The 120026-nt window shown below is 40.1% G+C and overlaps 1 protein-coding gene across 1 annotated transcript; it reads right to left on the bottom strand.

The window, feature by feature from the left end:
- Positions 1-4756: 4756 nt before the first annotated feature.
- STAT4 (signal transducer and activator of transcription 4) lies at positions 4757-100873 on the bottom strand. Its single transcript, XM_032860207.1, has 25 exons — positions 100789-100873; positions 99769-99881; positions 98203-98331; positions 96686-96830; positions 48446-48544; positions 46297-46389; positions 45324-45402; positions 42042-42127; positions 40003-40154; positions 37913-38071; positions 37115-37207; positions 34046-34105; positions 33726-33743; positions 33546-33639; positions 31716-31760; positions 15774-15857; positions 14640-14738; positions 12090-12225; positions 10222-10271; positions 9674-9768; positions 9245-9381; positions 8709-8900; positions 7245-7311; positions 6756-6864; positions 4757-5043 (listed from the first exon to the last, which is right to left on the bottom strand). The coding sequence occupies exons 2-25, from the start codon at positions 99777-99779 to the stop codon at positions 5017-5019; spliced, it is 2259 nt and encodes a 752-aa protein (XP_032716098.1). The 5' UTR covers positions 99780-99881; positions 100789-100873; the 3' UTR covers positions 4757-5016.
- Between the last annotated feature and the right edge of the window lie 19153 nt (positions 100874-120026).

Below are 120026 nucleotides of genomic sequence, written 5' to 3'. Positions count from 1 at the left end.
GGGCATTACACCAAGCATGGAGTCCTTGTGAATGCTGGCCCTGGGCAACTGCTCAGGTTGCACACTAACGAAGTAGTGTGAAATTGGAGAGTAGTCCCATAGAAACCTTGTTACATATTTACTTAAAACAAACAAATCTTAGGTAATGAAGGAACAAAAATAATAACACCACTTTTTTTCTATAGCACTTGCAATAAAATTCAGAGCCTTCAGCTTTCCCTATAGAGCCCTACATGATCTGGTCTTGCCCCTGTCTCCTACCCGTGTTGTCCCAGTCACTCCATGCCTCACCACGTTCCCCTCCCTGTGGCCTCAAGCACTCAAGATTTTATCAGCCGGGGTCTCATGTGTGTACTGTTCTTTTAGGATGCTGTGTTCCTGGCTGTGTCTATGGACCTGCTCCTTCTCATTCTTTAGGTCTCAGATCACGTATCTCCCCAGGGAGACCTTCACTGACCACTCTTTTCAACTACTCTATATAGTCTTCATAGTATTTATTAAATTTGTCATTTATTATTTGTCTGTTTTCATCTCTCCTCATAACAGGAGGGACTTTGTGCTATGACAGCCTGCTTCATCTCAGGTTTCATGAAAGGATTAAGCCTAGTGCCCTGAAGCATCTGGGTGGTCTCTCTTCTATACCTAGAATGGCACTAGGTACCATCCTTGGGACAACTGAGAAAATAGTCAAGCAAATCACTGAGTGTGTCTTATGGTTCAGATGGGAAACCTGAGTTAAGAAAAGTAATCAGTCCCTGATACACAATCGTGGTATTTTTTTACGAGTGCATCACACCATTGACCAATACTGGGATCAGGAATCACAGGTGAATTCAACCATCCAGACCTCAACACTGGCTCTAGACCTGTCGAGCTAGAATTGAGGGGCAGAGAATAACAAGCATGTGTATTCCAAAAAACTCCCTAAGGATGTGAATGAGAGCACCACTCCTCCACACCCTTCCTGACCGCACTCCCATCCCCACCCTCCCCGCCCTGTCCAGACAGCCTCCAGGCTTCTTCCCATTGGCCGTGCTCTGTGAGACATCTGAGGGAATGACTTTGGAGTCTAGTGTAAGAGAGAGTTGTGTAAGGCTTTCACCCAGGGGAGGAGTATAAAGGCGGTGAGCTTAACAAAGGCGGAGTTATGGGAAATTTCAAGAGCAGTTGGTTCATCTGTGCACAAGCATATGTATGGGATATTAGGCACATAGAAGATATCTAAATAAAAGAGAAGTTAGAATGAGCTAATAATCAGACAGTCTAATCCAGAGCATTTCTACAGAGTTTGGAAATTATGAGTGAGATGTGCTCAAATATTAAATCATTGACAAATACTTTCTAAGGGGCCGAGTGTGCTAGATTTTAGGGCTAGAACTTGTGAACAAAGCCTTCTTGGTCCCTGCATGTACAGAGCTTGCTTAGAGTCTAATGAAGACGACAGCTGACAGGCCTGCACAACGGTGGTAGGAATGGTGCCGGGGCACCTAGAGCATCTGGAGGAGGTGTGAAGGTACCTGAGTCATACAGGTGTCCACATGGAGCAGGGATGGGGGGTGGAGGGTTGGGCAGAAGGCTTTCTAGAACCTGAAGGGTGTGTGAATGTTATCCTGGTGGCAGGCTGGGTGGGATGGGTTGGAGAATTGAGAGGATGCGGTGGAGGGATGGGGGAGGGAGCCTGGGCCATCAAAGAAACTGAAAGTAGGTCAGTCTTGTGTGCGGATGTTTTGCAGGGTAAGAAGCTGTTGTTGGGGGAGGTGATGAGAGAGGCACCAAAGACTAAGAAGAGACGAAAAAATGTCTGACTTCGGAAAGATCTGCTGAGAATTATGGTCGCCATCCAGAGCTGGGATTCTTAAGCTTTGTGCCATGGACGCCTTTGGCAGTCTGAGGAAACCTATGAACTCCTTCTAAGAGTAATGTTTTTAGCTGAATAAAATAAAATACGTGAGATCAAATAGAAAACCAACTACATGGAAATGCGGATATCAAAATATTAAAACCCATTTTGTGGCATAGTGATAGAAGGGCCTCTTTGTTAATGGCATTAAATAAGATCTAGCAGCGGGTCTGATGAATGCAATTTCAAACTTGTGCTTAGCATAAGCAGTAGTTTGAGGTCATTGTAACAACTGTAATGTGACAAAAATGTGTGCATGTCGCCTTTATTCCTAATTGGAAGAAATTCTAAGTTTCAATTAGAAGTCTATGAAAATAGACTGATGTTTGCCCTCCAAACTCAGGAACCTCCAGACTTCTATCCATACATGGGTGGTAGGAGCTGCTAATCCACGGCACCAGAAGCCGTACGGAGATTATAAATGGGGTGAGAGGACGTGATTGGTGTTAACTAGAGCCTCTGTCCACATGGGAAGCCCCATAGAATTATTTGGTGTATTTGCTCTAGAGATGATGCAGAGCCTGTCCATGGTGTTTTTACAGCGTCCTCTTTGAGGACTCTGGTGGGCATGTTGTGTCTTACAGTGCCGGTTGCACAACTGTATGGGTTTGTCAGAGAAGGGTGAATTTATTATGTGTTTATTGTACTTCCTTCAGCCAGACTTTTAAAACTGTAAGCAGTCAGGGGGGCCTGGGTGGCTCAGATGGTTAAGTGGCCAACTTTTGGTTTCAGTTCAGGTCATGATCTCCCGGGTCCTGGGATGGAGCCTTGCGTCCAGCTCCACACTTGGTGAGGAGTCTGCGCGACGATCCTTTCCCTCTGCTGTTCCCCCATTCACACACACACACACACACACACACTCTCTCTCTCTCTCTCTCTCTCTTTAATAAATAGATCTTTAAAAAAATGCAAGCAGTCAAATCAGTCAGTGCTCGTGGTCAGTTTGAAAAAAGAAGAAAATTATGTCAGAAATTGAAGGGTGTGCGCAGAGGCAGTTTGCTAAGTCTGACCGCGGTTATCTGCTGCAGTATAACCGTAATTGGTTTGACCTCTAATTCTGTTCCTTCTTCTTCAGGGAGCTCTTGGGCCTCCTGAACATGCCAGCTAACAGAAAAATCCCTTGGGTATGCCAGAAGCATACTCATTCCTTATAGGTTTTCGGGAGTCCTTCCTTGCTACCTAAAGACTTTGAGGAAGTTAACTGGAAACTGCCTCCTTTCAACGTTTATTCCAGATAAAGGTACTGATATTCAGTACAGTTGGTCAAAGTGAGCCTATGTGAAAAAGAATTTGAAAGGGGATTAGCAAAATGGACGTTTGTGATTGGTCTGGGATGGGTGAGGGGAGGAGTGAAAATGTGATTAATATTTGAGAAATAAATCTACATTTTATTTCATTAAATGCTACTTATTTGCTGCCAGTTGTAAGGAAAAAAATATTCTGGGGGAAGATTTGGTGGAGATTTGGTGATTAAATTCCCTTCCCACTCACTGCACTTTATCTCATGTGGCACATCTTATCCTCAACTAAACAGGAGTCTCCAGGAATCCCCTGACAAAGTCCCATTACTCTCACAAAGATGATTTCTAGAATGCAAGACTCACACTCTTGGGGAACTAAGTCTATACTGCGATCAAGAACTTGGTTTTGATTTTTTGAATCTAAGTGCAAACAGCCACTTACTGAACTCTTACTCTTACATGGCCTCTGCCTCTGTTAGAGGGAGCGCATTGCAGATGTCCTCGCATTGTCTGCCCTCAAATAACAACGGTGGTTGAGATCACACACGAAACCTTGGCATTCTGCTACCGGGGCTCTATACTGAGAAGTTTTTAAACATTCTGTTGAATAAGAGTATATCATACTTTTAATACATTCCAGGGAATGAAAAGCTTCTGCAACCTCTTTGGCTTCTAAATCCCATTATTTGAGTTATCCTGGTAGGAGATTATCTCTTTAAAGATAAAACTGTAATAATCACTTTATAATTCAAAGTACCAATCAAGATATAATAACTTTAATTATATGGTTATTTTATGGTTTATGGTTATTTCCTCCACTTTTGCTGCCAGTTGATATATTTGAATTGCAGAAAATTGGGCATGTGGAGGAGGGTATTGGGAGAATGTACCTCAAGTTAGCCTGGTAACAGACACCTTGATCTTAAGAGTACTATCAGAAGGGCACCTGGGTGACTCAGTTGGTTAAGTGCCTGCCTTTGGCTCAGGTCACAATCTCAGGGTCCTAGAATTGAGCCCCACGTCACGCCCTGCTTGGTGGGGAGTCTGCTTCTCCCTCTCTCTCCCCCTCTTGCTCTCTTTCTCAAATAAATAAAATCTTAAAAAAAAAGAGAGAGAGAGAGAGAGAGAGAGACTATTATCAGGAGCTTGCAAAGGAATAAGGGAACTGGCCTTGGGACAGGTGCAAAGTTTGTCTCTGGGGGAACAACAGAGGATCCAGTTGGGCGCATGTGAGTGGGCGTAGAAGATGCCATTGGTAAGATGGCATCTCTCTGAGAAGGCAGGTTGTGTTAAGACCTTCTGTTCTTAGAAATCTTTCCCATTAAACATTAGCTTCTGTTTGGTTTGCTTCAGGGACAAAAGAGGGGTGGAGGGAGTTAGGGATTTCCAGAGGGAAGAATGTCTGAAATCCAGGGTGATGGTTTTCACCTGCTAGAACTCAGGATATCAGCTTATTTGGCTTTTCTCTCAGGTCTTCTTGCTGGGTTTTGAGTGATGTAGGTGTGACTTTGTCATTCATGACCTATTCTGAAATCTTGACACTTAATCCTTCTAGAGCCAAAATCATAAGTAACATGTGAGAAACAAAGTAAAAAATGAAACAAATACAAATGAATTTTTTGTTAATGTTATATTAACACTGGTTTCTTAAAGTGTCTTATCTTGCAAGTTTATCTGAAGCTTCGGTTTTTAGCATTTTAGTCAGGACATTCCCAGTTAGTGGTGTCATGCCAGTGAGAGGAGAGCTTCAGACTTCAACCATTTCCCGGAAACTGGTATGTACAAAGCTGAAGAAATAAGCACGACTGCTGGCAAAGATCAGTCTTTAAGCTTTTTCATTTGCTTCCTTCTTTTGAGTGCCCAGAATTTCTCCTGTCATTCAGCAGAATATGGAGACTTCATCTAAAATTGGAAAATGAAAATGACTTTTGGGGAAATTACTGGTTTTTGCAAAGAAGTCATAGTTTTTTAGGTAAACACCTTTTTGTCTACTAAATACTTCACAATCTTTCTACCATTTAACTAGTAAGCATTCACAAATTTCATCCCACAAAAATGTGCTGAGAAAATGTGTGAAAAATGTAGCAAAAGTTCTCTTATAACTAAATGATTTAAGACAACTAACATTGGAATAAGCTGTCAAAGGGGACTGTGGGTTTCCCCATCCCTGGAAACCTTTGAGAGGACTAAAACTTTATAATCTGTGTAGAGGAACAAAATTTGCCACCCAAATGTGTCTTTTTAGTATGTAGATTATTTTAGGCTGATTATTTTTAAGAAATAAAAAGCTCAGGAAGAGGTTTTGACCTTCCCCCTAACTGGCTAAAAGAATTTAGACAGAGGGGTGCCTGGGTGGCTCAGTGGGTTAAGCCACTGCCTTTGGTTCAGGTCATGATCTCAGAGTCCTGGGATCGAGCCCTTATCTGGCTCTCTGCTCAGCAGGGAGCCTGCTTCCTCCTCTCTCTCTGCCTGCCTCTCTGACTGCTTGTGATCTCTTTCTGTCAAATAAATAAAATCTTAAAAAAAAAAAAAAGAATTTAGACAGAGAATCTGGCTCCAAGAAGGGAGTTATCGCCTTAGATAACTACAGTATAATATGAATGAGGCGTGGTAGACATGGAGGAACTCAAAGTTTGTTTGTTAAAATTCTTCTTTGTGCCCCATTGTTTCTGTATGGCCCAGCAAACATTTGTTTATGAAATATTTCCTCTTTTTCGTCTTCCTGTGAATTGTCTTCAATCCCTTTGAAGCCTCAGATCCCAGCCCCTTCTTCTTAGCTCAGAATGGCGTACAAGCCTCAACTGCTTGTCTGTGGGCCTCATATTCTTACGGCCCCCCGTTAGTGCTTTACTTACTTATTATTTGATTTTCTCTTATTAATCTGTCTCATGTCAATTTAAATCTTCGATCAGCCAAAGGAACCTTGAAGGGTAAAGTCAAAATTTTCCTCCCGCATACCCAACATACAAATTTCTTGGGGCTCAGGATTCTATTATTCTCATATGTTCATCTGAATGTAAACTGAGTCACTTGATGGTATTGAGGAATAATAGTAGATAGGATATATCCTCATCACATTATTTCATTTAAGATTGTGATTAAGTTCTCAGGAGAGTAGTAGTATGCTGCTACTGACTGTAATTCACGTGCTACTTGAAGAAGTTCCTGGGACAGGATTCATAATGCAAGTAAAAATTAATAAAGAAAAATTGGAATTTGTGATTCTCGAACTAAAATAAATATCGAACTTTATAGGCTTATAAATATTGACTAATGTATATTGTCTATTAACATGGGAGAGTGGTGGGGAGTGGTGCGGCCAACGGTAGAAGTAGGGACAAAATGTACATGAGTGAGGAAGAGGAATTCTTTGATGGCTTTTGGTGGAAAGAACTTAAAGCAGCCCAAATGAATGAAGGTGTCTGTTTTCAATGTCCATATCAGTTACCCACAGGAACACACAAACACACCCAGTGTTATGCTCAGGGATTTGGTCCAACAAAAGCATTTTCTCACTTCTCAGGCGGAACGTCAACCCCTTTGATTAACAGGTATACCACATTTGCTTCATTAGGAGTGCCCTTGATGAGCAACGGAAAAGAAAGGGAACATACTGCAGTTTCGATTGTTGTGGGACTCAGGTTTTCTCTCAGCACGGCGTAGACGCTTGGAGACATGGGAAGAAGATCTGATGGAGAATGTGGTTCAGTTGAATCACTTCGGCTTAAAGAGATAACAAAGTACATGTTGAAAAGGATTAAAAATGACAGCTTCTGATGACACGGTGTCAGGAACTCATTTCTAGGGCCTCATCTATTTGTTTCTTTGAGATGCCTAATTCATTGTTTGAAATCAGATCGTTCAGCGTACTCTGGGATATACGACATCTAAAAAGGCAACTTTATAATTCCAGTCATGGTAGACCATGGTGCTTCCTGAAGACTAGCTTTATGTATTAGAGCAAACAGGACATTGAGCATTAAAATGCTTTATCATCAGGTATATTGGTACTCGGCTCCATCCTAAAATTTCATGTGCAAGTGCTTTTTTTAAAAAAGAAAAATTGAGTAAGAGATATTTTACATGTGGCTAAGGTTACTTACATTGTTGAGATGGGTATAAAAACAGATGGAACGTAACCTTTGTCCCCCCTTTCTGTTGGTCTTGAAACTGGAAAAGAAAGGCAGGAAAAAAATGTTATCAATATTACTAATAAATTTTTTGAAGTCTAGAAAAATATAAGTAATGTTAAAAAGAAGAGGGAGATTATGATCGTTTAGTGACTCACAAAAATTTGTAGCTGAATAGATGAAACGGTATTTGAGATGAACATAAAATGTGTAAGAAGAGAGAAGTCTCCTGGCAGGCCTAATCTGACTTTACACATTATCGTCTCCCAAAATGTGTGAGAAAAAGTGGGAGTCAACTAAATTACCTGTGTTCAGTGTTACGGTTTAAGTTTGATTGTATTTGGTGGACTTGCGTATTGGGGAGCTATCGCTAGTCAGTAGGGGAGCAGCAGGTCGCGTCTGCAGGTGACAGTTTCAGCTATTCAGCGAGACGGTGCTCGCGGGTTTCGTCGCTACGGACGAGCATCTTAACGGATCATGCACACTTGCATTGGAGATCAGAATGGTACACTTACAATTATGTAGCTAAATTAGTTATATTCTTCACGTATTTAACAAATATTTACCAAATGCTTCTTTTGGTCGGGTATTATTTATGCCCCTTAGGATAATATATGTAATATATATATAATAAATAACACTTATTTATTATTATTATTTTGGTCGGGCATTATTTATTCCCCTTAGGATACAACCAGGAAAGGCAGGTGTGTCCAGACTTATCGGCAGGCAGGTGGGGAAAGAAGCACTGACCCCCTCGCCCCCACCCTGGCAAGCAAACCGCCCAAGCACAATCGTGGGACTACAGTAAGGCAAAAAATGTAAAGCTTATAAACCTCCGCTTTCCTTTGCAGAAAACAGACTCCCATAACTCTTTTTAAAAATTTTTTATTTATTTATTTGACCGACAGAGATCACAAATAGGCAGAGAGAGAGGGGGAAGCAGGCTTCTTGCTGAGCAGAGAGCCCAATGCAGGGCTCGATCCCATGACCCTGGGATTATGACTTGAGCCGAAGGCAGAGATTTAACCCACTGAACCACTCAGGTGCCCCTCCCATAGCTCTTAACAACTCTTAACAGCTTTCTAATCATTACCTCCTCCTTTTCCTGTCTCCCAGTCACAGATGGGAAGTAAGCCCCGCTCCCATTTTAGGAAGGAGGAAGTTGGAAGCTCTACAGGCAGCCGTGAGTCGGCCCCATGGCCCCGTGAGTCTGGGCACAGCCACGGGTGACTGACTACTCGGGTTGACCGCCCAGCTGTTCCTCTTCAGGAACTGTTGACACCCTACTTCGTTTTTAAGGCCTTGACCGCCACATACGCCCTATGACTTATGACAGTCAAAGTAAACATCAAAAGAGGAACTTCGTTTACTTTACTGCAATATGAGGTTATTTGCCAAAAGCTGACGAAAACAGGCGAGCAGAAAGAACCTAACCTTCGCCTGGCTGGGAGCTGTAGTGTTTACCGAAGGCTTTGTCTTTGGGAATGTCAGGATAAAGGTACTTCAGAGGGTTTTCGGGAATGTTTTCAGCCATAATAACCTTGTAGTCTCGAAGGATGTCGGCGAACGGCAGCGCGGACAACCGGCCTTTGTTGTAGGGCTCCACAGAGTGGAATCGCACTTCTCCTGGAGAGACAGAAAGGGTGGGTGTGGGGGGTGGGGACATTCAGGCTCCTGCAGGCATCTCTGGGCCCATTCTTCCTGCCCGCATCACCTCCACGTCCCTGGCTATCACACAAGGCTGGCCCTTCCCTGGCATGCGGACAGCGCTGCCTGCGAGGCGAGAGAGGACACCCACACAGGCCGTGAGAAATCCGTGGGACTCTCTTCTGGGACAACTGTAACAACCAGCATCCAACCCCCTGGACACATGAAGAGCAGAACACCATGCTACACACTTCTGAAAACTGAAATATCGAGAGCCAAACCCAGTACAAATGTCCCACGTGTGAGCCACAGTGCGCAGGTACCATTTTCAGAATGGTCGACCCAGGTGAAAGTTATCCCTCCGAGGTGGCTTTCACTGAATCGTAACAAAAAGGTTCCAGGCATTTTATCCTTTAACAAGAGGCGCTCCTTCTCTTTGCTAACAAAGCCCATGACATACCTAAAAATAGAACAATGAACAGTTGTATCTGATCAAACACTAATTTATTACATTTGTATTTATTTCATTTACAAAGAACAGACCTAAATTCGTTCTGAATATAATAGAAAGTCAATGAAATACTCCTGTAGGATTAAAGTAAATATCAGTACTCTGTGAGGAATGTAAAAAACTGAACTATTCCCCACCCCCATCAATAAACATGCTTAAAAAGAAAAAGAAAGAAAAAAACCCAACAGCTTAAAAATAAGAACCTAATGAACTCATATGGAAAATATAGCCTGTAACTCACCCATCTATCCAAAGAGGAAGAATGTGTTTCTTAATTAGATCTAATATTGCTTCAAGCCATGTCCAAAAGGTAAATGATTTACCAGGTAAGTGTTCCTATTGTAATAAACAAACATGTCAGGACAATGATTAACAGTAATGTTGATACAGTAATTCAAGTTCCACTTTTCAATGAAATACTTCCTTTAAACTTTTAAAAAATGTTTATGCATTTTAGAGAAAGAAAGCCAGAGGGGGCAGAGGCAGAGGGAGAGAGAAAATCCTGAAGCAGACTCCCCACTGAATAGGGAGCCTGATTTGATGCAGGGCTCTATCCCAGGACCCTAAGCTCATGATCGGAGCAGAAACCAAGAGTTGGCTGCCCAACTGACTGAGCCACCCAGGCACCCCAAAATACTTCCTTTAAACATAAGACAATAGTTTAGAGTTAAAAAAAAAAAAACTGTATCCAGGAAACCCTCAAAATCCCAGATTATGACGTGGAGGCTGAAAAAGAAACACTTCTTAAAAAAATTTTTCGGAATATTATTTTTGTTCCCCTATTTGTACCTTGCAGAACTTGGCCCAGGTGAGATGACCATCATTGTAGCTAGACTGGACTAAAAGAAAAGAAAAGAATGAGATTTTTATTAAACAATTAAGACTTTTCACTTTGGTGCTCAATTTATTTACTTATTTTTAAAAATTTTTATTTATTTACTTGACAGAGAAATAGAGAGCACAAGTAGGCAGAGAGGCAGGGAGAGAGAGAGAGAGAGAAGCAGACTCCCCGCCTAGCAGGGAGCCCAGTGTGGGGCTCGATCCCAGGACTCTGGGATCATGACCTGAGCTGAAGGCAGACGTTTAATCAACTGAGCCACCTAGGCACCCCAAGATGCACAATTAGGACTTTACCCAGTCCCTTTCAAAAATTTCTTAAGCACCTGTTATGGGTTTGCAGTGTACTTAATGCTAGCAACAGTAAAAACGTGAAGATACCATGAAATGTATTTTCTAAGAAATTCTTCTCAATGAAGGAGCTAAGATAACTTTGAAAGAGGGTGAGTATCTAGGGCCAGGCCCCCATGAATAGATATGATATAAATTATCAGAGGAGAAGGAAGAGGAAACCACACTCTAGTAAGAATAATGAAGGATGAAACATAGTGGACATGAACATAGCTTATATAGGAGATAGCAAGAGCTGCCTGATGTTGGTAAATAAACATAACATAAATTTATGTAAGTTAGACAGCTTAACAATAACCCACAACCTTCGGACCAACAAATTTATGTAAGTTAGATATAGTCAGATCACCAGGAGTCCTAATTACTAATAGAAAAAGAATGAACTCAAGATCCATTGGGCAATAAGAAGCCATTGACTATTTTGATTCAGGGCGATGAAAGGGTACAGGAGTTTTTATCTAAATTTTTAAGGAAATTATACTCATAAGGATAATTTCATAAAGATCTGGAAGGACATGGCTGCTATCTATACTACATATTAAAAACTTTATTCACGCAACAAATATGCCTATCACTGCAGTTTTTAAACTAAATAAGTTCAAAAAACATATTTGCATTAACTAATTTTTTTAATATTCCCCAAAGATCTGATTCATTTAAATACCTGTTGAGCAGTAGTGGATCCAAGTGGCATCCCAGCAGCACTTGCCAAATTGCACACGAGTTCACTACTGATGTGCAAATGCATCTGTGGCCCTACTTTGTATGCAATTCTAGTACACAAATATGCTAGTATACGAATGCCATCTTAACTCTTTTTTGGTGGTAAATATGTTCACCCCAGACTTGTCAAAATATAGATATCTTTTGAAATTGTTTTAGAAAAATCTTACACTATAGTCACCACAGGAAGTACCAGTGATTCTATTTTGCAAACTTTAAACATGTTAGTCAAAACTGAAATTTTCTTGATATGGAGAATTAAGTATTGTCCAGGTGGCTTTTAATTTCTATTAAATTCCCTGGTGCTGGAATCAGCTATTGTCGAGTTGGTTAAGGACCATCGTGATATTAGTAGGAAAGTCAAAGCACCATTAAGGCTTCACATCACACTCAGTGGAAATGGCATCAAACACCCCGGAGACTGGAAAGCAGAATGGAAAGGAAGGGGCTTTGGAACTGGACAGGCCTGGTCTGTGTCTTGGCTTTGCTATGTACTAGCCACGCAGGCATGGTAAGTCACTTTACCTCTGCATTTCAGTATCCCCATCTATAAAATGGATGGAATAATGAGTTACCCTTTCCCAAGAAAGACGACATAGCATTTAGCTCTGTGCTTGGCAATACGGTGGGCACTCAATAAATTGTGACTATCATTATTATTATTAATAGTAGTAATATCATCTCGCTCTTTAAAATGCTCGAGGACCCCAAACAGAGGGCAGTCTCCCATATCTACCCACTCTCACCTGTAAGTTTCTCTGCTAACATATTGAGCTGATCTGAGTTAAGGCCACGGCCGACATACGATGAAAACTGCCAGCTCATCACTTCCAGGAGCTGACTCAAAGTGGCAGATGGAGGGTTATTAAAGAAAACCAAGTTCTGAAATAGAGTCGTAATGATGATCAAAGTCATTAATCACATTGAACACACTATAATTCAGTATCCAAAATGCGTGTTTTAAACTCTTTAGGCCAATCTAAGTTAATATACAGAATATCACTTCATCTCTGATGTGCTTTTTAACTGACACTGATTTTGTCTTTTCCTAAAGAGTTCCTTAACCCTTGGGTCCAATAAAATATATGGCTCCATCTTATCCTTGAAAGAACCATTGGGCATTTCTTAACTTTCCTTGGATTATGGGCTATCAATCAATTCATACAAGTACTTAATACTGTCCAACAAATCACTGGGCAAATATTCTTTTCTGAAATATATCAATCTTAAGCAAAACCTATATTGAGTTATTTAATTAGTTTATTATGGATTGGTACAAGTTATACTTTGACCAAGCAAAGAATCCCAAAGCACAAAAAGCTAAGCCTTAGGCTAACGTCGGTGACCCTACAATGTGAATTCGTAATTAACCTGAGTCCTGTTTTGTGAACAGTATAGTGGTCTTTCTCTTCTGATCTGGACAAGAGAACCTTCTGTATGACTAACTGCAAACAAGATTGCTTGTGCCAGAAACTGGGTCAACAACAGTGAAAGAGAAGACTTCATTTTAGATTACTGGAAAGCAGAAGGTGTGAAAGCCAAGAAAGATGTTTCAAAGACAGAAGGAGGAAAGAACTGAGTAACGTAGTGCATATAGGGAGAAGCATAAACTACACTGGGCAGCAAGAAAAGAAACCACCCACGAGATTTCAGACGGTGGGAATAAACGAGGATACAGCCTCCAACAGGAAGTGGGAGATAGGAAGGGAAGGAATGGAGAGAATTTCTAGAGAAGCTGTTTCCCCTGAACCAGAGAACTGTGTCTGGATAAATGACCAAACGGCAGAGAACCTAATCAAGGTCTGGGGACTTAGGTCTTGAAGCAGAAGAGCGTGGAGAAGAGAAACTAGAGTTCGCTGTTATGCTGGACTCCGTGCCTCTCCACTGTAAGCTGTACATGACCTGCTGCCCACGTTCCTCATCCAGGAGCAGAGCGGAGTCTGGGATGGTGCGTGTGACAACTCCGGTGGCTTTCTGACAGGAGGAGGATGCTGAGGAAAGCTAAGTGCAACAGTGCTGCACTCGGAGGACAGGGAAGTGACCCATCTTTCCTCCTCCACCTTGACGTTGAATGAAAAGCTCTGAATATGTGTAGCACCTAATGGGAATGGCATTTAATTCCAGGGCTGTAGGCTTTTCTTGGTTTTAAGGCAGGATAACTTCTCTAGTGAGCCCCGCACTCACTGCAGCCTGGGAGGAAGTGACACACCACACTCCCTAGGCAGCCTTCCTCTCTGCAATTAATCTGTCTCGGATGCCAGGGCAAGGGAGGATAAGAAGGAATCAGGCCAAGTCATCTTCCATGTTGTTTCCTTACTGGGCACATTTTTAAAGAAGGAAAAACACTCAGAGCTAACTCATCACATCTGTTCTTATTTTGCTAGAACCTAAGGTAAAAAAAAATTTTTTTCCCTGAAGAGTGAATATTTGCTTTGAATTAGGAAGAAATGTTATTTATATTTGACCTATTTTCTCTAGGTCTTGTGTTTCCAAGACAACACACCGAGATTTTGTAAGAGGGAACAAGGGGAAGGGCTGACTCATCGTTTCTTGTTGCTCTTTTCCCCGGGTGTCTTTTAAGAAGAGCATCTGTTTTCAGCTAGCTTTGTAATTTGAGGCCAATTTCTGATCCATGTCTCAAATAACCACCAGATGGCATTAAAACTCAATTTGGGCCTAGAACGGATTAAATCTATAATCAACTTGAAAATTTGTCTAGTCAGAGGGTAGTTAGGCAACATTGGATGATATTCTAGTCATTTATTTGGAAACTAATTTTCTACCTTTGTAGAAAAGTCTGTGTGGAGGTGTGGCCAGAAGTAGTTAAGGAGGTGAACACAGCAGTCAGACATTAAATTCCAGAACAAGAAGTCTCCCGACAGTCCCGTTAACAGAGCCACCTGGTGGGTCTAGAACTCTCTGTGAGGCACATTGCTGGGAGGGATCAGACCCACAGAAGTAACCAATACCCGCCCATCAGTTTTGCCGCCAGAATTCTTCCAGCGTCCAAGTACATCAAAACACATCACTTTAAATATAACATGAGAGAGCATTCATGCGACTAAATATTAAATATATTGGAGTTCTGGGAGAAAACAACCTACAAAGACATGCCAAATTTCATATATATATATATATATATATGCATATATATATATATATATGAAATTTGAAATTTGTCAAAAAACCCATCTGAATCAAGACATATATATATGATTTTTTATTCAGATGGGGTTTTTGACAATAAAACAAATCAAATAGAATTAAAGGAGGAGAAATAGGAACAGAGACTCTACCTGCGAATCACTGGTTGACACATTGTACCAAATGATGGATGCCCAAGCATTAGGTAACTGACTGACATTGGAAATCATCACCACAGGTAACGAGCTGGTCTGGTTTAAAAAAAAAAAAAAAAAGCACAGTTATTACAGGTAGTTGCACCTTGTGCTGATTTTATTCTTGATCCTGTCCCCTAAAGGGCCAGCTCAAGCTAGCTCTACTCCTTTAATCCTGGTGTCTTTCCTGCCCTGGTTACTAAAATGGCTTGTGAAGGAGCGGGAATTTTCTGAGCAGATATGAATCAAGGTGTAGGGATGGAAGAAGCCATAAAAACGGGAATCCTTTCAGAGTGCTTGGTCACTTAGCTTCTCCAGTATTTTCCCTCGACATCACACAAATGTTTATACTTATATCACATACAGCAACTAATTAGAACTTGTATTGATTTTGTGGCTGTACTCTTAATAAGTTACTATAAGGAATTTAATTTTAAATTTATCTATGAAATGGATCAACATATTCAATTTATGATCTGACATCTAATGAACGTCAGTGGTAGACATGGGCGTTTTCACTGCAGAAGATGGGGAGGGAAGCAATGTCGGATGCTTTATGAGAAAGACAGCGGCCTGGTCTGCTGTGACACTCAGCTTAGCAGGGCTGGGACTGTTGTCCTCAGCCTCGTGGAACAAACAAAACAGGCTTTCATGGACCAAACCTACGTTAGTCCCTTCTCGGTAACAGTGGCTAGATTTCTGTGGACAGTGAGATCCCTCAGTTAACAGCTCACGGAAACAGAAACAGAAGTGTGGGAAGAAGAGTCCCTACTCATGACTCAGAAGATCCCAGAAAACGAACCAACAAACATGCAATCTGGGCAACCAATTATTCAATAGATATTCAACTGATAATGCCCATGAGATTTGATCATTGTATTTAACCAGAATAGTATACATTCTAATAGTAGAATGTTGACTAATTAGTATCTATCTGACATATTGGTTTCTTAAACTAAAGTTTCTAAACAAAATTCTAAACAAATATGATAAAAAGGGAATGTACTAATACCCAGAAAAGACTCAGCTTTCATCTATAAATGCCAGCCAATGACTGAGTATATTATTAGTAAATACTTGATTGACGCCTACCTCCAAATCTATGGTCAGGCCATAGAGGCAGATCTGTGTTTCGAAGGTTATAGAATGAAGCTCTTCAGTCACCATGTGACAACCCTAAGGAAGAAAGAAATCAACTGTTACCTTACAAATGTACTCCTGCTATCTAGTATTAGGTCTGCTTCTATAAAAATTAACAAAGTCTTAAAGTAAATACCCCAAACATTCTCTGTTACGGGAATATCCTTATTTAAATATCTTAAATATCTTACTATTTAAAAAAGTTATTTAGAGTATATACAGAGTGAGAAATCTTATTTCCACAAAAGAATGTTATCAAGGTAATTTATGACTTTTAACATTCCTGAATATTTTCATCAGCTTAAATGCAGACCAATAATTCTTTATTTTTAATTTTTAAAAATTAGTCCTTCTGGGTTACAGACTATTAATAAAAGCAAGGCATATGTATATAGATATAACAGAAACAAGTCAGTGTGATAATGAATTTGTTTAAAAAGTAAAAGGAAGTATTTTTTAAGAACTAAAAAATAAAACAAAAAATAGTTGTGCAACAGAATCAGAGGGCAATCAACCCAAATTATAGGAAGAGATGGAGGGTTCCTACGGGGATGTCACCAAGAAAAAAGGAAAACACAAAAAACTCAAATTGACCTGTTTGACCATATTGCAAGATGTTTCCAAGTTTCAGGGTGCCTGGGTGGCCCAGCCAGTTAAGCATCTGACTCTGATTTCAGCTCAGGTCATGATCTTAGAGTTGTGAGACTGAGCCCCACACTGGGCTCCCTGCTCAGCACAGAGTCTGCTTATTTCTCTCCCTCTCTTCCTTCCCTCACTGTGCACTCTGTCTCTCTCAAATAAATAAATAAATATTTTTAAAAAAATCTTATTAAAAGAAAGAAGAAACTTTCGAGTTTTGAAGAAAAGTTTTAGGCTACATTAGTGAGAGTTACATAAAATAAATTGATCGAATAAAATGAAATTAAGCCAACTAATAAATCCAGGGAAAATTGGAAGTAATACAAGAATGGAAATGCAATTATACTATAATATAGGGTTCAGCTGTTAATGATTTTTATATATTCATACTAACATTAATGCCGAATATATTGATAAACCAAAATATATTCTATAATGATATTGTAAAGATGGGGGAAATTTATATGTACAGAAAGCTGGTATAAAAGAGTCACAGTTTTCTTTTATAGAAAGAATTCAGGAGCTAAATATATAAACTTTTTAAAAATCAAGAAACATTAGTGTGATATTAGCATAATATTAGCATGTAAGACTCAAAAAATGATCGTCTCTGGAAAGTAGGTTTGGGATGGGAAGGAGTGGGACAGAAATTGCTGTTTTTCTCTAATGAAGTTTTATGGCACCTTGCTATGTGCCCAGGACCAGCAGCATTATCAGCATCTGAAAACTGGTTAGAAAAACAGGATCTCTGGTCTCATCCCAAGCCAGGAATGAGTCTGCATTTTAAGAAGAGCTTCAGGTGGAATTTGGAGACGATGAGTGTCCGTGTGCTTCATCCACATTGTGTTTCATTTCAAAAGAGATGTGGAAAATTTGGAGATGATGTAGAAGGATTAAACAATTTCATTTTAAAATTTATTTATATATAATTTTAAGTAGTCTCCTTGCCCAGCAGAGAGCCCAACATGGGATTTGAACTAACAACCCTGAGATCAAGATCTGAAATCAAGAGCTGGACACTTAACCAATTGAGCCACCCAGGCACCCTGAAGGCTTAGACAGTGTTAAAAAATAAGGCCTATGGGAATCTATAAATGGAAGAAGACTTATTGAGACTAGCAATGTCAGTGTGGCGTTGGGGGCAGCAGAGTCAACCCTAGAAGAAATGATCCAATATTGAGTATGCATTAATACCGAGTTGCAATCTACTTGTATTAAATTTCAAATGATAAAATTGGTTCTAATATGATGTTGTGAAGGACAATTGTGTGAGGAAGACTTCACTGACAATGAGGAATGTTAAACTTAGGGTTTGTTACTGAGAAGGAAGGAGAGAATTAATGAGTCCTCTCTCGCTTGGGTTAGATCACTGTTGGTGCCTTACATTGACTTGAGGTAGCTAGAGTCACTAGAGTGGTAATGCATCTTACTGGGTTAGTAGAAAGTTATGCTAATGGAAATTTTGCTTGAAATTCCCTTAGACCACCCCTAAAATTATTCCCAGTACATCCAACACACAAAATATCCAGCCCCTCCCCCCATATTGAAATAAATAAATTGCTGTTTCTTCAGTTGTGCATGAGATGAAGTAGTCAGCTTGGGTTTAGGCACCAAGTTGAGCAAAATCCACATTTTTTAAACAGAAAATCTCACCGCCCTATAGGATGCTTCCACTATGCAAACCCTGAGACAAATGAAGAATCCATAATTTCATGTTCACCAATGAATGTCTTTCACATTCCCACTAAGTTCAATGGTGGACAGGATGATCTAAGTCTGCACAGAACGTTTAAGAGGCCTGAGACAAGCACACAGACGGAAACCTACATACCATGTGTCTAAACATTTAACCATTATAAATCAAGTTAACAATTGTGAAAGTATGGTATAGTCTCCTGCCTTGACATCTAAGCTTTCATAAGACCTAACTGGCCAGGTTTTAACTACTCAAAGTTCCAATGGAACATGGTAGCTTGAAGAGATCAAGGCCATTCTGGACCATTGCCCACCCCCTGTCCTCCACCTCTGTGAGGGGCCTCACTGACCGGTGTGGCCCAGAGGTTTCTGCTTGTGCCTGGAAATGTTTGCATTGATGGTGCTATCTGTGCTTGGGACTCTGGGACACTGCCTTGACCCCATAGACATCCCCCTCTGTGGGGAAGGCCACAGCTGGAGGACAGTTGAAGGGAGTCTTTTTGAGTGTGAGGTCCCAGCCATCCCCCATACTAGCCTCTATGGTTTAATTTATACAAATAACACACATGTAATTATTCATGATGGATAATTTCCTTAGATCTTTGTGTCAGGGCACCTGTGTGTTCCCCACCAAAGTGTGAGAAACCAGGACTCCACAGACACAGCAATGGCACTCAGAGTTGTCCCTTAGCTTTGGAAGAAGACAACATGCTTTAGTTACACGTCACTGAACTGGAATGTGGATGGTGAGAGGTCTCCTCAATGACACAAACTAATTTCTTTTGTATTTTTAAGATTTTTTTATTTATTTGAGAGAGAGCAGGGGAAGGGGCAGAGGGAGAGAATCTTCAAGCAAACTCCCCACTGAGTGTGAAGCCCAACGTGGGGCTCAATCCCAGGACCCCGAGATCATGACCTGAGTGGAAGTCAGATGTCTGACCAACTGAGCCACCCAGGCGCCCCTCAAACTGATACCTAATGGTTATCTAAAGCCCCTGGTGCAGTTGTGAGGCACATTTAGAATGAAATCCAGCAAGGACGCGGACTATAATACTCATGCCTGGAGAAAAGCAGCTCTGATAAAAGGAAGCATCATTAACATTCAAAGCTCACATGGCCATAGGTCATAGTCTTTATTACTTTCTGAGTGTGGTCCAAGCCAGGGACAATATTCAATTTCTCATTCCCAGGATCCATTCTTTGTAGACTGGGGAAAACACCACAGATAAGATGCACCATTCATGGCTGTGTTTAAAAGCCATCATGTGAGATGATTATGGATTTAAAATACCCATATTTATGATATTTTTATTATATGCCACTGAATAATGTAACTGGATTGACTTCATTATACTTGTAAAGAAAAACACACATGGGATAATATGCTAAGAAACTGGAAAATTGGCAGAACTACTTGACCAGGCTCCTGGAAAAAAAAATATACACAATCTTTAAAAGGTAGGTATAGATGTCACCATTCTTTTTTCTTTACTCGGCTCAATGCCTAATAATATACCCTGGAAATCTAGAATATGTTAAAAAATAGTTACGGCTTTTGACTTCAGAGGAAACCTCTGTTAAGAAAATACAACTGGGGGAGGGAGGAGTCAAGATGCCGGAGAAGTAGCAGGCTGAGACTACTTCAGGTAGCAGGAGATCAGCTAGATAGCTTATCTAAAGATTGCAAACACCTACAAATCCAACGGGAGATCGAAGAGAAGAACAGCAATTCTAGAAACAGAAAATCAACCCCTTTCTGAAAGGTAGGACTGGCGGAGAAGTGAATCCAAAGCGACGGGAAGACAGACCCCGGGGGGAGGGGCCGGCTCCCGGCAAGCGGCGGAGCCACGGAGCACAAAATCGGGACTTTTAAAAGCCTGTTCCGCTGAGGGACATCGCTCCAGAGGCTTAACCGGGGTGAAGCCCACGCGGGGCCAGTGTGGCCTCAGGTCCCGCAGGGTCACAGAAGGATCGGGGGTGTCCGAGTGTCGCAGAGCTCGCAGGTATTAGAACGGGGAAGCCGGCTACAGAGACGGAGCCGAGGAGTGACTCTCAGCTCGGGGTTGCCTTGAGCCGGTCGCAGGCTCGGTCAGCTCGGAGCGCGGCCGGAGGCCAGGGTGACGGGAGCAATTGGGCGCTGTTCTCTGAGGGCGCACTGAGGAGTGGGGCCCCGGGCTCTCGGCTCCTCCAGGCCGGAGACTGGGCGGCCGCCATCTTCATTCCCGCCCTCCGGACTCTACGGAAAGCGCTCAGGGAACAAAAGCTCCCGAAAGCGAACCCGAGCGGATTACTCAGCCCGGCCCCTGGTAAGGGCGGTGCGACTCCGCCTGGGACAAAGACACTTGAGAATCACTACAACAGGCCCCTCCCCCAGAAGATCAACAAGAAACCCAGCCAGGACCAAGTTCACCTACCAAGGAGTGCAGGTTCAATACCAAGGAGAGCAGCGGAATTCCAGAGGAGGACAAAGCAAAGCACGGAACTCATGGCTTTCTCCCCATGATTCTTTAGCCTTGCAGTTAATTTAATTTTTTTTTCTTTTTCAATTTTTTTTTCTTCTTCTGCTAAATTTTTTTAACTTCTACCCTTTTCTTTTTTAATGTTTTTTAACTAGTTTATCTAATATATATATATATATTTTCCTTTTTATATTTTTTCATTATTGGTTTTCTTTTTTTATTTGTTTCTTTTTTTTTCTTTTCTTTTTTTCTTTCTGAACCTCTTTATATCCCCCCCCCCCCCCCCACGATTTGGGATCTCTTCTGATTTGGCTAAAGCATATTTTCCTGGGGTTGTTGCCACCCTTTTAGTATTTTACTTGTTCCTTCATATACACTTATCTGGACAAAATGACAAGGTGGAAAAATTCACCACAAAAAAAAGAACAAGAGGCAGTACCAAAGGCTAGGGACCTAATCAATACAGACATTGGTAATATGTCAGATCTAGAGTTCAGAATGACGATTCTCAAGGTTCTAGCCGGGCTCGAAAAAGGCATGGAAGATATTAGAGAAACCCTCTCAGGAGATACAAAAGCCCTTTCTGGAGAAATAAAAGAACTAAAATCTAATCAAGTTGAAATCAAAAAAGCTATTAATGAGGTGCAATCAAAAATGGAGGCTCTCACTGCTAGGATAAATGAGGCAGAAGAAAGAATTAGCGATATAGAAGACCAAATGACAGAGAATAAAGAAGCTGAGCAAAAGAGGGACAAACAGCTACTGGACCACGAGGGCAGAATTCGAGAGATAAGTGACACCATAAGACGAAACAACATTAGAATAATTGGGATTCCAGAAGAAGAAGAAAGAGAGAGGGGAGCAGAAGGTATATTGGAGAGAATTATTGGAGAGAATTTCCCCAATATGGCAAAGGGAACAAGCATCAAAATCCAAGAGGTTCAGAGAACCCCCCTCAAAATCAATAAGAATAGGTCCACACCCCGTCACCTAATAGTCAAATTTACAAGTCTTAGTGACAAAGAGAAAATCCTGAAAGCAGCCCGGGAGAAGAAGTCTGTAACATACAATGGTAAAAATATTAGATTGGCAGCAGACTTATCCACAGAGACCTGGCAGGCCAGAAAGAGCTGGCATGATATATTCAGAGTACTAAACGAGAAAAACATGCAGCCAAGAATACTATATCCAGCTAGGCTATCATTGAAAATAGAAGGAGAGATTAAAAGCTTCCAGGACAAACAAACACTGAAAGAATTTGCAAACACCAAGCCAGCTCTACAGGAAATATTGAAAGGGGTCCTCTAAGCAAAGAGAGAGCCTAAAAGTAGTAGATCAGAAAGGAACAGAAACAATATACAATAACAGTCACCTTACAGGCAATACAATGGCACTAAATTCATATCTCTCAATAGTTACCCTGAATGTTAATGGGCTAAATGCCCCAATCAAAAGACACAGGGTATCAGAATGGATAAAAAAACAAAACCCATCTATATGTTGCCTACAAGAAACTCATTTTAAACCCAAAGACACCTTCAGATTTAAAGTGAGGGGGTGGAAAAGAATTTACCATGCTAATGGACATCAGAAGAAAGCAGGAGTGGCAATCCTTATATCAGATCAATTAGATTTTAAGCCAAAGACTATAATAAGAGATGAGGAAGGACACTATATCATACTCAAAGGATCTGTCCAACAAGAAGATCTAACAATTTTAAATATCTATGCCCCTAACGTGGGAGCAGCCAACTATATAAACCAATTAATAACAAAATCAAAGAAACACATCAACAATAATACAATAATAGTAGGGGATTTTAACACTCCCCTCACTGAAATGGACAGATCATCCAAGCAAAAGATCAACAAGGAAATAAAGGCCTTAAATGACACACTGGACCAGATGGATATCACAGATATATTCAGAACATTTCATCCCAAAGCAACAGAATACACATTCTTCTCTAGTGCCCATGGAACATTCTCCAGAATAGATCACAGCCTCGATCCTAAATCAGGTCGCAACTGCTATCAAAAGATTGGGATCATTCCCTGCATATTTTCAGACCACAATGCTCTGAAGCTAGAACTCAATCACAAGAGGAAATTTGGAAAGAACCCAAATACATGGAGACTAAACAGCATTCTTCTAAAGAATGAATGGGTCAACCAGGAAATTAAAGAAGAATTGAAAAAATTCATGGAAACAAATGATAATGAAAATACAACGGTTCAAAATCTGTGGGACACAACAAAGGCAGTCCTGAGAGGAAAATATATAGTGGTACAAGCCTTTCTCAAGAAACAAGAAAGGTCTCAGGTACACAACCTAACCCTACACCTAAAGGAGCTGGAGAAAGAACAAGAAAGAAACCCTAAACCCAGCAGGAGAAGAGAAATCATAAAGATCAGAGCAGAAATCAATGAAATAGAAACCAAAAAAAAAAAACAATAGAACAAATCAATGAAACTAGGAGCTGGTTCTTTGAAAGAATTAATAAGATTGATAAACCCCTGGCCAGACTTATCAAAAAGAAAAGAGAAAGGACCCAAATAAATAAAATCATGAATGAAAGAGGAGAGATCACAACTAACACCAAAGAAATACAGACAATCATAAGAACATATTATGAGCAACTCTATGCCAACAAATTTGACAATCTGGAAGAAATGGATGCATTCCTAGAGACATATAAACTACCACAACTGAACCAGGAAGAAATAGAAAGCCTGAACAGACCCATAACCAGTAAGGAGATTGAAACAGTCATCAAAAATCTCCAAATAAACAAAAGCCCAGGGCCAGACGGCTTCCCGGGGGAATTCTACCAAACATTTAAGGAAGAACTAATTCCTATTCTCCTGAAACTGTTCCAAAAAATAGAAATGGAAGGAAAACTTCCAAACACATTTTATGAGCCCAGCATCACCTTGATCCCAAAACCAGACAAGGATCCCATCAAAAAAGAGAACCACAGACCAATATCCTTGATGAACACAGATGCAAAAATTCTCACCAAAATACTAGCCAATAGGATTCAACAGTACATTAAAAGGATTATTCACCACGACCAAGTGGGATTTATTCCAGGGCTGCAAGGTTGGTTCAACATCCGCAAATCAATCAACGTGATACAACACATTAATAAAAGAAAGAACAAGAACCATATGATACTCTCCATAGATGCTGAAAAAGCATTTGACAAAGTACAGCATCCCTTCCTGATCAAAACTCTTCAAAGTGTAGGGATAGAGGGCACATATCTCAATATTATCAAAGCCATCTATGAAAAACCCATCGCAAATATCATTCTCAATGGAGAAAAACTGAAAGCATTTCCGCTAAGGTCAGGAACACGGCAGGGATGTCCGTTATCACCACCGCTATTCAACATAGTACTAGAAGTCCTAGCCTCAGCAATCAGACAACAAAAAGAAATTAAAGGCATCCAAATCGGCAAAGAAGAAGTCAAACTATCACTCTTTGCAGATGATATGATACTATATGTGGAAAACCCAAAAGCCTCCACTCCAAAACTGCTAGAACTGGTACAGGAATTCAGTAAAGTGTCAGGATATAAAATCAATGCACAGAAATCAGTTGCATTTCTCTACACCAACAACAAGACAGAAGAAAGAGAAATTAAGGAGTCCATCCCATTTACAATTGCACCCAAAACTATAAGATACCTAGGAATAAACCTAACCAAAGAGACTAAGAATCTATACACAGAAAACTATAAAGTACTCATGAAAGAAATTGAGGAAGACACAAAGAAATGGAAAAAAGTTCCATGCTCCTGGATTGGAAGAATAAATATTGTGAAAATGTCTATGCTACTAAAGCAATCTACACATTTAATGCAATTCCTATCAATGTACCATCCATTTTTTTCAAAGAAATGGAACAAATAATCCTAAAATTTATATGGAACCAGAAAAGACCACGAATAGCCAAAGGAATATTGAAAAAGAAAGCCAAAGTTGGTGGCATCACAATTCCAGACTTCAAGCTCTATTACAAAGCTGTCATCATCAAGACAGCATGGTACTGGCACAAAAACAGACACATAGATCAATGGAACAGAATAGAGAGCCCAGAAATAGACCCTCAACTCTATGGTCAACTAATCTTCGACAAAGCAGGAAAGAATGTCCAATGGAAAAAAGACAGCCTCTTCAATAAATGGTGTTGGGAAAATTGGACAGCCACATGCAGAAAAATGAAATTGGATCATTTACTTACACCACACAGGAAAATAGACTCAAAATGGATGAAGGACCTCAATGTGAGAAAGGAATCCATCAAAATCCTTGAGGAGAACACAGGCAGCAACCTCTTTGACCTCAGCCACAGCAACATCTTCCTAGGAACATCGCCAAAGGCAAGGGAAGCAAGGGCAAAAATGAACTATTGGGATTTTATCAAGATCAAAAGCTTTTGCACAGCAAAGGAAACAGTTAACCAAACCAAAAGACAACTGACAGAATGGGAGAAGATATTTGCAAATGACATATCAGATAAAGGGCTAGTGTCCAGAATCTATAAAGAACTTAGCAAACTCAACACCCAAAGAACAAATAATCCAATCAAGAAATGGGCAGAAGACATGAACAGACATTTCTGCAAAGAAGACATCCAGATGGCCAACAGACACATGAAAAAGTGCTCCATATCACTCGGTATCAGGGAAATACAAATCAAAACCACAATGAGATACCACCTCACACCGTTCAGAATGGCTAAAATAAACAAGTCAGGAAATGACAGATGCTGGCGAGGATGTGGAGAAAGGGGAACCCTCCTACACTGTTGGTGGGAATGCAAGCTGGTGCAACCACTCTGGAAAACAGCATGGAGGTTCCTCAAAATGTTGAAAATAGAACTACCCTATGACCCAGCAATTGCACTGCTGGGTATTTACCCTAAAGATACAAACATAGTGATCCGAAGGGGCACGTGCACCCGAATATTTATAGCAGCAATGTCTACAATAGCCAAACTATGGAAAGAACCTAGATGTCCATCAACAGACGAATGGATAAAGAAGATGTGGTATATATACACAATAGAATACTATGCAGCCATCAAAAGAAATGAAATCTTGCCATTTGCGACGATGTGGATGGAACTAGAGGGTATCATGCTTAGCGAAATAAGTCAATCGGAGAAAGACAACTATCATATGATCTCCCTGATATGAGGGAGAGGAGATGCAGCATGGGGGTTAAGGGGATGGGAGAAGAGTAAATGAAGCAAGATGGGATTGGGAGGGAGATAAACCGTAAGTGACTCTTAATCTCACAAAACAAACTGAGGGTTGCTGCGGGGAGGGGGGTTGGGGGGGTGGGGTTATTATGGGCATTGGGGAGGGTATGTGCTATGGTGAGTGCGGTGAAGTGTGTAAACCTGCGATTCACAGACCTGTACCCCTGGGGGAAAAATATATGTTTATAAAAAATAAAATTAAAAATAAAGTACTCATCTAAAAAAAAAAAGAAAGAAAATACAACTAGGGGGTGCCTGGGTGGCTCATTTGGTTAGGCAACTGCCTTCAGCTCAGCTCATGATCCCAGAGTATAGAGATCAAGCCCTACATCGGACTCCCAGCTCCACTGGGAGTCTGCTTCTCGCTCTGACTTTCTCTCCTCTCATGCTCTCCCTTTCCCTCTCTCTCATATAAATGAATAAAACCTTACCAAAAAAAGTCTGTTTCCTGGGTTATCTCTCTAAAGAAAAAAAAAAAAGAAAGAAAGAAAGAAAGAAAAGAAAAGAAATTATGACCTGGATAAGGCTAATTTTCATCTAAGTTCTTTGCTCACTTTTTAAAAAAAAATTATTTATTTATTTGAGAGAGGAGCACAAGTGCGGGGAGGAGCAGAGGGAGAGGAACAAGCAGGCTCCCCACGGGGCACAGAGCCCCGAGGAGGGCTGGTTCCCAGGACCCTGAGATCATGACCTGAGCTGGAGCCCAGAGCTGGACGCTTAATCACCAGAGCCACCCAGGCACCCCTCCTCGCTCATCTCTTAACAAGCCGGAATCTCTGCTAATGTTGCACGGAGTAGAAAACAACTAACAATAGTATCCCAGTCACTGAATGAATATTTGTTGAATACCTATCACTTGCTAGACACTGGGTTAGATGCTGGGAAACAGTGATAAAAGAGGGGAATAGTGGTACAGTCCCATGAGAGATAGACCTCAATCACAGAATCCTAGGAAATAAACGGAGATTGACAATGAATTCTCAAGCCATCGAATGAGGGGACTCCATGGGGGGTGTCCCATAAATAGTCTACATTTTTAGTGTTATTCTTGTATCGACATCTCTTTTTATTTTTATTTTTTTTTAAAGATTTTACTTATTTATTTGACAGATACAGATCACAAGTAGGCAGAGAGACAGGCAGAGAGAGGAGGAAGCAGGCTCCCAGCTGAGCAGAGAGCCCGACGCGGGGCCCGATCCCAGGACCCTGAGATCACGACCTGAGCCAAAGGCAGAGGCCCTAACCCACTGAGCCACCCAGGCGGCCCTCGACATCTCTTTTTAAAGGTGTTGCCTTTAAAGGCATTCAGAAGGAAATCAACTTTCTGTGAAAACGGCTGGGCTAGTTGGCACGTGAGTAGCCTATCTGTGTTTGAGAACAGCAAACCTGGAAAGAACATCTGTTTGACTATTTTGTTCCGTGAAACCCAAGTCGCCCAGGCTTTACTAATAGCTCCTTTGTGCTTCATGACGTCCCACCACGTAAGCAAAGTTACCCAAGCCCACAGTCTGAGGCGAGAACTGTCGCTGGTCAGTCACCGCCCACACCCGAGGAGTGTACTCCAGAGGCTGCCGTACCAGTTTGCCTGTTCAAACAGTTTCCACATTTCAACGATGACTCTCCAGCCACCTTTTTGCCCGAGAAGGACCTCTGGGAAAGCCTGCTTCCTGCGAATATTTATTTTATAGGGACCGCCTGACACCTTCCAGGTTTGGCCATCTACTAGTGATGGGATTGTGTGTTCATGGTGGCTCTTTCAAGGAAAGGATGAAGGTGGGACAGAGAGGCAGTAGTGGCTAACCTTGATTTTGTGACAGCACGGTCACAGATTTCCATGGGGGGTTGTGAAATGCCAAAGCAAATTATTAGAATTCCTTTAAAAAAAAAAAAAGAAGCAAACAGCATACTCTATGTTGCACTTTCACAGATTACAGAACCTTAGTCAAAAAAGCTTCAGAAACGGTCTAAATCCATGAAACAACCTTGAAACATAGTCTTGAAAAGAAATTCATCACCTGGGTTCCAATCTGTAAAATATATAAAATAAAGCTATCTTGACTGAAACAGGGCTGGGGGGCCCAGAGCTCCAGCTTTCACCAACCTCCTGCCCCCAAACCCAGAGACGGCTCCTAGAGCAGGTCTGTGGCTGTTCTGGGACAGAACGCGTCTAATGCAGCTTCCTGCCTTCATCTAGCCCGACCGCCCGGCACATCCTGCACATCCTGACCGACCACCTCGTTGTGGGTAACGTGAGTCAAACAGCCAGTGCTGTTTGACTCACGTGCTAGGGAGTGCTGGGGAGATTCAGGGAGGCGCTCCCAGGGAAACTATCATTCATGAGACTTTTGTATGTTCTCAATCATCTAGTAAGTATCCAGTCCAAGCTCTGACAACCCCAAAAGCAGAACTAAGCAGGCCAATCTGTGTGTGTGTGTGTGTGTGTGTGTGTGTGTGTGTGTGTCTGTGTGTGTGTGTATCAGATGCGAGTGGGGTGGGGTGGTAGTAGGAACCCAAGACATGTGATCCTATAAAAAGGGCCTACACATACATACATGGTGCTCTGAGGTCTCAGGGACCTGGAGCTAGAGGAGGACATGCTCAGGGGCCCTGGAAAGGGACCACCTCCAGCCAAGCGCTTTGGCAGGTGGGTAGAGAAGGGGAAGCGTCAGCACTTTGTCCTAAGTCAGGGACCATCCTTACCGATCTTTCCCCACCTATGTGAATACGTTTCTTTACAAAGGGGCAGCCCTGGGAAGTGGAGCCAAAGCAGATGCCTGCACAGCGCAGCGTGGCCAACTCTCCCATGCACCATCTCATCTGATCCTCTAAACGAGGCTGTAAGTGCAGGCCAACCCGATCCCCATTTTTGGGACTTAGTGAGGGTAAGCGGCTTGCACAAGGCCAGCTGCCTGCAAGAGGCAGCCCCCAACACGGTGCTATTTCCAACTCCCAACTGACGCATGGAGGAGACAAGGGAGAGGTCAACAAATTTTCCTGAGAAAGCATTATTTTCAATTTCTTTAGACTTCATAAGGATTCTGGTGTGAGAGAGTGATGGGATCTCTGAATCAGGGGCAAAGTGGTAACAGTACGAGCAGGAGGGCAGGAGAAAAGACAAGACGCTACCCGCACAGTTGCAAAGACCCCCCCTTCTAGGAATCCCCGCAAACTGAGGGAGCGCACTGAGGCACGGGGCAGGAGGAGGTCGGGGCTGCGCCTGCCCGCCCGGGTTTTATGATCCCAGACGCAGCACCGCACAGAGGCCAAGAGCATGGACATGGGAGCCAAACTGCCATGGCTGGAATCTTGGCCTGACCAGCCTGTGCCTCAGTTTCCCTACCTAAAATAAGTGCACGAACTCTCCCTACTTCATAGCACTGTCACAAGAATTCCATGTACCAGTGTCAGTGAAGCTCCTGGTGCCCAGCATATGGTTAATGCCACGGGGGGTTTGTTAAATCCCTTCTTATCGGGCTGTGAACTCCCGCTGCGGGTGCTCAGATAAGCGACGACTACCATTTGAAATCTGAAAATGAGCTATCATGTCCCAGCTTCCTGTTCTCCTGACATTTTGGTTACTACCATCTCTGGCCCTGTGACTTTATGAACTCTACCTTATCTCTAGATCTTCCCTGAGCTTCTTCCGGACTTCTTTTGATCGCTCCTACTGCCTGGCCAAGCCCCTGATTTCTTTTCTTTCTGAGCCCACTTCATATGTTTTTGACTTTTCAGTAGTTCCTATATTACATGAAACAAGTCTCCGGTCTGTGGTGTGTTTTCCATGTACCTAGGCATCATACTACGATTCTATCAGTAGGGGGAGCTCAAGGAACAGCTTAAGATAAAATCGAGCTGGCCAACTTAGGGGAAAAAGGGAAGCATAAAATCATTCTGACACGACTGCACCATTTTGTTATTAATCAGAAAATAAGAGGAAAAGCATTCAGAGTAATAAGCAGACACTGTCGATGAGACATTGCTTGGTTATCATATCGTGGAAGGTGATTTACGGAGAGCTCTGCTCTAGGGAAGCCCCAGTAAGGACTCTCGTTTTACATTCATAATGACGACGAGCTGGAGAAGCCGAGCTCTTTACCTTTATTCCCATTTGATCCGTTTTACTGAGGAACAGCTCAGAAGCACTGTGGTTGTCTATTCAGACTTAGCAAATACTGTTCGGGGAGGGGCGCTGCATGAAGCGTTAGCAGCTCCGGCCAAAATCTCAGTGAGATGCATGAAATGACTTTTTATTTATAATGCGCTAATGTTTCAATTAGGAAATTGGGAAAATCTTTATGGATTTCTATGAGGTGGGAACCGTAATTCCTACTTATCTGGTTTACGAGAATTTCCTTAAACTCAAAAGCTCTGCCTCTGTGATATCGGGCGGTAGAGGCCTGTTTGCTGCTTGGCCCTAAACCAAGGCTGTACCCTGAAAGGAAGGCTTAGCTCATCTTTGCTGTGGCTGTGATATTTGGCAAATGCCCTTTAAGAAACAAGTAAGGGAATCAAGAATTCTTGGAAGGGGAAATGCAGAGCATTAAATGTTGTGGTCAATCTTTGTGGTTTTGTGGGGAGGGCTAGATTGATTGCAGTTGAATGCTGGGTTTATAAAGTGCTTTTTCCTTCCAGATAATTCAAAGAGATTTCTCTCAGCAGCGGTGACTGTAAAGCCAGGAGAATGAATCCATACCAACCACACCAGAAATAAGTCTCCCTGCTTTATAACAGCCTTGTGTAGATGACCTTACACATACCGCATCTCTGAGCAGAGCGTGTTGGGTGCTACTACCCTGATCTGTTAGAGGAAAAACATGCAACATTTCTCGATCAGATCATTTGCAAAGGATCACATTTTCAGTCACGGTCAGAATGGACTCAAACCCAGGTTTTCTAATTCCAAACAGGTCCTAGAAATCGAGGCCAATAAAACAGATGATCTCCAAGGCCACTTTCAATCCAGATCTGACCGCTCTATCATTTACTGACTCAAATGCAAACACTTGGACCACATCCGTGTGTGCTGTTAATCAGTTCATCCAGTGGGATGCAAACCTTACGTATACGGGCAAAGTGATACCATAAATTAATAGGGCCGTTTTTCACCTGCGATTTTCACATCATAGGTCATGAAGTTTGAGATGTGCCTCAAATGAGTGATTTTAAGGTATGTTGTAATAGTGGAGGACTGACTCAAGACTTATGGCACACCTGTAAAATGCAATATGAACACCACTTTGAGTGCTGCTCTCCAAGAGTATTAAGGTTATGGAAAGCTGTTCACCTTACATTGTTATGAGGGGAAAAAAGCAGGTTATGAAACAATCTGTATTCATGTATATATAAAAGTAATATATACATAGATAAAGATCTAGAATGATGTGAACCAAGATGTTAATAGTTGTTCTTTTAAGAGGGTGTTATTATTTTTTTTTCATTTATTTGAGACAGAGAGAGAGACAGAGCATTAAAGCTGGAGGGAGCAGAGAGAGAGGAAGAATCAGACTCCCTCCCCTGCCCCCTGAAGCAGGGAGTCTGACGTGCGGCTCCATCTCCGGATCCTGGGATCATGACCCAAGCTGAAGGCAGACGCCGAACAACTGAGCCACCAGGTGCTCCAAGAAGGTCTTTTTATATGCAATTTCTGGTTTTCTCCTTTTTAAGACAAAATTTCTTATCCTGTCTGCAATTCTCAAGCTTTAATTTGTAACCAGAGAAACACAAATGTGACTTTCTATAAAACTATAAAGGGCAGCTTTAAAGCTTTAAAAAAATAAGAGATGATAAGGCTATTTCCTTAAAACATGATCTTGTAGAAACATTCTGTACCTCATTTCCTTTGCCTCCGGCACCGGACTTCATTTCCTTCGGTTGCTTTGCAAACAAAGAATGACATCGTTTAGACGGAGAAGTACTATCAATCAAATATCAAGTTGATCATACCCGTTATAGTGATTTTCTTGGCCACAATTTTGTCTTTTAGAACAGTAACTCAATGTCTTCTAATTCATGGAAACCTAACATAGTTGCCCAGATTCAACAGAAAGAAGCTCTCTGTTTCAGCTCATGGGACACCACTGTAGAAACTTTCTCGGAGGTAAATGAACAAGTTGGAATACTCTTAAGACTGTGTTTTTCAGCCAACATTTTGGAAAGAGAAAATCATGCTGTGATGTTTATCATCTACTCAGCACTCCTTTGTACCTGGAAGGTAGCGCCTGAGCTAAGCTGTGATGATTCTCAGTCCCTGTGAAAGCGAGTCCAACACAGAGGAAGCTACTAAATGCATTAGAGACTTAATGACACAAGAAGGTTCAGGATATAGATTACTTAATTTAAAGAAAAAGGCAGACAACAAGTGTATATAATGTGTACAGTCTGATCCCACTTGAAAAGTAAATACACATGTATGTATGTAAAAGAATAAAAACAAAAGTAGTTAACAGTGTTACAAGGTAGTGAGATACAGATGATTTTTAATTTTTAAGTTTTTGCTTCCCTGATTTTCTGCATTTAGTTTTGTATTAAAAATCAATTAAAGTTATTAAGCAAAAGATAATACATTTAAAAATGCTTTGCAACTAAAAGAGGACTTAAGATTTTGTTAATTTGTATATTATACCTGCTGGAAGAAAGACCTAACCACTTTTTCGTATGTCCCTTGTTCTTTTCCACATGACTTATTTTGAGAGACAGACATCTCTAAGTTAAGGGTCTCTTGCAGATTTACTTATTAGCAAACGTCCATTACTGAAATTTTCTCAAGGATAGAAATTGAATGTAAGCAAAAAGAGAGCTAGTTATTAGGATGTATAACACAGGACTTGTCTACTACACTTTATCCGTCTCACACTGGAGGGATTCGGTTAAAAAGAAATGTACTCTTCAATACTAAAGATCAAACAAAAACAAAATCAAAACCAAAAACCAGCATAAATTGGTATATGCAGCTATCTATTAACCTGCATTTTATCTTTTAGAAAGACCCTTTGGGGCTGATTCGGTGGTGCCCGGCACTCAGGTGGGGTAGTTCCTAAGTGCTAATAAACCAGAAGTAACATGCATCTGGCAAGAAAGCGGTAGAGTCTTTGGAAATCTAAGAACCATGCAAAGAATTAGAAAGAAAGCAGGAAGGGAACTCTAGGTTAAGAGGAAGTGGTAAAAACAAGAGGCAACAGGGTGAGGCTGGGTTAGAAGCTTTCTAGATATGCCAAAGCAGACCGTATGTGACTGCTATACCCAGGAACATCCTACTTCCTCAAGCTACTCCTAATATGAAAGTACTTTCGGCCAGACACATTGTTGCTGGATATCATGTCTTGAGGAGATTTTAAAAAGTAAAAAATAAATCAGGAATGCCTATCTGTTATAAGACCAATTATCTCTGTCATCTTTATCAAAATAAACAGACCAATTGTTGTCTAGATACTAGGTCAAGGTACTATATCACCAATGTTGAGAACTCAGACTTCTGAGTTAAGGATCCATGTTCTTTCTGCCATTTTTAATTCTTCAATGATGGCATGTTTTATTTCTCAGTATGGCCCTTAATCGCATATAAGAAACCCCCCAGACCCAAAATACATTGAATTATAAGGCCTATTTGTAAAGATGTATCTGATTTGGGGAGGGGGAGAAGCTTGTGTAATTGGAACTCACCAAATGTCGAAATTCTACTGAGAGACTCCCATTAGAAGATTCTTCAATGGACATGGCTTTGACATGAGTTCCACAAAGGACAAATCTTCGATTGCTGGGGGAAAATCTTAGCTATTTACATGGTCTCAGATAAAATATATTTATGAGACCAGCAAAAGAATTCTAAAATAAATTTCTTACCTTAGAGTTGAAACGTTCCTGTAAAACCAAGAAGATTCCTTAAAATGAGCTATTTTATAGATCTAGTAAAAATAGTCTTTAATACTTTAGAGGGTAGTATAATAAAGTCATAAATTTTCAAGACTTTATGGTAGAATTTTTTAAAGTAAGTCTTCATTGGAGTTCTATTAAGTGTTTGAACTTCAAAGTCAAATATTTGAAGTACATTGATATGTAATGTTAGAGAAATACATTGAAAAGTTTGAAATCATTCTATAAAAATGAAGTTCTTTTTAAAACGTCTCACATTTTCATGTTTCAAAATGAAATTAGAAACTTACTTGTCAATTGATGCTTTCACCTTTACCTGATAGTTTAGTTCTGGCAATTTTATTAGTAGTCTGAAAAGACACATAAATAAAGAATCAGAAGCAAAAATGAATAGTGTTAAGAGCTTTTTTATATCTTAATATTTAAATATATTTATGTCATATATATAAATAAAATTTAGGTTATTTCTAGTTATATGTTAGTGTGTTTTAAAAATGTCCAACTCATCGTTGCATCACTATGTTGCACACCTGAAACTAATATAACACCGTATACTATCCTGGAATTAAAATACAATGAAAATAATTAAGAACAAAAATGTCCAATTCTTTTTTAGTTTGTCATGTTACTGATATTGACACCAGCCACTTAATATCATCCTGACAGACATCTGAAAGGTATTTTCAGTTGATGTGCGTTGGATAATACATGGCTAGAAAAATAGCTATACATTTTGGTTAAAGCCCACATTTGGATTAAAGGTAAAAATATAAGAAATATAAATATAATATAAAAAAAGAAAAATTCTTTGCAAGTTTATTAATATAGCTACATTTTATTCTCAGATCATAAAAAATTGTAAGTTTCAAAAAACTAAATATTTTGATGACTGCTGTTTTATGGTAAAAACACTGAGAAAGACCAGACCTCTTGCGGAATGTGAAAAATTCCAATTCGAATGCATTTGCAATCTTTAAATACACAATGAAAGTAACAGCAAAAATGTTCATAACTAAAAAAGATCCAAATCCAAACAAAGAAGTGACTAAAGATCAGAATAACAATCCCGTAATTTGTTCTTCTGGTGAATAAAGCTCCTCCTTTATTCTTTCGCTTTCCCAACTCCTTTGATTTGTAGCCTTTTACCCTCTTTCTGGGTTCAGTCCAGTTTCAGAGACATTAATTCAATCACTCATTCACTCATCTCAAGCCTCATTCATTCACTCAGCATGTGTGGAGCACCTCGTCGACACCCAGTACAGCCCTAGGTACTAGGGAACTGGCGTAGTGAAGAGTGGGGAAGGCAGAAGTGCGGACGTGGCTACACAGGGAAAGAAGAAGTCCAGCTCAACAGAGAAGATGCACTATGGAGAACGGTGATAAGCAACGGGTGGGCATGAGAGAGATACGATCATGGAGGAGAGCCCAAACAAAAGAGTGGGTAGAATGCAACAAAGGTTCCTTAAAAATCCTATATGAAGCACAGGATTGGTTTTAGGGTTTGGAGTATCATGTGTGCAGTTGTTAGCAGTGAGGGGTGAAGAGGTCACATGAATTAGGGCAGGAAGGATCGTACTTCAGGATCCGAGTCACCAGAAGATGCTGCTGACTAAAGGGAGATCCATATCACCCCTCCCTTTGAAATAGGAGATGGAATGCTGTGGTAGGAAGGGGTTTTAGGGGAAAACCTGAATACTAAGTCATCTATCAATGAATACTAAGATCATCTACCAAGACAGTGGAGAACAAGGTACGGAGAAGGAGGACAGGGACCCAACAGACAGGTGGAAGAGGAAAGCAGGAACACTAAAACGGGGACGAATGGTCAATGCCCCTGGTCATCAGTTCAAAGAACATGCAAGGTGAGGCCCATTTGGGGGCCTCTTTCGCTCGGAACTCCTGGCTGTGCAATCTCTGCTCATCTCCTCTTTTGTCTCGGAGAGCATCTTAGACTTATTGTGTCACCAATGGGGGTGCCTCCAGGAAAAGTAGGATGCCCACCACCCCTCTATCCTATTTCCCTTTAGTGTTACTATCTTCTGGGTTATAGAGAGATGTGGGGATAAAGAATGAACAACTCTTGAAAATCATGAAATTTTAAGAGCGAACCTGGCCTCTGGCTTTTGTTTCTGGTTCTTAAGTCTTGCTGCAGAATTCATGCAAAGGAAATGGTTAAGAATTTCATGTGATGTATTTAAAATGCAAACTGAAAGAAAATGCTTTCCCTTTAAAAATGGAGTTCTGAGGTGACGGATGTTAACTAAACTTTTTGTAGTAATCATTTTGCAGTTTATGTAAGCCAAGTCATTCTGCTGTACAGCTTTAATTTCTATAGTCCTGTATGTCAACTACATCTCAATAAAATGGAGATTAATAAAATAAAATAAAATAAAATAAAATAAAAATAAAGTTCTGATAGTGATAGGAGATCAGGAACCTATCGTGGGGCCCTTAATCACTATCTACCACAGCATCATCACCTCTTGTCCTGGTCAAAGGTGACTCAGTAATTAGGAATTTAAAGCTTGAGGGCCTTAGAGATTGATGTATGATGAAAATCTTTGAAAGTTCAAGCTTAAATTCATGATTTTGAGTGTCATTAGGGAAAGAGGGCCTTAAAGATTGATGTATGATGAAAATCTTTGAAAGTTCAAGCTCAAATTCATGATTTTGAGTGTCATTAGGGAAAATGATACGTTTTGGTTACTCATGCTAATGAAAAGGATCAAATGCATAGACAAAGCAACAATCACACAAAAGTCATAGGTCTTTAAATCAGGTACATAGTAGGACACATGGAAGATTACAGCATTGAGAGTTTTTGTGGAAAATCCTATAAACTAGTTGCTGGGCAATCACAGGCGAAGAATGTGCCACTTTTATTTCCTGGGTAAGATATTCAAAGCCTTCCATATTCTGTCCCCCGTCTACTCAATTCTACTTCTCCCTGTTGCACATCTTGCAAAACAGACCCAGAAGTCATTATTTCTGTAGTCTCACTCTCCTACAGTCCCACTCTCCTTGCCTCTCTGTTCCTCCCCCAAGGTCCTTCCTCCGAGGGACCACAAAGACTTCTCCAGACTCTCTAGCCTTCTCCCAAGTTAGTCTTTCCAGCAACCGATCCCATGATGCCGGACATTGCGATTCCATCCTCTCATGCTAATATCCCTCATGTCCTCATTTTTCCTGTCATGTTCTTTCCAAGTGGGGCCCTCATATTAACATTGCTCAGGGTATCTACCATAGCTCAGTGCCGGGCATGCAGGAGGCGCTTAACACAGAAGAGCTGTGAGAAATTGGTCTTATTTATGCAGTGGCTGTGGCTCCACAAAGGAAAAGATAGAGCACATTCTGCCTACCTTAGCTTGACAGTGAACTGAATAAGAGTTTTAAGCACCATCGGTCTCTGGGGGTGGGTTGGCATGCATGGCTGTCGTTCAACCACAAATGAGCTAGATTAAAAGGAAATAAAGCACGTCATTTGAAAGCATTGAAAATATCGACAGGCTGAAAACCACAGAGAAACAGGATGCTGTCCTCTTAAAAAATCCAAATTTTCTACACTTACAAGATATTCAAACCTCCGTTAAGCTCAAATCTTTCCAAAGACTTCTCATAAATAATTACCAGGAGATGGAAAAAATGACTAAAGATTGTCCCTTAATAAACGACAGTAAGTAATTAGTTGTTATACTTGAGCCAAGAATAAAACCTATTCTTATCACACTAAACAGAAAGTAAAAAGTTAATTTCATGCCATCTTTGAACTGGATATTAGAATTTCTGGTATGTGGTACTGTTCTTTTTTTTTTTTCTTTCGCTGAGCTTATACACATAAACATGGCCTCTACCCTTCCTTTCTTGGATATGTACTTAAGAAATCACTGAAATCTTCTTTTCTAAAATGTGAAAAATGAACTTCAGCTGGATGTCGTCCTTGGCACGTAGAAAACTGAGTCAGTTTTTGGGAGAAGTGCTGAATAAATAGTGAAGAGCAGAAATGTTTCTGGAACTCTCCGAAGCTTTAGTCACTCTACCCTGAGGCTCACTGTTCAACACGTCCCCACCTTCCTTTCCCTTAACACCGAAACCCCAGCCAGCACGTCCTTGCAGCTCCACAGGACTGAGGCTGCCGTGATGCATTTAAACTGACTTACTTCTTAAAAAGGTTGTAGATCAAGAAGGTGACTCTTTCTAGCAGATGTGCTCTTTGCATGGGAATGGGGTCCCCTTCGTATGTCATTTTAGTCGACTGTTCCTCTAATTTCTCCAGTTGCCTTCTGAGCTGGAACAGACTTTCTGCCAACAGTGTAAAGCTATCGAACAGCAAAGGACCATCAGCGGAGACGGCTTTCCCCCTTACCAATCTACCATTTTAACTGTTAACCACATTAGCAAGCAATACATTATTAAATAATTATTCGATTAAGAGAATCATTCACTTAATTTCATTAAAGGTTAGTGGCAGTTCTTTATGTTTACTTCCCTAATCCATTTTCCCCTCTAAGATGCATGGTCCATAGGAAATGGAAAATATTTCCAATGTTTTGTCACTTATACCTGTAGTTATAGACATCATTCATAAAATTTTGTCAACATCAGGAACCGAATCCCTTTTAATATTTGTTTAAAAGTCTGTTAAGCATATAGATGTTAACGATGTGGTACTCGTTAATTAATGTGACCCTCATTAATGGGTAAAAAAGAACAAATTTAAAACTTTAAAGGTACATGATGTGAGGAGTGTTAGGTGTAAGAATACTAGAGAAAAAAAAAACAATAAGAAATGGACTCCCTCCTCCAATGTATGTTTTACAAATCCTAAGTATTAACCAAAAATGATCTGTCTGGAGAAACGTATGGGCTCAGAGTCTGACTCACTATGTGGTGATATCACCTCAGAAGTGGAGGTGGGGACTTGGGCCCGAAGTCTAGGCAAGAGACAGTCTGTAACGGACACCCAAGCGACTGTCAACTGGAGAGGCGGTGGGATGTCTGGACAGACTTGGTAAGTCCATCGGGCCCCGACAGCAGCTCTTTCTACTAAAAGTTCACTCCGCACGTAGTCCCGTGGGAAGACCTGCCCACTGCCCACTGCCCACTGCTTTTGCTATAAGCACGTTCATGGGCCAAGTTCTTGATTGCTTCCTTTGTTGTTTATTATTTTGATTATTTTATTTTTAGCATATTTTATTTTTATTATGTATATTACTGCTTATTATTATGGTGAGGTTAGAGAATCAAAGCATCTCCCCAAGCACCATCAGTAGGTTTTAGAAAGAGCCCAGGTCCTTACTGTTCTTGAGAAGCAGGCCCCGCAGGGCAGAGCTCACATCGCAAGCGGCCCCAGTTAGGACAGATTTCCACCGTATTGACTTATGCCCTTTGAAAGCATTTTAGATTTCAACTGAATATTTTCCTTCTTTTTCATTATTTTTTTTCTAAGTGTTCTTTCAATCAAATACTTTTATTTTGCATTGATGAGGAAAACCCTACCCACATTTTCTCTTGTAATACAAGGGATAGGAACCATAGGATTGCACACGGGCACACGTAGGGAATGTCGTGGAGTAGAAGTACTTGAGATTTTTCATTTAAATACAAAAAAATAAATCACTGTACTGAAAACACAAAACTAATGTTTAACTCAACTTCTTAAGATACACCTTTAAAGGGGCACCTGGGTGGCTCAGTGGGTTAAGCCTCTGCCTTCCGCTTAGGTCATGGTCTCAGGGTCCAGGGATCGAGCCCCACATCGGGCTCTCTGCTCATCAGGGAGCCTGCTTCCCCCTCTCTCTCTGCCTGTCTCTCCGCCTATTTGTGACCTCTGTCTGTTAAATAAATAAAAAAATACTTAAAAAAAATTAAGATATGCCTTTAAAAACTGAGATATCTTTTCTCAAGCTTTTGAAGCTAGCATTTCTTATGTCCTTATAGAAAGCTGTGTTCATTGCTGGTTTCAAAAATTCACTGGACTCTTTTAAGTTTAATATATTATGCGAGAGAATTAAGCAATTCGCATGCATGCTATAGATTTCTAGAGATGCTTTATTTTTGGCCCCAAGGGAATAAAAGTAAACATACATATGCATCTCTTTGTTCTCAACGGCAGTTCCCAGCTGCTAATAAACCATCGATAAGCTGAATGAATGATGTTTTGGGCTCAGCCTGCCTTCTCTGGCTGAGCGACACTGAAGCTTTGTACTTCCTGTGGTTTTCACGAGAAACTAAAGTCAGTTTGTTGTACCAGTTCTGCAGCTGGTCGAGCCCGTTGTGCAGCGGCCCCCCGATGCAGGCGACCTGCTGCCGCCTCTGCCAGTCCCGCAGCTTCTCCGTCAGCGCGCTGCTCACCAACGCATCCGTCTCCTTGACGATTTGGGTCATCTTACTGAGTGCTTCCTAAAAACAAAGGTAACTACTGAAAAGATTTTCATGAGATGCAACCAAAGTCACTCATAACCCATGAAACTATTTGTCAGACCTGGGGGATAAAGGCTGGGTTAACATTCTCACCAAATATTTTATCAAATACTACCTTCTATTTATCAGAGCACTGCCTTTTCCAACTTTCGATTTGAAAATTCTTTTTAAAGATTTTATTTATTTATTTGATGGACAGAGATCACAAGTAGGCAGAGAGGCAGACAGAGAGAGAGGGGGAAACAGGCTCCCTGCTGAGCAGAGAGCCCGATGGGGGGCTCCATCCCAGGACCCTGGGATCATGACCTGAGCCGAAGGCAGAGGCTTCACCCACTGAGCCACCCAGTCGCCCCTCAATTTGAAATTATTATAATTAAATAATATTATTAAAGGAAGCCGCATGATCACAGCTAACAATCTCATACTATCCCATAATATCATTTAATCTCATCTAATGTAAGTTCAAGTACATTGAATTTTTAACTCCTGTGACATTATTGAATCTTCTAGTCATACAGCCATATCCCCACTTTTCAAAAAGACATAAATTAAATTTATATTCTTAGAAATATACGCATTTATTCTAAAATGTACTGATGAAAATTAAAGCCTTTCTATGTTAGTTTTTTAAGGACTTTATCTGGGGGTGCCTGGGTGACTCAGTCGTTAAGCATCTGCCTTCAGCTCAGATCATGATCCCAGGGTCCTTGATCGAGCCCCCACATCGGGATCCCTACATGGCAGGAAGCCTGCTTCTCCCTCTCCTACTCCCCCTGCTTCTGTTTCCTCTCTCACTGTCTCTCTGTCAAATAAATACATAAAATCCTTAAAAAAAGTAAATTATCTGGGTTGAGGAAGGCATAGTGGAGAAGTGTAATTTTTAAAGGCCTAAGGTTTAGAAGGTATGAATTCTTATCCGGTTTTGTGACAAGCTATGTGAATTGGGATAAACCACTTAATTTTGCTGGAACTTGGTCTTCTGATCTATACAATGAGGTGACTGGACCAAATAATTTCTGAAGTTCCTTCTGTCTTAAAATCTTATTTCTAAGCATTTCTTAGCATGCACAAAACATAGAACAGAGATTTATTATGCATAAATGCATTAAGCCTATCTTGGAGTAATTATTTGCATTTTAGAAACCTGATTTCTAACTGTTTAAGTTTATAATGTGGGTGAAAGTAAATTCTACATTTATTTGTGCTCACACAAATTCCTACACAGCAAATGCAGCTGAGCTTCTAGAAATGAACTCTTGACTTACCAGTGGCCGCTCAAATTTCAGTTGCATTTATTTCACAGAGAGATAGAAAGTTGAAATAGAAATGATTCCCCTCTTTTAAAATATTTCATTGAGCCAGAAAAAGCCTTCTCTGCTCCTTGAAAGGAGGTTAGATTGAATATGTTCGGTTGTCGATGAACTATCCTGAAATCTACTCAATTACGTAGCCTCAGGTCGTTTTTCAGAGTGGAAACTGGAACACTGATTTTTCTAATAAAATTTTAGTGCCTGCCAAGGAATATTTTAATTCTACCTGTAGTAGAACCTGTATCAGCATATTAAGTACAGACACTAAAATGGTCATGTCTGAAATAGGGGCAAGTAAAAACTGGGTAAGATGTTCGCCTTGAAATTAACGGTCACTACAGGGAATGCGCTGCATGAGCTGGATGAAGCAAGAAGCCCGGCTTGGAAAGCTTGGCAACGGAAGCGCGGCCAACAGTGTGGCACTCTTCCTAGAAACACCGCCGTTTATCGTTCAGCTTGAATAGGCCTGAATGAATCCAAGAGCTTGATTCTTTTCAGTGGGAGCAGATCTAGGAAAAGAACAGTGGGCAAGGCCAAGTTAACGTTCTTCACTAACCTTTCTCTTGAAGTCGAGACTGTTAAGCATTTCTTGCAGAGTTAAAACTTCCTGATTCATGAGGGCATTGTTCTTGTCCCCTTGGTCTGTGAAGGAAAAGAGATGAGATTTTGAGCCCTCTCCAAGGCGAAGCTCTCTGCCCCTAAAGCCAAGACTCCTGCAATCCCCATCCTTAAGTCCCACAATATGAGAGACGAAATGTGGCCCTTGTGCAAGAGCCTGGAATATGTCCCTATTTGCTCATCTGCCAGGAGGATCACCACCAAGCAAGCCAGGGAGGAGATCTCTATCTTACAGACCTTGACAGAAGACCAGTCTTCACACCATGCTCCTGTTTGGGGTAGGGAGAGGGCTAAAAAGGTTTTTGAAATGCATTCCTTTTTAGATACCTCTACACGGACAATAACCCTAGCTAGTTGGGCTAAGTAGGAAAAGGGCCTTCTTTGTGCCCATTATTAAATCATATTTGATCCCTTTACCTACTGTTCCCGCTCTACTTTTTCACCAGGAATTATGGAAAACTGCCTGGAAGGGTTGCAGTTGTATCCATTTACTCTCATGAACTAATAAAGACTCAATCTTTTGCTCCCCCGCCTTTTTTTTTTCTTTTGCAGTATGGGCTTGCCTCACAGTAACACTAGAAGTAGGAAAGAATTGCAAAGAAAAACCTCTGACTGAAAAAACCCCAAATGGTTTATCCTCTTAAATGGGAGATGTGGAATAAACACTGTGTATTTTAACTTGAATCTTTAACTTTACTGGTACATAGCAAGTGATTATTTATACCAACCCTCCTGTCTATGAAGAATGAAGGTCAGAAATGCCGCTCTGGCTTGAGTAACTGGGAAAGAGAGGCCCCAAAACAACACTGGGCCAAACTTCTCCACAAAACAGCCCTGATCTCTGGGAAATCATTCCTGGTTGTATTAATTCACAAATTTGCAAATTCCTGGATCCCACATGCAGGAAAATCTGGCTCATATAGCCTTTTATAAACTCAAAACTTCATTAGCTAATAATTTTCAGTCTTCACCAGCAAGATATAACTTGTTTCCCATGTGTCTTTTATTTCACTTAAAACATTTCATTTCACTTAAAGTCAACCAAATAAATACTTGTTGATGTTAGTGACAGAATGAGCATTTTTATTCTTCGTAATGCTCATGAGCACTGATCATAGTAATGTAACTCTAACTGTCATATGTTAAGTCCAAAGTGGTTTTATTGTTTAATGTATTTGTTTATATTTTACTTCTTAAATTGATGGTTCACATATGAGATTTGGGGTGAGACGGTTTTCAGTGGACTTTAGTGCTTGGTGAAATTGGCAGTTCTAAACCTTTTTAGGATCACAGACCCCTCTGATAATCTGAGGAACCCATGTTTGTGCCATTTTTCTGAAGGGAAAAATTCTACACAGAAGCAACTATGAACATTTAAGGATTATTAAAGGATTAAGGATTAAATTATTAATCCTTATTATTATTATTTTTATTTTTTTTAAAGATTTTATTTATTTATTTGACAGAGAGAGATCACAAGTAGGCAGAGAGGCAGGCCGAGAGAGACAGGGGAAGCAGGCTCCCAGTTGAGCAGAGAGCCTGACGCGGGGCTCCATCCCAGGACCCTGGGATCATGACCTGAGTCAAAGGCAGAGGCTTTAACCCACTGAGCCACCCAGGTGCCCCTATTAATCCTTATTATTAAGGATTATTATTTATTGGAGAGAGAGAGCAGGGGAAGGGAGAGAGGGGAGGGGAGAGGGACAAGCTGACTCTGCTCTGAGTGCTGAGCCCAATGCGGGGCTCAGTTTCATGACACCGAGATCATGGTCTAAGCCAAAATCAAGAGTTGGTCACTTAACTGACTGAGCCACCCAGGTGTTCCGCAACTATGAACATTTTATATAACATTTCACGGGAGTCAGTACATCCTGAAGATGCCAGGAGAGCACATCACCCCTCACCTACACCAAGCAAGATTCCTAACCTAATATCCTTCCTTTTAAATCTGAGGTGAATGTTAAGCACTTGGTCACAATCATCCACACTTCCTTCTAGGTAAATATTAAGCTAACATTTCAATAGTTAAAGATGCTTCTGAAAATAAAATATTTCTATCCCAATTGTTTTTAAAAATTATTTTGAAATAAGTTTAGAATTACAAAAGAGTTGCAAAAAGAGTAGAGTTCCCATCTGCCCTTTATCTGGCTTCTTCTAGTATCTTACATAAGCATAGTGCAATTATCGTAGCCAGCAAATGAACATTGGTACAATCCTATTAGCTAATCTTGATCTAATTGGAATTTCTCTGTCCCACGAATGGCAACACACTTCAAAAGATCAATCCTGTTACTTATAAATTTTAGACCTTGTAAATATTCTCATTCTTTCTTTCCATTTCTTCTCCTTTTCTTCCCATTAAAAAAAAAATCTACTTGTAAACGAACTCAAGGTCTAATCACAAAGATATAGTCAATCAATTGCAGTTTCCTTACATTTTGACATTTATACAATTACTGAAGTTATGTCTTTGGAGATTTTTTATGATATGAGAAAATACTTATAAAACTTAATGCAATACACAAAACTATGTAAAGGATTATTTCGGGGTTTTTTTTGTAAATAAATAGATATGTATGTATTTAAATGTATAGGAAAAAGGATGGAAGGAGATATACTAACATTTTGACTGTTTCTCAGCAAATAGTGGAATTTTTAATGATTTTTTATTTCATTTTTTAATTCCCTTTTCTTTTTTCCAAATTTCCTATAGTGAATCACATTTCTACTCATAATTTTTAAAATCTTATTTAAAAGCAGTGTAGAGCTCGAACTCATGAACTGAGATCAAGAGTTGTGGGCTCTATCGACTGAGCCAGCCAGATGATCTTAAAAATTATATTTAAAAAATCCATGTAAGTATGACGTTAGTAATTTCCCGATTATACTAGGCAACTATCATTACTTTTCTTAGTCGTGATAATGATATTTTGATTCTACAGGAGAATGTTTTTAGTTTTTGGAGATGTGTCCCCAAGTAAGAATAATTTCTCATGAGCTTTACAATTTATTTTGAATTGGTTGATTAAAAAACATACATTTATATGGGGAGAAAAGGAGGAAGCAAAACACTCCTCCTCACACTCTCTCTTCAGGATGAAAGCGAGAGCACTTCCCTCAGGGAAACAGATCGATTTATCAACTTGGTCAGTATGAAGGGAAATCCCCGTCATGTCGTCTTTATGTCCTAAGTGGAATTAAAAACGAAGTAAAAACTTACCCATTGTCTGAATTGTTTTGTACCTGTAGTCAAATTCATCCTGCAGGTCTTCTAAGTACTTGGTGTCTTGTTCTGTCATCTTTTTACAAAAGAAAACACACTCACTCTGTTGTTCTAATTAAGCGTGTCAGCAAAACATCATCATCAGTCTTTCAAAGGACACTGTTTCGTGCTTCTGGCCTCCACTCATGGGCTGGCCCAAGCTTGCAGAGCCCACATTTCTAAAGGCTAATGGCCATGAAGGCTGAATAGCACCGAAGAACAAGAACTAGGCTAAATCTGCTTTTCCATTTTTTCTTCCTGATCATTTGGCAATCTTGCAGCATCTTGCCTGTTATTTCTTATTTAGTTCCAAATGATGTTACAAATGTCTTTTTTGGCTGAAGACTATGGATACCTTTTCCCTTTTAGTTCCATACAACTCTGCATGAATGTACCAATTATCTTTTCACTTAAAGTCCCTATTCTAATCTGCTGTGGTTTATGGCAATTCAGTCTACAATTTTATCCCTTCTCTGCTTCTTAGAGAAATATCTATGCTTCCTCTATATGTCCTATTTGTTTTTATTTTGAGATTTCACTTTGCTCTTCTCTCCAAACCTGGTGATGTCTCTCTGCTCATAACAGGTACTACGTGCCAAGATCTGGGCTAACGGCTTATTTTAGATTATCCCATGCAGTCCTTCCCAACAATCCTGTGATGGTGGTCATCCTCACGTTTACAGATGAAGACGCAGAGATTTACAGTGTAAAGGTTTAGAGGCTTGGAGCTTGGTGGGTAGGCCCAGTCTCTAGTCAACTGAAGCTGAAAAGCTTCCCCCCAAGAAATCTTTTCTAATATGAACACAGTGCGTGAGAGAGGGTTATTTTATTATCAGATTGTCCTGTGATTTCTGTAAGAGCTAACTTTGGGCGCAGTTAGATGTCTGGGGGGCCACAGTTAGCCTTGCTAGGTTTCTGTGAGATCACTCACCTGTACACTATTTTTAATGGCAGCCACTTTGTGTTCCACATTCCTCTGCTTTTCTGAAACTGAAGAATTTTGTAAGGATTTCTCCAGAGGACCCTGGGGAAAGAATGTTTTGAAATTTCAGTGATGTTAATAAAACAAGCTTATGATAAATGTAGTATATGTGGTACAATTTGAACTGAGACTTGGAGTTATAGGGTATGGAATACTATACAGCCATTAAAAAGAATGCTTTAGAAAAAATATTTAATGACATTTAAAGTAGCATTAAGTTGTTAAGAAATAGAGCAAGTTATAAAAACACCATACATTTATGAGCCCTCTTCCTTACAGATATATATATATATATATATATATATATATATAGGTATATGCATAGACATGTAAACTCAAGTACATGTGATTGGAAGAACACACACACCAAAACATTATCAATAGATAAGTGAAATTACAGATGATTTTATGGCTTAAACTTTCTTTCCTAATTTTCTATAACAGACTTACTTTTGAAATTCCCTAAAATGAATACATGTAATTTAAAAATGAGTATAGTGAAGCTACATTAAATTGGACTTAAATCCAGAATTAGGGATGCTGACTCTGCTGGGATGAGATTTACTTCTACACTGGAACAAAGGTTGTTCACTAAAGAATATCTAAAAATATTAGCCAAGTTAAATAGAAAGGCTAACCAACATTTCCACGCACCATTTCTTGGCCATTCAAATAATCTAACATTGAGTGTTCCTTAGATATAGAGACACTGATGTGCTCCTTAGACATCAAGCCACATAGATACGGAAATGAGAGTTAGAATGTCGGCAAGCCCTTTGCCTTAGGGTTGGGTGAAGAGCTACGATTTAGGACGCCTGATGACTTGACTAAGCAAATCAGGGGTGCAACCTCAAGCAGAACCAATGTGCTTGGCTACCAGTCAAGTGTTCTTCCAACTACACCACATCTTCAGATAGGAAAAATAGTTACAACTCCCCCGCCCATATATATGCTCCCATATATTTGTATATTGGTTTGAGGTTTTAAAATTTACACACCAGTGCTTCTCTCGTGGTAGTATGTTGTACTGGCAGGTTGTATGTAGTTTCTAATTTGACTGATACCTGATATTTGAAGACAACCCCCCACCCCCAACACACACTAAAATAACTGGGGAAAAGAAGGATATAGAAAAGGATAGCTAAGAATATATATAGGAGAAATCATATGTTAGTAGTAATAGCATCTTAATTTTTACCCAAAATGTACTGAATCAAACTAAATTTACTGTAGAAGCACTATACCTTATATTTTAAATTAAAAATATTATCCTTTATCTAAAAAATAAGAAGAGCAAATTATTAAAATTCCATATTTCTCCAAAAACAGCCATAATGTGAAAATAGCTAGGTCTAAAAATTTTAACAGCTCAAAAAAAGATAATTTTCTGGGACCTAAAAATAAATATAGTATCGATATACATATAGTATACGATTTACTAAGTTATGGAGAACATCATCTAGAAACTGATTATTTACAGACTCTTCCTTTTTATACGGACTAACTGAAAAAGCATTCCCAAGGACTTAGTTGATTCCCTCTATTAGTCTTACTTTGATGGGGGCTCTGAATTCACTGAGGATAGTATGACAAAATATAATCAAAAATAGGGCAGGGCCAAGTACACAGAAACAATCAACAGGCAAGTATTTATGGAATTTGTATCAGATAAAATTTTGTGTGTATAGTTTCAGGGTGGTGGGGCATAGGAAGTCCAGAGCCATAGAAGGTTTTGACGAAGATCAGTCCCTGAGGATAATCACGCTGAGGGAAGCAAAATCCACATGGAGCTGGGACTTCAGCCAGGGGGCAGCGAACTTCATTCGTCACCTGGTGCTGTAAGACCACGGACCAGAGTGTAACCAATAGAAACAGAAAACAATGTATAGATAGGATTCCAGAAACAAACTCCGGAAAGCCTTGGTAATTATCTCAGTATGAAGGCAGAGAAAAGGAATTACTCAAAGACCTGGATTCCAAGTGTACTGAAGGACAGTGGCAACATTAACATAGGTAACGGCTGGGAAGAAGATAAGAATTTGTTTCAGAAAAATTGAGTTCAAGGAGATAACAAGACCACAAGTTCAGAAAATATTACCTGAACGGGCATATTGGCTGCAGCCAATATTCTCCTCTCTTCCCTTAAACAGTGTGAAATAACCACAGCTACGTGCATTGGATTACCATGAAATTTTCCCTAGAAAAAAGTGAGCAAAAACAAACACAAAAGCTTAAATATAAACATCATATGAAAACATCACTACTCATAAAGAAAAAATAATCCCTCAAAAAATATGTGAAATTATTTGGGATTTGTTTCAACAATGTCTTCTAAAGCCACAGAAACCTGGATTGTGAAACTCCTGCGGAGTAAATTAAAAATAAATAATTCTTGAACACATCTGTAGAAAAGGCCCTGAACACTCACTCGAGAGGATCCATTTATTTTAGGCTTAGGATAGGTTTTAGGTAAAAGAGTTACTTCTTTGTAAGTTATTAGGAACCAGGGTGGTCCCAGCTGTTCACTTGTTAACTCTGTACTTGATGGTATACTTAAAGCATTCTTTTGGTCCCTGTTTGGTGTTGCTTATGTCGACTAGCTTATAACTATACGAATTTACTAGAGCGAGGCTACACACATTTCAGCAACAATATTTTTCTCACATCTAAGCATATACATTTTTTATTACCCATGCAAATGGCGCAGACATTGGAAACTGGCAGCCTGCGGGTTTAATTTAGGCGCTAATTGTGCTGTGTAAGTAACATATTGTAATCCCTTCAGGAGGAGCAGGTATTGCCCACAGCTGCCATCGTGTCCAGCACCGAAAACCCCAGGCACTAATTTACCTCACCTGCCAAGACCCTGTAGGTGTTTCAGTTGTCTTGGTTTATAGGGCTAATCCCAACACCACCATCCTTTTAGTCAGTAGTGTTAAATGTCTTGTTAATTGAGCCTTTCCAAGCCGGGGTAAACAGGAAGCTTAGTAAGTGTAGACAAACACATTTATTTAGTTTCCCTCCCCTCTCCTGTCCTCTCCTCTCTGAAAGACATGCTAATAACCTATGAAATGGTCAAACGGGTCAGTAAGAGAAACAATAAAATAACGACCCATAAAGCGGAAAATTAATGAATCGAAAGGAGGAGTATATACAGATTGACAAACTAAAGGGTCTTTCAAGGGAAGAAATGAGGTTGTATACATTTTTATGACGTTCTGTTAATGTTCTGTTAATAAATAACGTTCTGTTAATAAAATTGCTGCCACAATTTTATTCGATGATGCACATTACTTAGGACTTCTATTCGTAAAACGAGGGTATCAACACCAAGTTTCTGAGTTCCTGCTCTTCCATAGTCTACAGCCTTCAAAACTCTATTTTCCCTCTTAAATCAGAAAGCTCCAAAAAATAAAATTGAATTGACAGAAGCTCATAAGGTACAGAAATTAAAATGATCCTTTTTATTAAGCAGAGATACCAAATTTCCCATTTCTGCATGCTGACAATTTCAGATTCTCTCTAGTTAGAATTTGTTCCTGTTGCTAATTTTCCTAGCTACTGATGTTTTCCATATACCTTCTATTCAACTTCCCAAGAAAAATGATGTCTTCTCATTTTGCCCTTATTTTGTAAATATTCCACTGTTAAAAATAAACAGTTTCTACTGGGGCTACTTTGGAGGCTCTGTTCCTTGTGTAAATTTGAAAACTCCTCTTCCCTCCCGTCCAAGATCTGGAGTTCGTCTAAGACCCCAAGAATCACCATTATTTGTCCTTGTTTTTCTCACCATTGTAGGAGCTTTTCCATGATCATTCAGATACCATCTTTCTATAGTTCTCAGCTCCATTGTGCACATTTTCATTTTCCTTTTCTACTTGCACTGTTTACCTTCCCTTTCAGATTCAGCTTCCCCTCACGTCTTAGAAGGTTAAACTATTCATTTTTCTCCCTTGTCCAGAGCACACAGCACCATCGTATTCATCTAGGCTATCTTTTTACTTTTTTTGCGCATTTTCCCTAACTTAGTCCCTCCCTTAAATGTATGAGACAAAAACTGCTTACAGAAAATTGATGCTTATATTCAAAACCAAATTAGTGCTTTTTATTTTTGTAAATATCAAAGATGTACTCATGTTCACCTTTCAGTAACCACGTATATGAACCTCAAAAAAAAAAAAAGCAGCCAAAACCAAAACCAAACCTAAACAAAACAAAACAAAACAAAACAAAACACCCCTGAGTGTGAGTTGATAGGAGGCGAGAACACCCGAGAGAGGAAAACTGTACATTTTCTGTTGTGTGTCTGTCTTGTCTCATGCATGTGTAGTGCTTATATCTTCTGCCCTGTGGCTTATCTTTCCCAAATGGCAATGAGTAGAAGTTTCTATTTTAGTGAAGTCAAATTTATTAGTTCTTCCCTTTATGGTTAGTGCTTTTTATGACTTACAAAATCTTTCCCTAACCTGCAGTCATAGAGGTTTGTTTTTTTTTTTTCCTGCTAAGTCTTTATAGTGATGTCTTTCGCTGTACCTCACGTGGAGCTTGAGAATAGTGAGTGGTTCTTTTCACATTTTCTGTATGGGTACACAGCTCTGACAATATTTATTGAACATTCTGTTTTTTCACCAGGCTCTGTTGGGCCACTTCTTTCATAAGTCAAGGTCCACATGTGGATGGGTTTGCTTCTGGACTCCATTCCATCTTAGAATTCTATTTCTGTTTTGTCAACAGCTTATTTTAATTACTAGACCATTATAATAAATTTTGATGTCAACTAGAATAAATTTCTTTGTATTTCCACATAAACTTGAAGACAAGCTTGTTGGCCTGCACACGTCTATAACCATGCTGAGAATCTGAATGGCACTCTGTCTTTAGATACGTTTGGGGGACTTGGCATGTTTATAATTGCATTCTAATCCATTTATTGGAGTCTTCTCTAATGTCTCTCTATTAAGCATTATAATTATCTATGGGGATCTTAAACATTTTTTGTTAGGTTTATTTCCATATAATTGGTATTTTGACAACAGAATAAATAGTGTCTTTCTCTCTTAATTGTTTTTGCTGGCATGTAGAAATATATTTGACACCCATATATTGATTTTGAAACTAGAAAATTTGCTAAACTCTTACTGACTCTAATGTGTTTTTAATATCTCTTAACAATTCTAACAATTTATCTGTAGACTCTCTTGAATTTTCTACATACACAAATCATATCTTGTGTGCATATTGGTAACATTTTCTCCCTTATCTAACATCTAACTTCCATCAGAGTTTTAAATTCATCCTAAGTCTTATTTAGAAATGCAATGGTTAATTTCCAAACATAGGGGTTTTCTACTTCTCTGTTTTTTTAACCAATTTAAAAAAAATTATTTATTTATTTTATTTTAGAGAGAAAGAGAGAGAGAGAGTGAGTGCTTGAGTGGGGCATTACGGGCAGAGGGAGAGGGAGAGAGAGAATCTTAAGCAGGCTCCACGCCCAGCACGGAGCCTGATGTAGGGCTCCATCTTAACGACCCTGAGACTGTGACCTGAGCCAATACCAGACTGAGCCACCCAGACCCCCCTTAACCAATGTTTTTTAATAGATTTAAACATTCTCATCAGAATAGATGTTCTGAGTAAGTTCAACCACTGAGACTTGCTCTGTGGCCCAGGTTCCGGACCTTTCATAAGCTCGTGGAGAACGCAAAGTCTGTTTGGTGCAAATGTCTTATACAGGTTCATTAACCCGTTTGTTCATTGTTTTGTTCAAATTTCTGCATCCTTGTGGATTTTTTTCCTGATTGATTTTATAAGTTATTGAAAGAGGTATATTGAAATCTATTCCGTGGATTTTTCTCCTTGTGGTGCTATCACACACAGACTTATATATTGCTAGTGAGTCAAACCTTCCATTTCCATGAACTGAACTTTAATGATTCTCTTAGCTTTGAAGCAAAAATATAAACTATGACATAATGCCTTTTATCACTTGGAATTTTTATCTTATACTTACTGAAAGGGTGGGATTTATTTCTACAGAGATATAAAATTTAAAATCACATAGCAGTACTATGCATATATAAAAGGGTAAATACCTGTGAAGTAAATTGGTCAATGTATTCCTGAAACTCCTGCACATACTTAGAATTCAAATTTTCTGAAACTCTTTTCAAATTAGACTCATTGGAATTCATATTTTTCCATAAAATAATGTCTTCTGGGACATCAAGAATGTCAATGAGCTAGTATTTCTTTGAAGTGTGCAGATCTACTGTCTCCATCCTATAAGTTTTGATACTGTCGCTTTCTTCATCTTACCAGAAGTTCTTAATAGAAAATTCTCAGGCAAGGATCAAGAGTCACACTCCTTCTGCAAGTGGTCCTCAAATGGTTTGCTGACAGAAACATGGAGGGACTGTACTGGCCTAGTCATGTCATCATGATTAACAACCATATCACTATGCATTTAGAAGAAATTATTATTTAACGGCTCAGAGACATGTCCATAAAGTCACTGAGGACTAGAAAATATGGTAGGTTCTAGATGTCTCTTCCAAAAGCCTTCTAACCAGTCCTCTATCCACTCAAACATTATCCATACCCTTTTGGTCCACTCCCAATAATATCCTTGAAGAAGTTCTTCTTCTTGGACATTGCTTAAATTAAATTAAATATGGCAGTAACTTCAGCAGTTGGCAGGTATAAGATTTCAGTGACACAGTGCTTGTCATAAATCCAACTCATACTCTTGATCCCTTTAAAGATCTGTTTGCATCGACAGTGTAATTCTAAGTCTCCTCAAAGAAAGCAAATTCCCATCTCAGGCATCGCTTCTTTGATTGAACACATTTTGAACTTTGTCGGCAATGGCGTCATGCTGGACGTCAAGTGCATTCTGTTCTAAGTCAGCAGGAAATTTCTGATAAATGGATATCATACCTCTTCAAGATAATTCCTTGCCATGCATGATTCATTTACTCTAGCTTCCTGCCACACTGAGATTTCGTTCACCTATTGTGAGGAATTTGGCAATTTCTCTTGCCACTGTTGCTTTGTGTGTGATAGGCAATCCTTCTGCATGAATCTCACTAATAAAATATTACACAGCTTCTGCCCATGTGCATCTTTCTTCCTTTCTTACATCCTATAAAGTACTTTACTGTTATTTTCCATGAAAATATGGAATTTAGGATCATCTATCCAGTGAGAAATAATTATCAAATTTATACCCTGCTGATCTGTTCCCACCCCGTTCTGCATACATGATAGCTCTTTGTTTCAATCCTAAAGCACTATTATATTGACGACACTTTAAACAGCAATTAAACTCAACATATGCTACGCCAACAGTGCACATCATTCAACTGAAATGACAACAACATGAAGAGCTGTGACCCAATTTCACATCACAGGCAATGACAATGACATTGTGTTTGCCACAATAAGTAAGAGATGCTATTGATTATACGACGCAATTTCATTTCAGAGATTAAAATGCTGACAAAAAGGTGTCTTAGAATTAATAAATATGCTGTTTTGCTCTTGCTGCTGCTTTATGCTGAATTCTTTGGCTTTCCTTCAAATTCCTCTTCTTCTGCCCTTCCATCTAATTTCTAATTTTGACTCATCACTAAAGAGGGACAAGTTCATCTGCTTTTTTTTCCCCAAATGGTCCAAGGAGTACCAGAATCAGAGGTAAAGGAATGAGAAGTCTTACTCAAAAGAATCTCCTCCATCCAGGCGTCACAGAATCAGAATTCCCAACTAGACACTCCTTTGAGTTCTTTCTCCAAGGATCCCCTTTAAAATGCAAACACATGAGGAAGTATTAACACTATATTTAATTAATTGCCTCTGCATTGTGCAAGAATGACAGGATGTTGTTTCCTGGCTGCAGTGACTTGGCAACTGCAGGATGAGAGCAATAGGTCCCTGGACAGATACAGGGAGAAGGTTCGGGGTAGGCTTGAATGAGAGAGACAGTAGTAATCAGTGGGATTCTAAAGAAACATGTAACCAACAACTGTCTGAGCTTGGGTTCCTCCAGAAGCTGATCCTGAAATAGGAATTCCAGTGCAAAAGCACAGTTATGGGAGGGAGGGTAAATGAGACAAAGAAAAAGAGGCATCTGGAAAAGGGGGTGTTATCAAGTCAGTGGCTAAGATGGGCTGGGAGCCAGTAAAAAACATGTGACAGACCTATCTACATAAGGGTTTCAGGAAATGGGGTTGCTTTATTATTATTATATTTTTAAGATTTTATGCATTCACTTGAGAGAGAGAGAGCACAAAATGGAGACGTAGACTCGCCACTGAGCTGAGAGCTGGACTTGGGGCTCGATCCCAGGACCTTGAGATCAGGACCTGAGCTGAAGGCAGACGCTTAACCATCTGAGCCACTCAGGCACCCCAAGGAAATAAGTTATTTCTATACCAATTCTTGTCTTCATTAGCCCCATTAGCAAGAGAAATGTAAATGCTGACACTCCACCACACTGAACTAAAATGATGAAGCCCAAGGGGACATGGGCAGGGCATCGCCTGCCTCTGTAATATCAGCTCTTCTCCCAACATCAGTGAGAGAATCTTGACTTCTCATTGGTTTTAACTACCTACAACCACACTATGCTCAAATGTTGACATTTCTTCTTCTATGGTATCTCTCGGTTATGAAGCAGTTGTCTCCAATTACGGAGTCAAATGTTTTCGTTCATATTTTTATTGGCAATCTGCAATCTACTACACACTTTTGGTTGCCAATTAGCTCTCTTCACTTTTATCATCCCAAATACTGCTGTTAAATCATTTTTATCCTTGCTCCATACCAGTGCCAAACACACTGGCCAATTTCTACTTGACAGTATGTTCTCAGCTCCAGCCTTTTACTATTTCCTTCCCTCTATTCTGAGCACATGGTTTTTCTTCATGGCTTCTACCTAGTATTTCCTCACTGAATCGTAAGAATATGTTTATGGTGGAACCCCCCCCCCCACTAATTTGAACATGAGCTGATTTATTTGCCTTAAGGCTGATTTAAATGTAGGAAGATGAGTCTAACAGATTTAAAAAATAATTATCTTTCATGATAATGAAAACCACTGTGAGATACCACTATGGATCTGTTGGAAAGATTAAATCCAAAACACATTATACCAAATAAAGATGAGGAACTGGTGTAGCAGGAACTTTCACGTGGTGTAGCCACTTTGGAAGATAGTTTGACAGCTTCTTACAAAGTTAAACATGCTCCTACCATCTTATCCAGCAATCGCGCTCCTAGGTATTTACCCAGATGAATTAGAAACTTATGCTCACACTAAAACCAGCACACAAAGTTTACAGCCACTTTATTCATAACCATCAAAACTTAGAAGCAACCAAAATATCCTTCAATAGTTGAATGGATAAAGAAACTGGTCCATCTATATGGTAGAATATTATTCAGTGATAAAATGAAATGAGCTATCAAGCTACACAAAGAGGAAACTTAAAACCATTGCTAAATGAAATAAGCCAATATTAAAAGACTATGTACTCTATGGCAAAACTATGGAGATAGAAAAAGGATCAATGGTTGCCAAGAGTTGGGGGGCAGGGAGGGAAGAAGGGATGAATAGGTGGAACACACGGGATTTTAGGGCAGAAAAATTTTTCTAAAGGAGACTGTAATGGTGGATATATGACTCTGCATGTAAGACCCACAGAACTGTGTAATACAAAGAGTGAACCCTAACGTACTCTATAGACTTTAATGATAAGGTATTATTGATTCATCAGCTGTAACAAACGTGCCACTCTGAATGCAAGATACTAATGACAGGGGAAACCCTCTGGCAGAGGTGAGGGGAGGCTAAGGGAGTAGATGGGAACTCTCTGTACTTTCCGCTCAGTTTTTTGGTAAACTTAAGACCGCTCTAAAAAAAAAAAAAAAATCAAGCCTATTTCTTAATCATCTTATTGAAGTCACAGTTCTCACATATCCTTATGCTATTTCTCTTACCAGGAATGAAAAAATTCTAATGAATAGAGTTACCTGCCTTTCCCGTTCAGTTAGTTTTGAATCCACTCATCACCACAAGGATTGTCTTGATAAAAGAGTAATGAGGTATACAGTCTCCATGGATAGAAATGATCAATGCCTTTTTTCTATTTATGCTGATAATTATACATCCATCTTTAAAAAAACGAGCTAAAAATTAGCTGCAGGTATATATAGCTTGTCTTAGCTTATTTTTTCAATGAAAAGAAAACACTTAAAGGAATCATTAAAGGAATCAAGAATGTCCTCTATAAATTCCGAATATATTTCTTGAACCATGTCCTATGTCTGTGAAGGCTCAACTCATTCTGGACAATTGCTCTGCGAAGGAGCCAGAGAGCTCTCTAATAAACTGAGGGACCTGGGTTTGTGGTTGTACAAGCTGTGTGACCTGTACTAGCTGTGTGACCTGAGGCAAGTCACTTTTTAACCTTCATTACTTTAATTTTCCTATTAGTCAGTTGGGATAATAATGCTTAACCCTCATCATAGAGTCACCAGAAGAGCCTGGCACATGTTTGAGGAAGAGCTTTGTAACTTATAAAGCACTCTGCAAACATAAGGAGTTTTCTTTGTTGCCTCTTGGGGTTATTAGGAAAGTTTAAAGCTCACAAAAGGTAAGTCAAATAGAAGATAAAAATCTTTCTATTGGTTTCATAGAAATGAACAAAAATTCTGATTATAAAGACAATGAGGACTATGCTATGCTTGAAAAAATATATTTACATGAATAAAAAACTCCAGAAAAAGGAAGACTATGTATTCGGGGTTTTCAGAACGTCAAAGAGTAGGGACTTTCTTGTCATTTCTTTAGGACTAACTTGTGCATGAACATAAATACACTAAAAGCTGCTTTGAATAAAAAGAAAACCCACAAGCTAGCGATTAGAAATAATAATATAGTGCTTTCACCTGAGCATAATTCATACAATCTTTGGAAGGAAATAATTAACACTACACTCTCTATGCATAGGAAAAACCTGGAGGAACGCATCAAACTCTAATGATTATCCTCAGGGAAATGGGATTGGGGGGAATGGAAATTTTCACTTTTACCTCAATTCTTTGGCATTATTAGAATTTTTTAAAATTTTGAGCATGTGTTACTTTTATGATTAAAATTAAACAAGAAGTGAAAATTACACATACATCTTCATATCAGATCTTTCTCTTTGCTTGACTTATGGAAAGGTTTTTTAAAACATTGTTGGCTTTGAAACTTTGAAAGGAGGAAAAAAAGAGTTAGGCACTTAGATAATTATGATGACTAAAATTCAATGCTCCTCAGGAATTCACAGCCTTGTAATTAAGAGATAAATGAACTGCTTAACTCAAAATGACAGGAAGAACACAAGATAGATGTTAACAAACTCTACTTACCATTTATATGTTTGAACATAACAATAATAGAACCTGCCATTTACTGAATACCCGTTGTATGCAGGGGACTTCATGAGCTTTGTTTTTAATGCTGACAATAACCTGAAAGGTACATAGGAAGCCCAGGGGTTATGTCATTTGTGGAAAGTCATAGAACTGGGAAGTTAGGTAGAAGAAACCCTTCAAATCTAGGTGTATTTATTCTATAAACGATGACCTCGCCAAATCATTACTGCCTTTCAAAAAATGCGTTCCTTCTTTATTTAACCAAACCGCTTGAGCCACAGCTGCATTTAATTTTTTTTCCCCTGGAAATTATAATAGCTTCAATGATAAATCTCTTCAAGGACTAACCATGCTTTATTGAAACCTCAAGGTAGCTAGCCACAGGGGAAAAGTAAACAAACCAATAGAAAGTGAGCATATATTCGATTAGAAATTATTAAATCGCTTCCTGAGACAACGGGGGTCTTAATACCTCTGGCAGTTATGCTACAGTTATGGACACCCAGCCCTGGGTGTCCCTGCATGATCTTGCTGGAAATGGCAAGATGGCAAGACCCGGCCATTCTTTACTCATCTTTCAGGGTTGTATTTCCAGCAAGCAACCTTAGACAAGGTCAACTCTCTCCCCAGGTAAAGAGTGGGCTTGCTTTGCCTACCTATAAAAACAGGGAATTCCTCAAGTTGGGTGTTGTCCTGTAATACAATCCACTGAGTGTGCAGACAACCACAATGGGCCCAGGGCTTCACCCCAGGACTCGGGGCAGGTGAGGGAACCAACGCAAATGAGCATGAAGCTCAGAGCCCTGCTTTTGCTGTCAATAATCAAGTTGCTGTCTCTGGTCCAGAGACATGTCTTTTTTTAGCACCTATGAAAACAACAAGCTCACTTGTTAGCTTGAAAGGAGGATAAAATTCCTGACCCTGCACACATCTTGACACCTACTTATGTTGTAAAGCCTCTCACAAGGCAGTTCCGTTATTTAGTTCTGTATCTGATTCCCCATCTAGACTCCGTATCTTTCAAAAGTAGGGATTGGTCTTCTTCAAGACTAATCCTGAAAGAGGTGTCCGTTTCCAGGAACTTTGTAAATGTATGTTGAATGATCAAATGATGCAGTGAATAAATTAAACTCTGAACTGAGATAATAATAGAAAAAGCCTATTACTCAATCTCTGTGTTGGTAAAGACCTCTTTCTTTTTTTTAATCTATTTTAATTTAATTTTATTCATATATTTATTTTTTTGAAGGGGTGTGAGGGGCAGAGGGAGAGGGAGAGCGTGCCTTAAGCAGACTCCCTACTGAGCACAAAGCCTGAGGTGGGGCTGGATCTCACCACCCTGAGATCATGACCTGAGCTGAAATCAAGAGTGGGACGTTCAACTGGCTGAGCCACCCAGGCGCCCCTAAACCTCTGTCTTTAAATCCTCCTGGAGTTTATTAGTCATGTGTCCCCAGTAGCCAGGAAGATAAAACCAGAGTCTTGAGAGTACTTGGAAGAGGACAGCAGGTATGAAATACTTCAGGAGATGGCAACTTTGCTTCTCAAAGGTCTGATGGGATCCCCACCCTGGTTGGCCAGTATCATTGGTAGTGAGGCTGCCCTGGGAAGACGTGAACCATGAGGATTTTCCATGAGTGGGTTCATACCTAAGCTGAATCTCCTGCTTTCTGTATGGTAAGACACATCTTTTATTGATGGTAAAGGAATCAGTGTCCTGGGCTTATGTCTGGTGAGATCCTTTGGTCACCCTGCCACTTCTTCTCTTGTGATAACAAGGATACATCATTGTCACAATTACAGAGTATTAAGACGAGACTATAAAGACAGGAAAATGGAATATTAAATGTCAATCTTGGTAAAGAAGGTATACACACATCTCTGTGCTGATGATATAACTATATGTACAGCAAAAACAAGAGACTGTTAAAATATTCTAGAATGAATAAACAAGCTGACATGTTTTTTTCCTACACTGGCAATAACCCTCTAGAACTGGAAGTGGGGGAAATGTTACAATCAGAATAATAAGAAAAATAATTTTTAAAACTTAGGAATAAATTTAACAAGAAATGTTCAAGTCATCTGAAATAAACTAGCATCTTACTGAAGACTTTAAATGAGATCTAAGGGGTGCCTGGATAGCTCAGTCAGTTAAATGTCTGCCTTTGACTCAGGTCATGATCCCAGGGTCCTGGAATCAAGACCAGGTCAGGATCCTTGCTCAGCAGGGAGCCTGCTTCTCCCTCTCCCTCTGCTGGCTGTTCCCCCTGCTTGTGTATGCATTCTCTTCAATAACTAAAATCTTTAAAAAATAAAAATGAAAAAAGATCAATGAGATCTAAGAGTGCATAAATTAAAAACATAACATAGGATAAACATACCAGAATTATACGATGTGATACATAGTATCTTAAAAATGTTAATTGTCCCAAAATGTTAGATGTCCCAAAATACATTTAATGCAACTGAAGTTAGACTCACAAGAGTCACTTTCAGAGGGTTTGGGTTGAAGGGAAGGGTCAATAACGTTCATACAAAAGAAATGTTGCACAACAGTTAAGAAACTGCAAAGGCTAATTTTTTAGTGCTTAAAATATGTCAGTAAGTTTTCTAAGTGTTTTTTTTTGTTTTGCTTCATTTAATCCTCATGACAACTGTTTGTAATAAATATTATTATCCTAGTTTACAGATAGGTTAACTGAGAGATGTGAAGTAACTTGAAGCCAGGATTCAATCTGACACCAGTGTGTGCTTCCAATCAATTAACCACCAGGTCATTGTCTCCAAGTTGGGAGGAGGAGGACTTCCCATATACTAGGAAGTGTACTGTATTTCTAAATCATAAATATTCATTATAGTCAATAGTATTGACATATAACTAATTAGTAGAACATACCAGAGAGTGATGAAAAATAATCATGAGAAAATTAATATATGAAAGGTTGGTATTTCAGTTCAGTGGGAGAAAAATTATTATTTTAAAAAATCTGTCTGGTATACCTGCCTGTATCGATCCAGAAGAGAAAGCTGGATCTCTCTGAGAAGAATTCTATCTAGATTGAAGACTTAATTTTTTAAAAATGCTAGAATAAAATTTAGGAAAACATATATAATTGAAGAGTTGGGAGACTTTTAACCACAGTAGGATCCCCAGAAAGTATATTTAAAAAGATGGGTTTTTCAGTACATTTGAATCCTTTTTCTATGGAAAAAGATATCATAAAGCCAAAAGACATATGATAGACTGAGGAAAATATCAGTAACTCATATGAAAGAGCTATTTACCCTGAAAGATACTTTTAAAAATACTAAACATTTTTTATTGATATATAATTAGCATAATGTTATATTAGTTTCAAGTGTATAGTATAATGTTTCAATGATTCTATGCATTTTTCAGCACTCATCACAATAGTATGTATGTATGTATCTATCTATCTATTTCAACCCCATCCCACCCACACACACACCTTTGGCAACCACCAGTTTATTCTCCATTTAACAGTCTGAGGTTTTTTGTCTTTTTTTTTTTACTTTGTTCATTTGTTTTGTTTCTTAAATTCCGCATGTGACTGAAATCATGTGGTATTTATCTTTCTTTCTCTGACTTGTTTCACTTAGCATTATACCCTCTAGGTCCATCCACGTTGTGGCAGATGGCAAGATCTCATTCTTTTTTAATGGCTGCATAATATTCCATTGTCTATTTATACCACATCTTCTTTATCTGTTCATCTATGGATGGACACTCTGGTTGCTTCTATATCTTGGCATTTATGACTGATGCTGCAGTACACAGAGGTGCATGCATCCTTTTGAATTAGTGTTCTCATTCTCTTTGTAGTGAAATTACTGGATTGTATTGTTCTTCTCATTTTCATTTTTTGAAGAACCGCCACACTGTTTCCCATTGTGGCTGCACCAAATAACATTCCCACAACACCGCACAAGGCTTCCTTTTTCTCCACATCTTCACCAACACTTGTTTCTTGACAGGTGTGAGGTGATACCTCATTGTGGTTTTGATTTCCATTTCCCTGAAAACTAGTGAAGTTGAGCATCTTTTCGTGTGTCTGTTGGCCTTCTCTATGTCTTCTTTGGAAACATGTCTACTAGGGTCCTCTGCCCATTTTCAAATTGGATTTATTTGTTTTTTCAGTGTTGAATTCTGTAAGCCCTTTATATATTTTGGCTGCTAACCCAGTATCAGATTTATCATTTGCAAGTATCTTCTTCCATTCAGTACATTGTCATGTTGAAGGTTTCCTTTGCTGTGAAAAAGCTTTTTATTGTGATGTAGTCCCAATAGTTTAGTTTTGCTTTTGTTTCCCTCACCTCAGGAGACATAACTAAAAAAATTTTTTACAGTTGATGTCAAAGAAATTACTGCCTATGTTTTCTTCTCAGAATTTTATGGTTTCAGGTCTCACATTTAGGTCTTTCATACATTTTGTATTTTTGTGTATGGTGTAAGAAAGTGGTTCAGTTTCATTCTTTTGTGTGCAGCTGTCCAGTTTTCCCAACATTTATTGTAAATACTGTCTTTTCTCCACTGTGTATTTTTGCCTCCTTTGTCATAGATGAATTGACCATATAAGCATGGGTTTATTCCTAATATATCAAGAATCCTTTGAAATTGATGAGAAAGCCCAAGAGAACAAAGTAAATAGGAGAATGACAGAAAAGCACATCCAAATAACCAATAAATGTGAGAAAGGATGCCCAGCCCCAGTCAGAGAGAAGCAAATTTAAGATAGAAAGAGATATATTATTTCTCAACCATCAGTAGGCAAAAATGAAAAAAAAAAAAAAGGAAATACCTACTGTTAATGGAGATATGGAGCAGAGGGGCCTCATACACTGTACTGATGGAAATGTAAATTTTACAACCTATTTGGAAAGCAATCTGACGCTACCTCCTGCAATTTAAAATACTTATGCCTTTCACTAGCAAGCCCATTTCTAGGAATCTAGCCCACAAAAAGAAGAGCATTAGCCCATAACAATGCATGCACAAGATTATTTGTTACAACACTGTTTATGATTGAGAAAACCTGGAGATAAAGTGTTTGCCCACCTAACAGGAATGGCTCAATAAACTAGGGCACATCCACGCCACGGAAAATTTGTTACCATTAAAATGTAGAGATTTCTTTATGTAAACTTTGGAAAGCAGAGAAATGAGTAATAAAACTTCATTTTTGTAAATGACAAAATCTCAACTTCCCCATTTACAAAATTCCATAGATACACGATACAAATGGGAATAAATTGTACATTTTCTTGTTTTATTTAAGTAATCAGGGATAGGTATGGAGGAACACCCATTGGTTATCAATGATATCTTTGGAGGTGATGGCACAGATGGAGAAAAGGGGAAAAAAAAGAAAAAAGTTTACAATAAAAAAGCAGCATATATATAATACCTAATTTATGGTAAATTATATGAGTGTGTACTCAGTAAAGGTATGAGAAGGCAATGACCAAAATGTTCATTGTGGTTATCTTATTTTGATGGAATTTCAGGGGATTTTTAGCGTCAGACTTTTCATTGTTTGAATATTTACAAAGATTTGTATTAAGCAGTTGGAAAAAAATGTAAAAACTATTCTCACAACAAAAATTCCATTAGTAAAAACTTTTATTAATTTACATATTGGGTGAAAATTAGAACTCCTAAAGCAAAAGCAGAAAAATCGTTCCAATATAAAGAAATGTAACCATTCTCTGAAGATTGTTGACATGTACAAAGCAACCCTCAAAGTGTCCGTGTAAGGTATACATTGAACAAAAATCTGCAATCTATTTTGAACTGCAGCAGAAGTATCAATACAACCTATCCAGAGACTGAGAGAAAGGGAAATTGAGAAATTACTAGTTGTCCATAAATAATGGAAAGTGACACAAATGACCTATCACTCAACCGTGAACAGGAAGCACGGTCGCAGACCCAGTTCTATAACAATGAATCCTACTTTTGGCTTCCAGGTACCCAGGGTGACACTTCAAATTGGTCTTTAGACTGGCCTAAAATGCAAGCCACACTAACATCTTTATGTTTAGAGTATCTTTTTCTATCAGGGCACCTCTAGAAAAGATGCTAACCAGGTGAAATTTGTCCCTTGGTGACAAAGACTGTGAAGCTGACCAGCTCTGGCTTCCATGACTATTTCCACTTTTGGCTTCCATCAATACGTAGGATCTCATTCCCTTAGTTTCTTGCTCACATAGAGCTAATTAAATACAGCCACTCTCTCCTATCAGCTTGGATGCAAAATCCTATTAAGCTGTATAGGTTTCTCTATTTTATTACCTCAGGATCTCAGTCATTTGACATGCTGAACCAGCAGCATTTGTACAAGGCCTTTGTGGAGACATGGTTTACCCAGAAGAATGTCCTGGAAAGTCCTCAGAATTTGAGGTCAGAAGTCAGGGTTTTACCCCAGTCCAACCACTTACTATGACATTAAAAAAAAAAAAAAGCTACATTACCTCTCTGAGCCTTGATTTCATCCCCTGTAAAATCTGTACCCTTTCTCTCCTAAGTTGTGGAAATCAAGTGGGATGTTTGTAAGATCACACTCAATCATAAAACAAAGATCATTTATGTTTTTCTCTGATTGCAGAGGCAAAATACCCTTTGAAGAAAATTTTCAAGTGGGAAAAACCAGTGAGAAAATACAATCACCCATAATCACATCTGGAGATAACTGATGTCAATATTTTGATGTACCCATTTAGTTTATTTTCTCTGTGTGTACATTTACATACATTTACACACACTTTAAAAAAATAAAATTCAGAGCACAGCCCATTATTTATCTGCTTTGCCATTTAATTGATAATAATGTCATTAAACGTCTATAATGTCATTTTTTTAGCATTTTAACTGTGTAATAACCATCTATAATATCATTTTAATAGCTGTTAAATGGTTATCCTAGTTCTAGTCTGATTCTTTTAATAAATTCTCCACTGTTGGCATTTAGATTATTTGCAATTTTCACCATTAAAATGCTGTGATATATCGTTAAACTGACTTCATTAAATAATAGCACTTAGATCTTGTTCATTTGTTTTTACCTACTTGGTAAGTCAGAAATGGAGAAAATTGTCTTAAAGTGTCCCATGACTACTTGACTTATCTCATATCTTGCGTTTATTATAACTTCTGCTTCACGTGTTGATTCAAAATGCTTTGTTGCATACTGATCTGTGAATGGTAGATGCTCATTTAAAATTGTCTCTTACAGTCATATCATATTTGTCCTGATGACTGTTTTTGGACTGGAATTTGACACTGCCTAACAACCTCCTAACCATCATGACGATTAAATGAGATGTCATATGTCCTTAATGCTAAAGAAACGTCAGCTATTTGACCTCATTTCTATTTTATAATGTTATTATCACATCATACATAGTGACCGTGCTTTCCTTTTGTCTGCATTTGCTGGATAGATCTTTGCCTTGCCTTTTACTTTTAACTCTTCTGGAGCCTCATTTTAGGGGTTGCTTGTAAATAGTATGTTATTGAATTTTCTGTTTGGATTCGAAGTGAAAATCTTCTTGTTTTTAAAGAGAGCTTAACCCAGTTGGATTCATTGCTGCATTTAATAGATTTCATTTTACTTTGCCACCTGCCTTTCTACTTCCTTTGCCTGTCTTGCACTATGCAATCCATACTTCTTTCCTTTCACCTTCTCCACTATTTTTGGAAGGTGACAAGACAGTCTGACATGCTTCTAGCAACAACCTTTGATTTTATCAGAAGTTATTTTTGCACACAGTGGTTCTCCACTGTGTTTCCACTGTAGCCACCTGGTGGGTGGGTTCACCTTCCGATCTGCTCTTTCCCTGTGCGCTGCGGCGCCGAGAGCTGGGCTGGGTTATGCACAATTCCCAGGGGCTCCTTCTCTAATTCTGCCATTTTCACTTGCCCTCATCACAAGACACCACGGCTGCATGACATTGTGACTGAGACCTCATTTCTAGTTCTGGAGTAAAAGGCAAGCTTTTGAAACTCCATGTCAGAATAGGGAATGTTGCATAACTTCATGAAATCTCCCAACTCTACCTCCAGATGTTTTTCTTTTTTTTTTTGGCAACCCAGAAAAGTATTCTTCTGTATATATATATGTATATACACACACACACACACACTACATCCTATATATATATATATATTTATATGCTATATTCCATATATATATTTTTTGTTTTGTTTTAAGTAGTCCCTCTAACCATAGTCACTCTAAACTCATAGCCCTGAGATCAAGAGATCAAGAGTTGCACGCCCTACCGACTGAGCCAGCCAGATGCCTCCAGAATACATTTTTGATTGTTATTTTTGTTCCATTTGTTTTGGTCTCTTTAATTATATGTGTATTGGGCCTTCTGCCTCTGATTTTCATATACTATTTTCCTGCACTTCCCTACATTGTGTGCTTCAAATGTGCCTTCCATGTTGCCCATTTATTATTTGTGGTATCAATTCTATCCTTTCCTGTGTCCAACAAAAATTTAATTCTACCCCAGTTTCTCTTTTTCTCTCCTGAGAAACACTTCCGATCTTAGGTACCACCTCTTTCTTTTCATATTATGCTTTTGAATTTTTTAATTTCAATCTATTTGCCTTGATGAATCTTTGAAATTCATAGTCTGAAACCTTGGTTACTCTCCATAGAGACAGAGTAACTGTTAGTAGGGAGCAGGTGTTGGAAAAGGAAAGGTAAAACAGACTTGGTTTATAATATATATAAAAGACATACTTAAATCGCCACATAATAAAGAGTAGTTGTGGGAAAACACTTCTTAAAATCTAAGATCTAACACTGTAATGTATAACTAGCTGAAATCCTACTCCTCTCACTACCTTGTCTACCACTACCATCCTTGGTTGGCCTGGCTAAACATGGCCACCGGAGCAATCTTGTTAAAATCTAAGTTGGGTCAAGCCACTCATCTACCAAAGCTGTCCAGTGGTTCTCATTTCAAAATAAAAGCCAAAGCCATCACACTTTCCTACCCAAGCCAAAGTTATGAGTGGATGGCACATAGATTATGCATCGTATTCATGCTGACATATTCTTTAATAGAAAAAAGTGTAGTTTGTACAGCTCCCTTCTTCCAGTTGATTATGAATACATTGGATTGCTTGAGATAGCACTCTTCATCTTCCAGATTATAAATATAACTGTATCCAATGAATAAAATATATAAAACACAGGAAAAGTATACATAGAGATATAAAAATCATCCCAAATTTTACCCACTAAAGATAAGCATCATTAACATTTTTATGTTTTTCCTTCCAGATTTTTAAAATTATTTAAAAAATATGTATAGTATGATGTAAAATTGAGATGTAAGTATGTACTCTACAGTTTTCGCTTAGTAAATAACACACCAGGATTATTTTTCCATGTCATTAAATAGTCTTCAAAAACATGGTGTTAAATAAGGTTAAACTACTAGATCATCTCCCCAGGCGAAATCTGTGGAACCATTTCCCTCTTATAGACATTTAGGTTGTTCCTTTTTTCTAAATATAGTATTTAATGAACCTTGCTAGTAGACATGAACGGACAATAAATCTCCACTAACTTCTGGAGAGGGGTAGTGCTGGCGTCAGCATGGGGGGCTTGTGACGGTCTGAGTCTGTGGGTGTATCATTGGTGTTTCCTGTGAAAATTGTGGGAGAAAGAGCAGGAGGAAGATGGTCGGTTGATCGGCTTTCTGTTACTGGGAGAGGATTTCAGTCATGTCACTGTGGCCTCAATGGAATCATTGGTAAGATTTGGAGCTGGATTAAATGGCGTTAGAACGCTAGCTCTCTTAATTTTTGTTTTGCTATCAACCTGTCTCAAGGCTAAAGTAATTAGCCATCCATCAGAACACAGATATTACAAAAGAACTCATAACCCCTGGGGTCTCATTTGTGCTTTTGCAGTTTTGTTGGCAAATAACTCACTTGGTACTGGGAACTCTTCCAACTTGGCAGAGCAGAAGACAAATCAAAACACATGCCTAATTCTGTTTAAGTTTCATGGTTTACTGGCTGCTTAGAAAAAAAATTAAAATGTGTCCAATTCAAGGAGCTTTCTGAAGAAAAGTACACACGAGTCAACAAATCATTTTAGGCAAAGCACACACACATCCTTCAAGACCAGCGCGAAACTGCACCCCTGTGACGGCGCGCCTGCGCCCCGCATTCGAATGAGGCCAGATCCTGTGAAGCACGGCATGGTATGTGGGAAACTCATTTTTCTGTGGGGGCACTCCTGGAACCCTCCGGGTGAGAAAGATCTAGAGAACTGAACTGCGCAAGGATGCTGCTGTCTGAAAAGGTGACATGTCAGTGCTTGGGGACATACCCAGCGTGTCGGCCAAGCGATCCTGGAATTGATACTGAGTGGTGTATTTACTGAATTCAAATACTTCTCTACATTTAATCTCATCAGTAGAAACTTGTGATTGGACAAAATATACGCTTTTTTAATGTAGTGTCCAGGGAGGTCACTAAGATGAAAAATGTTTAAAAGCTTCAGAGATTTACCTTCTTGTTCTTGTGATCTCTTTGGTGTGAATGTCATCCTCTTATCCCCAGGGCCAAACCTGGTGTATTGGCCTCAATATATGCTGAAAACCAGTTTATGGGCTGAAACCCATCAAATCATCCTTATTCTTTGTAATTTCCTGCCTGCTACCAATCTTTTTTTTTCTAATTTATTTATATGAGAGAGAGAGAGAGAGCATGGGAGGAGAGAGGTGAGCGGGAGCAGACTCCCTGCCGAGCAGGGAGCCCGATGGGACTCGATCCTGGGACTCTATCCTGGGACTCCAGGATCATGACCTGAGCCGAAGGCAGTCGCTTAACCAACTGAGCCACACAGGTGCCTGCCTGCTCCCAATCTTAAACACGTCAGTTATCCTCAGGTCTAGATGCTGTATATGAAGGAATATTTACTGAGGGCTTTCTGAATGCCGGGAACCGTGCTCTACAGGCATTTTGTCCTCTAGCTCTCCAACAGCCCAGTGATGAAGGCACAGCACTTCGCTCTCCCGTTTGATGGGGACGATAAGGACAGCAAGGAGCAGAGGGACTAAGAGGGACTTAGCTGGTCAACCAGAGCCAGGAGGCAACCTAGGCAATCTGACTCATGAACGCATGTTCACGTAAACATCATGCTATTGCTTTTAAATTCTTTTTCCACATTGTGGTCTTGACGTGGTATTTTTTCTCAAGGTCGCTGTGTGTGGCTTCAGTTTACCCAGCCTAAGTGGAAGCATTCAAAACATGATTTCTTTGTTTTTCAAGGTTTCAATCCAAGTGTTACCATCCCTTCCTGCTATTCTACTGTATGGTCACAGGAAGAGAATCACAACGACAGCTCTGGTTTTCCAGCAAGTGTTTGTTATGTGGGGAAATCCCCAAAATTTCTACAGGCTGAAGAGCCCCAGTTTCTATAGAATGCTTCTTTGTTGATGACCATACTTTACAAAAAGAGATCATTTCCATGTTCCCTGAAAAATAATCCTTCAATTTATGCAGCCATACCAAGGATGAAATAAAGAGATTGTTCATTGCTGAACTTAAAGAGACACAACCAGACATCAGGGAACTTATTTGGGAAGACAGAGCACACATAGCCAAAAATGTAATGGTGGTTACGATATTGTTCTAGATGAATATCCTTTGGGAAATGTATGTTTTTCACTCACATGTTACTTTGAGAAACAGGCGCAGAGACTGATTTTGGAGCGGTAGGACAAGTCAGTCATTATGGAATGAAAAGCAAGAGGCGGTGGGGGAAGAAGACGAGGAGCAGGTGAATTATGGTTTGTTTCACTTAAATTCATGCGTGCAAGTTATTTAAAGCTAAGCAGATGAATTTTTCTCACTTTAAAAAAAAGGAAATCTTTTGGGCAGCATCAGCAAAATAAGGGTGATGAATAGGTTAGAGGGAGAAAACATGTGCCCTGGGACCATGATTCTGTGGTCAGACCTGACAGGTTTCAACCAGCCAAAAGGTCACAGCCAAAACAAGCACGATTCACTGATGGAAACTCCCCTAAAATTCTAAAACAGGGGGTAGTTGCCCTTAAAAATTTGATACAGACTCGCTAACAAAACCATTTTTCTTAATTGAATTTTCCATGTCTACTAAACTATGTGGAAAAATACAATTGCATGCATGACACATCTTTTTCCATTTGGCAAAAACAGAAACCTCTGGGTTTCAAATGGAAAATCACAAAAATATTAGCTTTGTTTACTTTCCTATTTATCAAAGGCACTCTACCCATCTGAATTATTCACACACTGACAAGTATGAGCAATGTGAGAGTGTGTTTCTGTCGCTGAGAAAAGGAGTGTTCTTAGTTGAGCACCGGAGCAACCGATGTGTGCCGAGTCCTTCCACGGACTTCCCGGGGTTCTCTCGGCCTGGGGAGGTGTTCCAGGGTGGCAGGGGGAACTGTCTCCATCTTATGAATAAAGAACAGAGGCTGAAAGGGAATTCTAGTAGCTTTGATGAAAATTTTTCGAGCTTTTCATAGAAACATGAAGTACGATTAAATATTTTTTGAAAGAGAAGGGGGTAAGCCAGAATATTTTCCCTTTGCATGTCAAAGAGGAAGAGTCCTCCTTCAGGCGTTCACGCCACAAAGATCTACTGAAAACTGTCTTTGTGTGAAGTTCTGGGTTTGGTGTGTCTGTCCTCACTGATCCCAGTTAGCTCTCTTCCAAGCAGTTTTGGGTCCGACAGGTACTGTGAAGCACAAGCTCACGGATAGGAGAACTGCGCGTTCTTGAGGCAGAGGGCCTCCCTGGGTCGCCTGGGTCATTTACCTTGTCAGAGCCCGACCTGGAACTCAAACCAGGCTTCCGTGCCCCTCCAGAAGTCACTCTGTAACAGTGGAGGGAGACATTTAAACACATTCTCTGTTGTTTAACTTTTTGATGGCACTGGATTCCTCTTCTTCCAGTGGTTCTTAAAATGTTTCCATCCTGTTCTTTCCCACATCTCACTTCATCTCTCAAAAACAACCCCACTGTTGGCCTTATGGGGTCACTGAGAGTTCCCACTCTGGCTTTTGTTTTTGGCCCCCACCTCTGTGAGGGGAGGAGGAGTGGAAGAGAGTACAGACAGTGGAGGCCCAGGGCACACAGTGCATGGCTGCTGCTCACAGAACAAACCACTGGTGGAAAATGGCCCCAGTGCAGACCCAGGAATGGTGCCAAAGCGAACCTGCTGATGTTGGAAACAACTTTGCCATTTTCTCTTTCTCACTCAACATGGCCAAGTTTCTGTGCATTTCAAGTCTCACAGGGTCTCTTGATGGACTCCCTGGAAACTCCCTTGGGCTTCTCACAGTGGCAAGGTATTGGGTTTACTAACTGAGGGTGTGCCAATACTCTAGCTACTAAGTGGTCCTTAATAACATGTTACATTCCCCAAGGGGTCTCATTCACAAAGAAAGCCCACAATCATCAAACCCTCGGTTTCCAATCTGTGCTGTCACCTCCCACAGAGGATCTAACCACTGCACCGTCTAACACCAGCCACACCACAGCCTGGGGCCCCCAGGGAGACACTCCTTCATCTTCTCATGGGAATAAGGCCGTGACACGATCCCTTGTCTTCCTCAGATTGCACAGCCATGGATTTGGTTCGATACCAGGGCTAGGAAGAAAAAGCCCCTGAGGGCATTTATTTAACAAACGTCCCAGGGCCTGCTGCGTGCCTGACTCTGGGATAGATGCTGGGGAGAAAGTGTATGAAAAGTGCTAAAGCAAACAAACAAAAGCCACACACACATAAAACAAAAACAAAAACAAAAAGGAAAGTGTTAAAATAGGAATGGGTAAAAGCCCTTATACTTCCTGGAAGCCTAAAAAAGTGTTAAGGAAAAAGGACTTGGAAGGGGCAGGGAGAAGAAATACCATTTGTAAATATCTTCTCTGTGCCATGTGCTCTCAAATGCTTTCTTACTTAAAAGCCCAACACAGCCCTCCTCCTTGTTCTCATTCGACGAACAGGGAATGTGAGGCTGGGCGAGCCAGACCCCAGCTCACGTGACATTCACGGGTCTTTCTGCCACATCATCTGGAGCTGAGGGTCCTATGGATTTGCGATCTGCAAGTCTGAAAAAAGAGTCGTCTGTCTTTAAAGTATTTTTCCTGGTCTACATGTACCTAAGCTGCAAGAGTTTACTGACCTCTTAAAACGGTGCCGCTGAAGACAAGACACATGAGTACCACTGGACACAACTCTGAAGCCCCACATCACCGGGTGAGTTTTTGTAGTTTATAGCACCAGATTGGGTTACTTTAATTTTAAATATAATATTTCACTTACAGAACTTTACACACAGAATGCAAAAATACAGATTTTATATGCATTCATATAAGAGGAAAATTACAAAACTAACCTATGGTTTTAAAAAAACCTGCAGTGAGGGGCGCCTGGGTGGCTCAGTCAGTTAAGCGTCTGCCTTCAGCTCAGGTCCTGATCCCAGGGTCCTGGGATGGAGCCCCACAGTCGGATGTCCTGCTCAGTTGGGGAGCCTGATTCTCCTTCTGCCTCTGCCTGCTGCACCCCCCTCCACTCATGCACTCTCTTTCTCTCTCTGTCAAATAAATAAAATCTTTATATATATAGATCTATCTATCTCTCTCTCTATATATAAAGACTGCAGTGATATTACAACTGGGATATACTTTTTTTATATTTTTTATTTATGTGACAGGGAGAGAGATCACAAGTAGGCAGAGAGGCAGACAGAGAAGGAGGGGAAGCAGGCTCCCCGCTGAGCAGAGACCCTGACTCGGGGCTCAATCCCAGGACCCTGAGATCATGACTTGAGCCAAAGGCAGAGGCTTAACCCACTGAGCCACCCAGGTGCCCCTGGGATATACTTTTTATCCATCCCCCCATCTCTCCTATCTTAACTGCCTATCTCATTCGTTTTCCATTCAGATACTTACTTAATATTTCAGGAAAACATGTACAGTAAGTATTAAAATAAATATAAACAAAGTAACAGAATACTGTTTAAGGAAGTAATTGGTGTTTTTACTTCTTGCATATTCTAGGGTATAGAGAATTAATAAAAATTTTCATAAACAAACAAGGTTCAGTACATCCATACAATGGAACACTACTCAGTAACAAAAAGGAATGAACTGTTAATACATGAAGAAATATGGATAAATCTCCAAAAAATAATGAGTGAAGGAGCCTGTTATAAAGGTTCCAAAAATGTGGGCTTCTATTTATATTAAAATTCTAGAAAATGCGAACTCATCTTTAATGAGCAATATGTGGCCTGGGGGTGGGACACAGGGCAAGGAGGAACAGGAGGGACAGATTGCAAAGGGGTCCAAGGAAACTTTTGGGAGCGATGGATATATTATCTTGATTGTGGTAATGGTTTCATGGGTGGATACTTATATCAAAACTTGTCAACTTGCACACTTTAAATAAAGTGTTTATTGTAGATCATTATATCTTGACAAAGTCATTAAAATGATCATAGACTGTATTTTTTCAGAGAAATATAAAGACAAAATTTGGAGAAATCATCTACATGTGTAATTCTTGACTTGAGTCAAGACTCAAGACAGAGTCTAGATTCAGAAAAACTGAGATTGTATCTTGTCTCACCTCTTAGCTACATGACCTTTGTAAGCCTTAATTTTCTCACCTGTAAAATGGAGGAAACAGCAGTAATGACCTCACAGAGTTGTGAGGATTGAATGACCTAAAGAAAGTAGTGAGCACAGCCAGCCCCGCATACACTGAGTGCTCACCATTATTCTGAGACACACACGTGCACATGTATGGAGATATGTTTTTTCATAAACAGATCATGCGGCTCAATGCATGTACGTGCAGGATAATGATGAACTCAAAAGAAACAATGCATCCATCTATGAAAAATGAAACTTTTGTTATTACTGTTGTCACTTTTCCATCTTATTTTTAACAACCAGGTGAGGTAAGTCTTATTATTACCCCCATTCTCCAGCTAAGAGAACTGAGGCAGAGGGAGAACAAGGTCAACAGCTAATGAAGGTGGCACTGGAAGTGGAATAAAGACACTTGGCTTCAGACCTAGGGCTCTTTGCACAGACCACAGAAGGAAAATTTAAGGACATTTCTTAAGAGTAGTTAATAATTATTCTGTAACCCGGATTCAACACACAATTTCTAGTCCCGTAGCAGAACGAAGAGTAAGGAAAACAATCTTTTGCTCTGCGCCCCACCGCCAGCTCCCATGATTCTCCATTGTTCAGGCCCATCTTCCCACGACTCAAGGGAGTGGGCCAAGGATGCCCACAATCACCCGACCCAGGCTTTTATGTGTCCCCCAACTGCTTTTCCCATCTCTGTTCCTTTGCATACAAGGGTTTGCCCATGGGCAACACTTGCCCACACCTATGTTTCTGGAGATCTTATCCAAACACTCAGAGCCACCGCTGTCAGACATTATTGATGCCGCTCCTTCATTCATTTGCTTAGTCCGTCAGTTTGTCCTGGACAGCAACTATTGCCAGGCGCTGACCTGGGTGCTGAGAAACAAACAAGCACCATCTCCTCCATCTTTCCGTTTTTTGAACCTGAGCTTCTTTTGGAGAACCTATATTGTAGTTGTTCCTTTACCCTTGAGAACTATGGTAGGGGCCTGAGGCATGGGAGACAAAAACTTACTCAAAATTTATTGAACTTAAGGGAAAGTGTTGAATTTGTACAATAAAGAAGGTTTTTAAATATAAACAATACGCAGAAGCTTGCCCAAGGTAGCCAGATCTGAGTGAGGCTGAATTGGTTTAAGAAAAGCTAGGAAACTTTTCGCTCCACAGGGAGATGGAGGAAGGCAAGAGGTGCCACTTTTGGTATTTTGTTGTTTGCAAAGAGATCAAATAAGTTATAGATAAAATTTACAGAGTGCCCCCAAATTGGAATTTCAGCAAAATGACCAGAGAAATAGTATAGAGAAAAATAATCACAAAAACCTGTATCATGAAAAATCTGTGGAAATTTTTAAATTTTTTAGAAAGTAACTTTTTCACAGAGGAAGTTTACTCAAGAGCAGCAGAAAATGTTACAGGTCTTTTAAAATAGAGAAAGTGATTTATATAGAGAAAATGTTGTCATGCATATCATTTCTGACATGCTTCTCCCTTCTGCTCAAAACTACCATAGACAGGAGGAGGTTCCTCTAGAGGTTCTAGTTATCAAATCTGGTGTTTAAATACGTCATTTCTTAAGAAAGCTGTGGTCTGAATAAAGGTGTGATATACAGAGAGGAAGCTGCTGTTACTGATTTAGTTTGGGCCACAGTTGTTTTACAACTTAGTGCTTCAGACTTAGTTTACCCAACAGAATTACAACAGACATGGGGGAATATTTCTCAGTGAAAGTCATGAAAACCTCAAGCCTTAAGTGGTGTTGTGCTCAATGCTGAGCTGCTAATACAATTTTTAAAGCTGAGTAAGACATAAAACTTAGAAAAATGTATAGCCTGAAGCCTTAATCAAAGTTATGGTAATGAGACTATATACTAAGAAGACGTGCCTTTCCCTAAACACAACACACACACACACACACACACACACACACACACACATTTTGCCTAAGGTCTTTTCCATATCTAAAGTGTTGCTTCTCTAAGATGCTTAAACACACAATGTAACAAACAGACCATGTAGTAGACTCTGCGGACAGTAGAGATAGCGGGGAGACTAAAAGAAGAAACAATACATCAAAAAAGAAGCATTTAAGAGTAGTTTCTCTCTTACTGTTCTATTCTCACCTCCTCCGTAAAGTTGCACAGGAAATCACAACTTTCAGTTGCATAATTCGTGTTTTCCATTCTCTGTATATCCTTCAGCTGAACATTTATTAGAAATATTAAGTCAGTTCTAGTGAGAACGCCATCCTGACATACCTCATCACATGTGACATTTCCGTTTGCAGTCAAAGCCCCAGGGCTCTCCCACCACAATCTTTCACCTGCCATAGGGTCACTGGCATTAAGGAATAGAGAGATTAGGGGATTTCTTGGGGAGACAGCAAATACAAAAATGGAAGAGGATGCAATTCTATTTCCAATTCAGTTGGGAAGCCATACTGTTTTGTTGGGTGGGTGAAATGTAGGTTCCCACCCTCATGGGCTAAATTTCCTGTGTCTTGGTTTCTGTGTTGTCATAGTTACTACCGTTACTTTGTTACTTTTTTGTTCTCAGAACTGATATGCTGATATACATTAGTCTGTGTGCTTGAAAGGTAAATTTATTGATTTTTCCCCCTCTAGACTCCATACTTTGATTTTATTTTTGTCAACAAACATGGAAATGCATTACTTTTATAAAGAGAAAAATATTTATCTGTTTTTCAATTCCACCAACACTTATGGAGCCTCTGCTGTAGGCCAGAGATTATGCTAGGTATTAGGGAGCCAAAGTTGAATGAAATAAAATTCTACCTGCAGGTGAATTCATAAAAAATCGGTTCACAAAGAGCCCATTTGTCAAAGTGATTCCCGGCTGCTGGCTCTCAAAAACTCCCAGTCTAATACAAAACGTAGATGTATAAGCAGCCATGAGATGTCTGCTTTATGAGCGGTGTGAACAAAACTTCTGTTCAAAGCTCAGGGAAGAAAATGATTCTTCTTCGAGGTTAGGAATTGATTCAATGAGAAAGTGTGATTTGATCTGGGCTCTGAAGGTGGAGTTGGATTTAATCTGTGCTGTGTCCTTCGTTTGGTTTGTTTTGTTTTTTTTTTCATGACTTCAAGCAGGATGACAGAAAGGGTATTTTTTTTAAAGGTCAGATTGAACTCTAGATTTCCTGCCAAACCAAGCACAAAGGAGGTCTTCCTTTTACTTATGTGTTTTCACCTAGTGGTTATTTGAATTCCTAAAAGCATTTGAACACAGCCTCCTCCTCCTCCTGAGGCAAAAACAGCATCTCCATCCTGCCAGCTTTCAGTCTGTCGGTGAAGCCATTTCGGAGAGATGCATACACAGGCCAGAAGTCGGATGGGCTTACAAGTGCTGACCTCAGTGATGCCCTCCGACGGCCTCTGGAGTAGCTGCTGGTACACTGGACTCTCCCTTCTTCCTAGCTTCCTAGCTGGTGGCCATGCTGTGCCTCACGATGGCGGTCAGGTTTATAAACAGTCCCGAGCAAGCGATCAAGAAACTGGGTGTATCTCAGCTGAGGAAGAGAGCTTGTTGGGCTCACAGGCAGACAGGAAGTTAAAGAAAACCAAGGCAGCCGTTAGTCCGTGTAACGACGCAGTGTGACTCCCGGAAAGCAACCTAGGCAGTCTAGCGGCAGGACACACAGTTTTCTAAGAGGCAGGTCCCCCACACGTCCCTCCGCCTGGTGCATTTGCGCAGGCTGGAACCTGTCCACCCTGCTTCAACACCTTGGAAGTTCTACTGTTTCTGAAACACCTGCTTTGGATTTGGGCTTGATGACCCTTTATCGGACTCCCCAGAAGCCTACAGGCCATTTCTATCGTGTCTCATTCATCTGTGCATGGAATGCTGCTCCCAGTGCAGCAATGGTTCAGTGGCTTCCAGCTCCATGTTTCCAAAAACGGTCTTAGCCCGCATTTAGTATTTTAGTGTCTGGGTGAGTACATGATCTCAGTCCTCAGAAATAACAATGTTCTACCAATGCACAGAGAGCAAAGAAGCTCTTGATGAATTTGGTGTTTTCTTACATATGTTATGCCAGAAATATAGTCAGCAATATACACCCGTTCTTGGGGTGGGGTGAGGGGGGGCCTAAAAACGTCCTCTGATTTTATGGCAGGTCCTGTATTGCTAAGTGAAGCAGCGCTACGTGAAAAGGTCAGATAAGATTGCGTCCATTCTCCAGGGCTGCTTAATTCTTACAGGAGTAAGGGATTAAGTCGAATGGGACTAATGAATCTGTGTTCATGAAACCTGTGGTTCAAATGAATGTATGGTCATGGAAAAGAGTTTGAATGTTGTTGGAGCATCAGAAAAACCTCATGTGCTTGGAACGTACTCTGCTCCTAACCCTTCGGTAAGGGCCGTAACCGACAGAATGGAAATCTTTATGTTTTCCTTTCACTGATTTCATTCCCGAGGTGAAGATGACAGATGCTCATGGTCCGATGGTGCTGACAAGAAGGAAACAGTTTGATGACGCAACGCTTTTAGACCTATGACCTGGCACCACCCTTCTCTACAGGATCATAGCACCCATTACATTCCAAATTGGATTCACAACCCCCTCGGGAGTTGGTCTTGTTGCCATACAATTACTCTGAGATCTAAAGCTTACATAAAGAAGAATCAGCTCAGTCTTTATAAAAAATAGCCCGATAAATTCAGAAATGTTACTTCAGGTTCAAAACAAATACCCCTGAGTAGCCTAGAAAATTATCTTCTAATAAAATGATTGCAGATTTATATTAAATTAGAAGGAATATCCTCATAGGAAAGTTTTTTTTCAAGCTCATGGTATTCAACTTAGACAAAGGTGGCATGTTTTAAAGATGGTCCATGATGGTTAACTTTCGTGGTGAAAGCAGGACACCATGGGCGCCTACTCACAGAGCAGGCTCCGGTGTAATTACTTGCAATTACTGAATTTCCACTTGGGTAGATCACACACATCATGAGGGCAGTATCCCCAACATCAGCAGTGCTCCTGGCAGAGAATTTCCTTAACGCACACTTGCTGAATGACTGAATGACTGAATAAATGAAAATAAGTCTACTCAAACTTCTCACAAACAACAAGAGATTTGAGGGAGATAGTAAATAAGTCTTTGGAAATCCGTTATTTCCTCTAGAAAAGCAACTCCTATATCCCCTCCTCTTAAAGTGGCAAAGGATAATGAACTTGATGTGAGATCTACACAAGATATATATATTTTTTGGCATTATTTTGGACAATGAGACTCAGTCTTAGCTACACATTATAATCACCAGAGAAGCTTTAAAAAAAAAAATCCCGAGTGAAACAGAATCTCTGGGATGGGGCTGAGCATGGCTGATTTTTCAATGTGCGTCTCATGATTTTATTTATTTATTTGACAGAGAGAAAGAGAGATCACAAGTAGGCAAAGAAGCAGGCTCCCTCTGAGCAGAGAGCCCGATGCAGGGCTCAATCCCAAGACCCTGGGATCATGACCTGAGCTGAAGGCAGAGGCTTAACCCACTGAGCCACCCAGGAGCCCCTGTGTCTCATGATTCTAATAAGCAGACAAAGCTGAGAACACAGACGGAGGGGCATTCATTCCCAAACTGGTCTGATCACAAGAATCACCTGGGTTGCTCAATCCACAACCATCCCTGAGTGGTATCAAAGGTTTTTAATCTCTGCCAGTTTGGAAGATAAAAAGTGGCCTCTGCTTCGTTTGACAGAGAAGCATTTGTTTCTAATTCTTTCAGGCTTTGCGACTTCAACGACAACTTCTATAGAGTTGCTATTGCTTCTAATTTAGTGTCAACACAAAAGTAATTTATTGTAGGATTATTTTCCAGCCTATCCTGGGGCATTTCTTTCTGTCTTGAAATAATACTTCTCTGGCTTTCATTAGACTGTATCTTTATTACTGTAAGTCGATTCTCATCTATCGAAAGTAATTGCAGCCTGTGATTTAGTGTCAGGATGAGCTGTTTGGAACCCAGGGCTGGGGGAGTGCAGAGGCAGAGAAATCGATGTGAATTTTAATGACACATAGAGAGAAAAGGGCTGGAGCGTGGTGGATGTGGGGAAGTCAGGGGAGCCTAGTCCTGGGCGGAGGGCAGGGCAAGCCATGAGTGAAGGGTTGATTCTAGGGATATGAATCACCCATATTCTAAGTGCACCATTATTCCCTTGTCTTCCGATGTTCCTGCTTGGGGTGCATCTCTCCTTTGTAAACTTTCCGATCCAAAGTCTCCTGCCCATATTCGCAAACCTTATCCTTGACCTGCTCCATCAGAACTGGAAGTAGGGAGCTCAAAATCTACATTTGTACCAGTTCCCTAAATGATTGTTATAATGAAACATTAACTTATTTATAATGAAACATTAAGACATTAACTTGTGTTAACATTAACACAATTCAAGAGGAAGACAGATGGGATAGCATGTCCCCCAAAGAGAACCAAATGCACAAACTAGTGCTTATGTCTAAATAAATCAGATAAACCATTTTTCATTTATCAAACTGGCAAGGATTAAAACACTTTGTACCACTCAGTGTTGATGATGGAATGAGTTTTACACACTGCTGGTGGGAATGTGAATCAGTATATTACTAAAGGACAATTTGGCAATTCTTATCAAAGCCTTCACATTTTTCATATCCTTTGACATAGTAATTCCACTTTTAGAAATCTATCCTAAGGCTGTGGTCTGAACCCTGGCAATTGATCAGAATTGCTTGTGAGGCTTTTATGAACTACACACACATTTCTGGGTCCCACTCCTTGGAGATGCTGATTCTGTAGATTTGGGTAAGGTCTGGGAATCTGGGTTTTGAAAATGCTGTTGTAATTTGGGCTTTTTTTTTAAATTTCAAGTAATAAAAAAGTTTTAAAAAATTGGTGAGAGCTCCCATCCTCCACTTTCTTCCCTCACTCTCCATGGGCAATCACACCAGACATATTTTTTGTTTTCCACTCAATAACATACATTATTGTCAACCTTCCATTTCAGGATATACAGATCTAATGTTTTAATAGTTATTGCATGCATGGAAATAATTCAATACATTTAACCGTGTGGACATTTCAAGATAGACATCTGAGATAATTGTCTCACTTTTCTTATTATAAATAACATAAACATTCTTGTATGGATATCCTTCTCTTTGCCCGTGTGAGAATTTCTGTAGGATAAACATTCAGAAATGAAACTGTTGAGTCCCATCAAACTTTGATATTAACAAACTGCTTTCCAAAATTGTTTTTACCAAATGTAGCAGACAAACCTAACTGTCCACTAAAACTCCTTCTTCTGACAGGATGCAGTAAGCCCTTGGAAGTGAGAAATGGCAGCCTGTTCAGAAATTACATTTTTTACCATTCCTTGCATGTGACAGGAGGCACACATCTAGTTCATCCTAATGGAAAGCAGATAGAGCCTGTCATTTCTAGGCCAAGGAACCCCAGATATGGCCATGACTTCATGCTCTTTATCTCCTGTCTACCTACAAAGACAGCCAGTCCCCTTTGGAAAAGCCGAGCTACACTATGGAAGGAACTTGGATCCTTAAATCTCAATGAAAAGGGAAAGAATAAGATATTCTTATCCACACAATAATCAAATATTAGACTGTAATCTGCATGATAAATAAAATCCTGTTGTCTGTTCTTTAATCCAGTAACCAGTGTTCTCCTCACTAACACATCAGTTTACACGCATGTCGACAGCGGATACCAGTACTGAAAGAAGTCTACAGGGTCCCCTCAGTGGCTGAGTCAGTTAGGCGTCCGACTTCAGCTCCAGTCGTGGTCTCAGGGTCCTGGGATACGGCCCCAAGGGGGAGCCCCGTGCTGGGCTCCACATTCAGCGGGGAGCCTGCTCCTCCCTCTGCCCCCCTCCCAGCTCACGATCTCTCTCTGGCTCTCTCTCAAATAAGTAAATAAATAAATAAAATCTCAAACAAATAAAAACAACTCTATAGGGGATTTTGATGCATGGAGTTAAGACCCAGTGTCCTAAAAAAAAAAAAAAAAGACCCACTGTCTAACAGAATACTCATAAACATGAATGGGCTTTTGACAAGAGGTAGGTGTCCTTCAATTGTTTATATTAGTGAAAAACTGGAAAAAATAAGTGTCCAATTAATAGGTGAATACAAATGATGTTGAAAAAGAGTATTTAATGGCATAGAATGCCATTTCATGGTTGTTTGATCATTTAAGTGAATGCATTAAGCTTCAGAAGGAGGTGAGTAAAACAATATTAATTTTTAAAATAAGTTAAAATATATATGTAGGTAGACATATCAGCAGGAAATACAGTGTTAACAGTGGTTAGCAGTTAAAGACGGGATTGCAGATGAATTTTTTTTTATTTATCTTTGATTTTCTAAACTTTATTAGATCACCTTTGTAGTAAGAAATAAAGTTCTTTAAAAATTGGTCAGTATGGGGCAGCTGGGTGGCTCAGTGGGTCGAGCGTCTGAGTCTTGGTTTCAGCTCAGGTCATGATCTCATGGGTGGTGATCTCAGGGTCACGATCTCAGGGTCATGAGATCCAGCCCCAGAGTCAGTCTCTGGCCTCAGTGGGGGTCTGCTTGAGATTCTTTCCCTTTGCCCCTCCCCACTTGCACTTTCTCTCCCTCCAGTAAATAAATAAATCTTTTCAAAAAATTGGTTGGTATGATATTAACCTGCATTAGCAAAAAGACAGCCTAAGGAACTCAGAGATAACGATCTGCATGGCTCTGAGGTTGTGTGGTCTGAGGTTCGACAGCTTACGAAAGTTGGCTCTGAGAGGAGATCTGAAACGACACTTATTACAAGGTCTTGTACAGAGCAGTTTACCAACCAATACACGCTTCTTAATTGATTGGCAAGGTTGGAGACTAGGACCTGTATGTAGAGCTAAAAAGAGTTATAAACAGCCACAGACATAGGATATTAATAGTCCCCCAAATACAGATTTTCTCTTCTAATGCAGGAAGAACTAGTTTTTAAAAATGAGAACCAGATATTCTTCCATTCACTGCGAAGTTCCTCCGTTGGCTGGTAAGTGAACAATGGGAAAATGGGTGTGTAATTAACACAAGAGTGATAAAAGATGCCCTTTCCTGATGACCACGTTGTTAAGGCTTTGGAAAGACTGAAGTCTGTGCATATAATACCCTTCCCTGGAGATTTTAAATAACAGGAAACAGATTGAGGTGGTTCATCTGTGGTTTCAAAACCCAAAAGATGGGACACTCTGGGGGCCCTTCTTTGCTCTTTGATTTCTTGCTTGTAGATGAGAATGTAGGAGGGGAGAATAAGTGGTGTTAGATTCCAGTTATAGCACTTAAACATGACAAACAGAAGTTAGATGTGGGGTTTTGAATTTCATTGCGCTTGTAAGATGAAATGGAGTAAGCATTGGAAACTAAAGGCCCATGGCTACAGGACTGGTTAAATTATGGTATGCCTCTAAGAAGTGAAAGATCTACATAAGAACACTGTAAAACATGCCGAGAGAAATTAAAGACCTAAGTAAATGGATGTTTCATGTGGTTACCAGAGACTGGGGCATGGCTAACAGGGAATGAGAAATGCTGGTGATGGGTGCGAACTTGCAGCCGTGGGGGATGAACAAGGCTAGAGATCTAATGCGTGGCAGGAGGACTAGAGCTAGTAATACTGTACTGAATCTTGGAAATATAGTAAGAGTAGATTTCAGGAGCTCTTGTCACACACGCAAAAATGTTAACTACGTAAGGAAATGATACATTAATTAGCTTGACATAGAATTTCATTCCATTACGTGCAGGTATATCAAATCATCAGGCTGTACACCTTAAATGTACATAATTTAAAATGTATCTACATTTCTTACAATATATGAAGAAAAGAACTAGGTTGTGTTTTGTATCCCATCTGGTAACTTGGCTTTGGAGAACAAAAGAGGTAATACTTCCAACTCATTTTATAAGGTTAGTGTAACCTTGAAAGCAAAACCAGACAAGGACAGGAAAAAAAAAAGGATGTATCTGCAATTAGATGTGAATCCGATATAAAATATTAACAAGTCATTTGACAGTATCTAAAAGCCAAAGAGTTTATCTCAGGAACAGAACAATGGTTCAATAGAAGAAAATCTATGTCACACACATTAAGTGTAGATTAAAAGAGATAAGTATGTAATTATCTTAATAGATGCAGGAAAATCACTGGATAAAATGTGATATTCATCAAGAGTTCTAAAAATCTCTGTAAACCAGGATTATAAGGGAATTTCTGTAAGATCACAAACTACAGCAAGCATTACCTTAGTAAAACATTTCACCTGTTGACTGTTTCACTTCAATATTGTAATGGAATTCTTTTTTTTTTTTTCTAAAGATTTTATTTATTTATTTGACAGGCAGAGATCACAAGTAGGCAGAGAGGCAGGCAGAGAGAGAGGAGGAAGCAGGCTCCCCGCAGAGCAGAGAGCCCGATGTGGGGCTGGATCCCAGGACCCCGGGACCATGACCTGAGTCGAAGGCAGAGGCTTTAATCCACTGAGCCACCCAGGCGCCCCTGTAATGGAATTCTTAATCGGTAAGAGAAGAAAAAGAAATAAGCATGAACATTGGAAGAGAATAAATCTCTTCTTATTGCAGATATGATAGTCTGGAGAAAATAAAAGAGAGTCTGCATGAAGCTGGAATCAATAAGAGAGTTCAGAAAGATCTGTATTCAGACGTCAGTAGTATTCCTATTGACAAGCAATAACCATATCGTAAACGTAATAGAAAAAATAGCTCTCAAAACAGCACTAAAATGCAAAAAGCTTTTTTACATTACCATGGCTTAATTTATAAGAATTCGCATTTATTCATTTATTTTGTAGGAAGTTTCTATCTTTGGACCCCCATTATTGATTTTTAAAAAAATTCCAGGATAGTTAACATACAGGGCTATATTTGTGTCAGGTGTACAATGTAGCGATTCAGCAGTTCCATACATCACCCAGTGCCCACCGCAAGTGTCCTCCTAATCCCGTTCACCTGTTTCAACCACTCCCCCTCACCTCCTCTCTGGTAACCATCTGTTTGTTCTCTACCGTTAAGAGTGTGTTTCTGATTTGTCTTTCCCTTTGTTTTGTTTTTTAAGTTCCACATACGAGTGATAATCATATGGTTTTCTTTCTCTGACGGCTTATCTGGCTTAGCATTATACTCTCTAGCTTCATCTATCATGTTGCAAATGGCAAGATTTCATTCTTTTTTATGGCTGCATAATATTTCATTGTGTGTATATAGTATATATTTATACATAACTTATGTAGTGTATATGGTATATATATTATATAAATTTATATTTGTATATTATGTATGTTACATATAACACATAACATAATATAAATTATATTTAATAAGTTATACATAAATTATAAAAACATAGCATATATTTATATAATTTATATATATTTGCCACATCTTCTTTATTCATTCATCTATCAGTGGACACTGGCACTGTTTCCATAGTTAGGCTATTTAAAAAATGCTGCAATAAACACAGGGGTGCATATATCTCCAGGGATGAATTTAGGGAAAGATATGCTGTAATTTTATGGGAAACTAAAAGCAGCATTGAAGAACATGGAAGACCAAATAAATGTATCATTGGCCCTTGAAAAACATGAGTTTGAGCTGCATGGGCCCATTGACATGAATTTTTGCTATAAATATATTGGAAAATTTTTTGGAGATCTGCACCCATTTGAAAAAACTCACAGATGAACCACACAACCTAAAAGTATGTGAACAATTAAGATAAAGTACTTTTAGAAAGCTGACTTCAACAAGAAAATCTTATCTAAATTTCACGTATGGGCTCTAAATTACATTTCCAATAATGACAGACATTTGCGACATTTTGTTAGGGATACTCATTGCAACAGCAATAGTCATTTTTCAATGTCAGCTCAACTCTTCATTATGAAATGAGACACTGAGCCCTGCGATGTCTTGGGCTCTGTGTTAAGCACTAGAGATGAGAAGATGGATGTGCTTAAGTAGCTCTCAGTCTCGTGGAAGAGGCAGTTAAGGAGGTAGACGCATTACTTCCAGTCACTTCCCATTACCTTCCTACTGCACTCCACTTAGAATTGACCAAACTTATCTTGCTCTCCCAAATCCCTTCCCAAACCCAATCTTCATTACACATCAATATCCACATAATAACCCAAACTAACACCCCCAGTCATCTCTTATTTCTCACTTATTTCATATCTGTTTCAAATCTGTTCACTCATTACCTGTCAGTTCTTTGGCCAAATGACCTCACAACTCCAGCCCATTTTCTTTCTGTCACAGCCCAGCAGCCTGTTTCACCGGCTGCAATAATGTCTAAATGTCCCCATGCCCCTGTTTCCACCTCTCCCACACTATCCTCCACATTGTTCCCATCAAGTCTCTCTCTCTGTCTGTCTCTGTCTCTATCTCTTTCTCTGGAAAGACTTTTTATTGTCCAGGGAAAGAAATACAAGGATCTAAAGGAGATGATGTTATGAGCTGATGGTGTGTTGAGCCACAGAGAACCAATGAGATATTTTTTTTCCGAAGTAAACCCCACAGATATGAGGCAAGTTATAAGGACCTGGTGAGTATGAAAGGCTGCTAACTATTTCTGTTTCTCACTCCCATATCTTTCTACTGAGGCAGAGATCACAGATTAGATGAAAGAAAATAGAAACTTTCTTGAAACCAGACAAAGACTCTTCTCATTTTTTAGCCACCAACATACTTCTTGGCTATCCGTGCCACATTAGTTCTTCATGGTACACTTAGGAGCCCACTCAGCAGCTGAGAGTAAGATCTATGTTCTCGCTGAAAGTAGCCAACCAGAAGATTATGGTAAGAGAGTGCTGAAGACCAACCCTGTGCCAGTACTTGGCTCTGGATCCTCATTTTTGGGAAAAAAAATAGAGGGAGAGATAGGTATCATTTGGGCAAATCTTTTGCCTTTCAGTCATCTCTGGAAAAGGTAGTAATGGAAGCCTGGACAGTGTGTGGTGGTTAGTGTGAAAACCAACTTCTTTTCCAATTATGAACATCTCATTGGTAAGTTAAAATGGATGCTTATAAGGTGGCTTGGATCAGTTAAAGGCAATCACTCAATGTCTATGAACTAAAATGAGTTATCTACTAAGTTCAGATATCTACTTGATCATTACTCAAACCACAACTTAAAATACAAACATGAATTTGTTTCAAGCTGATAATTGGTGTCTAACTGCTGCAAGTGGATTTGTTTTGTCCCAATCTGCATGCTTTTGTTTATTACACCATCTTCCGCAGAATGTACGTAAAAGTGTTTCAAAAAGCAAATGTTTGCAATAACAAGTTTTATGAACTGTCTTGGTTTTGGTTTAGTATCTTTTTGGAAAGCTTCCAGATCGCAATGGATTTAGACTAGAAGAGACGGCTTTCCTGTGGGCATTCATCTTCATGTGATAGGGACAACGAACTAAAATAGAAAACTTAAAAAAAAAAAAAACCCAAAAACACAAAACCTGTTGGCAGAATGACACAATTCTCCTACTTTTAAAATGAATATCTGCCCAATTTTTTCTTCACAACCACCATGACACTCCCAGCAAACCACAGGATAATAAAAGTCAACATGTGACTCAAGACATCCTGATATCCTCTTTCTCAGCTAACATCTGTGTCCCCACCACTTTCCCAGTGGCATGGTTAGTCATTACACTACAGGCTGTAGGAATCCATTTTCCTTCCTGGTCGCGGCTGCTTGCTCTGTTGGCAGCTCCTCTCTCAACTTCTGCTATCGTCCATCAGGCCAGTGGAGTCACAAGCCACATGGAGTTCCCAGGCAGCTCCTAGACATGGATGATTATGTGGACTTCCAGTTTCCCAAACCAAACGTTGGACTTGACCTCTCATCATCCAAACACTTTAGCTTTTGTTTACCTTTGGCACATGACAGCTAGTTTGTGTGTTAAGAAAAATAAAATGTTTTCAGTCTCTGGCTCAGTTCTCTAAATTCAAATGATTTGAGGAAAGGAAATATATATATATGAGAAAAGAAATACTTTCAACATTAGGAGAATTGTCTAATATTTCTTTGACTATATTAGATAAGGGGCAGGTCGTCCTAGACAGAAAACTAGCTCTGGATATGTTTTCACTGAAACATATCCACATATACCACATTTTAGCATGTATATAGTATATATTGGATTGCTTGGATTGCTCCCCATTGCAGAAGTCCAAAAAGCTCAGCATGGCTCTCAAGACTCTCATATAACGTCCTCTTAATGCTTTGAATGCCTAGCTAGTTTGAAAATAAGCATTCTCTCATGTTCCTACGCGGGGTTTTTTTTCCTTCTCCATATATGATTCCCTTTCTTCCCTTCACTTCTCTTCACAGTCCTGAATCATCCTTCTAGAAACAGCTTAAATGTTCCCAACTTGGCCAATTATGATTGCAGATACTCCTCTCATGGTGCTTACCCCACTGCATTATAAATATTTATTTGTACTTTTGTCCCCACCTTAAATTGCAAGCTTTTTGAACATCTATACCCTCCTCACCTTGTATGTTCAGCAATCAATAGAGCCTGATGTTAAAATTCATAGGACGAAGCCAATATTCAGTCAACAAACATCTATGGACCAGATACAGTGTACCCCAAAGCAAATTACATGAACCTCACTCTCAAAAACCCAAATTGTCATTCAGAATTAAAAAAAAAAAAAACCATATGTGCACTAGACACAAAGTCATTATTACGTAAAGAAGCTCTGGAATACACTTCAAAGAGAAGCAGAATTCAGAGAAAGGATGAATCACTATGGACTCAAGTAATAAACTGGTAGAGAAGACGGTAAGGAAGGAGACCAATCCGGGCAGCCTTGGATAAGAGAAGAGAAAGGCTTGGAGGAACACACACAAAAGGATTCATGAATCGACTTTCGGTGGGTGGGATCTTGGGTTGATCATGCTGGATTCCATTTTAGTGTCAAGCGCATGGGACAAGGGGTGGTGATGCACACCGTCCACCTTCTGTTGTCTATTCCAACTTCCATAACCAACAAAACCTCAACAAATAATTCCCTCTCCATCTTCAACAGCACAATCTGCAGGTCTCCAAGTTTCTGAGATAGAAGCATTGTGACACTGGCACGTGGTCATTAGCTCAGATGAAAACAGAGCTGGGGTGTGTGTGCAGGGGGCTTGGGGAAAGAATGGTGAGTGAATGCCAAACTGGCTCCCGCCATGGGCAGCAGATGACGTGCATAGTTGAACCCTCCACTCAGCTCTTTCAGAGTTAACACCAACTGGTGACACCGGGTTGTTTTCAGGTCAGAGGTTGAGGTCACCCCTTCATGTCTCTTTACATGTGGTATACAGAAGGGAAGGAAGAGGAGTGAACTGAGAAAGTAGCAGGAGTGAGAAGGTAAGATCTGGCAAATTCAGAGCAGATCAGCAGTTAAAGCCTTTTTTTTTCCCCCTCTCTTCGTACTGCAAAAATTTTTCTAATCCTCTACCTTGTCATGTCAAAAATCTCACTTCACCTGATACTCGGGGCAAACTACAGGATTTTTGCAGCCCGGATGAGAAGGAACTCACCATCCTCTCAACTTTCGAGGAGCTTTCAGCTCTAGCCCATATTTTTGCTCAGGCAAACCCAAACGAGAAACCCTTTGAGAAGGAGGCCATGGCGAAGCAGAGAGCAGAACTTGTGAGATGTGGCTACACTTGCAAGCGCCCCCTCACCCGCGGGGCCTAAAACACTTATTAACAGAATAGTTACCCTGGTCAGTGAAAAATGCCTCGTGGGCTGTGGGATTGTTAACCACAGAGTTAACGCCAAAACCCTGAACACAGCCTTCTAATTGATGGAGAATTTTTTTCTATTATCAGACAAGCTTGCTGATGCCTGCTTCCCCTTACTTCCCAAACACTAGTTTTTGAGGAATGGCCACAGAAGTTCCTCTAAGTTAAAAACCAGAACATAGGAGGTGTGAATTGTTTAGACTCTAAGCTTCATGACTTCCTCCAATAACATCACTAGTGCTTAAAATGTGACCAGTAACAAAGCAAGGACTTAGTCAATATTTGCTGACCGAATAATAAGATTGTTATGTAATATTTATAAAAGACAAGCCCAGCACAAAGTGACACAGAAAGTATGAAAATGAATAGATGAATTCATTTACCACTTGGAAAATGGTAACAAAAGAAAACCACACCACAAATTTCAAGATGAAAACCAGTAAGTGGATTGAAGAAGGATATTTTAAATTGTTTTTTTAAAATTTGGTTCACCAACATTGTCTTGCATCCATACTCCCCTCGACATAGTAAATATTTATTTATTTGACAGACAGAGAAATCACAAGTAGGCAGAAGTAGGCAGAGAGGCAGGCAGAGAGAGAGGGAGAAGCAGGCTCCCTGCCAAGCAGAGCGCCCAATGCGGGGCTTGATTCCAGGACCCCAGGATCATGACCCGAACCGAAAGCAGAGGCCCAACCCACTGAGCCACCCAGGTGCCCCTGGAGTGAGCTTTTTAAATCAGAGAGAAGTTGATGCTATACCCCTGCTCAAACCTGTCAATGGCTTCCGTTACACTCAGAATAAGATTTGGGTTCCTTACCAAGGCTTCCCCGAGCTTCTCTACAAGACAGCTCTCACACACCTCTTTGATCTCATCATGTCTTGTTATTTCATATTTTAGATGCAATCCGCAACTTGTCTAATAACGGTTGAGTTTTGTCCACTTAGGAGACATTATTTGGACTTTTTTCTGATACCTCATTTTATGCTTTCAACTTTTTTTTACAGATTCTAATTTTTTTTTATTCTTTTAATTTCTTCTGCACTCTATTTTCACTTGTAGTGGTACTTTTGAAATTTTACCATGCATGCATAACATCTGTGTTCAATTTCCTTCAGTAGCATCTATGTGGTGAATTTTCAATTTTGCATAATAGTTTAGCTGGGTATAGAATTTTAAGTTGAGGGATATTTTATGCCAGCTCTGTGAAGAAATTTATTCTACTCTTTTCTTGTTTCTGTTTTAAATTTGGCTTTGTTTGCCTCTCATTTCTGTGTAGGTAATAAATTTGTTCTCTCTTGTTACTTTTTGGATCTTTTCTTTCCTTCTGGTGTCCTTCATGCTTGAGATCTATATTTCTAGAATCCAAGAATGTATGACAGTCCCCAGTGCAGCTCCTACTTGCAGTTAAAAAAATTTTTGTGATTCTATAATTTCTTCTAATGTGATGAGCTTACCTATGCAATTAAAAGTCTGTTTCATTTTACCTAGCATTTCTATGCATTTTTGTTTGAACAGTTTTTAAATTTATCTAGAAATTATAAGTCAATACTGAAATTATGGACTATTTCAAAATGAACAGTAAAAAGACTAAATATTAAGTCTGTTCTATTTTATCTAGCATTTCTATGCATTTTTGTTTGAACAATTTTTAAATTTATCTAGAAATTATAAGTCAATACTGAAATTATGGACTATTTCAAAATGAACAGTAAAAAGACTACATATTAAAGTACATTAAGTACTCTCAAAAGTATATAAATTCATTTATAAGAAAAAAAGAGAAAGGCTCAAAATAAATAAAGCACTTGAATAAAGTAGTTAGAAAAAGAAGAAAAAATTAAACTGAAGAAGTAAGACAGATACACCCCCAGATTGGTATGTGATATATGACCACTACAAGTATGTACAAAGATATGGAGCCAGGGCTCTTACCCAAATAGGAGAGTGTAAACTGGTATCACCATTCTGGAAAACAATCTTGGCATTACCTAGCACAAGTAGAGATGTACATACTCCATGATTCAGCAATTCTACTCCTAGATAATTGATCCTAGATAATTTCATGCATGTTTCATGTACCACGCAGCACACACAAGAACATTCAGTCCAACATCAGTCCAACATTGTTTCAAATAGTGAATGAATACTAGAAGTAACCCACATGCACATTGACAGTACAATGGATAAGTCACGATATCGTCACACAATGGAATACTATGTAGCAATGAAAATGAATAAACTGCAGCTGTACACATCAACCCAGATCAATATTAGGAACAAGATTAAGTGAAGAAAGAAAATTATCAAGAATAAATATACTTTGATCCCATTTATGTAAGATTCAGTAACTTGCAAATGTATACACTGTGTTTACTAAGGATACCCACATATGTGGTAAAACTATAACAAAAACGAAGAGATGGATAAATGCAAAAATTAGATTCGTGGTTACTCTGGATGGGAAGAAAGCAGAGTGGAGTTGGAGAGGGGGCACAGGAGACTCTAAGATTCTGGTAACCACTGGGTACGAAGTGTCAACAGCCAGTCTTCCATTTGCATATGTATGTATAGATATCTGGAATGGCACTCACCAAATATTAATGTTGTTATATGTAGGCAGTAGATTTTGGATTATCTCATATGGTCTATGCCTTTTTTTCTGTATTACTTTAATTTTTTATTATGAATATGTGCCATTTTACTATTATTATTTTTTTTTTTAGAGAGAGTGCCCACATACATACACGGGGAGGGAGGAACAGAGAGAGAAGAGAGAAAATTTTAAGCAGACTCCACAACACAGGACTCAAGCCCATGACCCTGAGCTCATGACCTGAGCCAAAATCAAGAGTCAGACGCTTAACCAGCTGAGCCACCCAGGTGCCCCCATTTTAATTTTTTAAATGTCATTCTGAGGGAGAAAGAAGAAACTTCTTATAAACTGCATATTTGTGTCTCCTTAATTCATATGTTGAAGTCCTAACCCCTAGTGTGATGCTATTAGGATGTGAAACCTCTGGGAGGTGATTAGGTCATAAGGGTAGAGCCCTCATGAATGGGATTAGCATCTTTATAGAAGATAACCTAGAGAGTTCCCTCCCCACTGTGCCAACCTGAGGTCCTGTGAAAAGACAGCTGTCTCTGAACCAGAAAGCTGAATCAGACACCGAATCTGCCAGCACCTTGAACTTCCTTACCTCCAGAACTGTGAGAAGTAAATGTCTCTTATTTCAAATCTACTTAATCAATTGTATTTACAGCAGCCTCAGCAGGGAAAGATACAGTGAGGAAGATGAATAAGGAGGAGTCTTGTGATAGAAAGCCCAAGAACAAAGATCTAGCAATCAAGCTCCTACGTATTTACCCAAATGGGTTGAAAACTCATGCCCATCCAAAAATCTGCCCATGAATGTTAATATCAGTTTTATTCATAATTGCTAAAAATGGATCAACAAACTATAGTACATACATACAGGAGAATATTGTTCAGTGATAATAAGAAATGAGCTTTCAAGTTACAAAGAGACATGCTTAAAAGCATATTATTAAGTGAAAAAAGCCAATCTGAAAAGTCTCTAGACTGTATGGTTCCAACTATATGACAGTCTGGAAAAAGCAGAATAGAGAAAAACTAAAAAGATTAGTGGTTGCCAGGAGTTTGGGGTAAGGAAGGAAAGGATGAACTAGTAGAGCAGAGGAGATTTTAGGGCAGTAAACCTGAAATGGTGGATATATGACATCATGCATTTGTCAAAACCCATATAAGTGGACAGCACCAAGAGAAAGCCTTCATGTAATAAGTTAATAATAATGAATCACAACAAGTTCATCAATTGTAACAGATGTACTACAGTAATGCAAGATGTTTCTAATAGGGGACACTGGGGAGAGGCAGGTAGAGTGGGAGTATAAGGAAACTTTCTGTACCTTTGCTCAACTTTTCTATAAATCCAAAACTGCTCTAAAAAAATAGTCTATTGGTTTAGGGGCGCCTGGGTGGCTCAGTTGGTAAGCATCTGCCTTCAGCTCAGGTCATGATCCCAGGATCCTGGGAACGAGCCCCACATCGGGCTCCCTGCTCGGCAGGAAGCCTGCTTCTCCCTCTCCCACTCCCCCTACTTGTGTTTCCTCCCTCTCTGTGTCTCTCTCTCTCTTTAAAAAAAAAAAAAAAAAAAAAATAATAAAAAAAAAAAAAAAAAGAAAGAAAAAGAGTCTATTGGTTTAAAAAAGAAAAAAAAGCCCAAGAATAAGGCATAGCATTCTTGCAGTATCTGGGGCAGGTGTTTCTTTTTAGTAAATCCTAAGCTTACCACATTCTTTAGAATTTTTTAATGCTTCTAACACCCCTGGGGTAATATACGAGTGTGATTCTCCTCCCACTGCTGAGGAAACTGAGGCAAGAGAGTGTACACATCTTGCCCTGGGCTGCACGGCAAGTGCTTCCAAGAGTCAGGATTCAGTCCTTGTTCCTGGCCTTGACCTGACCCTGCCTCCTCTTAAAAGGGCAAAGGTGAGCTGGACATCAGTGTTCAACTGGATGTTGAAACTGAAGACCTCAGCTGCTTTGTAAAGAACTAAAACAAATCTGCTTTACACTGGTTTAATTCCCCTGGAACTTTATTGTTTGCTCTTTTGTGCTATAATAGTTAACATGGATTGCATTTAAAATCTCAGAGGATGGAAACGTTCAAACCGGACAAGCACAGTGTCAACGGTCTTTTGATAGGAGGTTTTTTTTTCTTTTAATTCTTGGGGAAGCGGGAGATACTGTTTTATCAAAAAGACATTAAAAAAAACAAAATAAACAAGAGTGGGAATATGATATATTAAAAAGAAACATAAAATGCAGGTTTGTTTAGGTCTACAACCATAGTTGACAATGTTCTCTATTACTATTTTTTATTGTATTCTGAATTAATACAAACACCCGAGAAATATAGCTTATAAAATGAAGGAAAGAGCAACTCTTTGGTCAGTTCAAAATATCTTAAGCAACCAAACTGTTTTTTGAGTTCCTCGTTTGCAGGAGAACCACAGTGGGTATCCGAGGGTGTAGGGAGGTCAAAAAAGGAGGTCAGGCTTTCACTTCAAAGAGCTTGTGACCTGCTTAGATATATCCAGCACAAAGGAGATGCTGGTTATCTTGCGATCCACGCCCCGTGAAGGAGGATGAAGATTTCCTTGAGCCACTGGGACATCCACAGGTCCTCCAGGAAAGACTGGGAGCTGGGCTGGCGTGAGAGGGATGGCATTACATCCTTAGCCATGGAGGCAGGCTCAGAGCCTTTGAAGAGTGAGTTTGGTAGTTTGGGACTAGGAGGTCTATTCTTCTGGGGCAAGGATGTCGAGGAGCTTGGGGCAGTTTGTTGGGAAGGGTCTACAGAGGTAAGATGCTGGAGGGCCAGTGACAAACACAGAAGAGCTTTTGCTTGAGCCAAAATGTGAATGCAGGTTCTTGAACTCCCTCAAAATCTTATCTCCAACCCCCCCCAACCAAAATGGGCTATAAGTTTACCCTTGATTTCACCTAAGAAAATCCTGTTCTTTTACCCATCAACAACAAAAACCATTTATTGGAAGCCTACTTTTTTTTTTTTTTTTGCCAGAATAAAAACTCCAGCCTTCCTCAGAATCCCAAAAAATAAATAAGGTTCATTCCCACTTACACGAAAAGATGTGACATTGAGAAAGATTAAGTGATTGCCCAAGGTCACATTTTGAGAATTTTAAACTTCAGAATTTCCAGATACCATGCGTCATTCATTTTACTCATCTGTGTCCCTCCAGCCAAGTGACCTTAGGACCTTTGCTTCTAGGCCAATAACTATGACTGATACGCACACACACACAATACACAATACACACACACACACACACACACAATACACAACACACACACACACACACACAAACACACACACAATACACATACACACGTTTTTATTTTAGGCTTTGGGGGCCAATCTCGGCCACCGAAGCACAAAAGCAGCCTGAGTCAATATGTAAATGAAGGGGCGGGGCTGCATTCCGCTAAAATACAAAAATTTGAATTTCGTGGAATTTTCATGTCACAAACTTATTTATTTTATTTTTATTCTTTTTCAACCAGGTAAAACTGTAACAACCATTCTCGGTCATGGGCCCTCAAACAGGCAGGGACTTACTTACATTTGACCTGTGAGGAACAATAGCCCACCGTTGTTTTAAGTTTATTGATCGGAGCCCTAAGCTAATGAAGCCAAGGTTAAATGTCTTATCTCTGTAAGAGACTGCTTGCTTTATGCTGTGAAAAATCCTGTTTTGTTGGCAACAAGCTATTCTCCTACCTGGGCCACGTGTTTTGCAAATCTGTAGGGGATTACAAGGGCAAAGACAGCTCAGTGCAATTCATACAGTAGGAAAAACAACATATATTTCCCTCCCACAAATGCTAGTAACTTCCAGCACACTTCTATGATAGTCTAGGTAAAATTTTCTAAAAATGTGTTCATTATAACTTTGGGGTTTTAAGAATGCCTCCCTGAGAGATGGCACATGCACTTTCCGTGTTGTCTAATACATTGGATAGACACTCAGGAAATAACACAGCAATTCACGTTCGGACTTCATTATGTATGTTAGTGCCTCTGAGTTTAACTCAGTATTAGCCTGCCCTTAATTCTCTAGATCCTTGTTTCACTCCCATTCATTCATACATCCCTGTAATCAATGAATATTACACTCTGCTACATATCCAGTCTTGTGGTGGGCGCTGGGAATTCAAAGCTGAATATTAAAGTCCCCAGTTTGGGGGAGAAGACAAACACATAGAAATTCTACCCATAAAGGCTATACTAAGTGCCGCGGTACAGATGTGTTACAGATGTTGCGAGAACACAGACCGCAGACGGAAGAGCTTTGCCTGGGCAAACTTCTGGGGAGCTAGAGGCTGGAGACCTAGAGCTAGGGGCCAGAGAGTACCAAGGAATCTTTTGGAGGAGGTAAGAGGTGAGCCAAATCCGGAAGGATACATACAACAGTGAGGCCTCCATCTAAGATGGGGCAATACCAACTAAGTTGTTACTCGAGAGAGGAAGGCAAGAGAGGACGAGCCGTGAACATATAATCTTTGAAATCCTTGTTCCAGCATTGTCAGATTTGAACACAACTAGTCAACGGTCACAAGAAAATCACACACGTCCTCCCATTCCTCCCATGTACAGTGTATTTTGGTTCAAAATTTCATGAAAAACAAACATGAATTAATAAGATAAAATAGAGCATAAAATGTTAAGAGAATTCACATTTTCCCTCTTAAATCTGAACTGAAAATAATATAAGGGTACATATCTGATTTTTTAGCTGAGTTTAAGACACATAAATCAAAACATTTTTGAAAAAATAGAATGTATTCTCACCTGAAGAACTTTCCTAATTCTTTTCAGATTGTGTATCAAGAGCAGGTTTTTCTCTTTGGAAACGCGACCTAACTGTTCATCCAGTTGTATTAGCAAGTTTTGAAGAAGAATTGTTGCCATGGTTTCATTGTTGGAAGCCGCCTCCCTAAAAAACAAAAGTGTTATTGCACAGCAGGAAACAACTTGGTAAAATGTCTACTATTTTACCATACAAATTTTAAAAGAGATCGATCTATTCCACAGTGACAAGTATTTAAAGGCTTTTACAAATTAAATTGTACACATCAAAGTAGACTCAACATCACTGATCATCGGGGAAATGCAAGTCAAAATGTGAGCTACCACTTCATACCCCTTCAAATGGCTTTTACTGAAAACCCTACACGACAAGTGTTGGTGAGGTTGTGGAGAGACTGGGACCCCCTTCCACAGTCACTGCAGAAAACAGGATGGAGATTTTTCAAAATATAAGCAGAAAATTACGCACAGCAATTCCCCTTCTGGGTAGATCCTCGAAAGAATTAAAGGCAAGACCTTGAACGGATATTTGTACATCAGCGTTCATATCAGCTTTATTCACAATAGCCACAAGGTAGGAACGATCCCAACGCTCATCCGCAGATGAATAAACAAAATGTGGCACATCTATAATAGAATATCATTCGGCCTTAAAAAGTCACAGGCAGAGAGAAAGAAAAGAGGAGGGGGGTTGCCAGGCCTGGGGTAGAGAGAGTGAAGAGCTCTTGGCTAATGAGGGCAGAGTTTCAGTTTGAGGAGGTGAAACAGTTCTGGAGACAGACGGTGGTGATGGTTGTGCGGCAAGGGAAATGTGCATGATGCCCCCAAATTGTACACAGTTTATAACAAATGGTTAAAATGGTAAATGTTATGTTATGTATATTTTATCACAGTAAGAGAGAGGACCACTCAAAACCAAAAAAATAATTGTACAAGATAAACAGAGCTTTAAAGAATGGTTTTAAAACATAGTAAGAAAAAATATTTACATTGAGACTATAAATTGAAAATTGAGATAAACCATAGGTTCATTTTGTGGCTTTTTTAAGATTGTATTTATTTATTTGACAGAGATCACAAATAGGCAGAGAGGCAGGCAGAGAAAGAGGGGGAAGCAGGCTCCCTGCTGAGCAGAGAGCCCAATGTGGGGCTTGATCCCAGGACCCTGAGATCATGACCTGAGCTGAAGGCAGAGGCTTAACCCACTGAGCCACACAGGTACCTCATGGGCTTTTTAATATTTAGAAATTACTGGGATTTGAGCTTACCAAAAAACCAAGGCCCTAGAAGCATTTAGTTTTCATCTACAACAGATGAAACCAGAAAGAACAATGATTCTCTTCCTTTGAGGAAGTTTTCCAAATGCTTGAAGAAAATTCTTTATCTGAAAGAACGCATCTCCGGAGTCAAAAGCAGATGAAAGAATGAATTCACAAAGAGAGAGCATAAAGCATTTGTACATCAACCTCTAGGGAAAATACAATAATGTTTGATCCTACCAGTCTTGATTTTCAATCCATTGAGCCAACAGATGTCGAATTTCCATAGGAAAGTTGTCATCATAGAATTGATCTACTTGCTCCAAAAATTTGATTTCTAATTGTTGGACTTGATTCCACTGAGACATGCTATAAATGAAGAGGTAGAATTAGAGTTTTAAAATAATGTTAATAACGGTGGTACATGTTTTTCTTCCATATATTTTTTTTTGAAAGATTTTATTTTTTTGACAGAGAGTGAGGGAAGGAGGGAGAGAGAGAGAGAGAGAGACAGAGACAGGGCAAGAGTGAGCACAAGCAGGGGAGAGGCAGAGGGAGAGGGAGAACCAGACTCCCCACTGAGCAAGGAGCCAGATGTGGAACCTGGGATCATGATCTGAGCCTGAGGCAGATGCTTGACTGACTAAGCCACCCAGGCACCCCTTCCTTAGGTTTCCAACAAAGACAGTGTTGTCCATTAGTTAAATAACTAAAAAAAAATTTCTTTTATAGTCACCTTATATAAGAAAACAGTAAAGAGAAGATGTTTTCAATCCAAAGATAAAGCATCCTCAGCTTTTTCCTAAGTCATAACTAATCAAGGGGAAAAAAGTTCTCTATCCCCAAAGCATGTCCTGCTTTGCTCTAACAGGAACTCCAGAACTTTCTCCAGAAAGCGTTCATCCCCCCAACACCTCCAATCTGTCGCGCGAATCTCTGTTCTCAACAAACTCCTTACCCCTTGTTCCCTCTGCACTCTTGACTTTGAGCAACCTGAAGGCAAACTGTGCCTTCTCAGACCCACAGTAGAATTTCTGTGTGAGGAGCACCTCATCCATCCAACTGCCCATCATTTTTTCTCTGTTTCAGAGTTGCCTGGCTTCCCGAGTCATACTTATATTCCTAGACCTCCAGTCAAATTTGGTCTTAGTTTTATGAAGAGTTTCATGTATGCATTTCTGTGGGCTCTAATTCTTTCAGCTTGAAATCTCTCTGAATCCATACATATTCATGTTTCTCCATGTGATGATCCACTATGACTGGGCAGAGCTTTTAAGGTCAACTTTTAATTAGTCTCTGGTGTGTGACTGACAGTGGTTGAACCCTCAGGTTAACTGAGGAGGAAACCACACTAGGTACGTGTTTGGCAGAGGCACTCACAAAAAAAACAAAAGTATGTGTTTCCCCACCTTATCCTTCTCTCTCCAGTCAGAAGCTTTAGACATTTCCGAACTCAGGGAGATGAATACAACATCTTGAAGTTAGAGTATTTTACCTTTTCCAAAGTCAAAGTTCTGATAGTTTTATCAGCAGTTTTAGATAAAAGGACTTTTATCTAACTTTTACATGATGAATCACCATAATACCTCAGCCTGTCTTATAGGTAAGTTTTATTTTCATTTCACTTTATATCTTGAAGACCTGTACACGCCGCATTCTCGGCATTTTGTGTCTCTCTCAGCAAGTGCTTGTTAAATGAGTGGCAATTCTGATGTGGCTGTGCGTAGGGCAGGTGGAGAGTTAGTTTTACTCCAACTTTAAAAATGAGAAAAAATCCGAGGGACAAGTAAGCAAAATGACTCGTACCCAAGATGCATCGCTCCTAAGGACCCATCTGAGGTCTCCCGAAACCAGACACAGCTGTCTTTGCAGATGCTGGATATCTATATCCACCTGTCTACATGGGTATCTGCCTGTACCTGTAGATCACACAGAATTGGACCATTTGCTCCCATGCTACCATGACATTGTCCTGCTGTATCCCTGCCCACTTGGTTCTCCACAAGGGTGAGAGCACATGAGCTGAAAACACCATTACAATCATTATCGCTATTTTTCTTAAATCCTTGCTGTGATTCGGATGAAAATCTATTTTCCCACTGAGAAGTAACTGGACGGAACCTGTCCCAGAGCTCGGTTCATTACTCCCAGGACCTGGGTCCACCTCCCAGAGAGCGGAACTTGAAGCTGAAGACGGGAAGGGTAAGGGGTGCGGCCCAGGGCCCTCCTCTCTGATGAAGCCTCTAGAAAGGCCTTTATTCCTTTCTCTCCCTTCCTTGCGCTCTACGGGCCCGCCCTCCGGGGCCACTTCTCCCACCACAGGAAGACGACAGCGCGTGTCTTCGGACACCGGGTGCCTGCCTGTCGTCGTTGAACGTCCGGCCTAGGTAAAGGGGCATTTCGTCCTGCCGTCTGGGAGCTGACAGGGCCACGCGGGCTCTGTGACTTGCACAGGAGAGGACGTGCCCTCAGTGTCCCTCCTCCTCATCCAAGCCGCAGCCACCGGCCACCCCAGCCCCGGGTTTCTCCGGACCCAGGCGCCCCGTCCGCTGCCCGGCCCGCGGCTCCCAGGAGCCGCCTGAGACGCGGGGGTCCCTTCCCGGGGACACGCGTCCGCATCGCCACCGGCGTCCCTCCCGCCGCGGATCCGGGGGCTGAGCGCCGCCTGCGCCGGGGCGTCCGTGACCTCGTGCCCTCGGGGCCGCGGAGGACCCGCCGGGCGCAGCGACCCAGGGCGCAGCGACCGTCCCGGCGCAGCCCCGCGGCCCGCACAGCGCGTCCGGCCCGCGGCCCGGGAAGCGACGCCAGGCGGGGGCCGCCCCTTACCTGGCTCCGCGGCCGTCCCGTCGGCGTCCGGCCCCGAGTCGGAGTCGCCCTCACCGTCCCCGGGATGGAGCCGCTGACGCCATGGTCGCGGCGGCATTTGCATGTCCCTCCCACGGGAGGCTTTCCTGTGCGTCAGAGCCAGAGTCCCGGGACTTCACGGGTCGCGACCCGCCCACTCCCCGAGCCGGACGGCGGGCCGCGGGCGCTGGGGCGCCGGGGACACACGCCCGCTTGCTCCGGGAGCCGCCGCGGAGACCACCCCGGGACTTACGTGCCCGGAGCTTCCCGCCTCCCGCGCCCCGGCCTCTCCCCCCGGAGGGACGCGGCGCCGGGACCCAAACACCAAACTCCCCGACCTCCCGGGGCTCCCGGTCCTGCAGGGGCGGCTCGCGGGGAGCAGGACAGCCTCGCGCGCGGTCCGGGACCGCTGCGGGCGTCACGCCGGCCCCCGCGCACCCCGCACGCTCCGTCCCACGCGCCGCCGCCGCGTTGCCGGCTGCCGCGGGCCGCTCTCGCGCGGGGACGCGCGCCTGTTCTAGCACCCAGGGCCGGGGCGAGCCTTCGCCTCCGCGGGTTCTAGCGCCTCCGTCGGACCTGAGGACGCGGAGGCCCGGCCGGGTGGCCGCAGTCAGCGTGAGGCAGCGCCTCAGCGCGGGTCGGAGACCGGGTTCGCGCGCCCTCCCCGCTGCTCTTTCTGTTGTAGCTCCGAGCTCGACCTAACCCGCGACGCACGAGTTCTCCTGAATGTTCGGGAAAATAAAGATAAAAACAAAGGACGATAGACTGAGCGCGGCAGAGACAATGACCCGACCAGCTCTTGCGTGAGTCACAGCCCAGCCCCGGGTGAAGGCCTGCTTCCCCGCTCTCAGCCCGGCCGCCCTGCCCCGCGCTTCCCGGGGCTCTCCTCCCGCTCCCAACATCGGTATCAGGATCACCTGCTTGCATTCATCGCCCCTGTCCCTCCAGTGCACAGGAAAAGTCTGTCCACTCCAGAGTCACACTCCGCATCACTCTCCTCCCGGGTCAGGCAGGCCTGGTCTCAGCTGTTTTCCAGGAGCTTCTGCTGCTCTGTCCCTACCTAAAGAAAACGGAGTCTGGTTTTCTCTGGGGAAGCAGTCTGGCCTGAAAAAGTCCAAATTCTCGGCACTCAAACTTGTGTACACTCTGGCCCCAACCTATCCTGGAATCTCTCCTCACAGCCCCCTCCGGCCACCCCCACTCCCTACCCAGGAGCCCCATCCCAGGCAGACCCACCTGTCCTGCTCCCTGGAGGAACCTCTCCTATTTTAGTATTGATGCTCTCTTCAACTGCAGTGCCCCCCGCCACTGTCTATTTACTGAAATCGTATCTCTCTTTTTTTCTAAATTGAATTTAATTTCAACCCCACTGTAGTTAACATACAGCATTACCCTGGTTTCAGGTACAGAATATAGTGAGTGATTCAACAAGGCAACAAGTCTGTATATCACTCGGTGAGATGACTGCACTCTGAATCCCCTTCCTCTGATTCACACCCCAGCCCCCACCTTCCTTCTGGCTACTCTGTTTGTTCTCTATAGTTAAGACTCTGTTTTCCAATTTGTCTTTATTTTTTTGAATTCCTTATCCTTGGTGAAGATTTCACTGACGACCCCAACCCACAGCAAATTTTCCCTGCTCTGAATTCTCATGACACTTCCCATCCAAACTACAGCTGTCTAAGAAAAATAGAATGCAAGCCCCAGGTTTAAATTTTCCGGCAGCTACATCAAAAAAGGTAAAGGGATGTGGCTCAGTGGGTTAAAGCCTCTGCCTTCGGCTCAGGTCATGATCCCAGCGTCCTGGGATCGAGCCCCACGTCGGGCTCTCTGCTCCACAGGGAGCTGCTTCCTCCCCTCTCTCTCTCTCTCTCTGCCTGCCTCTCTGCCTACTTGTGATCTCTCTCTCTGTCAAATAAATAAAATCTTTAAAAAAAAAAGGTAAAGGGAACAGGTAAAATTAATTTCAATACTATCAATAACCCAATAATATAGAATACTAACATTTCGACATATAATCTATATAAAATTCTTAATGAGATGCTTTGCTTTCCTTATTTCATACATAATCTCTGAAGTCTGGTGGCACTTTCAGGAAATCTCCATTTGGACTAGCCGCATTTCAGATGCCCAGCAGCCTCATGTGGCTGGTGGCTACCCTACTAGCGCAGATCTAGACCACTCATTTAGCACTTTTCACTTCCTGCCTTCTAGTGTTAGTCATACTGGTTTTGCCTCTTTATCATCATTGTACTCAACTGTTGAGAGCCCACTGTACAAAGTAGAGACTTCCTTCACTTCTTCCTTTTAAGGCCCTCACCTTGGAACTCCCTCAGCAGTGTTCAAACTGATCTCATGACGCCTTTATCCTCTTAAAAATTGTTGACAACTCCAAAGAATTTTTGTGTATTATGATTCTATATTAAATTCGTATTTACTGTATTAAAACTAAATCTGAAGAGAATGGAAATATTTATTCATTAAAAATCATAATCATAAACCCATTATGTGTTTAAGTAAACCTTTTTAAATGAAAAAAAAAACCCGTATTTCTAACATAAAAAATTAGTGAAGGGGCACCTAGCCGGCTCTGTTGGTGGAGCACGTGACTTTTGACCTCAGAGTTGTGAGTTTGAGCCCCCTGTTGGGTGTAGAGACAACTTAAGTAAATAAATCTTAAACAATTTTTTTGTTAAATTTTTTAAAAAATTTAAAAAGTCAGAACAAGTGGCATAGATTTACATTTTTAAAAACCTCTAATGGATACATTGAGAAAAGACAGCTGGATTCTTTTATCTGCTTCTGCATTTATCTTTTGCAATTGTTTGGTTTTTGAAGAAATATTTGAAGTATTTGAAGAAAATCTGGACTCACACAGATACATAATTGGAAAAGGAGGAGCATTTTAATAGCCTCTGCAGGTAATGTGGATATCCTTCTTCAACACGACAGCAAAATTCAACAAGTGGTAGTTTTTTAAGGATTGGTGCACTGTGGAATGTGAAACTCCATCGGCAAACTTTACAGTGTTACATTAAAATCTGTTGGCATATCTTGTATTTTAAATGGAAATTTTACCCACACATGATTTTATAATATCACGCATTGGTCATTTGGAAAATATGAATCCACTAGATTACGTAGATCTTCCAAACGCTGACACCCTTCATCGTACAAATCAGAAAATCCTATCAGCTAATATCACCATGGATCTCATTAGAAAAGTATTTTTAAGTATTGGGAAATTGTTAAGCTCAGAAGGAGGATGCAAGTTTTGCAAATTCTGACTTTTGCTTGAAAATGCCATTATTATTATTGGAAACAGACATTACCAAGTGTTTTCCCTGAAATTACAGTCATACCCTGTTCCTTTTTAGGAAAATGTCTTCCAGATATCCAGACTTGGATAACCACAGTTTGTCAAGTCATTCAAGTAAGAAGATGTTCTGTGACGCTCGATCACACAAGGGTTTTTCTTTGAGACAGTCACCATACCTCAGTGTTCTCATTTTCTTCTCATATACTTCTCATTTTCATGACAGAATATTACGGGGACATTAATTTAAATTTTAATAAAATTAATTTCCCTGCTTCATTGAGAACATTATTAAGTTAAACTGGCATTTAAACAGTTTAACGCGTGCGGTGGTGAACAGTACAATGACTTCTAGAATAATCTGGCATCACTGCCTTGGTTCACACTGAGGCATCAACATTATCCATCATGGCTTTGGTACCATCAGTGCAAATGTCAACAGAGTGAAAAGGCAAAACATTATTATAAAAATAGTTTTATTTTCACAGACAGACGGCCTTTCCTTAAAAAAGTCTTGGAGACTACCCCCCAGAATCTGCAGACATTTTTGTAACCTCTGCTTTGTCTACCATATCCTATCCACCATAATCAGTTTATGCCGTGGTATATCATGAGGGATTTTGTGCCCAAATGAACACTTTTTTCCTTGGTTGAAGCATCTCCCTTAAACCTCTGCCCACCTTCCTGATTCTTGAACTAAGTCAGGCTTCTAAGAACAGGTATCTCTATGTCCACTTTACTTTTCTTTTTTAGAATCAAGTCTAAATAGCCAGGTTCCCAATTTCTTGGCCCTACATTGACCTTGGCTTCATGAGTCCCTTAGAGTCAAAAACAAAGAAGAAGGGTTGGGGAAAGAGAAGAAGGAGGAGGAAGGAGACGGGAAGGTAGAGGGAGAAAACCAGAGAAAGCATACTGAGGCAAAATCCCCAGTTTGCCAAACTCAAAAGTCTACAACAGATTCTTCTCCTCCTATAATTGATGTCCCATTTGCCCTAGTTAAATCCTTATTTCTAATTTTTTTTGCTTCATCTTAACAGAGAAATACCAGATTATAGACTGGCAGAAATATAGATTCTAAGTCTAATCATGCCACTTTCTAGCTGTACAAAGTCAGATAAGCTACTTAACCTCTCTGAGCCCCCAATTCTCTCAAAATGAGATATTACATCCCAGATGAAACTGCTGGGAAGATTCCAAGAGCTAAATTAAGGAATGAGATAAAGGAAAATATTCAGTAATAGCTGCTATTAATAGAATAATAATAACCAATTGTGAGGAACTTTGAAAGTGACCTTCTCTCCTCACTGTACACAGATGGGGCTTCAAGTGGAGACGAAGAGAGTCAAGTGAGATAGGTAGGTTCACGTCTGTGTATCAGAGGCAGTGAGGATTCGGGCAGATCTTGACTGCTTTTTCTACCATGTCTAAGCCCAGCTGCTTGTGTGGGAGTCAGCGAGAGAAGAGAAGGGGCTATCACTTTCCTTGATGCCCGTTGTAAGCCAGCTCCATTTTCCCCCAACTCTTGTACAAAGAGTGTAAACTTTTGTTCGTTTTCATTTTTGTGGAAGCACCTTACCTATCCCATCCGAGCTTCCTCTCTAATGTGTCCTACGGAAACTAGGGGGAGTTAAGAGTTTGGTCCTTGACAGAGGGAACCTGTCCATACAGAAAGACACACTGACTTTTACAGCAGTGTATGTTAGTTTCTATACTAGAAAGGATAATTGGGACAAGACAGTCTGGTGTGGGTCTTAGCTCATCTGAGTACGGGTCCCTCCAGCCCAGCAGAACAGGGTCAACGTCTTCTACAAATGGCTTTAAGAATCTATCTTGTTAGTATCCTCAGGTCCAGTTCCCAATGACCGTGCTCCCTCTACTGCCACCTCAGGATAATTGCAACTCATAAAACAACATTCTTCCCAATAACCATAGCGCTTTTCCCCCTCTAGCTACATGCCAGACAAAGTGCTGGGATCTACTCTTCACCATGCTCCATAGCATCCGGCATCATTCTTATTTCTAACTGACAGAAAAGAGATTGAGCTTAATGAGGCTACAGGGGCTTGTCGACGGCAATCAGATGGTAAAGAGCAGGTTCAGAGTCAAATTCAGGACCGTCTGGCTCAGAAACACTTGGAACCTTTTGACTTTACTAAAAATCTTATCTGCTTATATAAGAAAAGCAATAAATGTCTCAAGAGAGCTATGGAATAAGTAAGTTTAATGATCTAAACATGAATTCCAAAGTAGAGAGACTCATTGTATAGTCTATTAATTCAAGATGATGATATACTCCGGTTTTCCAGCTTTCCCTTGAGACATATGGACAGTTAGCCATGAATTTAGAAGTCTGGCATGTGTTGTGATGGTGGCCACATGGCCAACAGAGTTCCAGACCATTTAGCAAATTCTGTGGTTTATAGCATCTTGCTTATACTGTGTATAAGATGGCTATTTCTGCTGAGCCACAAATTAGGAAATGCGGTTCAACAGCAGGCTAGGGCATTTGAATTGTAGACTCTTCCCCCAAAATTCCATGTTTCTGGTCAGTTAACCACCCTGTTACATTTATGTATTTTTCATTTGTTGGTCTCTTTCAGAATTGAATCTTTAGTGGGTCAGAACTGAATGTTATTTTTCTTTGTATTTCAGTACAATAGCCATTCAAGAAATGTTTGTGGAGAGGGGGAGGAGCAAGATGGCATAGGAGTAGGAGACCTAAATATTGCGGGGTCCCAGGAGTTCAGCTAGATAGTTCTCAAACCATTTTGAACACCTACAAACACAACAGGAGATCCAAGAGAAGAAGAGCAGCCAATTCTAGGAACAGATAAGCGACCACTTTCTGGAAGGTCAGACGTGCAGAGAGGTGAATCCAAGGGCATAGATGGGAAGAGAGATGGTTGGGGGGAGGGGCCGGCTCCTGGCAAGCAGTGGAGCAGTGGAACACAAAATCAGAACTTATAGAAGTCTGCCTCACTGAGGGACATCCTTCTAGAGGCTAAGTGGGGGGTGGAGCCTTCACAGGGACAGTGCAGTCTCAGGTCCCTTGGGGTCACAGAAGGACTGGAGGTTTCTGAGTGTGGCAGAGCTCCCAGGTAGCAGAGTGGGAAGCTGGCTCTAAAGACAGAGCCGAGGAGTGGGCTCTCAAGTCAGGGTTGCCATAAACTGTGATCCCCCGCACAGTTGGGTCACTGCTCTTCAAACAGGGACCCCACAAGGCAGATCTGGGGAGACTCATCTTCTTCCCCTAGGAGGGTGGGGGTGGCACAGGAGCGTACTGCAGGAAACTCCTGGGTTAGGAGACTCAAAACAGGGCCATGCACCAGATATAGAAACACTAGGTCACAGGCTGGGTGAGCTCGGAGCATGGCCAGAGACCAGGGAGAGGGGAGGGATTGACTACTGCTCTGAGACTGCGCTGAGGAGTGAGGCCCTGAGCTCTCAGCTCCTCTAGGGCTGGACACTGGGAGGTCGTCATCTTCATTCCTGTCCTCCAAAGCCGTATGGAAAGCGTTCAGGGAACAAAAGTTCTCAATAACCCAAACCGAGTAGATTACTTAGCCTGGCCCCTGACAAGGGTGGTGCAATTCCGCCTCAGGCAAAGACATTTGAGAATCACTGCAACAGGCCCTTTCCCCAGAAAATCAGCAAGAACAGCTAGCCAAGACCAAGTTCACGAATCAATAAGAACTGCAAAACTTCAGAGCTAGGGGAATATAGCACATAGAATTCATGGATTTTTCCCATGATTCTTTAGTCTTTCAAAATTAATTTTTTAAATTTTATTTTTTCTTATTCTATTTTTAAAAATTTTTCCTATTTCCTATTTTAACTTTTTAAACTATTTTATCTTATCAATGCCTTTTTAAAAATCTTTTTTAAAATTTTCATTGTTATAGTCATATTCTATCCCTTCATTGTATTTAACCTTATTTTTTTGTATACCTATAAGTTTTCTTTGTTTAAAATTTTGGGATAGAGTTTCTTCTGACAGGTCAAAATATGCCCTAAATCTAGCATATGGCTTTGTTCTAGTTTCCAACCTGATCAAAGTCTCTCCTTTTTTTCCCTTTTTCTTTTTTCAACTAACTTCTTATCAATTTTTTTAGAAAATCTTTTTAAATTTTTATCTTTACAGTCATATTCCATCCCCCCATTGTGGTTACCCTTATTTTTTAATATATTTAAGTTTTTCTTTTTTTTAATTTTGAGAGGCAGTTTCTTTTAATGGAACAAAATACACCCCAAATCAACTGTGTGCCTCTGTTCTATTCACCAGTCTAATGATCTATCTATCTATATTTTTCCCCTTTCTTCTCCCCCCAATTTTGGGTTTCTTCTGATTTGGTTACTATATATTTTTCTGGGGTCGTTGCTACATTGTCAGTATTTTCTCCTCTCATCCATCAATTCTTCTCTGGATAAAATGACATGGCTAAAAAACTCACCTCAAAAGAAAAGAACAAGACCTAAGCAATATGGACATTAGTAAGATGTCAGAACTAGAGTTCAGAATTGGGATCCCAAAATAAAAAAGAGAGAGGGGGGCAGAAGGTATACTGGAACAAATTATAGTAGAGAACTTTCCTATTTTAGGGAAGGGAACAAGTATCAAAATCCAGGAGGCATAGAGAATCCTCTTCAAAATCAATAAAAATAGTTCAACTCCCTGTCATCTAGTAGATAAACTTACAAGTCTCAGTGAGAAAGAGAAAATCTTGAAAGCAGCTCAGGACAAGAGCTCTGTAACATACAATGGTAGAAATATTAGATTGTCAGCAGGCCTATCCACAGAGACCTGGTAGGCTAGAAAGGACTGGCAAGATATATTCAGAGTACTAAAAGAGAAAAACATGCAGCCACGAATACTATATCCAGCTGGGCTATCACTGAAAATAGAAGGAGAGATAAAAAGCTTCCAGGACAAACAAAAACTAAAAGAATTTGCAAACACCAAACCAGCCCTACAGGAAATATTGAAAGGGGTCCTTTAAGTGAAGAGAAAACCTAAAGGCAACATAGACAAGAAAGGAATAGAGTCAATATACAGTAACAGTCACCTTACAGGCAATACAATGGCACTAAATTCATATCTTTCAGTAGTTACCCTGAATGTAAATAGGCTAAATGTCCCAATCAAAAAACACAGGGTATCAGAATGGATAAAAAAAAAAAAAAGACCCATCGATATGCTGTCTGCAAGAAATTCATTTTAGACCCAAAGACACCTCCAGATTTAAAGTGAGGGGGTGGAAAAATACTTACCATGCTAATGGATGTCAAAAGAAACCTGGGATGGCAATCCTCATATCAGATAAATTAGATTTTAAGCCAAAAACTGTAATGAGATGAGGAATGACACTATATCATACTTAAAGGGCCTGTCTAACAAGAAGATATAAGAATTTTAAATATCTATATCCCTAACATGGGAGCAGCCAACTATAAACCAATTAATAACAAAGAAACACATAGACAATAATACAATAATAGTAGGGGACTTTAACATACCCCCTCACTAAAATGGACAGATCATCCAAGCACAAGATCAACAAGGAAATAAAGTCCTTAAATGACACACTGGACCAGATGAACATCACAGATATATTCAGAATATTCCATCCCAAAGCAACAGAATACACATTCTTCTCTAGTGCTCATGGAACATCCTCCAGAATAAATCACATCCTGGGTCACAGATCAGGTCTCAGCCAGCACCAAAAGATTGGGATCTTTCCATACATATTTTCAGACCACAATGCTTTGAAAATAGACCTCAACCACAAGAGGAAAGTTGGAAAGAACTCAAATACATGGAGACTAATGAACATCTTACTGAAGAATGAATGGGTCAACCAGAAATTAAAGACTTTAAAAAATTCATGAAACAAATGAAAATGAAGACACAACTGTTCAAAATCCTTGGGACACAGCAAAGGCAGTCCTGAGAGGAAAGTATATAGCAATACAAGCTTTCTCAAGAAACAAGAAAGGTCAATACACAACCTAACCCTACACCTAGAGGAGCTAGAGAAAGAACAGCAATGAAAGCCTAAACCCAGAAGGAGAAGAGAATAAAGATCAGAGCAGAAATCAATGAAATAGTAACCAAAAGAACAGTAGAACAGATCAACGAAACTAGGAGCTGGTTCTTTGAAAGAATTAATAAGATTGATAAGCCCTGGCCAGACTTATCAAAAAGAAAAGAGAAAGGACACAAATAAATATATTCATGAATGCAAGAGGAGAGATCACAACCAACACCAAAGAAATACGAACAATTTTAAGAACATATTATGAGCAACTATATGCCAGCAAATTTGACAATCTGGAAGAAATGGATGCATTTCTAGAGACATATAAACTACCAAAACTGAACCAGGAAGAAATAGAAAACATGAACAGACCCGAAACTGGTATGGAGATTGAAGCAGTCATTAAAAATCTCCCAACAAACAAGAACCCAGGGCCAGACGGCTTCCCAGGGGGAATTCTACCAAACATTTGAAGAAGAATTAATACCTGTTCTTCTGAAACTGTTCCAAAAAATGGAAATGGAAGGAAAACTTCCAAATTCATTTTATGAGGCCAGCATTACTTTGATCCCAAAACCAAAGACCCCATTTAAAAAAAAAAAAAAAAGAATTACAGACCAATATCCCTGATGAACATGGATGCAAAAACTTTCACCAAAATACTAGCCAATAGGACCCAACAATACATAAGAAGATTATTTATCATGACCAAGTGAGATTTATTCCTGGGCTGCAAGGTTAGTTCAACATCTGCAAATCAATCAATGTGATACAATAATTAATAAAAGAAAGAACAAGAACCATATGATACTCTCAATAGTCACTGAAAAACATTTGACAAAGTACAGCATCCTTTCTTGATCAAAACCCTCCGAAGTATAGGGATAGAGGGTACATACCTCAATATCATTAAAACCATCTATGAAAAACCCACAGTGAATATCATTCTCAATGAGGAAAAACTGAGAGCTTTCCCCCTAAGGTCAGGAACACGGCAGGGATGTCTACAATCACCACTGCTAGTCAACATAGTACTAGAAGTCCTAGCCTCAGCAATCAGACAACAAAAAGAAATAAAGAGCATCTGAATAGACAAAAAAGAAGTCAACTCTCACTCTTTGCAGATGATATGGTACTTTATGTGGAAAACCCAAAGACTACACCAAAACTACAAGAACTCATACAGGAATTCAGTAAAGCATCAGAATATAAAATCAATGCACAGAAATCAGTTGCATTTCTATACACCAACAGCAAGACAGAAGAAAGAGAAACTAAGGAGTCTATCCCATTTACAATTGCACCCAAAACCATAAGATACCTAGGGATAAACCTAACCAAAGAGGCAAAGAATCTGTACTCAGAAAACTATAAAGTACTCATGAAAGAAACTGAGGAAGACACAAAGAAATGGAAAAATGTTCCATGCTCGTGGATTAGAAGAACAAATACTGTGAAAATGTCTATGCTACCTACAGAGATCTATGCATTTAATGTAATCCCTATCAAAATACCATCAACTCTTTTCAAGGAAATGGAACAAATAGTCCTAAAATTTATATGGAACCAGAAAAGACCCCAAATAGCCAGAAGAATGTTGAAAAAGAAAACTAAAGTTGGTCACATTACAATTCCAGACTTCAAGATCTATTACAAAGCTGTCATCATCAAGACAGTATGGTACTGGCACAAAAACAGACACATAGATCAATGGAACAGAATAGAGAGCCCAGAAAGAGACCCTCAACTCTACGGTCAACTAATATTCATCAAAGCAGAAAAGAATGTCCAATGGAAAAAAGACAGCCTCTTCAACAAATGGTGTTGGGAAAATTGGACAGCCACATGAAGAAGAATGAAACTGGACCAATTCCTTATACCACACACAAGAATAGACTCAAAAGGAACAATAGACCCCAATGTGAGACAGGAATCCATCAAAATCTTTGAGGAGAACACAGGCAGCAACCTCTTTGACCTTAGTGGGAGCAACTTCTGCCTAGAAACGTCGTCAAAAGCAAGGGAAGCAAAGGCAAAAATGGACTATTGGGGCTTCATCAAGATCAAAAGCTTTTGCACAGCAAAGGAAACAGTCAACAAAACCAAAAGATAACAGAATGGGAGAAGATATTTGCAAACGACTTATCAGATAAAGGGCTAGTATCCAAAATCTTTAAAGAACTTACCAAACTCAACACCTAAAAACAATCCAATCAATAAATGGGCAGAACACATGAATGACATTTATACAAAGAAGACATCCAGATGGCCAACAGACACATGAAAAAGTGCTCCACATCACTTGGCATCAGGGAGATACAAATCAAAACCACAGTGACATACCACCTCACACCAGTCAGAATGGCTAAAATTAACCAGTCAAAATGACAGTGGTTGACAAGGATGTGGAGAAAGCGAAACCCTCCTACACTGTTGGTGGGAATGCAAGCTGGTGCAGCCACTCTGGAAAATAGTATGGAGGTTCCTCAAAAAGGTGAAAACAGAGCTACCCTATTACCCAGCAATCACACTACTGGGTGTCTACCCTAATGATAAAAATGTAGTGATCCGAAAGGGCACATGCACCCGAATGTTTATAGCAGCAATGTCCACAACAGCCAAACTATGGAAAGAACCTAGATGTACATCAACAGATGAATGGCTAAGAAGATGTGGCTTATATATAATGGAATACTATGCAGCCATAAAAAATGAAATCTTGCCATTTGCAACGATGTGGATGGAACTAGAGGTTATTATGCTAAGCGAAATAAGTCAATCAGAGAAAGAGAACGATCATATGATCTCTCTGATATGAGGAACTTAAGAGGCAGGGCAGGGGGCTGTGTGGGGAAGGGAGGGAAAAGTGAAACAAAATGGAACTGAGGAGGGAGACAAACCATAAGAGAATCTTAATCTCAGGAAACAAACTGAGGGTTGCTGGAGGAGAGGCAGGTGGGAGGGACAGCATGGCTGGGTGATGGACATTGAGGAGGGTACGTCTTTGGTGAGTGCTGTGAACTGTGTAAGAGTGATGAATCACAGACCTGGACCCCTGAACAAATAATACATCATATATTAACTAAAAAATGTTTATGGAACTGACAGAGGGCTGACAGAGTGCCTCACTACCATATTCAGTACTGAGGAGGGCTCTTTTAGATGACTTGCCTTGTCCAGGCACTTCATATTGTCACTACCCTTGATAATCATAAAAATATCTCACATTTATAGGTTTATAAATGGTTATATAAAGTCTATATAATGATTTAATGTACATCAACTCTATCTGAACACCAAGTTGAAGAGGGTAAAGGAGATTTGCTTTCTATCTTTCTCCCTTTCTGTCTCTCTCTGTCTCAAATATTTTAGGGAAAGAAGTATCTTTGCTTAGGAAAAAACCTTGGTTAAGCTGTTTGAGGTAGTAAGAGAAAGCAAAAAAGACAGCTAAAGGGCTCCATTTAAAGACATATATAGAAACCAGGAATGTGGAGCAGATAGCAGAGAAAAGAAGAATGGAAGCGAAAGAGAAAGCTACAAAGGGAACTAAAGAGGAGGAGAAAATGGGAGATAGAAAAAAACATGGCACAAAACTTGTGAAGAACAACAGGGCTCAGTAAAAAATTTCTACTGGTGGACTCAAATGGCCCATGTTTAAGGATCTGTATCAAATTATCTTTTGTCTCTGTTGTATACGTCCTCTTTCTCAGGCTTCACAATGAAAGGTATGGTTTTTATTGTGGTCATATTGAAGGAAATGAAAGAAAGAGGTGTGGTATATCTTTCCATTTACCTAGGTCTTCTTTGGTTTCTTTAATATTTTGTATATAAATCCTAAACATTTTTGTTAGATCCATATCAAATTACTTTTTGTTTTTTTTTTAACTGCAAATTCTAAATATTCGTTGCAATGAACTTTTGTATGTTGACAGTATATTTTGTGACATTGCTAAACTCCCCTCTTAGTTCCAGAGGATTTTAGTAGATTCTTTGGGATTATCAGCATACATCTGTGAACGTGTTTTATTTCTGTGAAACTGTTTTATTTCTTCCTTTCCAGTCTGTATACCCTTTATTTCTCTTTCTTGTCTTATTACACTAGCTAGGTCTTCCAGTGCAATGTTGAATAGGAGTGATGAGAGAAGATATATTTGCCTTGTTTTCGATCTTGGGAGGAAAGCATTCAGTCTCTCACCATTAAGTACATTAACTATAAGTTTTTCAAAGTTACCCTTTATTAGGTAAAGGAAGGTCACTTCTATTCCTTACTTTTTGTTTGTTTGTGGGGTTTTTTTAGAATTTTCATCATGAACAAGTATGGAAATACAGGGGGGGGTTTTGTTTGTTTGGTTTTTTTTTTGGTTTTTTACATCTGTTGATATAACCATATGTTTTTTCTTATTTAGCCTAGTAATATAATTAATTACATTGATTTTCAAGTGTTAAACTAGTCTTAGATCCTTGGAATAAACCCCATTTTGTTGTGATGTATATTCCTTTATATGTATTGCCAGATTTAATTTGCTATTATTTTAAAAGGATTTTCAGCTCTATTTTTATGAGAGATACTGGTTTATAGCTTTCTTTTCCTATAATGTCTGTTTCATTTTGTTATTAGAGCAATGCTGATCTCAGAATATGTTAAGAAGTGTTTCTTCCTCTTCAATTTTCTTTTTTTTTTAATCTCTTCAATTTTCTAGAAGAGATTGTGTAGCATTAGTATTACTTCTCCCTTAAATTTGGAAGAATTCACCAATAAAGCTATCTCTGCTTGAAATTTTCTTAATGGGGAATTTTATCCTTACAAATTCAATTTCTTTTTTCTTACTGAGTTATAATTGACATATAACATTATCTTAGTGTCAGGTATATAACAATGATTTTATATTTGTATATATTGCTAAAATGATCTTCATAATAAGTCTAGTTAACATCCATCCCCATGCATAGTTATAATTTTTTTTCTTGCAATGAGAACTTCTAGGATCTGCTTTCTTAATTTCTTTATTTGACAGAAAACTATTTTGGTTATCCATTTCCCCTTGAGTGAGCTTGATGGTTTGTTTCATTCAAAGAATTTATCCACTTCATCTAAGTAGTTATATTTGTAGGCATAAAGTTGATAATAATATTCACTTTTTATTATTTTAATTCTTTTTATTCTTTTAATTATCTGTAGTAATGTCAACCCTCTCAGTCGGATACTGGTAATTTGTGGCTTTCTTTTTTCCAGGACAATCTGACTAGAAGTTTATCAATTTTATTGATCTTCTGAAAGAACAAGCTTTTGGTTTCATTGATTTTCTCTATTGTTTTTCTGCTTTTTGTGTCATTGATTTCTGCTCTTGCCTTTATTATTTCCTTCTGCTAACTTTGGTTTCAATTTGTTTTTCTTTTTCATGTGGTTTAAGATAGAAGCTTAGGTCATTGATTTTTCTAACATAAGCATGTCTATATTTCCTCTTTAGCATAGAGTTAGCTATATCCCACAAATTTTGATATATTAGAGTTTAATTTTCATTCATTTTCTTCAAAATCTTTTCTGATTTCCCTTGTGATTCCTTCTATGATGTATGGGTATGGCTTTGTTTTAGAAGTGTGTCAATTAGTGTCCAAGTATTTGGAGACTTTTCTAGCTATTTTTTTATTATTTATTTTAACTTAACTCTACTGTGGTTGGAAAATATACTTTTTTTATTATTTGAATTCCTTTAAATTTATTGAGTCTTCTTTTATGGTACAGAATATGGCCTATCTTGGTCAATGTTTATGATGCACCTAAAAGAATATGTTCTCTCTGGCCGTTGGGTAGTGTGTTCTGTCAATATTGTTTAGATAAAGTTGGTTGAAAGTGTTATTCAGGTTTTTTGTTTCACTCTGGATTTTTAGGTTATTTATTCAATTATTATTATCAAAGGAGTGTTGAAATCTTCAGCTATAATTCTGAATTTTTCTTCACTTCCATCACTTTTTGTTTCATGTATTTTGAGGCTTTATGTTTAAGTGCATAAACATTAGGATTCTTTTGTCCAATTGATGAATTTTTATCAATGTGTGTGATTATGAAATGACCCTTTTTAACTATAATTTTTTTGTTCTAAAGTCAAAAGATGCCTTGGCAGGTCATGATAAACAAGGTTAGTTGGTACCAGGACATCAGGGAACAGTTGTTCAGTTTGTTCACTGCACAAAGGTGCCTGGTTGGGATGATGAGTGAGGAGGGACATTTAAACTGCTCCCGTTCCAAGGACATGAGCTCTATGCAGGGCCTCATCCAACTGGAGGAAGAGATGCTTTCTCCTAACTCTAAGTCGCTTTGTGGGACATTTGAGGTCCTGGGTGGGAGCTTCGTATCTCCCTTCTGAGGAGTCACGATACAATTACTTCTATACCTCTGACTCAGATTCTGCAGTGTTGGCATCACTAGGGAAAAAATCGGGGGAGATCTTAGAAGGTGCAGCATCTGAGCCACAAACATTGCTCTACTGGGCTGCTGTGGGATAAAAGACTGGGGAGAGACAGAATGAAATTTAATTTTATGGTTTGGGGGAGCAAAGCAGGTGAGAAAGCCAGAGCAGATAGGGCTGTGGATAGAACCTCTCTGAAGTTCAACATCAGCATCGTCATCTCTTTGTTAACAGACACCGTCCAATGAAGGACAACTTAAGCCGGTGCTGGCGACAAGAGGTCTCCTGGAACAGGCAGACAAGGGGCTTGTGGAGAACTTTTCTAACAGATACCTGAAAATCTTTTTCCTCTGGAAAATCTTTCAGGAGAAGCTGCAAATCAAGATTTTTAAGGAAAAACTGAATCTCAATTGTTGGCATAATTTAAAAAATTTAACTCACGTCTCCATCTACATCTCACAAAACACAGTGTCAACTTACACTGCCCTAAGCAAATAATGACCATCTGTAGACATGAATGGGCCTCATGTGCCGTCTCATCCTAAAGCACTACTTCCCAGCCCTAAACCCTGGTACGCGCTAGCTACATGATCTCTCAGGGACCCCAAATAAAGGAGAGAAAGAGAAGGGGGAGTCCGAGGGGAATGAAGGCAAACATTGCTCTATATAGCAAGAGAAGATGAACACAAGTCTTTTGGAAGGTGTGAACGAAAACAGCTACTTTCTCTCCTCTTCTCATTCATCGCTTTGATCTTCCCAAAGGAATGAGGGAACCAGATGCAGACTTAATTGGTTGGAATTTTGGTGTCGTGTTTAGTTTTATCACCAACATTTCATACTAGTATCCTTACCTAGAAACTGGGGGAAGGAGGGACTCTTAGGACTCATCTTTCCAGAAAAAGTCTCTAGCAGAACGTCCCCAGCTCAGAATTTCTTGTTATAAGGAAAAAAAAAAAATCCCCAAAGCAAATAACCACCTGTAACAAACAAGTGATTTGTGCAAAAATTGTCATGAGAAGGATAAATCCTCCTTTCTTCCGTAGATTGAAATTACTGAGGACTGTGCAGCCCAAAAGCCACTGAAGTAAGCTAAACTAAGTGAGGCACCTGCATAGATCCACGGAAGGCGAACCTATGTCGCTCCACTGAGCGAAAATGATGAGCTAAGTCTTAAAAATGAAGAGTTTGCCATTTTCTTTCTCTTAAGTATTGTTTGACTTCTTTAATCGTTGCTGATGAGAGCGAGAAATGTGTGTCTTACCTGTTGGGCTGCTGCCTGCCTTCATCTTCCTGTGTGGACTACCAAATTCCTGTGTAGTTTTATGCTAGGTTAGAGCAAAGGGGGACAGTCTAACGCACTAGGAACAACACAGTTTTTAATGGAAAAGTGCTATTCTAAGGACAGTCAGTCCTATTACATAAATATCTCTCGGTCAAGTTGCGAAGCTCTTCTTCCCCTTGGTTTGGCGGCTGGACCGTTAATCGACACCAGAGGGCGCTGTTCTCCCGGGGACGCCAGTTCGCAGGGAGACGGAACATGGGCTTCTGGGCTTCTCTCGCGTTTAAACAGTGACCGCGTTTTCCGTAGGCTTTTGTCGTTTGGGATTGTATAATGGTCTTGCCCCTGCGATGTCACAGGGTTTACAGAATTAATAAACTAGACCCTCCTGACTTGCTCTATGGCAAGGTGTTAGACAGCGTTTCACAGCAGGACGGATGCGGGAGAAAGGAGAGGGGAATGTAGCAGTAATACTTAGGTCCAGAGACTACAGGGATTTGTTCTTGGCTTTGCTTAACCTGAATACCTGAATGGTGACATTGTTAGATTCCTATCTAGGTGAGATCTGAGCCAGGAATTTGGTCAATGGAGATAAAACCTTTCTTTGCACTTTATTTGTTTAGGTTTGTCAAGTTTGCACAGTGCGGGAATGCCAAGATATCAGGCATCTCTTGCCTCACCACAGCCTTCGCCGTGTCACCTGCCAACACGTGTCATCTAAATACAGACAGCGTACTCCGTACGCACATGCACCTTCCAGACAAGTCCTCTGGCTGTCCCTTTCAAATAAGCTGCCACTTCTAAGTTCTCTCTTTGGGGCAATTCTAGAGTCACTGCTGCTTAGTGGTTGGTTGGCTGACTGGTTTACTCCAGAGAAGTTTCTCTAAAAATCCCATTGATTTCTTATATAAAGGCAAGGCCTCTGTATTCCCATCCTTATTTGTGACAAGGGGTAAAAAAATTCACAAGGAAATTACAAGAGAAGTAGTCATCTTTAGCAAGGACTGTTGTGATATAAATAATTCATAATCATTACACAAAATAAGATTCATTCCCATAAACGCAGAGATCCATGTACCGAAGAGCTACTCAAACCCCCTTTTCAGCAGCATTCAGTCTGCAGTACGGGGTGGGGAAGCTTGTGTGTGGCCCTGTCAGATGGAGCAGGAAACAGACGTGAGCGCATGGTGGTAACGCCTACCGTGAGCACATTGTCCTCTTCTTGCCCACACTCTGCAATACTGCCCCATTGTAAACAGGATGTCTGGCTTACCGGGGCTATCCTCTAAGAATGTTTAAACTAAAATAAAAGCGGACATCATAGCAGAAGTCTCTCTTCCCCGTACATTTGCAGCTTCCTGTGCCGTGCCCAGAGAAAGCCACTGGGTATTGCTCAATAACGGGAACAATGGATTTCATACAGTGGTTGGCAAAGGGAGAGAAAACAATTAGATCACCCAGTCAACTCTTCTTTCCAGCAAAGGGCAGAATCCCCAGATAGGGAATTTAACACTCTATTTAAGGCAAATGGCCAAGTAGTAAGAGCTACACTGACTTCATTGTCTCCTCTGGCAATCCTGACCGAGCCCGGAAGGTGGTGTAGTTGGCTGCCCTCCTGCCCTCCTTAACTCCGTCAATGGCAGCCTCCCATCCCATGCTGCTCTTTTCCTTGGAGATAACCAATGGCGTAAATGTTGTCTGGTGGGGAGTAATGAACTCTTGTAGATGATGTCTGCACAAAACTCAAGGTCAGGTTACCGCCCAGAACGCCTTGGCAAGTCCAGCACAGAGGAAGGGTCCTAGAGAGGCCTCCCGTCTGGACAGTCTTTCCCCTTTGCTGAGTACCTGCATCGTGTAAACTCTGGCTCAGGAAGGGCTATTGTTTCGGCCTTGTTTGTTCACCTGAGTTTACTGCTAGCACAGCTGACATGCCTGGTTTCTCACCCTGAGGCTTTGGTGTTTATATCGACTGGAGAGTCTGCCTTGTTCCTAGGTATATTTTAAGTTGGAATATATAGCTAACTCAAAGTCTCAAAGTGGGTTTTATAACAGCCAGGGAAGGGGGCAGAGTAGAACTATCCAGACTGGCTGTTAGATTCCCGCTTTCCTGGGGGCTTTGTTGTGAAGAACACGGAAGTCACCCTCCGGCAATGTTTTATTCCTCAAAGCGACCTAGGCTC

Source organism: Lontra canadensis, unplaced genomic scaffold (assembly GCF_010015895.1).
Source record: "Lontra canadensis isolate GAN:19392208 unplaced genomic scaffold, GSC_riverotter_1.0 scaffold18, whole genome shotgun sequence".
Lineage (NCBI taxonomy): Eukaryota > Metazoa > Chordata > Mammalia > Carnivora > Mustelidae > Lontra > Lontra canadensis.
This window is presented reverse-complemented; position numbering and strand designations above follow the sequence as displayed.

Excerpts from the sequence above, each read along its gene's own strand:
- STAT4 (XM_032860207.1), bottom strand. Across the intron at positions 48,545-96,685 it reads GAATTAGGAAAGTTCTTCAG|GGAAAATTTCATGGTAATCC; the intron begins GTGAGAATACAT and ends ACTTTTTTCTAG. Across the intron at positions 34,106-37,114 it reads CAGTTCACTGTCAAGCTAAG|ACTACTAATAAAATTGCCAG; the intron begins GTAGGCAGAATG and ends GTGTCTTTTCAG.